The sequence below is a fragment of the Rhododendron vialii genome, chromosome 8a, assembly GCF_030253575.1.
Source record: "Rhododendron vialii isolate Sample 1 chromosome 8a, ASM3025357v1".
NCBI classification, from domain to species: domain Eukaryota; kingdom Viridiplantae; phylum Streptophyta; class Magnoliopsida; order Ericales; family Ericaceae; genus Rhododendron; species Rhododendron vialii.
This window is the reverse complement of record NC_080564.1, coordinates 13,309,725-13,447,500: the sequence shown is the minus strand read 5'-3', so window position 1 is coordinate 13,447,500 and position 137,776 is coordinate 13,309,725. Positions and strand designations below refer to the sequence as shown.

The following is a 137,776-nucleotide window of genomic DNA, read 5'->3' as shown; positions in this document are numbered from 1 at the left end:
AAGCTTCTCTTTTTTTTGAAAAACTATTACATTGTTCTGTCAAATGATCTTCGGACTGAGGTAAAACTTTGGATCTCTGAGAAACCTTGATATCGTCTCTGCTTTGTCAGCGGAAAGGCCTGTATTTTCCAAGATTAATTCTTTGGATGCTTTAGCTATTGCTTCGATTGAACCTATGGCTTGATTAAGCTGAAATGAAAAGGTAAGACGTCAAAGAAGTTAGGCACCCCTTCTTGAGCCATCAAAATGTGGACAGAATATTTCAGAGAACTTTGGTTAAATGAAGTTTCACTGCCTACAGTATATGCTTGCGTTCTGATTCCCACAATATGATTGATTTACCATTTACCAGATGTAGTGGAGGATTTGACATGATGAAACATCTAACGTGTAGACATAGTCAATTTCTTTCACAAAGCAGAACGATGTAGGACTGATGGATCTAAACTGGTAATTTGCAACTGTCAAACCAAACTAAATTTAGTATTATCATAGATAAACAAAGTAGACCGCAGTTTTCTCTACTTAACCTGAGGTTTCGGCCTGCAGTGATATAGAATAGGCCCTAGTGAATGGTTTACATTTCAGAAATAAACGATTACTAAAGAAAGTCATACTGTATTTGTATAATAACATGTGGTAAACTTTTAACATCGTTACGAATGTACGAACAATCAATGATAACCCACAACTACACAATACATTACTTATCAAAAAAACTACACAATACATTTGTGAATAAAACAGAATCTGCACAATTGTAAAATTTTCTTACTTGCTTTGCATCACAATTCACAAGTAATCAAAAAACGAAAGAAAGAAAGATTAGAAGGAAGAAAAATTTGAGAAACTCTCTCTCTCTCTCTCTCTCTCTCTTTGTGTGTGTGTGTGTGTGTGTATTCCATTTTTTCGAAAAGTAAATCATCATTGACAATAGAAAGGTTGCAAAAAGTACAAAACATAGGGACAAGCCCTCGAGCAAAATACAGGCCAACAGGTGCGTGCATAGGCCCAATATACTGAAGAGAAAAGATTAAAATTTGTGCTAACTACTGGCCCACAAACAAAGCAATGAATGGAGACATACCAAAAAATCCAGCTAAGACAACCCAAACCCCAACAGGCTTTTCGAAAATGAGACACCATGGTTATTTGTGTTGTAGTATATAATTTTTATCAGGTTGTCGATTTGCCTATCAACTCTCTTGATGGACTTGAGAAACTAGAGTAGTTAATCTTGATAATGATGCTTAATTGCGGTCATAGACTAGGTTATGTTTCTTGTTTTAGTACTATGCTACTTGCAGGGTAATCTTGTTCTATCATGGTTGAGCTTTGATTTGTTTCTCAGAATATTTGAAAAACAAAAGTTTTGCTTTTGGAAGTGCGTTACTTTGAGCTTGATGACGGTGCATGTTTCAGCAAACATCTCCTTATGGGTGTCAAGAAAGATCTGTCCATCGTAGATATGTGTTCTACTTTTACTCTCACTTTTGTAAAGTTCGCTTGGCTGGATGAGACCGCCAGAGGTGTTAATACGAAACTAGAAATTTGGAGGGAAGCATTAGAGTCAAAGGGTTTTCGAATAAGTAGGAGTAAAACTGAGTATATGGTGTGCAAGTTTAGTGGTACCAGCACTGCGCACGAAGAAAGAGTGATGATCCAAGACCAGGAGATACCTAAGAGTGATCATTTTAGATACTTAGGATCACTCAGTAGTTGAGATGGAGAGATTGCCGATGATGTGACCCATAGGATTCAAGTGGGGTGGCTCAAGTGGAAGAGCGCTACTGGTGTACTATGTGACAAGAGGGTACCCATAAAATTGAAGAGAAAATTCTATGGAACTGCCATTAGACCGGCGATGCTTTACGGGATAGAATGCTGGCCTATTAAGAAACAACAGGTGAATAAGATGAGTGTAGCAGAAATGAGAATGTTGAGGTGGATGTGTGGTAAGACTAGAAGAGACAGGATTAGAAATGAAACGGTTCGTGAGATGGTAGGTGTAGCACCCATAGAAGAAAAGTTGAGGGAAAATAGGCTAAGATGGTTTGGGCATGTTTACCGTAGACCATGAGATGCAGTAGTTAAGAGAGCAGATATGATAGCTTTGGGTAGCAACGTTGCGGGGAGGGGTAGACCTAAATTGACATTAAATGCTGTGGTATGCAACGATATGAGTATAGTAGGTTTGTGTGAACAAATGGCTCTTGATAGAGCCCAATGGAGGAAAAGGATTCATGTAGCCGACCCCAAGTGATTGGGACTTAAGGCTCGGTTTGGTTTAGTTTGGTTTGGTTTGGTTATTCAAAACAGATGGTTCTTTTCTGCACAAAAAAGAAAGGAGAAGTTGGGGCCAGAGCATTTCAGGGAGCAGCCAGAGGAATTTGTTAATCTCCGTTTCAGTTGATAGTAGTCAGATCTACTAGGAGAAATAAGGAAGAAAGTAGGCATAGTTATTATGCATTACAATATTCATAACTGTTGAAAAATATGTGCATGATAATTTGTTGAAAATTATATGCATTACTATTTATTATTTTGATGAAGTTTTTATTTGGTAAAAGAAAATCTTTTATCTCAAAGTCCTTTTTCAGACAAATTTTTCTTTGCCTTGACATATTGCATAAAGTCTCTTGGATTCATAAAGACTTAGTGAGCTCAATACATGCTTTAATGGATTATTTAGATGAAATTTTGAGCCACAGGTTGACGAACCGGCTGACAAGCCGGCTGTCTGAACAGAGAGCTGTGACAACCAGAGACCATCGGATGACCCACCGGATGACCGGCCGGTCGACCACCCGGACGACCACTATGTCAACCGGCCAATGTAAAATGGCCTCCAACGGCTAGTTCCAACAGATAGTGCTCTCACTTCTCTCCTCAACAACTCTATTCACATTCCAACGGCTAGGAAGCATATGGAGGGCTATATAAGGCATCAAGAACTCATTAATGAGCCCCAATACAAGCTACAACATTCCATATTATTGCAAGAGCAATTTCTCAAAAGATCAAAGCCAAAAATTCTCCTTGTTCTTCCACTTTCATATTTTTCTTGAGAGAAAATTTGTACAAGTCGTGAGCGATAATTTTCATACCTTATTCACATACTTGTAATTCCTAAGCGAGTGTTTGAGTCAAACACTTGAAAAGCTTAGAAGACCAAATTCGGGTTGGAATTTGGGTGTTATTGTTTTTGAGCGGTTTTCGGAGAAAACTCTTGCGGTTGCACAAGCTCCTCGGGAAAGCTAGGGGATAAGGTCGTTGTAAGCACCCGCAAGACTTACTGCTTGTAATCTTTTTGAAGATTAAAGGAACCTTCAAGTAGTTGCTTGAGGAGAAGTGGACTAGGCCGGACCGTGAACAAATCCGGACCAAACCACTATAATCGGGTTCTATGTCTTTAACTCTCTCTCTTTTACCTGCTCATATTATCTTGGATATATTTGTTAGAGATTCTTAAGCAACCCGATTCACCCCCTCTAGGTTGCAATTTTTGGGTAACAATAACTACTAAGCATAGTAGCATATGACGAAGTTCAGCAAACAAATTGTATCCAGTCCGAAACTTAACTAAAGTACTTGAGAATTTCATCTCTGCTGAAATTATTAAGGAATCGGGAGATGCCAAGCATAAATACTAACTAACAAGAAAGAAAAAATAAACCAGAGAGAGAAGTTGATAGGAGTGCAGATATCTTACCGCATTTGCATCATGGTTATCAATGCCAGGTATGGATGTGACCACATTGAGAAAAGCATCGATCTGTTGCATGGATCCCTCCCTCTTTGCAAGTAAAGGACATATTGTTTAGGTAAGTTTGAATAGCAGAAGTTGAGAAAGATAGCACTCTGCTAGCAGATAAGAACCATACAAGACAAAGGTCAACTTTACATACCTCAGCCTTCATTTTTGATACAGCATCCTGCTGCTTGCATACTGCTACATAGGTTGTCAAGTTAACGGATCAACTTTAAAAGATTTGTTACAGTTACCTTTAAAGTACAGGATATTACCCCCACGAGCATGTGCAATCTTCAAAATCTTCTCAAAACCCATCTCTAAGTCTTGAACAAGCACAAACATTGGCCTACCAAGCACCATTCCATATCTTCAACAAAGCAAAACATTATCCAATTTCTTAAAAATCAGATATAGCCATGTTATGGAGACATCAATATGGTAGTTTACCGAAAATCTCACCTAAAATATGAGCGAACAAAGGAATCATTTTGCTCCTTTGTTGGAAGCGTAACAACCACTTAGAGGTTTGCAAACTGCTCCTTCAGTTTCTGAACTCTGTAGTAAACAGACCACATTAAGTTGATCAGAAAACAAAAGGATCAAATAAGAAAACCAAATTACCTGCCAAAGACAGGTGAAGTGTCACTGCAATCCCAGTTTGTCACAAACATGAAAGCTACTGATGCCCCACAGTTGAGAATAAAATCTTACAAATATCAAACTTTATAGTCAAAGGATCAGCCACTCTATTGCTAAACTTGATTGTGGGAAGGCAATTACAGGGGCAATTGGGACAAAGTTAAGCCAAAAAGAATATGCATTAAAGAAGGACGAGATGAAGCTGATGAAGGTCGGGTGCTGCCCTTCTTTCCATGTGTTACTCATCATACAAACCCCTACACCACCTGAATAACATGAATCAACACAATCCCTTACAGATAATCAGGTACCGCTTAGAACAAAAGGCAGTTCAGAGTTATCAACTAATTCACATTTGGAATCCACATGTTGTTGAATAGTTTACAGCAGTGTACCAAAAAAGGAATTAATCAGTGCAGGGCCTATCTGACTAAATCTGACTAACTGTTATGCATCAATTAATCGCCGATTACAAGGCCTTGAAGCTTTAAGGTGGCCAACCGCCCAACTAGCGCCTAGCAACTGTTAAAACATTGGTTTATAGGTGAATTGCACATTTGTTATTGGGAAGTGTAATCACAACATGTAATGGCCATCAAGTGTTTAGAATAAGCATATATGGTTTCAATGCATCATATTGAATTGATGGAAAATGAAAGCAAACAGTAAAAGTCTATAAAAGGCTGGACTGGATGGTTCTAAGGCCCAAGCCTTAATTTGGCATATGCAGAATGATGAAGGGCCTACTCGGGATATTAACTAGACATTGGATGGAACATTTAAGGCTGTGACTTTTCACAAGCCTTGTGACGGTTCATTTAATGATGTTTGACCACATATTCAATGAATTCAACCATCACTTAAAACTTTCATCCTATCCAGCCATTTAGGGAATTGGAATAGTCTTCGGTATTGAACACATTAGGAGCCTATAAATTGATATACTTCAAGAGTATGAAGGCATGAATGAATATATTAGAAAACTTGCAGTTTTAAGCTTTCAAGATTGTGTGACACAATCCTTTTTTTCTTTGATTGGATGCTAAAGAGGTCCTAGGTGTGTTGCCCAAGGTTATCTAGGTGCTCGGCCTAGAATTCTTTTATCTCTCTACTCTTCGCGTCCACTGTTCACAACATCAAAATAGCCTCTTTGCTTTTTATTTTGTTCATCTTACTCTTCTTTCAATTCTGTTCTGCATCAGTTAATTAAAACCATTAACTGCAGCTTTCAAATTGCATGATGGTTTGGGCTACGGACAAGATAAAATACAATTCATTACATTCTATTCTGCCAGTTTGTATACCTAATTTCCACTATCAAGTAAGGAAATAATGCCTTTAGTGATAAAAAAAAAGTACAACAATATTCTCTAGGCCGGTCAACCGTGGGGCAAAGTTACCAATGGATAGGTAAAGAACAAAGACGTAATGATGCGTCTTAGCGTGTCCAAGGCGTATTCGCTGGCGATACATGCTCCGATACGACACGGCGCCCAATTAGGCATGTCCTTGTTTCAGAGGAAGAACTGTTATGTTTGTTGTCCATAATCAGAAAACATAATAAAAGTATAAGGTTTTATTTTCCTAAATTTTAGAGTTGGGACGGAGGTAGTATTTTTGTTCGGCCTAAATTTCAGAGTTAGCACAAACTCCCAAAAGTGACAATTTTTTTTCACATTCAAGCACTCCAAGCATGCAAGCTAACGTCCTGAGTTCACACCTAAAAATGATGATAGGTTAAGCTACACTAGTCCAGTAGAAAAATCTCAACTAAATCTACATGTGAATGAGATGATGAGTGTGGAGAAAGTGAATCATGCAAAATGAGGGAAAAATCATACAACAAGAAATGAATCAATAACCATTTTAAACCATTAGGGCACAAGGAATCAATACACCAGTATAAATTTAGGAACCACACCTACCAACACCATTTGAAACAATTAAAGCGCTCTCACACACACCTCCTACAATATTTTCACCCCTTGCGACTCTGTATTCTCACCTCTTGCGTTACAGTGAACTCCATCCCTTGCGATTCTGTATTTCCACCCCTTACGTTACAGTTCAGTCATATTCCTATTTGGACTTCTATATTTTCACCCCTTGCGTTACAACAAACCCCACACTTATGCTTCTCAACTACAACAAGAAATCATCATAATCGACACGGAACCATCTATTTATTTCACACATCCCACATTAACTAACACATCAACAAACAATTCATAGATCACAACAATCAAAGAGGAAATATGCAACTTTTCAACAAAATACGATCCCCATGCCTTACGGTATTCCATTAATTTCAAGTATGACAATCAAGCACTAAGGTCATCCATAGTGGTATAATCAAAAATGGATAACCAAAAGTTGACACATGAATTTTTGATTATTCATTTAAGAGGTTGTTAAGCTTAACAATGTTAAGGTCTACAATGGTCACTTCTAGTCAATAACCAAAATAAATGGTCCACTACAATTTCACTCTTTCTCCTCCTCTGTTTCCCACTATTCACTTTCCTCTATTATATTTTTTTTGGACAAAAATATATCGATTCCCTCCCTTAATTTTGTGAAAAAAATCAGTGACTTCCTTCCCTCCTATTATGAATTTTTTGAATGATTGAGAGATATGAGCTTCACTTTTGGATTAAAAAAAAAAAGAGAGAAACAGTTTGTGGGTGAAGAGAAGAAGATATAGAGCAGGCGAATAATAGAAGAAGAAAATATCAGTTGAAACACGCGTGTATACAAATTTTAAAACCAGTTAACTTATGTGGAGTGGGGTCAACAAATTTTGATTATTGAAAAAGGTTGCTAGTTTTGGTTATCCAAAGCCCAAAATTTGATTATTTCTAAAGATGTTGCTAAGTTTGATTATACCATTGTAAGTTATCTTTTGCACCAATATTGTTAACTTTAAAAATAATTGACTTTTGATTATACCACTATGGATGGTCTAACATCACACGAAATCACCACACAACATGAAGAGAAAGAGAGAAATCTCTACCAAAGTGGGTTTTGAGTAAAACCCTATGTATACCCACTACTACAAACTTGAATCTACAAAGAACAAGCTCCTCCCAAGCTTTGCTACAAAATCTAAAGTGGATATAACCCAAAAACAAGATAAACAAGTGTAGATCAACAAGTAATTGAGAGGAGAGAAAGAAAAACGTGACTTAGAGCCAAGGAGTAAGAGCATGAACATGGAACTTACCCTTTGTCTACCAAACTCCAAAATCCAGTGTGATTGAAGTTGCAAACACTTAGATTTTGAAGATTGGAGGTAGATTTGTGTAGAAATCAAGGGATTTTGGGTGAGGGTTTGAGAGAGATGAGGGAGAGAGTGTTTAGGGCTAATTTTGTGGCTAAGGGGTGTAAAAAGAGTAAAAGGTTTCTATTTATAGTTGGCCGAATTGCGCACAGAAAAATCCCAAAATCTGTCATGTGAGTACTGAAACTGGGCAAAATAGTAGTTTCGGTACTAAACCCGAGAAAGGTACCGGAACTGGCAAAAAGGGGGTTCCGGTACTGAACCCGAAAATTCATAAAACACTTAGCCATTTTACAAAGAGTACCGGAACTAGCAAAAAGTGGGGTTCCTGTACCAATCTGAAAATTTGCAAATTTTTCCAATGTTCAACGGATCAACCCCCGATCACCACCAACACATCCACAACACTCCCAAACACCCTCACAACAACAAAATGCATATTTTAACTATCTACCGAACTTTCGATACACACCGGGATACGTATACCAGTACAATCACATTAATAAACACATAAACTTAATCAAAATACAATTCTCCACATATTAAACAATTAAGAAAAATAGAAATTATTTACGGGTCTTTACATTCTACCCTCCTTACAAAAAAATTCGTCCTCGAAATTTGCCAAGTCATAATTAAGCATTTAAATCCAACCACAACAATCCCCAAAAAGTCAACTCCGAAATAACCTATAATAAGCCTTCTGCAGCGGACCACCGGAGGAGAGTCTTTTGTGTGACACCCTTCGCATACCGCCGAACAAGTACCGCTCTCCCTGGAGTGACAAATCTCTTGGAACCATATCTTCGTAGGTGAAGGTTTCATGAGATGCCACTTCGTCTTGATATTCGTACAAAAGTAAAATTCCAACCTCTTTTACTTCAAAACTACTTCTTAGCTTTTCTCCAGTACTATGAACCTTACGAACATCCGTCTGCACTGAAACCACAACCTCATCACCACCATCCAACGGATCCCTGGAATTCCAATGACTTATCCATATCATATCTTCATTGGCTTTCGGAATACCAATAGACACTGGGCAATGTACGAATTTAAGATGCTTCGTTTGATTGTCTATCAAAGTTGTCAATGGACGCATAAAATCAGATAAACGGAGTTTGTTCTTCCAAGTTGTATACACACAACATACAACGAAGCCTCGGATCTTGTAATGAGGGAGTGAAGGAACAAGAAATGATAGGGAGGACCCTTTGGTCTTAATGCTAAACCCACTTGGAATCTCATTCCCGGGAAGGGAATAACTGTAAACACCACTTTCATGCAATTTCTGTGTCACATAAATAACAATATTAGTAGGAAACACAGAGAGAGAGAGAGAGAGAGAGAGAGAGAGAGAGAGAGAGAGACCTGGAAAGGAAGCCTCTTTGCAATACCAGTTGCAGACAAGTTGAAGTAAGTAACAACAGCTTCTATGTTCGAGAACCCCCAGGCCTTTAAGCTCTCTACGTCAGCAGCGCTCATAGATTCTAACTTGAAGTGACCCTCAACTTCAACTAGTTTTCCACAATCCTCAATGTAAATTGACAGGCTAGACATAGTCGGCTGATAGGATACTTTTTGAAGGGATGTGCAGGCTCTCGCACTCAACTTCTTGAGTTCGACGTTTGCTATCCCTGTAAGTGATGTGAGCCTTTTGCACGAATCTACGACAAGTGTCCGGAGCCCAATAAGATCTTTAACACCCTCTGGCAGGCTATGAATTTGATTCGCACTTAGATCCAAGAACTGCAGTAAGGGTAGGTTACTAAAATCCAATGGAAAATCATCATTCAATAGATTGCAGTCTGCAAGACTTAATTTCACTAGAGACCCTGATAACTGAAAAGATGGAACATCTGGGATTAACTGAAAAGATGGAACATCTGGGATTTTCTGGGGCTTTGATACCCACGACCGCATTATTCCTTGCCATGGTTCGACCTCCTCAGAAAGAGATTGCTCAACACGAATCCCATAAGTACGATGCACTTTTGAAGAAACCATTTTCCGCCCCTCTGTTGGCCACCAGTCAAGATTTGAGCAGCCAGAGATGATAAGTGTCTCAAGAGATTTTAGCATACAAATGTTACGAGGAAGCTTCTTAAGATTTTTACAATCTTTTAGATTCAGGAGAATGAGGCCTTCTAGCTTCTCAATGGATTCATGAATCTTAACCAAATTTATACAATCTTCAAGAATCAATCCCTCAAGATTGGGGACTCCTGAGAAGTCAGGAGTTTTCATAAGCTCCTGGGAATGGCTCAGATCAAGTATTTTCAATGTCTTACAAAACTGAAAAAAAAGATAAAGGAAAACAATAATTTCCATAAATTTATAATCAGTCACAAATATTCCACGAAGTGAAAAGAAATTTTAAAAACCGAGTTACCTTAGTTCCTTTCCAAACTCGTTCCAAATTGCTATACTGCAAGTCCAAAGTAACCAAGCTTCCCAGAGGAAAACCACCTGGTATTGTTCTTAAGGGAAATCCATGCCAACACAACCATCTTAATTTGTTAGGAAACTTTTTGAAGGGTCCACTGATTTGTACATAATTGAGCTGGAGTAATTTTAGTTTGTCCATGTCTGAAAATGCATCAATCTCCAGAAGTTTCGACGTGCTTGAATTTCGTAAAGAAGTGTTTTCTGGGTGCCTAGAGAATCGGTTGAAAACACGTTGTTTAATTGAATTGCCGAGATCTGACAAGAATGTTTTGCCCAGCGTTCCTCCATATTTGTTGCTTTTCCCATGATCAACTATAGATCTTGTCGTGGAATGCTTATCTTCCTCTACCATATGCATGTCTAGGATGAGGCCCTCTATTTTGGATGTGCCCTGATTAAAATACAGATAAAAGCCAAAGCCAATTAGGAAAACGAGAGTGAAAAGACATCAATTACGAAAAAACACAGAATAGTCACGAGGACACTCGCACTGTCGTACATACTTTCAGAAGAATGGGACTTACAGATTTTTCTCTCAACACCTTAAAAGAATCATTATCACACCATAATCTGCTACGGCTTCCAAGCTCCTTCGGCGATTCGTGTCGAACAATCTCTCTTCCCATGTCTTGAAGCAATTTGTGCATTTCAAGGTTGTTAAACACATCGACGGTTAGGAGGCACCTATCTTTCAGATTTTGAATGCCAATTGTTGTGTAGAAATCACATTCATCTAAGATGTTAATTGTCCAATCCCTATCCCGACCAACAAAGAAACACGCAATGTGGAGAAACAACTCTTTGTCATGATCATCTTGCAAACAATTGTAGCTTATCATAAGTGTTCTTAGGATTTGACCATCAGGAATTGCTTCCAATTTCTTCAATGCACTTACCCATACATCTACACTTCGCCCTGATAGAGAAGAACCCAAAACTTGAAGAGCTAAAGGAAGTCCTCTGCAGTAATGTACTACTCTCATAGCATATTCCAAGAAATTGTCAATGGGATGAGCTTGTCCAAACGCATGCAAACTAAAGAGCTCAAGTGAGTCCTCATTGTTGAGAGGACTGACCTGGTGCACCTTATGAACTTCACGAGAATTTAACAACCGTTCGTGCCTAGTTGTTACAATGATTTTACTTCCTGGACTAAACAAGCGTCGCATTCCAAACACTGCATGTAATTGATCAACTTGATCCACGTCATCAAGAACAAGGAGAAGTCTTTTACAACTTATGGCATCGGCAATTTTAATAATCCCTTCGTCAACACAGCTCAGCTTTTGCTCTTTCCCGATATCGGAAAGAAGCTGTTGTTGCAGTTTAACTAAACCATTTGGTTCCTGCGAATGTTGCCTGATATTCGCAAGAAAGCTACTACCATCAAAGTTTTCTCTGTTTAGATTATAGACAGACTTGGCAATGGTTGTCTTTCCTATTCCACCCATCCCACATATTGCGATCATACTAGCATCCATCGCCCCATCTTGCATCCACAAATTAATTTTTCGTACTCGTGGAAGTATTCCAACCAAGAAGGGGCTAATACTCAAGTCTCTGCGATTCAATTTATCTCTGATCACGTTGACAATTTTCTGGATGAACTTTGCCTCATACCTTCATATCCAAAACAAAATTGAAAAGTATTCTCATCAAATATGTCGAACTAATTATACATCACTAAGGAAAGCACAAATGAAAAGACACTACTAGTATAAATTAAAAATGACTTAAATGATTCCAAATCTATGACAGAAATTAGATGAATAAATCAAAACATAAAAACTACCAGACAAACACCATCCACTTCTATATGGAATCATTTGAAACCTTAGGCCAAATAAAAGACAATAGACAAACACCTCATTTATATGGAATAATATGAAGCTGTAGACACTCCAAAACGTTCACTTTCACTACATAAACACAAAACTACATATGTATGGAGATCCACAAACTCAAGGTATACGCAACAGACCCTGAAATGTTTCTGCTAAGTGCGTGTAGATGATTTTATTCATCACAACAACAAACAGAACCTGTGTAGTCCCCAATCATTGGGGGTATGGGCGGGGGAAGATTGAGACAGACCTAACATTTGGCAATATGCACAAAGTAGCTGCTCTTACAAAACCACTAAAACAATGGACCCCTATTCATGCAAGCATTTAAATTAAACTAAAAAAAAATCTGAGCCCGTAGCACAGACTACCAATTGGTGCCATACCAACAAGGAAGAAAAACCCCCCACCAAAATCCTTTATTATTTTGTCCAAGCGACGAATTTCCCCTCAACAGTTCTCCCATGAGGGAGAGGTCATTTCAGAACATATGGTGTTTGAGAAATGGCGATCCTAATGACTTGGTTTTGACAATCATTGTTTTATTGTTAGAAAGAAAATCAAATGCTTGTATTTCCTTCACCAAATTAAATAACAAATGGCCTTTTGAAGTTACTTTATTGAGGGTGCACCCATTATTCAAAATTTCGGATACAAACTTTTAAAGTTAACGATATTATCAGAAAATTGCATTCGTGATAGTTATTTCCATTATAGTAACACTCATGAATCATATCCCGGAGCACTTGGAAAGAAATTTAGAAATCATCTCCGACTATAACTTCATCTAGTCAACAATATCCTATGAAGCACAGATTTGAATACTAAATACACAAACTTTTAAAGATAACGATATTACCAGAAAATTGCATTCGTGATAGTTATTTCCATTATAGTAACACTCATGAATCGTATCCTGGAGCACTTGGAAAGAAATTTAGAAATTATCTCCAACTATAACTTCATCTAGTCAACAATATCCTATGAAGCACAAATTCGAATACTGAATACACAACCTAAATAATATTGGATATAGACAGGGATACGTTTGTGAAAATTATGTACTTTATGATTATTAATCTTATGATTACTATCCTTAACACTTGAAGTTTGTAAAAAAAGGCAACATCAGCATGTAGTATCTATATATTACATAGATTATAGCAATACAACAACAATAACAAAACCCATAAGTCCCCAACCATCAGTTTTCTTGGTTTTGTGACGCTCTTCACAAAGTATGTAGTTTTTTCTTTCCTTTTCTTATGATATAGTTGCCCTTTGGATTTATTTTTTGGTTTATTTACATTTTAGTCCTTAGGTTTATGTTTCAGTATTTGTATGTTAGTCCCCAAATATTATTTATTTGCATATCAGTCATTGAGTTTTGCATATTAGTCATTGGATTTTGCATTTCCTGTTTTTACAACATGTTAGTTTTATGGTTATCCATGTTAGTATAGAATCACTAATCTGCCCTTGCATACGTACAATCCTATTTTTCCCTTGCATGTTGATGTGGTATATTAGTCTGATGTATGTTCAATTAATCATGTCCCAAGTTCCGACATATGGTTCATCCATAAATAAGCCGCCTATGCTTGCTAGTTCCCTTTCTTTTCTTTTTTTTTGCATGCTTAGTTTTCAATTCAGGACACCGCTATGCATGTTTACATTAGTTTAGGAATAAGTATTCCCACGGCAAAATGATTTGACGTGCTTGAATGTAGATTGAGTCAATTAATCATGTCCCGAGTCCCTACATATGGTTCATCCATAAATAAGCCGCCCATGCTTGCTAGTTCCGTTTTTTTGTTTTTGTTTTGCATGCTTAGTTTTCAATTCAGGACACCACTATGCACATTTGCATTAGTTTAGGAATAAGTATTCCATGGCAAAATGATTTGAAGTGCTAGAATGTAGATTGAAGGACTGTGTGAGAATGTAAGGACAGTAGCTGGTCATTGCTCATGCCTCATGGACATGGGAGATAATCAATTATTTATCTCATCCGTAGGTTACATGATCTTATTTGATATGATTTGTGTTACATACAATAAAAGTAACATTTTCTAAAATGTTTTCCCTCTTATACAAAGTCATTTGAAATGATTTGATACTAAAAGCATTGTTTGTGCTTCATGCATATAAGGATCGAGACGAACAAACTAATGGTGATGAGCAGAGGCCAATCTTTGGGTTGGTAAGATCATCCACACCCGTTGCTAAATTTGGCACAATTTGTTGCCATTTCTCAAAAATGGCAAAAGAAATGGCAACTACCACCCCACACCCATAAACTCAAAAATTTCTCATATATATTTGCCAAATTTGAGAAAATATATGGCAAAATTGCCATTTTTGATTGGGAAAGGGAGAGAAATGAGAATGGCAAAATGGCATACATGGGTGTAGTACCCTTGCCAATTTTTATTTTTTTTGGGCAAATTGACACTATTTATTGGCCAAAAATGAGAATGGCAAGGGTGAAATTGCAAAAACACTAGTGCGGATGCTCCAAGTGCCTAACCCTTTACCACTTTGTATCTTAGCTCCCGTATTTATCGGTGGTGACGTAAGGATCAAGCCTATCCATGGGTCACCGTAGGTTCTTGGACCTAAACAAAGTGGCCGACTCTTAGTTCTATTCAGCCACATGAATCTGTAGAGGCCTTAGTTGCAAGGATTGACTACCTTTGTTTTATAGTCAGCATTTCGAGCGGACGCCACACATTTTTATGTGGGCTGCCAACACTCACAGATACATGTCAATATCCTTATAAAGTAAAATATTTCTAGAAATTACCCGTCAAATTGATTTTGTAAGACCATCCCTGCCAAATTTGAAACATCTTTGAGTGCTGCCCTCCAATGCTCCAACTTTTTTCTCCACTCCTCATTTCTTTCATTGGTTTCTGCCCTGAACTGCATTTCATGTCTAGTAAATGCCTCAGCAAAACTCCCTGTCTGCTTTCTAACGTCAGATGGATCCACATCATAGAAGATAGGTAAAATTTCATGCCGAGATGTCTTTTTATGGTGGAGGATCTTCACAAGTTCATCAAGGCACCATCTTGAATAAGCATAAGTTTTTGAGAAGACAATTATCGAGATTCTTGACTGGTCAATGGCTTTTTGCAGTTCTGAGTCAATATACTCTCCTAGCACAATTTCATCATCATCTCTAAAAGTCTGGTATCCTGCTTGGACCAAAGCTACATAGAGGTGATCGGTAAAGGTCTTGCGGGTGTCGTCACCCCTGAAGCTCAAAAATACATCATAAGCATATCCGGCAACAGCCATTGAACAAATTCCAAGAGATGAATGATCAAGCAATCTGCCTTTTGATAAGCACCATTGGTATCTGCAGAAGCTGTCACTATCCTGATGTTAACATATACTACAGACAACTATAATAACAATGTAACAAAATCCAACATAAAAACCAAATTACATTGAGGGAAATGCATCCATGTAGATCTCATCCATAGTTTTCAATGATTGAGCAATAATAGTTATTTTTCTATTTTTTGTCTAGTTTTTTTAAATATCACAAGAACTATGTTTATCCTATGCAACGGATCACACGAAGCCACGAACCCACCCAATTCCTTCAGATTTATATGTCGGCTGTCACCTAATTACGAACATTTTTTCTGACTTATGTTTCGGTGCCCCAAGTGGCCTAACAATCCCCCTTTATGTTTTTTCAAGGACATTGTGACCTGATGATAGGGTAGCCGGGGATGATAGGGTAGCCGGGGACTGAAGCCCTTGTAACGACATTTGTTGTTGTAGGAGTATGAAGGAGCGAAATTACTTGTCGAATAAGTTTCAAACTACACCTTTCCCCTTGTAACAACATTTGTTGTTGTAGGAGTACGAAGGAGCGAAATTATTTGCCGAATAAGTTCCAAACTACACGAAAGGCGTAACAATGTGAACTCTATCTAGGAGAGTGGCTCGGGAAAAAAGACACGTCTGTGAAGATACGGACTACAAGGCTTTACATACATACATCTTTGGTCTATTTGTTCGAACTATATGTCAAGTGATCTGACTGACTAGAGGAACAATGACCCTCACATAATTAAAATTGCTGCTGCTAGTTTTGTATCTCAACTTCTTATTTTGCTTATGCACTACTCCTATTGCTTGCAAACATTTCTCCAATTAAAGCAAAGAATGCAACAAGCGATATAGATGTGATGACCCTTTCTTCTGTTAGTCAGGTGTGATGATTAACTGCTACAAGGGTAACAAGACTAAGACATTTTCCTTCGTGTTCAGCGGAAAACAACAAAAACTGCTCAAATTTCCGAAAAAAGCTTGGTTCACTTGCTCAAATTGTCTGAAAAAACCTGGTTCACTTAATTTATCGTCATTGCTGAATCAACTTTTCACAAAAGCTGGAATTACTCAACTGTGCAGCAATCCATCCCTAAGTTTACTGCCCATAATTACCAATATCTTTCCAGATCGGACTTCAAAGATATATAGTTAAAAAAGAAAACATGTTTCCTCCACTCCTTCGTATTCTTTTCTTCTCCTCTTCCTTTTTTGTTCGAGGGATACAAAAATCAGACGATGATACATGGATCATTTTGGGCAGAGTACCCGTGTCAACACAACAAGACACGGGTACGGGATCCCGTGTCGGACACGTCATATCGGACACGACACGGTGAGTTTTTTTTTAGCTGAGTTGATCAATCTTAAAATTTTCAGGGAAAAACCTAAAATCTGTTGATGGAACTTGCCTCTAGTTGAAGTCTCAAATCAATTTGGAAGTCATTTTAGATGCAGTGCTTTAAATGGAGAGAAGCGACAACAAGAAAGTGGCTAAAAATCAAAAACTTGAAGTCTTCAAATCCTGACTGATCGCTATAATTTTTTTTTTTTTTTGAAAAAATGAAAATCAAATTTTTTTTTTACACATGTAAATAAATTAAAATATTTTGCTAATTAGTAGGTGGCTATCACCTTGCCCCGTTCCAGAAACCTTCTTAAAAAATAAAAAGCTTATTTCATATTTTCAAACTTAAAAATAAAGTAAATGAAAAATAATTTTTCAATTTTTTTTGCATCGTATAAAAGATCTCGATGAGATCTTCCAAAACAGATCCATATTACATATTTTTATATTTCAATAAGTCCATAATATTTGAGCTTGAAATTGCCTTCTTAAAAAATAAGGGCTTTTTCTTGGTTCCGGAACGGAGCCTAAATGCATCAAAATTTGAAAACATATCCACAAAGGAAATTGATTTTGGCACTCTAGTTTTAGCTACTGGCACTTCACTTTGTGTCTTGATTATGTGAAAAAATAAAACTAAAAATAGAGTGTCAAAATCACATCACATCCACAAATCCCCTAATTTTAGGTGCCTAACCCTTAACATAAAAGTCAGGGTGCAAGGCTTCATTTCACTTTGTGTCTTGATTATATAAAAAAATAAAATTAAAAGTGAAGTGCTATTGACTAAAAGCGGAGTGTCAAAATCACATCACATCCACAAATTCCCTAATTTTAGGTGCCCAACCCTTAACATAGAAGTCAGGGTGTAAGGCTTCATTTGGATATGTTGACATGGATTTCAAAATCAAGGGATTGAGTATTCAATTTAAACAAGAACATAAAATTGGGACTTGCAATACGTACCTTGCTAAACTAGACCAATCAACAAGAAAAGCTTGTCAAAGTGATGTATTTTACTGGGATCCTTGTTGAATGTCATATCAATACCATCACGATAAAGCTCCAAAGTGAGTGTTAAAATCGTGGGTGGGTGGGTGGGGAAATGGACAAAGATCCCTCCACCCAACTCACATCTCTCCAAACGACTGTAAATCGATCTATTAATAAATAGACAGACAGACAATGAAAGATTAAACTCAAAAAGACCATCAAACTAATTAGAACCAGTTTATAGGGTTGCCACTTCGCATGTAGTAGGTTTGACTCAACTAATCCCTCGGTAATTTCCGAGCATAAACTATAGATGTGACTGAATTTTGTATTGGGTCAGAATCATACCATTTGATATGGAGGGAGGGAGAATCTAAAGAAATCTGAGAACTTTTATATATCCCCAGTATGGGAGGGGTGGTGTCCCCTCTGGTTTGTTTTAATCTATCGGCTATTTTTCAAGAAAATTTTGATAATCGGATCCGTTCAATTTGTAGAGCTCGACGAGAACCTTAATCGTGCCAAAAATCATGTTGATTGGACATTAGTAGATATATGATCGACATACGTGAAAATTGAAGAAAAATAAAAATTGGATCAAAAAACACACTGAATTAGAACTCAATTTTTTTTTTTTGGTATTTTTCACGTGTACCAATCATGCATCTACTGAAGCACAATAAATATGATTTTTGACAAGATTAATGTTCTCACCGATCTCTATAAAATAAACAGAGCCTACTATCAAAGTATGCTTTGAAAATCACCAAAAAATTGAAAACAGACTGGAGGGAAACACCACCCCACCTCCTATACCGAGATACACAAAAGTTTCTCCTCAAAATGAAACAATTAAACAATCCACAACCAAAATATATAAATAAAAAAAACTGGGTTGGGGTGTGTAACGTGTGTAGAATAAGAAAAGGTCATTGGACCGTTGAGGAAGTCTATTATTACGTGACGACACTTCTCTTAACCTTGTCTAAACACGGAAACCGTTTCTAGAAGGATCCGGTCAAAAATATATATATACAGATTCTAGAAGGGAAATTTGCATTGACCATCGGTTTTGTTTTTTACCAAATTTCAGAAGATAGTGATCTAGTTGAGCAACTCAGCTCCAAAAGTCTGCAACAAGCTATTAAAGGCCGTTGGCTACTCTAGAGCATATCACCAGAGGTTATAAATGTAAAACGTCAAAGAGATGTGAAGGTTCAGTAACGTTTTAAGAGTTTCAACGGAATCTTTTAGGGATAAATTCAAAATAACTCTTAAATTTTACCCTCAATTTCAATTAGACTCTCAAATTTTTAAAAAAATCAATTTTACTCATAAACTTAACTTCTGTTAATCAAAATGTCTCCCTCCGTCTCAATCTGTTAAATGGCTAACAAGACTTGTTGAGTTGGACGTGGGAAAAACGTAAAGAGTAACAGTACAGTGACCATCTCTCTCTCTCTCTCTCTCTCTCTCTCTCTCTCTCTCTCTCATTTCCTCACACCCACTTATTGGAGCATCTCCCACTTACTCCTATTAGACAACATTAGCCGATTCACTTTGATTCCGACCAAAGTTCTGCCGGACGACGGAACTTCGATTCTGACCAAAGTTCTGCTGGACGATGGAACTTCGATTCTGACCAAAATTGTTCGACAACAATAAGAACTGTTGGACGACAAAAAATAGAATCACCATAATCAGACACCCAAACACCACCATCAAGCAGATCAAAACAACAAACTTGGACCCATAATCACCATAATTTGACTTATCTTCTTGTTGGCCCAAAAACGAATTTCGCAAATTCAACGGTGACCCAAGCTGAAATCTTCACAAAATTCTCAAATTGAACTTCCCATTCTCATAATGAAGAGATTAAATTATTAACGAAGGGTCCGTATAACCCTTATGAACGGAGAACCAACCAAAAGTTGCCACCTAATCCCACAACCAAATCTCAAGCACTCAACCCTCTGCAACCTCCTCAGCTTATCACCTCCCATCATCTTCCCTCTTTTCACCTACTCTTCCTGGCGTTCCCCCTTTCCCAACGACCACCGACGATTCTTCGTACCCTTCCACCATATCATGGCACACCAGAATCCTCAGCCGATTAGCCAAACAACTCCACCAAAATGCCACCTGTGATCTGTTGAAGGGGAAGTGGAACGAGTCGAAGCACGACCTTGACTTGAGCTCGTTTAGGCTTTTAATCGGGTATGAGATTGGTACAGCAGGCATCGACGGGTCGAATGACAAGGGATCGGTGGAGGAGGAGGGTTGGTTGGAGTCCGCTTCGGTGGGGTTAGTTGCGGGGGAAGAGAGAGTGGAAGGCGGAGTGGAGGAGGTTTCGGACGGAGTTCAGCAGTGAGAGGTTGAGACGCAAAGTGTGGGATGAAGGGCGACGACGATGAATTTGGAGTTTGGGATATTTTTAAAGTGGGTTTTACCCAGGTCGGTGGTTGTCGGCGAGGAACCAACGGTGGTCGTTAGGAAAGGGGAACGCTAGGAAGAGGATGGGAGGTGAGGGAGGTTCCAAAGAGTTGGGTGATGAGATTTGGTTGTGGGATTAAGTGGCATCTTTTGATTGGTTCTCCGTTCAACAAGGGTTATACGAACCCTCCATTTATAATTTAATCTCAATCACGAAGAGATTAAATTATAAACGGAGGGTCCGTATAACCCTTATGAACGAAGAACCAACCAAAAGTTACCACCTAATCCCACAACCTAATCTCAAGCACTAAACCCTCTGCAACCTCCTCACCTTATCACCTCCCATCATCTTCCCTCATTTCACCTACTCTTCCTGGCGTTCCCCATTTCCCAACGACCACTGGTGATTCCTCGTACCCTCCCACCATATCATGGCACCCAGAATCCTCGGCTGATTAGCCAAACAACTCCACCAAAGCGCCACCTATGATCTGCAAGTGGAACGAGTCAAAGCACGACCTTGACTTGAGCTCGTCTAGGGTTTTGATCGGATACGAAACTGGTGTAACCGGCATTGATGGGTCGAACACCCCATTCCCATATTACCCCCCCCCCCCCCCCCCGGCCCCACACCCCATTTCCCACATTACCCCCTCCCCTCCCCCCATTCTACTTCTCCTGCCCCTCCCTCCTCCCATTTACTTTTTTTTTCCTCCCTTCTTCTCTTGCTTCCCCCCTCCGTCCATTTACTTTTCTTTTCTTTTTCTTTTTCCCTCTTTATTTTCTTTTTGTTTCTTTTCGGCTGGATTTTTTTTTTTCGTTTTTTTTCTCTTTATTTCCTTTTATTCCTTCCACTTTGAATCTTTTTTTTTTTCAATTATTTTCTTTATTTGTTTCTTTTCCCATTTACCTCCCTTCTTATTTTTTTTTGGTTAACTCAAATTCTATTTTCAATTAAGATTACAATTAGTGTTCGGGAACTAATTACGAAATGTATTTTGCAAACGACATACTAATCCAAAATACAAATGTTATATTTAGGATTACTTTTTTTTAACTATAGTACAATTTAATAAATTTGTTAACTATTATTTAGCATAAATCCTCTTAACTGATTCAGTAGTATGTTGCTTCAAATCATGTCTCTACTCCATAGGATTGCAAATGGCTGGTTTCTATTTTTTTTATAACTAAAACGGAAATGTTTTAGGGGCTTCGTAGGGGCTACTGTGCCAATGAGGGCAGTTGAGCCCCCCGGGTCCCACCTATTTTTTCATTTATTTTTTTATTTAATTACTTATACCTTATTTATTTAATTTCTATAAATACACCATTTGTATATTTAAAAATATAATTCAAGAATTAAGTGTTTTAATTTTCAATTCAGTTAAATCAGAGCAAAGATCGCTTTAATTATTATTTTATTTTAAATGGTCATAATGAATTTTTTGGTTTAAGGCCTTTTAACAAATACCCTAAGACTCATTATTTAGTTTCAAAACTCTCTTAGGGTGTCCATTGAAAGGCCTTGGAGCCAAAAATTTACTAGATCCATTTAGGATGAAATGATCAGAAAAATAACAACTTTGCACCGGTTCAAACGGATTGAAAATTGAAACACTTATTTTAGTAACTATATTTTTTAATCTATAAAGGTCAAAAAAATAAAAATAAAAAAGTCGGATAAACATGATCAATTAAAACACTTTTTTTTCTCTCAATTACTTTACAAAGCCTAGAATTAGACTTGAACCTATTATTAAAGAGAAAAAAAAATTCAAACTGGAAAGAAAGAAAAGGAAATAAAATGAAAAAAAAAATGAAACTGAAAATAAAATGAAAAAAAAAACGAAACTGAAACTGAAAAGAAAAAGAAAAAAAAAACAAACGGTAAAGAAAAAAAGAAAGAAAGAAAGAAGAGAGAGAGAGAGAGAGAGAGAGAGAGAGAGAGAGAGAGGGGGGTAGAATGGGAAAAGGGAGGTGGAGCCGGGGGGGCGGGGGGGAATAGCAATTTTCGTGAAGGAGGAGGGCTGGTTGGAGTCCGCGTCGGCGGGGTTAATTGAGAGGAAGAAAGAGTGGAAGACGGAGTGGAGGATGTTTCGGACAGAGTTCAGCTGTAACATCCTGACTTCTTAAAATGAAAAAGAATAAGGAAAATAAGGGGATAATCATTTAACGGGCCGCTTACCGTTAGGATATAGGAAGTAAATTATTTGTGACTTATTTTCTGCATATGTGTCAATTTATAAAATGTTATTGCCCTAACCCTATTAACATTGTCCCCGCGAACCGAAACAATTAATCCGGAAAGAGGCGACATCTCATTGTAGGGCGAATCGGATCAAATCCTATTAGAATATCCCTAGATTTTAGATAATGAAAGATTATGCAAGATCCTAGGTGGATTTTATTAGATATTACAAGATATGATAAGATATGATATGATTCTATTAGATATTACAATATTCTAGTTGGATTTTGTTAGATTACATATAGATTTGGAAAGATAGTATAATATATTGTTAGATTATATAAGATTTGATTAGATATTATTAGATATAGTTGAATTTTCTTAGATTATATAAGATTTGATTTAGATATTATTGGATAATATAAGATTATGATCTAAGATTTGATTTGATTTGATATGATCTAGAATCTTCCTTCATTAGTATAAATAGGCATGTCCTTTCACATTCTTTCCACACACCACAAACACATCACACCACACACTCCACCAAGAAAATAGAGAAAAGGAAGAGAGAAAAGAAAGGAGAGAAAGTAAAGAGGAGGAAAGAAGAGGAAAAGAAATAGGTACAAGTCATTCGAAGTAGTTGATCATAAGTCAAGATTGGACGAAACGAAAGGTGAGTTATGAATTATCCTTGTTACATGAAATTTTCATAAAATATATTTTTTTGGCTTTCAAAAGTATAGTTATTTAACATTTGAATTATTTTGTAGCAAATATACCATGGAGTTATGATGTTTTGAACAGTTTATGAAAAGTATTATCGATACATCCAAACGATGTCCCTGGAATCTAGGGGATGGCAAAGATACTAGTCAGAACAGTATCATCCAGGAAAAGCCAACGTTGTTGTAGATGCCTTGAGCCGTAAGACAACAGGAGCTTTAAACTACATTATCACAGCGCAACCACTTTTATTGGAAGAAATGGATTGAATGGGTCTTGAAATGGTAATTCAAGGGTCCAACGCTATTTGTACGGCTATCATTGCCCGACCGGCAATATTGGAGAAAATAAAACTAAAGCAAAAAGACGATCCAAAGTTGCAGAAGATCCGCGAACAACTTGAGGCAACACCACATCTTGACTTCAAAATAGTAGATGATATGCTGAAATTTCAAAGTCGAATTTGTGTTACTAATGTTTCAGATATCAAGCAATGGATTTTGGAAGAAAGTCACAACTCAAAGCTTTCTATCCCTCTAGGAGGCACGAAGATGTATAAGGATTTAAAGAAAGTCTTTTGGTGGATGGGCATGAAGAAAGAAGGTGTTGACTTTGTAAGTCGATGCCTTTTGTGTCAACAGATTAAGGTTGTACGCCAAAAGCCTATAGGATTGTTGCAACCTCTGCCTATACCAGAATGGAAATGGGAGCACCTCACAATGGATTTTGTAGTTGGATTGCCCCGCTCACAGAAAGGTAATAATTCAGTCTGGGTGATCGTGGATCGACTTACTGAGACGGCACACTTCCTACGGACAACTCATTTGATGGATAAGTTGGCTACTCTTTATGTTCAAGAGATTGTTCAATTGCATGGAGTACCAGTCACTATAATTTCGAATCGAGACCCAAGATTTGTATCCAGATTTTAGAAAAGCTTCCAAAAGGCCTTAGGCACAGAGTTACGATTCAGTACGACATTCCACCCGCAGACTGACGGGCAATCGGAGCGAACAGTTCAAACTTTGGAAGATCTATTGCGTGCTTGCGTGATGGATTACCAAGGGAGTTGGGAGGAACATTTACCGTTATCTGAGTTCACCTACAATAACAGTTATCAAGCAAGCATTGGCATGGCTCCTTATTAAGCTTTATATGGCAAGCAATGTAGGTCTCTAGCTTGTTGGACAGAGGTAGGAGAGACACAATTACCTAGACCCGATATCATCCAGGAGACGATGGAAAAGATTAAACTCATTCGAGAAAGATTAGAAGCTGCACAAAGTCGTCAGAAGAATTACGCGGATGCCGAAAAAAGAGAGGTGAAATTTCAAGAAGGAGATTGGGTGTTTCTAAAAATTCCACCCATGAAAGGGGTATTATGCTTCGGAAAGAAAGGAAAATTAAATCCCAAATACGTTGGACCACTTGAGATCCTAGAAAGGGTAGGACCGGTAGCTTATCGATTAGCCTTAACTCCTGAGCTCGCCAACATCCACGACATTTTCCATGTATCAATGCTAAAGCCCAATGTGTCAGACCCAGCGCACGTATTAGCCTCACCGCCAATAGAACTAAAGCAGGACCTCACTTATGAAGAGCAAGTAGTTAGGATCATGGATCGTCAAGAAAAACAACTAAGAAATAAAATAATTCCACTTGTTAAAGTCTAGTGGGATAACCATTCCGGAGGAGAAGCCACGTCGGAAAAAGAGGATGACATGAGAGCACGATACCTGGAGCTTTTTGAATAAGGTATGATCGCACTACGTTCAATTCTAAGTTTCACCAAGTTTGGAGGACCAAACTTCTTAAGGTGGGGAGGATGTAACACCCCGACTTCTTAAAATGAAAAAGAATAAGGAAAGTAAGGGGATAATCATTTAATGGGCCGCTTACCATTAGGATTTAGGAAGTAAATTGTTTGTGACTTATTTTCTGCATATGTGTCAATTTATAAAATGTTATTGCCCTAACCCTATTAACATTGTCCCCGCGAACCGAAACAATTAATCCGGAAAGAGGCGACATCTCATTATGGGGCGAATCGGATCAAATCCTATTAGAATATCCCTAGATTTTAGATAATTAAAGATTATGCAAGATCCTTCTAGATACACTAAATCTTGCTAGATATGATAAGATATGATATGATTCTATTAGATATTACAATATTCTAGTTGGATTTTGTTAGATTACATATAGATTTGGGAAGATATTATAAGATATTGTTAGATTATATAAGATTTGATTAGATATTATTAGATATAGTTGGATTTTCTTAGATTATATAAGATTTGATTTAGATATTATTAGATAATATAAGATTATGATCTAAGATTTGATATGATCTAGAATCTTCCTTCATTAGTATAAATAGGCATGTCCTTTCACATTCTTTCCACACACCACAAACACATCACACCACACACTCCACCAAGAAAATAGAGAAAAGGAAGAGAGAAAAAGAAATAGGTACGAGTCATTCGAAGTAGTTGATCATAAGTCAAGATTGGACGAAACGAAAGGTGAGTTATGAATTATCCTTGTTACACGATTTTTTCATAAAATATATATTTTTGGCTTACAAAAGTATGGTTATTTAACATTTGAATTATTTTGTAGCAAATATACCATGGAGTTATGATGTTTTGAACAGTTTATGAAAAGTATTATTGATACATCTGAACGATGTTGTCACGACCCTAACCGCCCCTAAAGGTGTTAGTCATAACAAAGCGCCAATGATCTAATCACTAAGGCCATTTCACATGGTTAACCTGTTACAATCAAACGGCTATAAGGGACTCGAGTAACGAATAGCGGAAGAACAAACCATTTTATTACATTAACTCAACAAACGTATCTTACAAGCCAAAATTCCTTAGAGCTATGCGTATCAACAAACTCTTAATCCATGTACAAACACTTACTAAACCAAAGTAAAGTTAAGTTACAAACTTTCTAGCTAGTCAACTATTCACATAGCACGTCCAAAAGAAAGGCTCCTCGCCGCCACTCTACTCCTCGTTGCCTGAAAGGTGGGAAAAATAACATAAGCCGAAACTCGTATGAATGACCAATACATAAGTTACATGCTTTCCATGGACAACAGTAAAAACATTTCATAGAGGTTTAGTCATAGAAAAATAGCCTTGATATAAAGCACATTCCACTAGTCTTGTGTGTGGCTACCAGGCGTCCCCAGTAGTGGATAAGCTTCGACGTCTTGGCATTATCCCTAGCGTATAAGTGTGTCACATTGTAGGAATGTCTTTACTAGATAGGAAAACGTATCCACCTTTCATTGATATTCCATAGAGTTCATATCATGGTACAAAACATGTACGATAAGGCTTTGCAATGGAAAACTTGTATAAAACCATGTAATTTAGGTATTAGGTCACTCACCTCGATCCACGTGACGACTCGAACTTCCTAGAACATTCAATCAAATGGAAACATGTTTAAACAATACTCAATGATTCTATTTATGCTCAATACATTGCCCTAAAAGTGTTTAAGTTTAATTCAATCCAAATAATTCATAACTAATTCAACTGAATCTCAAAAAGAGTAAGATGAAGACACAAGGATAGCTAGCTCACAATTGTATTCCTAGAAAAACATTAGAGATCAACTCTCCAACTAGATTCATCTCAAGAAAGTAAACCAATATTATTTTTCAGCAAGAAGCTTCACAGGACAGCCCAACTTTGAAACATCACTATAAATTGTGCTTTTAACACTTTTTAGTGATTCTAGTGCCAAAAGTTGCGTAACAGGATGTACTACAAAAGTTGTGAAGGAACCCAAGTCAGATTCGAATCTAAAGGATGGAAAAATGAGTAAATACAGTTGGTTCGTGAATCTGTCAGGAAACAGATTTCCTGGTTTCAACCCAGACTTCGGAAAATCCCTATAAATTGAATTCTCAATGGTTTCGGGCGATTCCAGCGACAAAAGAACAAGCTTTAAGTCTACTTTCTAACTTGTGAAGGAACCAATACCTAATTCAAAGTTTACGAATGAGAAATTACCTAATAACTGAGACCCAGTTTGCTGTCAGAAAACTGCTATGTACACATGCTACATACACGAAATTCTGCTACTCAAATCCAACAAAATTCATCACCAAAACCTCACTAATCATGCTTGAACTCATAGATATAAAAGAGCTACTTTAAGAACATCAAATTCATGCATCAAAACAACTTTTAAACATCCAATCCAAAGGATTTCAAGCTAGGTTCTTGAGTTCTTGAGATTTCAAGCCATAACCCAAATCCTACTTGAACCCAATTATCTAAAGCATGTATTCAGCAATTAGAACATAGAATTTAACATAAGAAACATGAAATTAAGTATAAGAGAGGGTTGAATTACCAGATTAGCACTCCAATTCAACTCAAATAGAACAAGCCCTAGGTTTCTCTCCTTTTTCCCCTTTCTTCCTCTTTCCTTCTTCTTCTCTCTCTTCCACCGTTCTCTCTCGACTCTCTCCCTCTTTTCTTCTTCTTTTTCCTCTTGCTGACTCTCTCTTGTTTGTTCCCAGGCAGACGAAGCGGTGAAGTTCCAGGAAGAAAAAAAATACACGTATGTTTTCTTTTTGTCTTCCTAGGGAAAAATTATTCTACGTACTCTTGTCTTTGTGTCTCACCTATCAAGTTTTGGCCAATTAATGATATCCTAAGCACATATATATATATGTGTGTGTGTGTGTGTGTGTGTTTCGTCCCGTACAACTAAAGTAACTACACTATTTAACCACAAGATTAACTTTAAGCATGCCAAGTAGTCACGTATTATGAATAATTAAAATCAAGGTTGTTACAGATGTCCCTGGAATCTAGGGGACGGTAAAGATATTAGTCGGAACGGTGTTATAAGGGCGGAAAGAAAGGGGGCACAGCCGGGTGTCCAATTAAATTGATCAATTCACTATATACGCATTGGGGGTCGCTCCCTCAGTACCGGCGGTAATCGTTGGATGGTATATCGTATATATGGTTTTGTTTATGATATTTGTTACAGTTTAAGCCATGAAAAATTAAAATTATGATTTTGGGTTCAGTTCAAGCCTTGAAAAACTGAAGTTATGTTCCTTGTGTTTATTTGATCATGAAAAGAATTTTAAAGATTCCATGGTAGGTCATGTAACTCTGATAATTCATAAACTCACACAAGCAGTGGCTTATGTTTGTTGAAATCTTTCCTTTTTCAGGTAATCAGGATTAGAAGGGTGGGCCGAGCAACAATGTTATTAAGCTTATGTTATGGTTGTGTAATGAATAAGAGAAGAGTGTAGCCTATGTTGATCTTAGCATAATGAATAAATAGTGATTGTTGATTATTAGAGAAGGCTTCCATAAATGTTATGATTATTTCTTTTTTTTTTAAAAAGGGGGAAAAGAAAAGAGGGTCAATGGAGGCCTTTGGTGAGACGGACTCACTGGCCGTTCACGATATTCAAATCCGCTAGATTTGGATTGTGACATCAGCTGTGAGAGGTTGAGACGCAAAGTGTGGGACAAAAGGGCGACAACGATGAATTTGGAGTTTGGAATTTTTTTAAAATGGGTTTTAACCAGGTCGGTGGTCATCAACGAGGAACCGACAGTGGTCGTTGGGAAAGGGGAACGATAGGAAGAGGATAGGAGGTGATAAGGTCAGGGAGGCTCCAAAGAGTTGGGTGATGAGATTTGGTTGTGGGATTAGGTGTCATATTTTGATTAGTTCTCCGTTTAACAAGTGTTGTACGAACCCTTCGTTTATAATTTAATCTCAATCACGAAATCCCCATTTTTATCCCCCAAATCCTTATTCACAAATTTGCAAGTTGCAACCCATAATTTGGATACCCAGATCGGAGAGAGAGAGAGAGTGCGGGGGGGTTGATGCTTACCGTAGCGGAAAAGATTTTGACAAGGTGAGAGGCAAGGCTATTGGGTGAAGATTTTCAGGGTTTTGCTCAAATAAGAGGCGAATTTGAAGTTCGATGACAGATAGAAAGAATAAGAGAGGCCTTCGCTGGAGTTGTGGCGGCTCCATTGATGTTTCTGAACTTGGAGGGTTTAGTTCGAAAGGAAGAACACACGCAATGGGAGAAGATAAGATTTTTATTGGTTGTGGGTTTGTGTTGATGACTTTTTCTCCAAATTAGGCCATGTCACCATTTAACAGCCACTGTCATGGAGACAACAGTCCACATCAGCAGAATCTATCAACAACTTGACAAATTGGGACGGAGGGGGGCATTTTGATTAACGGAAGTTAAGTTTAGGAGTAAAATTGATTTTTTTTAAAAGTTTGGAAGTCTAATTGAAATTGAGCGTAAAGTTTGCGAGGTATTTTGATTTTTTTTCCAATCTTTTAAGTGGGTGTTTCCATTAACAAATAAGTTGTGGATAACTTTTTAGTTGTCTTTATTCAAAAAAAAATGCGTTTGTTAGTTTACGCCAAACTTTATATAATATTGATTTGTCTCGACGAAAGAAATCAAAAAATTTTAAAAATATGACTGTTACACAAGCATTTTGAAAAATATCTAAGGAAATGCTCTAAAACAAATGCAAAAAAAAAATATATATTTTGAATAGAAACAAAACCAAAAAGTTATTGTCCACAACTTAATTGTTAGTGGAACTCACCCTTCAAATTCATTTTTTAATTTTGAGAATGTCAAATTCATATCCTTTATCCACAAATTTGGAGGTTGTGTAACAAACTTGTAAAATGATAAAAAGAAAAAAAAGAAGTCAATTTGTACTTAAATTATTGAAGATATGAAAACAATATAAAGTCAAAATGAGTGCACTCTATTAACTCACCCTTCAGACACTACAAGAAAATTTGCTTTGGGTGACTATTGAAAATCATCACAAATTGCATGTTTTTTGTCACAAATAATATAGGTGACGAAAAAAAATTTGTCAACTAAAGGTTGTTGAGGATTCCTACCTGGTGACGAAATCTACTTTTCGTCACCTATATTGCCTTTTGATGACGAAATATTTCGTCACTAAAAAGTGAATAATTGGTGACGAAGTTTTTTTCATCACTTATTGTGCTTTTTGACGACAAAATTTTTTGTCATCAATTATTCCTTTTGGCGACGAAAAAATTCATCACCGATGGGTCACATCAGTGACGAAAATTTTTGTCACTAATATAAGAAATCGGTGACGAAATTTGTCGTTGCAAAAGACATTTTTCATATGGAAAAAAAATCCTTCTTTCTTGCTCCTGCTGGGTTTCGAACCCGAGTCGCTTAAGTTTTTCGCGCAAGCTCCGACCAACTGCACCACACACACTTTTCAGTAAATATTTGAAATATCTAATATATAACATATATGTTTAACATGATAATATCTTTCGAATGTAATGTTGAACCTTTAAACATTAAAATTAGCAATTTTGATAAACATGAAAGTTGTAGGCAATTGAGTTATTGTTCAAACCCAATTTAAATTATCTCAATCGGAATTTTTAGTAAAGAGTTATGTCCGAAATACATTTAGTGACAAAGCGCAATTCATAAATTTCGTCATGAAAGGTGCCCATTTGCCGACGAAATATATTTTTCGTCGCTGAAAATGTTCAAATGGTGACAAAATTATTTTTCATCACCAAAGTTAAGCATTTGGTGACGAAAAAAATATTTCGTTACTAAATTGGTCTTATTTGGTGACAAAATATATTTTTTGTCACCAAATGATTATCTTTGGCGATGAAAAATAATTTTGTCACCTTTATTAAGCTTTCGGCGACGAAAAATGTATTTCGTCGCCAAATGGGAACCTTTGGTGACGAAAATATTTTTTTCGTCGCTAAATAAGTATAATTGGTGATGAAATTATTTCGTCACGGAAGTTGTCAAAACAGTGACGAATTTATTTTTTCGTCGCCAAATATACTCATTTAGTGACGAAATTAAATTTCGTCGCCACTTTTTTGTCACAAGTTTTCATTTTTCTTGTAGTGAGATTCAAAACTTCTACAATGCTCCCTAGTGGTATGGAAGGATCATGCTCCCAATAAATATGGACCATTAGATTGAAAAGTAGGTAAATCACAACTTTTAGATCAAAATCACTCACAAAAAGTAAAGTGAATTTGTTAAAGAGAGATGGTTTTATGAATTTTTCAAAAAAGAAAAACGTAGTATTATATATCACTAGCGTCTTGCCCGTTCGATGTACGGGGACAGAAAAAACCATTAGTGATAACTTTTTTCCTGTTGTCTTCTACATTAATGGATCTTGGAATTTACTAGATTTTCTCGCGAAATAATTAAAAAATTGCACAACAATAAATAAAGAAATGAAGAGAAGAGATAAGTTTCAAGGAGCATTTATTATTTTATTGATTGAACCTAGTTTTTTTTTTCAAGCAAAATGACGTATATATTTTACGTGTTGTAAAAAGTGCAGAATTATGAATAAAAACATGAAAATTTGAGGAAATTTCATATAGGAGAGAGAGTTAAGGGAGAGAGCTTCCTCTTATTTTAGGTAACTACATTTGAGCAAGTAGAAAATTATTTTATGTTTAATGTAACAGTGTTATTTATAGGTACATGTAAAGTCTTATGTTATCTATCCCTTATTATTTATGATTTGACATTAAATGTAAAACTTTTAATGAGAAAATGAACATTTGAGCATGCAAGGAAGTTTGAAAGTTATTTTTTAATTTTTGGTATTTTGAAAAGTCTAGGGAAGAAAAGAAAATATAAATTTATTAAGAAAATGCCACATAGGAGAGAGAATTAAGGAGAAAGCTTGATTTTATTTTTGGAAACTGCATTTGCTTAGTATATGGTATAGATAGATTCACTAAGAGCATCCGTAATACAATAAACAAATGTGAATAATCAAAACATGTCATATCAAATTTTGATTATGCATTTAGAGGTTGCTAAAGTTAACAATGTCAAACCTAACATTGATTATTTTTCGCCCATAATCAAAACCAATGGACTCTCCAAAAAATTTCCCTTCATTTCACGCATATTTTTTGAAAAAATAATTTATTAAACAGTTTTTTAAGGGGACAAAAAACACAGTTTGTGTTAAAAAAATAACTATATAAAAGAAGAGTCCAAAAAAATAGCTTTTCAAAAATCCACTTTGTTCACTTAAAAATTGTAGATAAAGTTTTGAGAAATTTTAAAAGAACTGTATTTACACAAACAGTTTTGAAAATTCAAAAACTTTAAATACGTTTTTTTAAAAACAGATTTCGTGTAAAAAACGGTTTTAAAATTTCAAAAACCGTTTTTAAAAACAATTTTGTGTAAAAGAGTTTTGAAATTTCAAAAATAATTTTTTAAAAACACACTTTATTTACTTACACTTTTTAAAAATTTGGAAAAAACAGTTTTCTGTAAAAAAAAGTTTCTGAAAAAAACAAAAATAAAAATCTGAAAAATACAATTTTTTTTTAAATTATTTTTTGAAAATATTGTTGAGAGAGAGAAAAGGGAAGAGAGAATGTTTTTGAGTTATGATGGTGTACTTGATTGAGAGAGAGAAAATTTGGTTATTAGGAAAATGTTGCTAATTTTGATTATTTCAAAAGCCAAAATTTGAAGAGTTATTAAGAGGTTGCTAAGTTTGGTAAATCTAATATGAGTACTTTTTTTAGCAAACATTGCTAATCTTCGCAACATTTTGATTTTGATTATTCCACTGCAGATGCTCTAAGACAACACTTACTATCTTTTATACGGCTACACTTACTATAGAGTATGACAACACTTACTACAACCAGTTGCTTAGGTAACAAGTCACCATTGATAAAAAAAAAAAAAAAAAGAAAGAAGTCAAGTTATCCTTTTTTCTTTTTTGCGAAAAATATAATTTATATATGCACACTACTTTAAGCTATATACACCATACTTTTTGTCCTTTTGCTAACAATTGGAGAGTGGGCAACCTAAAAAATGGTATTTGATTATAAAACTAGTTTAAAATTTTAATTTGGTCTTAAAATATAATTAGAACAATTGTTTGAAAACAAAAAAAAATACAAATGTTTTTTGTAATTTCCAAATAATATTATAAATATATTTAATTAACTTACTTTTAAATAACCATCTATTATACTAAATATATTTAATTAACTTGCTTTTAAATATTATTTTGAAAACAAGGTATTCATTTAATATTTCGTTACAAATTTAGTTAATATATATACTACTCCCTCCGTCCATTTTTTAGAGTTTAGTATTCTATTTTGGACTATTCTTTTTTTTTTTTGCCAAAAGTGAAAAGATTGTATTGATAAATATCCAGCGGCACTTACAAAATGAAGATCATTACAAAGAACTTAGACAAAACTAAATTAATCATCTAACATATAAAAACGAGTAAATTACAAGGCAATTGATATCTTTCATCCTAACCCAGGCATAGCCTGACGCAACAGCGACACTTTTAAACTAGATGCACTCTAACCAAGGATGAACGTACCAATGAACTCCCAATAACTACAGATTTGCCAAGCCTCCATGAGTTGTCTCGCCAAAGACATCGTGTAGGGATAAAACGCGGAAACACAGATATCGTTGTGAAGTAATCTTGATTGAGAGAACCCAATCTATAGACAAAATTCGTTCAAAGACGAAACTAAACTCTTATAAAACGAGAGACAAAACTCTCACAAATCAGACGACAAGCCGTTGATCTAGAGAGACAAAAGGGAAAAAGTAAAAAGCAAAAAGCAAAAATAGTGAGTCGAAATGGTACCATGACTTTCTCCTTCCACCTCCACACACAGGTATAGAACCCACGGGGGGGAAGAGAAGGGAGAAGAGGAGTTGTGGTGGTTAGGGTTGAGAGAGAGGGAGAAAGAGATAGGGTCGGCTAATATTACTGCTTGACGGGCCTAAACGTTCACCCTCCTTAAAAGAGGAAAACTTGACTGACCCTTAATAAGTGTCCATTTTGTAAAGTTAGTGGGTAAAAATTTGTGTATTTTTCATTTTATCCCTAAAAGTAGATTCCATTTTAAAAAATTAATGAGTAAAAATATAATGATGATGTCTCTATAGAGGGTAAATAGAGAAACTAGAGGTAAAAGTTGATATTAAATGTGTAATGATCTCCGTCCCTGTTTGGATTGTTTTGGTTTGGGTTGGTTCCTTTCCAACCTGGGCCGTTTTAGGTGTTTTCCCATGGTTTTGGGCTCAACCTGTTGGGCCCAAATTAGTTTCCTTCAAGTGGTTAGGAGAAGGGTTATGGATGGTCAGGCCGGTGTATCCATGAACACTTTAGCTCTGTATTTTGTATTATGACTTAATAAAATTTTCTTTTTGCCATTTCAAAAAATGATGATATCTCCTTAATAAATTGGAGTTACGAAGCTTGACACTTAAAAGGGGACGGAGGTTTATAAATTAGCGCTATAAGTTGATTGTTACAACAAAATTCAGAGATAAGTATTTTTTTTCTTAATAAATGTTGAATGATTTAATAGGATTTCAATTCAATTAATGGTAGTATTTAATGAAATTAGATTATTCAATTTGATTAATATAGTTTACAGTGATCAATATGACATAATTTGCAAATCTAATAACTAATAGTGTTGGTGCTAATATACTTACTTGACAATGATCAGTCAATGATGATTGATTCATTTGCAATTTATTGATTAGATTATAAATTCAACCAATTTATTGAACAATTTGAATCGATTAAGATTATATTTAGCAGATATGGTAGTTAACAATTATATTGATTAATAGTAATTAGAAAAAATTAATGCAATTGGCTAAAGTGGATGGACTAATTTATTTAATTGTTTAACCACTAATTAATCTATTTTAATCCTTCAAATGATACAAAATTGATTACTTTGCGGTTAACATTAATTACTTGGCAAATGAAGGGGTAACATTCTTGATGGTTAACATTGATTGGCAAATGTAGGAGTACCACTAATAAACCACTAAATTGAAATATCTCATTCATTTAATCCTTTATTTCATAAATTTTAAAATTAATTTTATTAAATATAAAGCTAATACACTTTCTTTTAATTTATCATAAAAGTAGTACAAGTAGATCCTAAGTAAATTTAATGTGGTAGGTACCATACTGTTATTTAGGGCATTATTGATGATACATAAATATATACCTACCCGTCATTAATGTCATACGTACCATAGAATAAGTGAATAATGCTAATGATACCACAAAAGCTGATTTTTTTTTACCATGGGTTAACACTTATTCACAACACTTACCACGTCTTTACTGTTTTTTACTTTGTTAAAAGGTAACGATGACTATATGCTAAAACCACATTTATCACATAAAGTTAGCACGTTCTGATCATTGCCTTGCTTACCTACCAATTATGACATTAATGGTACTAGATTTCTCTATACCTACTTTAAACTCTTCAAAATTATCCACTCTAGCTCCCATCCATCTCTCTTTCTTCTCCAAAAAAAATAAATCTTGAAGAAGAAGATTTCTAACTTTCAAAACCAATAAGTTGAAGAAGCTAATCAAGTAAGTTTTTTTTACCAACAAACTAAATATAATTGTGATTATTAGCTTTTACCAACTTACTCAAAAACCGTAAGTTGAAGAATCACAAATAAGTTTTTTACATTAATCTAACCAAGCTTTTCATGTTTTTTCCAATTTCTTATGGTTACGCTTACCATTTTTTTCTGGCAATACATACCACTATGTAGGGTAGTGCTTACTACAGATTGAATCGTATTTAGTTGTGATTCTTAACTTTCGAAGCCAATAAGTTGTAGAAGCTAACCACAAATTTTTCACATAAGGAACTAAATTTTGTTGTGATTATAGCCCTTACCAACTTATTCAGAAACCATAAATCACAACTTAGTTTTCTAACCAAGCTAACCACGGGTTTACAATTTATTATGGTTACTGTTATCATCCTGTATGAATATATTAGGGGTGGCAAACGGGCGGGTTTGGGTCAAATTGGGTAAGTTGTTAGTGGGTTGGGTCTTTAATGGGTCATTGACCCATTTAGACCCATTAACTATGAGTCTAATTATCCATACCCAACCCGACCCATTTATTTTAAAGCAAACCCGACCTGCCCATTAACCCAATTACATATATACTAAAAATTATGATCGAAAAATTAGAAAAGTAAAAAAAAATTATGATCGAAACTCATAAATTTTTTCAAAAAGACGAGAATAAGTATTTTTTTTTTGTCTTATTGATTTTTTTTTGTCTTTATTCAAAAAATTATAAGTTTCGATCAAATTTTTTTACTTTTTCGATTCCTCTCATCAAAACAAATTAATAAGTCACAACAATATGACACAAAACAAAAAAAAATTGAATAAGGACAAAAAAATAAGTCAATTTTTTAATCCAAACCCTTTGCGGGACTACTATGAGAGAAATTTATTCACGGCGGAGCACAATTTCACGGGTCCATTCGCGCAATTAATGGATGAGATGTGTTTTCAATTTTGACTAGTCAAAATAATTGTTACCGGTCACAATTGATTTTTAATTCGGACCATTCAAAATATTTTTGGACGCGTATGATTTAGCACAAAACAATTGAATAAAAGAGAGAGAGAAGGCCATGCTCCTGGGGGTTCGGGGGGGGGGGGCGGGGGAGAGAGAGAGAGAGAGAGAGCGGGGGGGGGGGGGGCATACTCCTCCACTTCCCAATTTCCCAATTGCAAAAGAGACCAATTAAGAGATGGAATTTGGTGAGTTACTTTCATTGCCCATTGGGTCATTTAAGTTGACCCAATTGATGCCCAATTATGACCCAACTAATAATGGGTTAACTGGGTTTGAACCCATTCTTACCCAACTAATAAATGGGTTGGGTTGGATCTATTTTCTAGTTGATAGGTCTGGGTTTGTTAATGGGTCTGAGTTCAATTTGCCACCCCTAGAATATACATACCACTCTTCAGGATAAAACTTATTATTGGTTGGAATCGTATTGAGACGTGATTGTTAGGAAATTGTTATGGCTTTCCTTACCATACTACATGAATTTTTGAAGCACAATCTATGTCAGTTTTTACCGTAATTGGTAAGTATAGTCATTGAAATAGTATGTATTCATGGCATACCCAACAAGGCCACCAATCTAGAAAAATCACCATTGATCAAACAACAAGACTACAAGAGCCACCAAGGGAGTACAAAAGCAAAATAAGGATTATCAAGAGTCTTCCAGATATGGCGATTATAATGCCCCAAAAAAAAAATAATAATAATACCAAAATTTCAGTGCATAAAAAATTTGTACCATGTGCGTTAACAAAAACAATTTTGACATTATCATTTTTCTTCTTGATATTACAATATATCTAAAATAACAAGCACTTGTGGATCAGGAAAAAAAAAAAAGAACCACTTCATTTCCCCTCTATTTCCTCCCAGCTACCTTTGCGAACACCCAAAAAACTCGTCATTCCAAGCACAGTGTAAATTGTGTACCCAAAGCAGGACCCGGGAATGCTACCAAGCACCTTGTACCAAGTGGGGTGCCGAGTAGCATCCAACTATTCATCTCAATACAGACTACTCGGATTGAATCTAAGTACATACAGATTTGAACCATTCATTGCTCGGTCAAGATCTGAGCCATCAATTGCGGAGCTTAACGGCCAGATGCCGCTTGGCCCCAAGGTGCTTGGCAACATCTCCGGGTCCCCCCCGAAGAGACCTCAAGTCTACATTAACATGTTGATTTTTTGGCACTTCTTGGATGTTTCCAGCTCAAGAGAGTAATGAAATATTCAAATTTCCAAGTGATTTTTTATTTTTATTTTTATGGCACCACCTCATGCATCAATACAACCCAAACATTGAGCCAGAGTTCACCTTATTCTGTACCCTGTACATATCTCCGATACACCAAAACAGCAAGAACCTCCTTACAAGAATTCAAAAAGCTTGTCACAATCGTCTTCTTTTTGGAGTGAGGCAAAACGTTGAGTATTCACTTGATCCGTCAAGGTTGAAAAGCTTCTCTGTTTTGTTCGAAAAACTATTACCTTGTTCTGTCAAATGATCTTAGGACTGAGGTAAAACTTTGGATCTCTGAGAAACCTTGATATCGTCTCTGCTTTGTCAGCGGAAAGGTCTGTATTTTCCAAGATTAGTTCCTTGGATGCTTTAGCTATTGCTTCAATGGAACCTATGGCTTGATTAAGCTGAAATGAAAAAGTAAGACATCAAAGAAGTTAGTCACCCCTTCGTGAGCCATCAAAATGTGAACAGAATATTTCAGAGCACCTTAGGTAGCTGAAGTTTCACTGCCTACAGTATGTGCTTACGTTCCAATTCCCACTAAATGATTGATTTACCATTTACCAGATGTAATGGAGGATTTGACATGATGAAACATCTAACGTGTAGACATAGTCAACTTTCTTACACAAAGCAGAACGATGTAGGACTGGTAATTTGCAACTGTCAAACCAAACTAAAATAAGTATCTTAGAAAAACAAAGTACACTGCAGTTTTCTCTACTTAACCAGAGGTTTCCGCTTGCAGCGATATAGAATAGGCCCTAGTGAATGGTATATGTTGTAAGGAATAGAAAAAAGTGTATAGGGTGTTAATTAATCCAAACACATGAGAGAGCTTTTATTTATATTACTCAAGAGACTTGTTACATTAGTTAACCGATATAGGACTATTCTAACACTCCTCCTCAAGCTGGAGAATAAATATCAATGAATCCCAACTTGTTACATAAAAACTCTAAACGTGATCTAAACAATGGTTTGGTAAAGATATCTGCCAACTGAGCTCCTGTAGACAAGAAAGGAGTAGCTAACACACCATCTATCTCCTCTCGAACAATATGACAATCTACTTCGATATGTTTGGTTCTCTCGAGAAACACTGGATTTGAAGCGATATGTATTGCTGTCTGATTATCAAAATACATAGGGATAGGTAACTGCATGCCAAACCCCAACTCCTCGAGTAAAGCTCTCAACCAAACAATCTTGCATGTAGTATGAGTCATGGCACGATACTCTGCTTCAGCACTAGACCATGCAATAACAGTTTGTTTCTTGCTCTTCTAGGTAACTAGATTTCCACCAACAAAAGTACAGTATCCAATTGTTGACCGTCCATCAGATGGTGATCCTGCCCAATCAGCATCGATAAAGGCCTCAGCATGCAAATGACCATTTGAACGATAAAATTGACCACGTCCAAGATTAGCCTTGAGATACTTCACAATACTAAGACACGCTTCCCAATGTGGAAGACGAGGGGCTGACATGAACTGACTTACCATACTAACAGCAAATGAGATATCAGGCCGTGTATTGGTGAGATAATTCAACTTGCCTACCAAGCAACGATAACGGTCTAGATGAGAAAATATCTCCCCCAAATCAACACACATAGACTAGGTTTATTTTCTTGTTTTATTTTCTTCTTAGTACCATGCTACTTGCAGGGTAATCTTGTTCTATCATGATAGAGCTTTTTAACTTGTTTCTCAGAATATTTGAAAAAGAAAAGTTTTGCTTTTGGAAGTGCGTTACTTTGAGCTTGATGACTGTGCATGTTTCAGCATACATCTCCTTTTGGGTGTCAAGAAAGATATGTCTACCGTAGATTTGGGTTCTACTTTGACTCTCACTTTGGTACAGTTCGCTTGGCTGCTTTAAGCAAAACAGATGGTTCTTTTCTGCACGAAAAAGAAATTAGAGAAGTTGGGGCCAGAGGGTTACGGGGAGCGGCCAGAGGAATTTGTTAATCTCCATTTCAGTTGATCGTAGTCAGATCTACTAGGAGAAATAAGGAAGAACGTAGGCATAGTTACTATGCATTACAATATTCATAACTAATAAGCATAGTAGCATATGACGAAGTTCAGCAAACAAACTTGTATCCAGTCTGAAACTTAGCAAAAGTACCAGATAATTTCATCTCTGCCGAAATTATTGAGGAATCAGGAGATGCAAAGCATAAATAAAAGTAACTAACAAGAAAGAAAAAATAAACCAGAGAAAGAAGTTGATAGGAGTGCCGATATCTTACTGCATTTGCATCATGGTTATCAATGCCAGGTATGGATGTGACCACACTGAGAAAAGCATCTATCTGTTGCATGGATCCCTCCCTCTTTGCAAGTAAAGGACATATTGTTTAAGTAAGTTTGGATAACAGAAGTTGAGAAAGATAGCACTCTGCCAGCAGATAAGAACCATATAGGACGAAGGTCAACTTTACTTACCTCAGCCTTCATTTTTGATACAGCATCCTGCCGCTTGCATACTGCGACATATATAGGTTGTCAAGTTAAGGATCAACTTCAAAAGATTTGTACAGTTAGCTTTAAAGTACAGGGTATTACCCCCACGAGCATGTGCAATCTTCAAAATCTTCTCAAAACCCATCTCTAAGTCTTGTACAAGCACAAACATTGGCCTACCAAGCAACATTCCATATCTTCAACAAAGCAAAACAGTATCCAATTTCTTCAAAATCAGATATAGGCATATAACCATGTTATGGAGACATCAATTTGGCAGTTGTTACTGAAAATCTCACCTGAAATATGAATGAACAAAGGAATCATTTTGCTCCTTCGTTGGGAGCGTAACAACCACATAGAGGTTTGCAAACTGCTCCTTCAGTTTCTGAACTCTGCAGTAAACAGACCACATTAAGTTGATCAGAAAACCGAAGGATCAAATAAAAAAATCAGGTTACCTGCCAAAGACAGGTGAAGTGTCACTGCAATCCCAGTTTGTCACAAACATGAAAGCTACTGATGCCCCACAGTTGAGAATAAAATCCTACAAATACCAAACTTTATAGTCAAATGATCAGCCACTCTATTGCTAAACTTGATTGTGGGAAGGCAATTACAGGGGCAATTGGGACAAAGTTAAGCCGGAAAGAATTTGCATTAAGGAAGGACGAGATGAAGCTGATGAAAGCTGGGTGCTGCTCTTCTTTCCATGCGTTACTCATCATACAAACCCCTACACCACCTGAATAACATGAATCAACACATCCCTTACAGATAATCAGGTACCGTTTACTGATCGTAAAAAATAAAAATAAAAAGGTACTGTTTAGAACAAAAGGCAGCTCAGAGTTATCAACTACAATTCACATTTGAAATCCACATGTTGAATAGTTTGCAGATGAAACGCACACATGTTATTGGAAAGTTTAAAGAGCATACAGTTCAAATTACAACATGTGATGGCCATTAATTTTTATAATAAGTATATATGCTTTCAATGCATCATACTGAATTGATGGAAAATGAAAGCAAACAGTAAAAGTCTATAAAAGGCGTGGACTGAATGGTTCTAAGGCCCAAGCCTTAATTTGGCATATGCAGGATGATGAAGCGCCTACTCAGGATATTAACTAGATATTGGCAGAAACATTTAAGGCTGTGACTTTCCACGAGCCTTGTGACTGTTCATTTAATGATGTTTTGACCACGTATTCAATGAATTAAACCATCACACAAGACTTTCATCCTATCCATATGCAGCCATCTAGGGAATAGGAAGAGTCTTTGGTATTAAACACATTAGGAGCCTATACATTGATATACTTCAAGAGTACGAAGGCATGAATGAACATATACGAAAACCTGCAGTTTTAAGCTTTCAAGATTGTGTGACGCAATCCTCCGGGCAAATATGAAGCACCTAGATACAGGTTATGCCTTTGGAATGAAAGAGAATTTGGAATCTGATAGATTGACCTTTGGTAGAAAACAAGCTCGTATTTTATCTTCCTTACTGTAATATTAAAATAGCCCCTTCGCTTTTTATTTTGTTCATCTCACTCTTCTTTCAATTCTGTCCTACATCATCACTTAATGAAAACCATTAACTGTAACTTTCAAATTGCATGATGGTTTTGGGCTACAGACAAGTTAAAATACAATTCATTACATTCTATCCTGCCAGTTTGAATACCAATTTTCTACTATCAAGTAAGGAAATAATGCCTTTAGTGATAATAAAAAAGTACAACAATATTCTCTAGGCCGGTCAACCTTGGGGCAAAGTTACCAACGGATAGGTTAAGAATAAAGATGTAATGATGCATCTTAGCGTGTCCAAGGCGCCCAATTAGGCATGTCCTTGTTTCAGAGGAAGAACAGCTATGTTTGTTGTCCATAATCAGAAAACGTAATAAAAGGATTATGCTTTGTTTTCCTAAATTTCAGAGTTGTACTTGTACCAATAGGTCCAATACTCAACAATAATTACTTGAATTACATCATTCCAGACACACATTTGCACTTACGTCAAATTAAAATACTACTATTTAGTCGCAGATTGCTTAAAAGTCCAACATGTATACTACCAGATCAAGTGTTCCGGTAACACATCGACTAACTAGCTAAGAAAAGTGAGAAACTGAAAAAACTTGTTCCTCAGATTCAGAATCATTTTTAAGGAAGTCAAAGCCATCAATCTACTGAACTTCTAACATGAATATTGAGAAACTCCATGGTTCCAGACTCCGTGACGTGAAAATCTCCCATAATCTGCAAATAGCATCCGAAAGACTCCAACGTAGGAACTTTAATCCTCTTTATTTCCGTACTAAAAAGTTAAATATTGAGGGATATCTGGCCTACTCCTCTCAATCTCCCTTCCCCAAACTTACATTACTTAAGCTTATCATATTTACCACCAAAAAAAAACCTCAAGCTTATCACAACATGTAAGCAACAAAGGATCGGGGAACCGTTCCGGTCATATGAAATACGATTCAGTACGACCTTTCTGGCATCGAATCAGACCATCAATTACTGTGAAATAATTGCCACCATAACTTCTACGATTTGTGTAATTTGATCTAGAGGTCCTTAAATTGGAACGAGTATTCGTAGATTCGGATTGAATCTTCGGGAATTTTGATATATATATCAACATTTAGTGCGTGGCAAAAAACCAGACGTAGCAATTCAATAAATCGTTTCGAAAAGCAAAAAAAAAAAATATCGATATGTGGAATAATTTAAGGTCAGAAAAAGGAGTAGAAGAAGATTGAAATTGCCTGAATCCAGAGCATTGGAGCGATTCGACGGCACTGGTTGTCTGCTACTACCTCTCTTGTGCGCCATTTCCATTTCTTATGAGAGAGAGAGAGTGTTTGCGCGTTGCCAAATAATTGCGCGCAGTGGACGCTCTTCAAAAATTTCAAACAAAAATGCTAGTACTATGCTAGACACACAAATTACACTATGGGTCTGTTTGGATTAGGCTACCGAATGGGTATTAGTAATACCCCTCGTAAGACTGTGAATCCATGGTTAAGTCATGATTAGGAATACATTTTATTGGGGTATTAGTTAAGGTAGGTCGTTCCGGTTTCTCCAAAAAAATACTTTTTGAAAAAGAAGGTAATTTCAAGCTCAAAAATTATGTGTTTACGCAAATAATTTTCCTACAAATATAGATTTTATTTGATAGATCTCATTAAGATCTTTTAAACGGTGCAAAAAAAATTGAAAAAATATTTTTCATTTTCATTATATTTGAGTTTGAAATTCAAACATTTTGAAAAAAAAGTACTTTTTCTTAAAGTGGAACACCACCTAAGTCATAGTTTGGGAACACATTTTGCCGGTAGTATTAGTTAAGTTTCGGATTCTTTTGTACTCCGGTGGGGGAATTATTTACGTGGAGATTCTGAGATGTTATTACATAATCTTTCTTCCATTTCAATTACAAAACAATCTTATTTTCTCATTTTATCCTTTGTCCAAATCAAGTATTATTTAATCTTTCCGTCACATCAATACGAGCTCATCCTTCTTACATAATATCCCCTACTATCTTATCTCATTCATAACTAATACTCTAAATCCTTATCCCGCATCCAAACGGACGCTATACCCCTTCAACTATGACCCGGTGCTAGACTCGAGACTCGGTTTGTGAAGAGAACTGCACTAGCAGGGTGAAATCAATTCAGTTCGGTTATAGTGAGCCGATTTAGAAACGATGAAAAAAGAATCCGAACAAAATATTTGGTCGATCATAATCGGTTCAAGTTGGTCGGGTTTTTTGTAATTTTTGTTAGGGTTTTCCGGGTTGAGCTTCTAGACTAGTACTACTAAAATACTATCAAAACCCTTATCCATAACTACTATTAAACCATTCAAACCCCTATCTAAAGATTATTAAAATATCGAAACCCCTGTTAGTTTAATCGATCCTATATGTACATTTCGGTTCAGTTTGGATCGGATTGGTTCGGGAGTTTTTTCATGCACTTTAGACCGAACAGAGGACTAAAATTTTTACTCTTAAAAAATCGAAACCGACCTAGACCAAACCTAAACCGATTGAACCTTGAATTCTACGATCAGTTTTTTTCAGTCAATTCGGGTTTTCCAAAGGTGTGAATAGTGGTTTTGGACATTTTCATTGTGATAGGAGGAAGTTTTTTGTTTTACAATTGTGTTACTACTCCTTTATAGGTTCGGAAAAAATATTTAGGGTTGGGATGAAACTTCTAATTTTGTATAAAAAATAATGTGAAATTGCACCCTTAATAGAATATAGGGCGCCGCTATTCGCAGCCCTCTATTTTCTCCCATAGCCCGTTAAAAATTTTCAATTATACTCGACAGTTAGTTACCGAAATTGAGATATATTTTTAGCATCCAATTACCGAAATATAATATTTTTTTCAACAGATATTTACCGAAAATGTATGTTCGGCAGTTGTTTACCGAAAGTTGAACATATTTTCGACATGTAGTTACCAAAATATAATCTTGTTTTCAACAGCAATTTACCGAAATGTTATTTATGATTTTCAACAACTATTTACTAAAATGTAATGGGCTATGTGAGAAAATAAAGGGCTGCGAATAACGGTGCCCTAGAAATATATAGACCGATTTGTAGACTACCACTTTTAATCTGGTGATAGTCAGAATTATTTGCTTTTCTAGCTTAAACTCGTGTTTTTCAAACTGAAAATAAGTACATGATAACAGAGAGATCGCATCATTCAAGAAAAAAATTGACTGATAGTGTTAACATGTTATATGAAAACTTCAATGAATTGAGAGAATTTCATTATGTATGTAACGTCCCAATTTTTGAAAACGTTAATTTAATAAAATTTTTAATATTTATTAAATATAAAATTATTACAAACTAATTTCTTCTTAAACCTAAGGCCATCCACAGTGGTATAATCAAATGTCAATTATTTTTAAAGTTAACAATGTTGTTACAAAAGATCGCTCACAATAGTATAATCAAACTTAGCAACATTCTTAGAAATAATCAAATTTTAGGCTTTGGATAACCAAAACTAGCAATCTTTTTCAATAATCAAAATTTGTGAATCCTACACCACATAAGTTAACTAATTCCAAAATTTGTATACACACGTGTTTCAACTAGTATTTTCTTTTTCTCTTCTTCGCCTAATCTTTTTTTTTTTTTTGGTAAAAAAAATAAAATTGAAGAATAAAAATTTTATGTAGCCAAGTTTCTTCGCCTACTCTATGTCTTTTTCACTTCACCCACAAACTATTTTCTTTCTTTTCCTTCAGAAGTGAAACTCATATCTCTCGATCATCTACAATTCAACTCATCGTCGCCGAATTAAGGTGTTTAACTCTTCATTCCTGTTTCAATCCCCCCACCCCCCCCCCCCCGCCTCCCCCACACACACACACACACACACCCCACCCAAAAAAAAAATTCATAATAGGAGGGAAGGAAGTCATCGATTTTTTTTCCCAAAATTAAGAGAGAGAATCGATATATTTTAACCCATAAAAAACGTAAATGGAGAGAAGTGAATGACGGAAAATGGAGGGGGATAGAGAGTGAAATTGTAGTGGACCCCATATTTTGATTATGGACTAAAAGTGACCATAATGAAGCTTAACATTGTTAAGCTTAGAAACCTCTTAAATGAATAATCAAAAGCTAATGTGTCAACTTTTGATTATCCTTTTTTGATTATACCACTATGGATGGCCTAAAAGGAGGGCACTAAGGTAAATTTTCTTCTTTCGTCGTTCTTCTTCCTTGACAAGCCCCTTATCAACACCGTACTTGTAACGACCCGAAATTTTGGCCAAATTTTTTCAAATAAAATTAAACATTTTATTTAATTATTATTATTTTTATCCGATTGTATTGTTAATTATTAAACTTAACCTAGACTTCTTAAAATTAAGAAACCCTAACCCAATAAAAAACTATTGTAACGATCCTAATCTTCGCCAATAAAAAAAAAAATGAAACGCTTAATTATAATTTTTTTGTACTTAATTATCGTTCTATTAAATTTTCGTGATATTATGATAGCTAGACATGACTAACCTAATGAAACTTTAAACCTTAAAACTAAGTATATACGTACATACATGTATATAATTATTCTCTAGTATTATTATGTACGCGTATAAAAACCTAGACTAGTTTTCACATATATACACATGCACATTAAACACACGCATGCACACACCCACCATATCCTATTTTCCTCTCCATGTTTGCCTCCTTTCTGACAACCTCTCTCCCCAATTCTTTCCCCGTTTGATAATCAGACTATGCCTTAGGATTGGACTACCAATCCCAAGGGCTTCCCAAACCCATGTTTGATAACCAGATTATTATTCCGTTGGGATGAATAGTGAGCTCCGCAAGAGATATTAGCAATATCCCCTAGGACTTGGTATTCACAATCCTATCCCTTCCCTTAACACTACAATGACCAAACTCTCCCTCCCCTTCCTCCCTGCTCAAGCCATTCCTGTTGCCGGACTGGATTTGTTTTTTTTTGCTGGGTTTAGAGAGAGACAGAAGGGTACGTGCGTGTGTGTGTGTGTGGGGGGGGGGGGGGGGGGGGGGGGGTTCCTGTGTTTGTTTTTTATTTTTTGGGTTTATTTTGGTTTTGCCGATTCGCAAGGGCAAGGGCAATGCAGGGAAAAAAAATATTCCAATCCTATCTTCTTACGAATCCCATCATCTAATCCCAAGCAAAACAAATATGCAAATTACAAATCTCATCTCCTTACGAGTCTCACCCATCTAATACTTTTATCAAACGGGGATTCTCGGTAGAGAGAGAGAATGAGGGAGATTGGAGTAACGGAGTTTATCTCTTGTATGTGTTGTCTTGTCAACTATTTTGGATAGGCTGTTGATTTTGTCATTCCTTTTTTTGTTAACGACACTCCGCTGCAAGTGTATTTTTTCATCAAAATACACTTGTAAGAGAGTGGCGTTAACAAAAAATAGAGTGACAAAATAATTTCTCTTTGGATAATATAAAGGGAAGAGATTGGGTTAGGTTTTATCTCTTACAACCCTACACTATCCTATACATGAGTAGCCTAATTAATAAGCCTATACTCTCATCATTTCTCATGTGCTGGCACATGCCATGCCTTTTCAAAAAAAAAATTTGCGGTCAAACTTTTGTAACTTATTGATTCATTTCAATGTGAGAAATCGAAAAAGTAAAAAAATTTGATCAAAACTTCTAATTTTTCTGAATAAAGCTAAAAATAAGTCAAAAAGACAATTTTTTTTTACTTATTTATGTCTTTTTTAAAAAAATTATGAGTTTCGATCAAAATTTTATACTTTTCCGATTTCTCTCGCTGGGATGAATCAATAAGTCACAAAAATTTGACGCAAAACTAGCAAATGCGATTTTTTTTTGAACAAAGACAAAAAAATAAATTATTATTACACTTTTGAATGAAGACAAAAAAATTGTCTATTTACTTTTTCACAATATGCATTCCCATACCACTCTATTTTTGCTTTCCAATGGCTTTTCCTTTTGACCCCGCTATCAACTAACTTTAACCAACTTGCAAATGTGGCATCTACATTCAATGGCACGACAATTACATGGCATTTATTAAACGGTTATATTCCAACGGTCATTTGCCAAATGACAATACTCTAACGGTTATATTTTTCACGACTATAATCCACTAGCTACATTCAACGGTCATGTTCTAAATCTATAAATAAGATTTTCCTTCTCTTTTTCACTGCTCTCAACTATTTTTCATCCCAAGTTTATTCTTCTCTGTTGAAAAAAATATGGGTATTATTCTTCTTTTGAAAATAAAATATGTCTAGCTATAAACTACTACTCAATATAATTCTAGATGAGATATGAATTGGACATGTTGGCAATAGGGAGACTACATAAAAAAGATGAACGAGATGTCTTGGGTGGCCACATAGCTATTGATCGTGGTCGAGTAGAGAGCCACAACATACTATTTCAACAGTATTTTGCTAATCCTCCTATATTCCCCATAAGATGAATCGATCTCTTTTTGTCCATATTGTATGTATCTACGGTAAAAGCATATGATCCGTACTTCATCCAAAAACTAAACGTTGGAATGATTGGTTTGGCTTCCCTTCAAAAATTTCAGTTGCTATGTGGATGCTTGCTTACGACGCACCGGCAGAGTTTAAAAAGGTTCGAAAGTACCAATTGAGAGTTTAAAAAGGTTCGTCAATGTGGTACTGTCAATCTGTTCAGAAGACTATTTAAGGTCACTAAATGATGCGGACATGGCTAGATTGGTCCCCATAGGTGAGGCCAGTGTAAAATTTTCAAAACGCGAGAGGAGAATATGTGAAAAACTGATACCAGAAGGAAGGTTAATGTCGGATCAAAAAAAAGAAAGAAAAAGGAAGGTTAATGTAATTTCCCCTCGACAATAAACAGCATATGAAGTTACGAACAAAAGGAAACATCATGAAACAACTACTAACATAGATTCATTTGCAGCCCGAAAATAATGTTAGCCTTGCCTAGCAGAGACTGTCCCCTAATCGTGATAACACACTGCAATTTACCATCTCTATGGTAGATCAAAATACCAAATTACCCTTAACTTCCTGCAGCATCTTCCACCACCCCTGTTGTTATGCAACATCATTTTGTCATCACCACCATAAGGAGTTAGATGGATATCCAATAGATGAGAGGCACTTGTGCCAGCAGTAGCGGAGACTAGCCCACCGGAAGTGGTTTTCCAATTGAACGGGAACAAAATGCGCATAAGCTGACCCGACACCCCAGTTATCAAGGAAAAAAAAAATGAACAGGAACAAGTTCGTGATGGATTTGCTGTTAAGCATCGTAAAATTGGTGGTCGAAGTATGCCCCTTGACATTTATTTCTTCAGTTTCTATACTATATCTTGTATATGGAAAATACAAATGAATGTCAAAACATCAATTTTCAAGTAAGTAATATGCAACTGCTCTCACGTGACAAATTCATATGATTTTCTTCTCTATTATCATGTAACCAATTAAAAAACTTTTTTTTCCATGTCTACAACAATCAACAAAAAATAGCACAACTGGATGACTAATGGGAGACAATGATTAACAAAGTGACAACCATAACATTTCTTGGTTTATGAGTTTCTGGTTTGGGGATTAGATACATTGAGGTATGACAATCCAACTGTATCAGGGCTGCTAAGCTGATCAAGTTGTTTCTTACCTCGACGAAGCAAGTACTCTATATAGATGAAATTCTTGCGATCAACTAGTTTGGAGTTGCGGCGAAACTCAGCAGACACAATTGATTCGATTTGGCGCCGCTCTTCAGGGGATTTGGTACGTGCTGCTCGCAGAAACCCTCTATATAGACCAAGCACCTGCTTCTGCATCCCAGAAAGCTTTGCTCCAGTTGAAGCTCCCATTGTTATCTTACTTTCAACTTTTGCTTCTAGTTTTGCTTTTCACAAACATTCTTCAGCAAAAAGTACACCAATATTATACCTTTTGCCTCTACTGCAGACAAGGGCAAGAAAGTATCTCACAAAAATCAATGATGCCACTAAATAACAAAAGGAGAAACACAAAACAAAATAGAAGACACCATTACTAGAAGGCACAAAAAGCTTATTAATTAGTTCTAATTTAAGAATTTCTCCCTTCATAATGATTAAGGTCATGTTTGGTACTTCGGAAAAGAAAGAAAACAAACGAGAGAGAAGTTCTTGAGAAAGTATCCACTTTCCTTGTTTTCGAAATGGAAAAGAAAGAAAGAAAGTAGCAACAAGAAAGTTATTCTCTCTTGTATGGTTTAAAGAGAGACAAAGGAAGAAATGAATTAAGAAGCTAAAAAGCAAGGAACTGATGAAAAATAGGAGAGAATCAAAAAATTGAGGAGGAATAATGTTCCAATGAATTTTACTTCACATTCATTTCACCAAATGGAGGAAACTAATTATGTTCTCTTCTTTTCTCAAGTACCAAAAAACAGTGCAAGTATCAAATCTCTTTCCTTTCCTTTTGTTTTGTTTTGTTTTTTCCAAGTGTAGTACTATGTCAATTTTTCCTGGTTGTGTTTGGGCTATATGCCTCAAGCACTCTTTCTTGTCTTCATTCTTTTTATTTTTTTTGCTCATACAGAAACAACAGTATTGTTATGTTACCACTGAGTGAAAGAAATTGTTTACGTATGATTCCTAGGCCTTGAGTCACTAATAAGTGGGCACATTTTACCAAAGAAATTGTTTACAAGGCAACTATACAAATTCTAGACAAAGTAAGCTTCTTCTTGTTCATTTAAGAAAATACAATAAAGAAAAAGAAGAACTGAGAACCAGAAACAATATAGCAGATGAAACGAAACGTGTCTTCTAAGCCACATTCACCTGAGACGAAAAGGAGGGGAAAAAGGAAGGACATATGGCTGCATTTCCATGCATCTCAGTTATAAGATAAGAGGCAAAGAACTCCCGGTTGCTTCTGAATTCTTTCATAGTTCTAATATGCAATTTGGACAGTCAGAACATTGGTTGAGGTCACAAAGAAACGACTAAGAACTCGTTGACGAGGATAATCCAGTCCTATTTATCATTTCCTAGAAAACATCGAGTTATTGCCAATGGTAAGAACTCAGAAGTTAACATCCGAAGTTGAAAAGCAGAACAGAGATTGAGATTTACAAATGGGGTTTTCATGTTGTTGATTCTGTGATGGAACTATTGTCTGCTATTGATCTTCTATGAGCCTTTTGTATTTGTGCTATTTCTAATGTGGGCAAAACATCCCCAATATGTCAAATGTTCTCGCGATTTTATTGGCATTTGGATGGCATTACAATAATATGAAGGGATTTTTTCATCCAATGTATTCACCTCAATAGAATAATGGCTTTCGAGAAATGAGATTAACCCCAATTTGTTTGGAGAAAGTTCTATATTAGCAAGGAAGAAATTCACCCAAGCACTTGTTGCTATAGTAGGAGGCAAACCAATCATACAAACAAAATACCAGTAAAATTTCGCAATGAGAAAAAAACAAATCTCAAAGTCTCAGGAACAGGGCCGGCCCAAGGCAGAGAGCCTTGAAAGCCACCGCTCCAGGGCGGCAGGGACCCCAAGTCCCCAAAAAAATGCTAAAACGACGAGAGAGAGAGAGAGAGAGAGAGAGAGAGAGAGAGAGAGGTATGTACCTATTCCTCTCGTTGCCGGGATTTTTTTGATTTAAGAACAGATTTTCGATTTCGACTGGTTCTGATTCGGTGATTAGGAATTCATTCCTGGCTGATAGCCTGATACGTTGCATTCTTAAAATAATTAGACAGAATACCCTGGTACTTTACCCATGTCACGAATGTATCCCAGTACTTTAACTATTTTCAGTTCAAACCCTAAGAGCGAGTGCATCAAATTAGGCAAGAAGCCAAGAATTCTAGTCAAACAGTGCACATTTTACATCTTAGCTACCAACATCTCTTTCAACACTCCAACAATACAACCTATTTCACCTGTTCTATAATAAAATAGTATTATTGTACCCTTTTCAAATATTACACAAATAGTAAGTATGCAAAAATATACATTTCATGTGTGTGTATATGCATCAGTACCCATACCCAAAATGGTTTTCATTGGAGGAGATTGCCGCCGATTGGAGAGTCCAATCGGCGTTGATTGGCACTCAACCTGGACCTGGCCTCTGACTTCATCGTCGATTAGGTAGGATAAGAAGAGTTGTGATGAACTGTTATTAATTCGAGGAAATTTGAGAAATATTTTAAGATATGTACCCCATCGTAGCTCACAGCCCAAACCGTATGCATAAAAATTGAGCAAACTTTGACCCTATGATTCTGGTCATGTGTGGGGTTTGCCCTCCTCGCTTTCATTTACCACCAGTTAACTTTTTGTAATTTATCGACAAGTGCTCAACTTTTTCCGTCAACACAAATTGCTAATAGACCGTTATACCCTCTTCTTCCTCCTTTGGGAGCAAAGAGGATATTGGTTCGACTGTGATCCCAAAAATTTTGGTGGATGGAGCTTGGTGTGCGCATACTTGGAAGGGGGCTGCAACTTGGTGTGCTCTATCTAATGCTACTTTCATCGAGGAGAAGAAAGTTAGTAAGGTCAATGGTTCCTCTGCCTTAATGGTGGAGGCTTTGGTGGTCATCAATGCTTTGCGAGTTTGCGTTGGGCTTTCTCAAAGAAGTACTCTAGGCTCGAGGTCGAGGCACTCACGGATTGTTCAAGTCTTGTGCGAGCACTTCGTTGTGTTGAGACTTTGGTAAGCCAGTTGTATTAGAGTAGATATGTTTGATGTAATTAACATTTCAAAAAAAAAGATGTAATTAGTGTGCCAATCGGATAAAAAAAAAAAATTTGTGGCAATCACTAAGGCTCTGTTTGTTTAAATTGTCAGTTTTTTGTTTATTTATTAAAAATTAAAATCAAAAAACATGTTTCGTGACCATAATAATTTTGTTTATTTGTTTTTTGGGCTGCTGAAAGTGTTTTCAAAACAAATGAAGACGCAATTTTTGTGTTTCTAGAATTTTCGTAAACTAGTGAAATTGATTATGTATTTTGTAAATAAATAAAAAAAAACACAAACATGTTTATGATGCCTGTTTTCAAAAATATTAGAAACAAAAACAAAAAATTGAAAATAAAAACTTTTCCAAATAGAGCCTAAAAGTTGTCTGGGGATGTTGTTAGGGCTACATTTGCTGCTCACAATTTGGCTACATTTCTAATGCGTTAGTGGAATGATAATGTAATGTTTCCGTTTCCGTTTCCTCAAAAGAAAAAAGAAAAAAACAGTAGATACACATTACATGAATCGCGAGATGTCTTTCGAAAATTTCCATCTCAATCATCATTTTTCAAAGCTAGAGAAAGTAATAGTAGAATTTTACAAATCTGGAAAGAGGATAACGGAGCATAGACCCACAACAAATTCCCACTTTTTGATTACTCAAATGTCATACTCCATCTTCAATCTTGGGGACCCAAATTGTTCTAAAACCTAATTTGCAACTTTAATTCAATTTATTTCTAACCGCACGATTAAATGATATACCACGTGAAAAATGCGTGATCTACAATTATACAATGTGTCCATTGATACATGCAGGGACAAGTAATAATTAAATCAACGTAGCTGAATTCTTCCAATTACACGCGCTTGCGTAGACACAGAAACAAAGATAAGTAAATAAAATGGAGTAATTATAGGGACAATGCTGACCAACAGTAAGATTCAACTAGGGTTTGTGGCAATGATTACTTGGTCAATTTGGTTGGAAACAAATCAATTTCACGCTTGTCAATTAAAAACTTCCCATTCGTACAGACAGGTTTACGAAATCTGAATGGAATCACCCAATTTGGAGAACTTTAAAGATACAGCCCAAAGATCCAAGGGCAGAGAGAGAGAGAGAGAGAGAGAGAGAGAGAGAGAGAGGATGGGTTCGCCGGAGTGGGAGGGAAGCAAGGGTTTGTCGGTTATCGTACGGAGAGAGAGAACAACGTAGATGGAGAGGAAGAGATTACCTGAGATATAGTCCTTTTTAGTTTTAATCTCAACCATTGATTTTAATGGTTGAGATGGAGTGTCAAAAGTTGTGTTAAAAATTGTGTGGATGGAACCGGCCCACACAATCTTATCGGCGTCTTTTAAATACTACAATATGAATAGCATGTGCCAATCAACAATCTGGACAAACCCGCCGGGCACAAGTCCAACATATAAACCATTAGGTGTAATTTAAGCCATCTAAACTAAGGAAGCAAATAGTTAGACGCTAGTCACACTAGGGTCTGTACGAAGGATGATGCAACGGTTGCACCCAGTAGAGCTTAATGAAGGTGTACTAAGTTTTGGCGTGCGCTACACTAGCTAAATTATGAACTATACATGGACACAATTGAATTTGTACAGTTTATGTATACAGACTACGGAGTATCTACAACCACCGGGATTCATCCATATAACTCTACTATAATGCTTGTTATATACAGTGTGAACCAAAAACAAGAAACGTGCCAACTGCATGCCAAACTTCCTTTTTAGCCTGTCAACTGCAATACAGGTACAAAAAAAGTTAACGTTCCAGAGATGCCTTTAGTGCTTAAATTGCTAAAAACACAATCGTACAAATAACTCATAATAATTACAGATACTAGCACATACATTTCGAAGAAAAAAGGAGAGAAAACCGTCATCACTTTTTCATGATCTTTCTTGCACTTGCAGAGAAGCTTCTAATCAAACCCTTATCAGCAAAAGTCAAAGGAAGTTCTTCCTCCGCAACCTCTCTTTGGTCTGCGATACCATTTTTTTGGCTGCCAGATTTTTTTCCGGCTTGCAACTCAGGTTCTTCAGGTATATCTCGAAACAAATGTTTCAGTATAAAAAGGGCAGTATCATCATCCCTCCAATAATTCCTGAGGAGAAAAGCAATCACTAAATAATTTAGTCATTAAGAACAACGGGCCAAAGATAGAAAAGTATCACAAATTGTTCCATCTTCTGCAGACAAGGTGAATGAGGACACAACTCTTAAAATATTGACTTGTTCTTGTTGGTCTGCAATGGAGACTTGACTTATATTTTTTCAGGGAGGGATGGGTGGCGGGTGTGAAGCCTATACACTATAAAGAACCATACCCTTAAGAAAAATAATTAAGGATGACAACTGGGGTTGATGCATATCATCCGGCATAAGTTAATGTGTGATTTCCATTTCATTTACATGGACTGGAGATGGGGAAAAGAAGAGGTTGTGGAAGGTATATGATCATCATATTATCTACCAAATTGTCATGAGGTAAAATCAAAATGCAATCTCCATGGAGTCACCAAACACTTTTCAGACTCTCATCATTATTATCATGCCTAAAAGTACAAATGACACCCATTAAATTTATAAAAAATGATGTGTCTATGGTCTGGGGAAAGTAGATAGAAAGACTAAAGACAATATTGGCTATCTTCCACAACAAGAGACCTGTCTTGGGAAATAAACTTCCTCCTAACAACGAAGTGGGAGGAAACATACTACTGTTTTTAAAGAGGCATGAACTTTACTATAAGTTGACACACGAAGCAGTAGGCACACAAACACACACATCCCCATCCATTGGAGCAAAGTATGCCGTTAAGGGTAGGGAAGTAACTTAAGTGAGCATTACATCAGAAAAAACGTATGGTACAATGCAACTGAACGGGATTATAAGCATAACATCAGTACACTTCTGTTACCACAAGATACAAAGAACAGATCCAAGATTTGCCTGGAATCAGAGATGCCGAATACTATAACAGAGCAGAACCCTATACTATGATGCATGAACGCAGATAACATACTAGGAACACTGAAAGGCCGGTATAGTAATAGAGTCCAACCTGGAGAACTAGATAAATTTCCTGTTGCGACTCCACTTTTTATTCCAATAACCACCAAAATGCGAAAATTATTGAGCAGCATATTGAGGAACGAAGGATGGTACAGGTTACTTACGTATGTGATCCAATCGCTGAGATGTATGGATGCTGAAAGGTTTTATCCTGCATTTTCAGAAAGAAATTCAAGTCAACTGCAGCAAGGCATCCATTATAAATATATAGGGCGAGCGGAAGGGAACAGGGAAAAAAAGAAAAGAAAAAAGAAGAAGAATAAGCAACTGAATGAATGCTACAATCCCAATGTTAAGGAATACAAAATACGAGTTTGTCCATTTGTGTCAAAGGCATCATTTTGGATTATGAAGTTCCTGGTCCAATTGGTTTTAGGTCCTTGATTTAAGACGATTCTGCCCATTAGTAACCAACACCATCAAAATAGCACTTTCAAGGATCTACGAGCAAACGCATCTAGTTGACTTTGACGGCTCCATAATTTAGCCAATTCTTCTGACAGTAGATTATGAACTATCTTCAACCGAATTGGAAGGAGAAATTGGACACTCAAATCTCTAGCCCCTAGGGTTTTCTCTGTTTGCAGTTTTAGTCCCTGGGACTTCTGCTATAAAAAGGGACCTCACTTCTCAGTTCTGAACAACCTAAGAGACAAAAGAGAAAGGAATAGAGTGGAGTACGCAGTATAAAACATAGAGTCAGCTCCTGTATAAAGTGTTGGGTACACGATGGATAGGGAATATTTCTGGGTGTTTGGGTTGTGAGAGACACTGGAGTCCTGTAAAATAACTTTCTTCATAGTGAATAATCGTGCCATCTTGCCCACCCTTGCCCGTGGATGCAGGCACAAGCCGAGCCACATAAATTGTTTATCTTTTGAATATGCTAGTTTATCTCCCATTATTCATTTCTTCATAATCACTTGCCTAAAAGTGCTCAATTCACCAAACGCATGGGTACGCAGTACATATAATACAAAAGTACAAAAGCATATCCTCATGAACAAAAGTCTTGTGTTCAGTGAAACTAGACAAAATAGTTATTGGTTAATGATGCAACATCTCAGACTCAGTGATACAACGTAACCGAACAAATCTGTAATGAATGAAGCATGAATGCATTGCTATGTGAAGAGGGAAAACACCACAGCAGCAAACAAACCAAAACTTAAATCAACAAGAAAGTTGTAGATTGCACCGCAGATAAAATCCAAGGTTCCTTGGATGACAAAATAACCAAGATCATGGGCGGACAAAAGATACCTGTGGCTTTAGTAAAAACAAGTGGAAAACATCTGATTATATCCTGAAGATAAGTCCGGTATCACACATCATACCATCATAGAGTAAAGCTCATCAACGGACAATACGAAATAATATGGACTGCAAACTGTCCTAATATAGTCTGGAATAGGAAAAAGGAATAGGATGTATTCCACAATGAATGCAAAGAAAGCAAAGGTTTGTCAATTCCAAAAGATCGTGCAATGAAAGTAATTAAACCTACAAAGGGAAAACCACATGAAAGCTCAAAAGTTGATGCCAAGAGGTACAAGGTTGTACCTGAAGCATATGATCTACCCGTCCATCCTCACTCCCAGTCAGTCTTTCCATCATGATGGAACCATAAGACCTCTCTACTTTTTCCAGGTTATCTTCTGATTCTTCTGCAATGTACAGAAGAAGGTGACATTAGAAAACATGAGTTTTAACAGATTTTCTTAGCAGTTACTAATAGGTCGTTATAGGCTTTGATCTTTGCAAAAGGTGGAGGAAGGGAGATAGGGCCCTTTAGCTAAGTGATTTTTCAACATATCTACTCACTATTGGAAAGGAAACAGTTGATAAAAGCAACTAAGAGAACACGTGTGCTAGCATTACCGTCAAGGTTATCCTTGTTTCTTGATTGGCATAGCGTAAGCACTTTGACCTATTCGAAAAAGCTGGCATCTCAGAAGACATGATTATAAAAATGTACAATAAAACAATTGAACCGCACAATAAATGGACAAGCTCACTCAAGCCAGTGTCAGCTATGTTAAGCAATTTGGTGCATTAAGGCAATCAAGAACCAGTTGCTCAAGTAAAGTGATTGATTTGATGTCCAACTTTGACATTGAATAATATGGTCAAAAAAAGGATCTCCCCATGCGTACTTACAGCAATTAATTCGTTTAATTCACAAAGAAACAACCACTAATTCACATGCACACAACCCAATATCAAACCCAATAACTTCCCCAAGCAACTAAAAAACGAAGTCATAGATATTGAAGAAATAATGTAAGCAATTAACAATGTACTGAATAAGCTTTATCCAATAATCTATAAGTTTCTACAGTAACGGTAAAGCAAGCAATGTAATTACCAATACGAGTATTGACAACAACAACTTGAGTTATTCCTCTTGTAGGACAATTATTTAGGATGGGTGTTGGAAACACTCCAACAAACAGGGAGGCTGGAACTAAATTGACGGAGCATTCCAGGAGGGCTATTAAAGCCTGGTTTTTTCATTAGATTCAGGGCTAAATGATGGGTAAAAAAACATTGGGTTTTTTCGGTAAAAACGTAAAGGAAGAATTTAGAGACCAAGTTGAGATGTTCATAGGCCAATGAACAGTAACCGTGAATAGTACAACCATACAATAGGCAAGTTGGTTTATTTTCTGGGAGAATTATGTAGCAGAAAAGAGACTAAGAGAGTCAAGGGTGCTAAATAAAGAGCATCCATATCTGGTCAAACGCCTTATATAGTGTCAACCATGCAAAAATATCATAAACGGGATAAGAAAAAGAGCAGGAAATTCAAGCATTCAAGGCATCAAGCACAATTCCCAACAGGTATCACATTCAAGTTAAAATTGCATCGCCCAGATAGAGCTCTTCAGAAAATCATCTGAAACACGTTCAACCCGACTTGAGAGCATTAAAACACAGCATCGAAAATTTGAGTCACTAAAGATGAAGCAGCTACTTTCGAAGTAAAAGAAAGTACTCCTGCTTAGGTGACTGTTACAGCTCATCTTGGGAAAAAAAATTACCTTTCCAGAATACCCTAGACCTAAGAAAACACAAAATGATAGAGACAACTGTCGACATCAATAGGTAGCCTAAATAATCATCGAGACACTTCTACTGTATTTATGACATAAAGCAGCCTCAGTTTATATTCAGGGCAATTACAATCACCTTGGTTGGTTCTCATTTTTGAAAGTTATTTTTGATGTAATGAGTGGAGAGAGATAGAGAGAAAAAGGTATTGAGAAACGTGTAGAGAGGAAAATGAGATGGGAACCAAACAAGGTGGATACACTCCTACCCATTCAGTCCTAGTTGTCTGGCTGATTACTATGTTTGCGGTCAGCCCATCGGCTTCTGCTCGTCTTGGCCTCCCTTCGCGTTGCTTCTTGGAATTGGGATTTACTTTCTTTTCTTATGACAGCATCTTTTATTTAATACTGTGACCTAAATAGCTTATGGAAAAAATCCTCCGAAAAAGGAAATGAAAAACTGTGAGTGATAGAGCCATCAAAAAGCAGTTGAGACTTGAGAGATCTCGTGGAAATTGCCCTCACTAAACTTGCATGGTTGCACCACCCTATACCACGACCAAAAAATATTAATTATGAATAATTCAGACATTCATGAATCCTTTCTAAGCCACAACTTTTCTCAGGTTAAGTAAAACCTAAGCCAAACCCACCAGAAAGATCAATGATCCGCAAAGGCATGAGCGAACTTTCAACTAAAAACCACAAGGAGAACAAGCAGAATGACGTAAAGTTTTAAGGCAACAGAAACATCAGAAAGAAAAAGAAAAGAAGTCCTGTTTTCCTCGTCAGTGAAATATAACTTACGAAATGGAGAAAACAAAGAATCAAAAATCATCTTGTATGTCATAAAACAACAAAACAAACATTCAATCTAAGTAGTGAGAAATGTTTCTATCTATATAAGGAAGGGGGCAAAAACAAAGAAAGCAAAAGTTTGACAAAAGAAAGAGAAATGAAGCAGTGGTCGTAAATTGTGCTGCAATTCGCATGCTCAAATAGGATAGCACTCAACCAAAGATTCAGTCAAGCGTCTGGCAGACAAAGAAGCCAGATAAGATGTTAATTGGAGAAACTCTGATACAAGGAAATGCATTCATCTTATTGCCTGCCTGCCATCTTTTCTTCATTGTGCATACGCACTTGTCTTTGGTTATAGTTATAAATGATGGCTGAATGTAAGAAATACATTAATTGAAACACCATTAGTCCATTAATAATGAGTATCTTACTTAGCATGATACAGACTAACCCATACATGAAAAGGCCACCACCAATTGATTCAGTAATGCGATTCTGAGAAAATAATAATACACCAATGTAATGTATAGAAGTCTAAAGCTCACCCTTACAGAGCCCAGTTGATCCATTACTGCCTGCGAACGTAAAGCTAAGTTTTCAGCACATTCCTGCAACACACGGTGTTTGAACGGAATAATGAAGGAGGAAGCTTAAACCAAAAAGAAATTAGGCAAAATCCTGCAACACATAGTATTCAAATAGCATAAGGAGAGAGGAAGCTTAAACCGAAATAATATGAATGCCATTGAGGGTGTACCTGTATTCCAATATGCAACCGTTTTCCACCCCTGTGGTACGGTATTATAACAGGGCGTTTGCTGATGTATTCTTTGCAGATGAGTGGTTCTAGTCTGTATGAAACAGTCAAAATAGCTTTAATTAACGTGCTATAGACACAACTAACCAAGTAAAATATTCAAGTTGGAAGGCTGTGATGAGCAGATGTGTGTGACTGTAGAAGGTTGCAGTGTTCGCATGGAAATTTCAGGTACGGGTTTAATGCTTAGGAACCCATTTGAATTAGGAGTACCACAATTCTACCAAAAACTGATCGGGTAAAAACCTAATGATCACCACCATGGTTGAAGAAATGAGGAATGGTTTCGGTGCGATTTGATTACCAACCAGGTCAACTCAGACCCCAGAGATACTGATTGGAAGATTATAGTCGTTAGACTACAAGATGAGCTTCCATTGAAAGAACAAGAACAGATGACATGCACGAGCAGGCTGGGAAAACCAGAATCAGTAGAGTATTTGACATTTTGACCAAAACCAAATGGAATGGCTGCCTGCATCATATGACTTAACTCTAACTAGAAAGTTGGATGTAAAATCAATACAAGGAGCAATACAAAGAGAAACAAATCTGCAGATGCATAACATGATATGAGACGAAAAAAATAAAAAACAGCAAGATATACAATTTAAAATCTGTAGCCAGATGAGCCTTTATCATATAGACGCGTCTTATGCATGTAGATTCCAAGTATTGTTGTGAGTATAAAAATGCAGTTTCTGCCCAGCCCTAACAAGCATTGGACGTAGAAATAGAAACAGACAAGAAGACGTATACAAACACGGAACATGACAATTGTAAATAATTGGGACATGTAGGACAGGAAAATCGGGACACGTAGGACACGAGACAAACAAACAATTTGGTCATTTTTATATACGTTTGACGGTATCAATATGACTTGTACGCACAAAAAACAAAACTAATTGAACTCACGAAAAATGACAACTAACACTAGTTCCACGTAATTAATAAAAAAGAAAAGTTCACCATAAATTCATCCGGAATAAGATTGCTATATTTCGTAGTGCACCGTGTCCCCATAAGTGTCTCACTTGAGGCATGCATGTCCCAAACGTATGCGTCTTTTCCTATTTCAGCTTCTCCTTTGTCCCCTTCTTAAAATTTCATAATACTTACACTAGTATGTCCAATAGCAACACGCCATATCCCTGACATGTCCAACACGAATATGACGACACTTGGGCGTCTTGGAGCTCCATAGATGCAGCAAATAAAACCATAGTATCAATCGTAGCTGACTTTTCATATGCTATTACTATTGACTACTACAAGGTTAGAAACCAAATGCAACTACCACAATACACACTCACACGTAACTACAACATTACTACAGTAGCCATTTTCTAAGCTCCTAACCTGTGGGTTTCTTTCTTTAAGTCTTTTTATTTCTTTTCGTTTTATGGAACAAGTGGGGTGGCGAATGGAGTTGGTAAGTCTACTTTTGCTATCTTAGGCACTATTATGCCTATTTGGTCATAATACAATTTTCCACAACGAGGAAGTAATGTTATGCTCCCTTCGTAGTCATTGATATCCACCCAAGCAAACCCTTGCATATGGTGCATGTGCATAAGATATTACTATAAGAAATGGTCAATCTATTAAGAATAAAAAGCGGTTCAAATAAGGATACAGAAAGATTGAATGACTAGCATGGAATGATCCGAGTGGATTATGGAGAAAGTAAAAAGGTGTCTATGATAGGATTGAGTAGAAGCCTTTCAAAGGAAGGGATGTCCGTGTGAGATTGCGACACACATACATGAAGGACTAGAAGTATAGAGATAAGGACTAAGACATACCTATAAGCCACAGGATCAAATGGATGAAAAATGTTGAACATTTGGCGACAAGCTGGCATGTCTTCAGTTACATTTTCTTCTTCCCAATATTCTTGCCCTTTTCCTAAAAAAGAACGGTGCAAATAAACAAACTGCTGACAAAACGCGAGGCACAAGTTGAAGAATGGTACAACCCTTTAAGGAAGCAAGAAAAGAGTCATGCGAAGTATTCAACTTTAGTTGCCTTTAAAGTGGATAAGCTACGGAAACAATACACCAAAATAACGCAATAAAAAGTTCGTAAATTGGTGGAAATCAATATCATAAACATGAATTGAAAAAAAAAAAAGCGGCAAACTAAAATTTATCCCCTCGTTTGCACCAAGTGTGCTGCCACCCCGACCCTCCTCCCTTCCTGAGCCGCTGCATTTGTTTACCGCTACATAACTCCCTATAGTTTGTGGACTAATGTGCACTTTCCCATTTTCTCTCCAAATAAAACAGCATGTGCACCTCACATGTATAAAAAGAAAGTGAAACATCATTCAAGACCAAAATATCCACATAACCCATCAAACTTCCAGAAAATGCATCACCGTCCCTCCTCACCACCACATACCCTTTCCCCTTCCTCCCCCTCCCCTTACTGTCACTCCTCCCTCGTCTTTGTCATTGCGGTCCACTAGCCCTTGTAAATGAAATCAAGAACTAAACCCCTCCTAATCATCCGGAAAATCAATGTTTGCATCAATCAGCAATCAAAACAAGTGATTCTGGCAAGAACTTAAACTCTCCAGCACAATTCTGGCCATATTAGCCACAACCCACAGGAGCCAAACTACAAAGTGAATATTACTAACTTACAACAGTCAATTTTCCCACTTGAATTCCACAGGGATTTGACTCTGGATGTTAGTTCATTCCAAAACAAAATATTTAAGCCAAATACCAAACCAAAGCAATCAATAATTCACCCAACGAACTGAAATGGCACCAAAAATTTTGAATTAGGTGCCCCATCAATGAAAACCTGATTCAAACTTCACATTCTTATAATTCTTTCCCTTCAATCAACATTCAAACATATATGAATCCAAATCACTCAAGCACGAAAACAGCCAGACCAATAGAATTGCAGAAAAACACCTTAGCTTGGTATGCATGGGCTTCTGGTGAATTCCACTGATTCTCACATAGTGGCATTTAAGAATATGCCGGGTATGTTATATTCATAAGTTTTACCCATATTTCAATTCAAGATTATGTGATCAGTTGATTGCTTGCATACGCCATAAAATGCAGTATACACGCAATCACATATAACCCGTTAGATGCTGCTACTCAATTCAAGATATTGTTACACTCAATCTGACATTTGTACACACATGTGCATGTGTATATACTTGTATATAGGTGTGAGATTAATTCATCACAAGTAAGACGAGGGCATTAAAGACATTTTACCACGAAGTCAAGAACTCAACGAGGGTTTTAGATTGAGTCACAAATCAATGGCGAAGAACATAGATTGACGGCGAAATCGAATAACAGAGTTAATCTGTATAGAAATCGACAATCGTGATCAAGATCGGCAGAGGCTGTAGGTTTCGATTTTTTATCGAAATCTGGTGTAGATCGAGATTGAGCCTGGTGTAGGTTTCGAAATTGATAGGTGCTGAAAAGCACCCATTTATTCCCATTAACTTAGGTTTTGTCGGTCCTATCTAATGTTATTTAACGAGCTTTAATTGGTTTATGGTGTTTCAGGGCTTACGGAGCATTCGGAAAGGATTTGGAGTAATAATCGTGAGTTAAGGATGTTCCAGAAGGATCCACGGCGAGAAGAGGAGCAAAAAGGTGAAAGCTGGAAATCTGGTCCGGACCAAGGCTATGTTGGTCCGGACGACCAAGGCTGGAGCAAGATATGAACAAACTGTTTTTCTGGTCCGGACCAGCAGGCAGCAGACGCTGCAGACAGAAATCTGCTTTACGTTTTTAAGTCTTATTGTTTTGGGCCGAAACTATAAAAGGAAGCCCTGAGTTCATTCTTTAGGTTACGTTCTTTTCCAGCAACGATTAGAGAGAGAGAGGCGAGAGGATTTCAAGGAAAAACTTCATGTCTTCCATGTCTTCTTCAATCTCGATCGCATCTTTCTTCTCCATGGCCGGCTAAACCCCTTATCTAGGGGGAAGATGAAACTTCGCACCAAGTAACTCTATTTTATGTATAGGTTTTAGGTTTATTATTCGGATCGATTGTATAACTAAGAACCCTTTCCGTTTCAATTGAATGGAATGATTTTGATGGTTTTAATCTATTGAGTATTTGTATGCATGCTTTCAACTATGAGTTATATAATGGTTTTCATCAATTGTAGTTGGAGTTCTGAGATTGATTATGCTCGTAAGACGGGCCGTGCCGCTAGGCGGCCAGACCGTACTTCTGAGACGGTTCGTGCTATGGGATAATCCATGCCTTTTAACAACTCAATAATTTTCTTGACAATTATTGCCAGGGTTTGCAAGCCCTCACAATAATCCCTTAGCAAACCCTCACAATAATCCTTTCTGATTCGAATAATTAATCTTGCCTATGCATGTTGGAGTTGCGCGGTTGAGGTGGATTCGAACCCTAGATTTTCTCTCCGATCGTTACAAACTTTCCATTTAATTATTTCTCTTAGTTTAATAAATTCTCCAAATTCAAACAACCAAACTTCCTTGCCCGAATTAATCTAAAAATTAATCGAATTTGTCATAACTCAGCCATACTGTCTCCGTCGGAATGATACTCGGTCTTGACCATTATTCTACGGAGCAGTAGTTAATTCCAAGGTTTTATAAATATATTTTTGACACGGAACGACGCGGTCAGAAATCGAGTGGGATTCGATCTCGTGTTTAGATCGAGGTCAAGATCGACAGAAGGAGCTGCAGATTTTGTCTTTTTCTTCTTTTTAAGGTTTCCAATGGTTCTCGGAGATGATGGGTACGTTCAGGGGTTTCCGGTAATCGGTGAAAATGGGATGATGATGAACGGCGGCAAACGATGGTGGCTATGGCGGTATGTGCCATGGAGTCTGTTAGGGTTCAATGCCTGTAATACCATGATGTTTGAGAGGATAGAAAGAGTGATTAAGGCGCCAACTAACCCATCAGAAATAGTATTTGAGATATTGGAGTATATATATAGCATGTGAGTACAAGATACGCAATTACTAAGTTATCCGCATTCACTACATAACTATATAACTCCTAACAAGTATTAATTGAACACAAACAATACCAGAACCCATCTAGTCTCCAATTAGTTGGGGGTGGGGGTGGTTGTTGAGATTAGAGACAGACCAAACCTTTGGCAATATATACACAAAGTGGTTGCTCTCAGAATACCACTAAAACAGTGGTTTCCCTATACCTCCAAGAAACAAGGAGCTAAAGGGACATTTTGCTACGGAATCATGCCCCCAAATCAAAACTGAAAGGCATCAGTGAGGACAGGCCTAGAGACCCAAATCAATTTTAGTGCACATTACCATGCTTTCCTTCATTCATAATCCAGAGCATCGGTTGAGGCACCAGTCCTAACAAGTATTAATTAATTTCCTTATAATGGCATCATAGCAATCATTGTAATAACTATGGTTTATACTACTATGCATTCATGCAAACTTACATTATATGCTCTTGAAAAAAGTTGGCAGCTTACAGATTTTTCTTTATCTAAAATCAAGAGTGCCAAGGAATGCTCCTGTTAAGAGAAAGCGTCAACCAAGTGTGATACATTAGTAGGTTTATTTCGAACCAAATGGACATATCCAAGAAGCAATCAGTATGTTAGGAGTGTCGAGAAGCGTTAATGTCCAACAGGTGCTTTGGCAAGGAGACAAAGCTAGTTCGGGATACTAAGAAGTGCAAGTGTCCGCACGTGCAGAATAGGGACACCGCTCCTCTATAGAAATGTCTATGCCCCACACTATCTATGCCTCCAAAACCTATGAAGAATCTAAGAAAGCAAGGCGCAAAATACCAAGTCCGCAATCACTAAAAATCCCGAGTTATTGGAACTAAGATTTTAGTCTCATTGATCACCTTGGAACTGGAAACCTTTGAGAAAATTAAACTCCATGGGTATATTAATCACATTTTGTATCACATTGGCATAGAGATTTATGCTAATCTGATTGAGTAAGAAACTCGTACAATGAATTTCAAAAAAGAACACAATGCAGTTAAAATACTTCTACCAACTTACTGATTTCTCCAAAGTAAAAACGGAGACACTAAGACAAATATCAAATTTATAGAAACTAAGTATGCAATAACAAATTTATTACCGATCCCTATACGAGTATTGCGGAGGGCAAGAAATACACCGAGGGGAGATCCGACTGCAAAGAAGGTGTCCACCTGGCATATAAATTGAGGTAAAACCAGGAGCGTTATCCAATAATCTACTGGAAAACTTAAACATGCATAGCGATAACCACCTTAACATTTTGTGTGTGTGTGCGTGTGTGTGTGTGTGTGTGTGAGAGAGAGAGAGAGAGAGAGAGAGAGAGAGAGAACAAGAAGAAGAATGAAGTCCAAAAGCTTGGCAATTTCTAATTTTCACAGATGCCAAGAAATTTCCAAAAGCTTAGACGACAAAATGGAAAGTGTTACCTCGAATTCCAACTTCGTATATTTGATATAAGGAGTGTAACAGTTCGGCATATCATTTTGTCCACATAGAAGATTTCCAGAAACAGGTTGATTTGTAGTAGTCGCCGACACCGCCTCATTTCCTGTTAAGGTAGCTCATCAAATCCCAAATACCCTCTCAATATACAAAATACATATCATCCACATCAATAAAAAACAAGAAAGGGCCAAAGCACAAGAATGGGGGAGAGTAAGAATAAAAATAATATTACATCCCCTACATGTACCTTCACAACAACGTACAGTTTCCAATTCTGTGATCCTTGTTTTTAGGCAATCAATCTGTGATATTAGCAAATTTATTCAGTAGAATAAACAAATATCTGGAAACTAAGGCACCTAAGTTGCAAAATACCACCTCTTCCGTCAGCAGTTTGATTGTTTTGTCCTTATCACTCTCAGGCCCACTGCAGGACAGCTTTCCTGCATTGCCCGGCAGCACTTGATAGTTCAGGTTAGAGGCTTCATCAAAATATTCCCTTTTGCAAGAAAGCGTGTCTCTAGAATCAGAAACCTGTCCGTGGTCATCTTTCCCCAGTGATGAAATAGCATCGGGTTGCTTAGACTCCACCTCCGTTGCAGAAGGTTCGTCCAAGTCTAATGGGACAGAAAGCCCAGTGGGAAAAGAAGAATCTTCCATCTCCGGGACTAGAAAAGGTTGTTTTCCGCCCGCATTGTCTTCTTCTGAGGGACCTACCATTCCCGTAGTTTGATTGTTCAATGAGCCGACGTTCTTGTTCTGACTGGATTTAAAATTGCAGTCTGCAGATTGGTTGTTGAGAGTAGGGGAAGAAGATTCTTCATTTGCAGGGTGGTGTTCTTTATACATCCACTCCATTGGAAAGGGAGAGGATAAATTCTCTTGATGGCAAATAATATCATATGAGAGAACACTTCCCAAAGAGTGACCATACAAGGAAACCTACAAAAGTAGAACATGACAAGAGAAGGAATCTTCAGCATGAATCACAATCGGAAAAATCTCTAAAGCTCATCTAGTGAATGTTCAAAACAACCACATAGTACCTTTCCATCATAACCAGGATTCCTCTTCAGGAACTTCAAATATAGTCGATTTAGTTGGTCAGAGACCTGGAGATGAATAATCTACTATGAGTCTGCATATATTGCTAAAGCTAATCTTTGATATCTTCAATTAAATATAGTTATATATTAAGTAACACCACAAGCCGAACAGATCATTGAGACACAATACGGCACCGCTGTTATACCACATACATGCGAATCCCAACAAAACATAACAGACCATCAACTTCTTCTGAAAGAACAAACAGATAAGGGAAAGTAACTGACAATTTCAAAGAGGCGAGCTGGGGGATACTGATTACAAGCTTTTTAGTGTCTCTAACCACTAAATCAACCTATCCCATGTTTGGACTTTGCACCACATTTAACTAAAATCCACTAAGCTTCCTCTAATGAATAGCCATTCCATTATTTGTTACACTGACCGATTAGTGCCTTTTGCTGCCCACTAGTTCAGTGCATTCTCAAGAATGCAATAATTGTTCGCACCTAAAAACTGACCAACGATCATGTCAATTGTATTCAAATCCCTCTCATTTCAAAGTTGATTCTATTGCAATTATATCCCCCCTAACATCCTCATATTAGCTATATTATTTCAAACACTGAGCACATGGTGCCCTATTGTCAAAGTTTTCAACTTCAAGTAGTAGGACATTTGATGACAACAAGATAAACTATAACAAATTTGAACTTAACCCATCTGTCACATCCCAATGGCTAGATTTTCTCTATCTCCTTTTAATTGTTGGTAGCCAAATTAACAAAGTAAGGCACTTTTAAATATTTCCTCACAAGTTTTGGAACTAATCCTAGGTTCTCCAACATTTACAACCCTTTAACGCTTCCCATAAAAGTCCAATACCAACCGCTGACCCCATGAATTCATTGCACAAGAAGTATGAAGTAGAAGCCAGCCAAACCTACAATATATTTTGCATAAAGTCGCTGCACAACAACTATAAACTATCCCAGTATAGGAAGCAGTACTATCATTATACGAATAAGCTAAATGATTTCCAGCTAATTCGAATCAGAAGTCAAAGCCTTAGGGGAAGCAAAAGTCTTTTTTTTTTGTAAAATTGACTTATGTTTGTTGTGGTTCTACACCTTCGAACATGAGTTTATACGTATACGTGTTTATATTCAATGAACATATCTACACCTGTGACCTATGTAGCACAGATACAGACACGGACATCGGAAACAGTTGTCAACAAATGGGGACACAGATGGCGGGGGACTGCAATGTTTTGTACGCTTTTGTAAGTAATGCACACCACATTAGAATCAGTGTCACTAAATATTTAGATTAGGGCTCCTATCAAATGGGTTATCGACTGATGATGTATGCCTATATATACACAAGTTCTATATTACACTTTCCGCCCAATTCTTTTGAAGTTTATACAAATTTACCACGAGAAAACCTTTCAAATTCTACAAAACCCATCCTGTTGTGTCCCCATCTATGTCCCTCCATGCCCCCGTGTTTCCCACCATAAAAAGTATCAAAATTGCAACGGAAACGACAATTGGGTTGTCCCATACGTTTTTGGGCGTGTCCCCGGCATGTTGTCTATCCCTAGTGTGCCCGACACGGATACGGCGACACATGGTCCTTCATAGCCTGTGGCTCTTGTACATGAATCCCATATATCATAGTCTTTGATAATCCAATTTTGATCCTTTTACAAAAGAACCCTTTCCATTTTGCAACTTCTTTGGTAGTAAAATTCTCTGTGAAGAAATAAGCTTCTAGGAGATGCAGGAGTACAATCCTTGATACCTCTGAGGAAAATCTACTCGAAGGAAATATACGAGGAAAGCATCTCAAAAAGGCTTCCCAAATTGCTCTTGAAAGGAGCAATTTCCTCAACGTTGACATTCACACTGATGTACATATTATATACTCAGCCGACCTTTCAATATTTGGAGTCCATATCAAACAATAACTGAAGTTAAGTTCCTGAAAATCTATAGAAACAGTTTCGATTGAGCTAAAAACTGACAAACTACTACAGTGTGTACTTACGTCAAACAAAAACAAGAACAGGAAGTGAAAGGAAAGACTATTTCAAAGATTTTTAGGTATGACTCATACCGAATTGATAATATCCTGGCAGTAGACGGGGCTCATGTAGTACAGTACATCATGAACTGTCGCGCTCAACATCACTCGCAAACCCCGTACACCATCTAAAGTAATTTTTTCGACTGCAGCTTCACCGCTTAGCTTCAAGCCCTTCCTCCACTGGAAAGCAGAGAGGGGAGAAAAGAAAAGACAAACAAAAGAATGCAAGGGACTATGAGTAGCAATTGCAAATACCACTCCTGCACAGGATCGCAGAACACAGACAAAATGTATCAAGCAAAGACAACTACTAAGGACAAAAGAAACACAATGAATATAAAGAAGCATCAACAAAAAAGTGGTTCAAATAGACAAGCCCATTGACAATCTATATGACTATCGAAACAAATATAAAACCTCATATAAATGCATTCTAGAAAGCATGAAGGAGTTTAAAGACAAACTTCAGCTAAAAAATGATTTAACATTAAACATTTAATGACTACCAAATTCATGAGAGCAAAAATCTGCATTGAGAATATCAAATAACTATTGATTTGGCAAGTGCGAATATTATTTCTAGGTTGATTATGGTCCATCTTCTTCATTTTGCCGCATGCAGGCCAGAGACGCACCCTACCCATCTCTGGTACCTAGCTCTGATACCATGTTACACGGTCTTGGGTAGAACTCAACCCCAAAAGCTAGCTTTTGAAGTGAGGGTGCCCTCACGCTTATATACTTCATAATACTTTGGTACCCAGGTGATGTGGGACTTCACTTCACAACATGAACATAGATAAGGTGAAACCTAAAAACTATTGGGTAAGGGTACAACTGGGGTACAGTTGTAACAAATGTAATTGTTAAAGTTACCATAATTACACTTCAAACAGAGAAAATAGCTAAAAATGACTTGGGCAATCAGGAATCCAACATCAAATAATAGTTTCATGCCAAACTTAAGGTGCAAATAAGAGTTCAATGCCATTATACTAAAGAACCAATAGACCAAAATTGTTATTTTACAATCATAGTAAGCATAGAGAAAGGAAGACTTGTCAACTTACTTTCATTTCTGTGTTGCATACGACCTGATATATAGGGGCTACTTTTGGGGTACAGCAAAAGTCAAAGAGAGTTTTGGTACATGTTTCTTGTACCCGGTATGGATTTAAAAGTACCATGCCAAGTATCCATACCGAGTACAGTACATTGCGGATACAAGTACGCTGGGGTTTTAGAAGCACTTGTGCTCCATAGGTCCCGAGTACTGTACTCATAGCACAAGCTATGATCTCGACAGAAGACAATGGATGATATCAGAAGAGTAACTCAAGTTTAGGGGAGGGGGGCGGGGGGGGTGGATGAAGAAAGGTAAACTGGAGTTGCAAGGTAAACTGGAGTTGCTTTCCAATCAGCCCATTAAAAACACATGGTGAACTGTTCAACATCATGCTTGAAGATTTTTGAGCTTCCGTGATAGTTGTGTGATTTATTCAAATAAATGAGAGTTTGTCTCATCTTTGTCTTTTCCTTTCTGTCTTCCTATAAATAGTTTTGTATTTTGATATGCAAAGTGTGCAAATAGAGTGAATGAGTGTGTGAGAAAGAGTGTAGGGAAACCCAGTTTCTCAAATTTGTTTGTGTAATACACAATTGAGAGGGACCCTTGTACGGTCCTCCTCATCACACTCCTTCTAATCTGGCACCAAACAAACTAGCAAATCATGATCCAAAGTTCAAAAACAACTTTTATTAGATGGAGACTCGATAACTCGTTGTACATCTTCAACATCAACCAAAGTTTAAAAGTCAACAGAATTTACTTGACAATAATTTTATAATGGTTCCAAAAAGTATCCCACTAGTTAGGGGGCTAGGCTAGGGCGATCTATTGATTTGACACCATGCGGAGAGCAAGATTAATACGCCTTAAATTCAGGTTAAATGTTAACTATAGTCATAAATCACTTATTGGGTCAAACTGTGTTGAAAAAAGAAGAAGAAGAAAGCCATCATCCATTATGTCCCCAATATAACAATGTTTTTAAGAGAAACGAGTGATCTAACACCAATTCAGTTACGATAACCGTCATGACTTGAGGGGAAAATAACTTAAACCTCAAAAAACTTACAATGGTGAATATTTACAAATTTAGCCTTCTTAATTAATTTAAGTGCATATGATAACCCAAAAAATAAACCCCTTAGTTCCCATACCTATGCCCTAGATAATTACTTGTCTTCCTTGTATCTTAGCCTACCAAAAATTTACAAGAAAAAGAAAGAAAGAAATTAATAACTGCAGAAAAGATAAATCAAGTCAAAATTTTCCTGTCAAAACACCGAATTCAATTGCACAAACGGGAACTAATTTTCTTCTTGCTAAGCTCTAACACTATGCACAAGGACGTTGCTATTTCCTAGTTGAACTCCAAGCTTGTTTAAGCATCACATTTTCATTAATTAACTCTATAACCGTCACCAATGAATTAAGTGGACGAGCTGAAAGATCAGCCTCGATGGGCCACACATCAATGTGGAAAAACAATATTGGGGCATGGCCAATCAAAGAACCCCACATAATGTTCGCGAGCCTTCGCATTTACTATGTTGAAAGGAAGACATATGCTCGGGACTTCCCATGTCTGGTATACCTGAACCCCTCATAACTTTCCATGTGTGGAAAAAAAGGATCGTGTCTTTAGTGGAGTCTTCCAAGCAGCCAGGATGCCCCTCGCTGCTCCATTGCACGAGAAATTAAAGCAAAAAGCTGAATTCAAAGGGCCAGGGAATGATTAAATTTAGCACCATGAGTGAAAGAATTGTTAGAGCTTGTCTCATATTGGTTAATTATCACCTCCAAAACTAGTATATGAACCCGGGTGGCGTCTCCACTCACTGCCAATTGGTTTCACTGCCAATTGGTTTTAAATTGAATGCTTTTACATGGTACCGGAGCAAGACATTTGGAAGATTTTGGACAAGACTCCTTTGTGCCTTTAATTGCACTTTGTTTCATGTTCAGTGTAATCCCTATGTGATGCATCCATTGTTTACCTCTCCACATATGAGTCAGGGATCACACGTGTAGGGAGTGTTAGAGCTTGTCCCACATTGGTTGATTATCACTTCCAAAACTAGCATATGAGTCAGGGCGGCTCTCAACTCATTGCCAATTAGTTTTGAGATGGATGCCTTAACAAGAACTATACATCAAAACTGGACCACAAAAATGCCCCTAACGCCACTGCAATCACAACCCAAGAAGATGGTTAATCGTTTGATACTGAATTAAGTAACACTCGAAGTAACATATTCATTGTGGGGACCTTCGTCTAACAACTTAGGCTTTTGGATTTCAAGGAAATATGCTGGACATTTGCAACTCATATATCAGATACCATCCAAATGCATAACATAACCATACACTTAGGCATATACAACAGTGAAAAGTGACAACAATTATTTTGATACAAAGATCCAACATTAATGCAAAACTCTTTAGTTTTAGCTTCATTTCCCATTTAAATGATTCCAAATAATAAAATTTCAAACTCCATGAAGTGTAACTGAAAAAGCTCGTAATTCCTTATCAAAGCAGATTTGATCATGAGATGAAAACTGTAAAAAACAAAATTGTTTAAGGTGAGAGTAAATATTATCTACCTGGCAAGGGATGAAAAGGACTCTCTGAGTTCCGCGCTGATACGAAGTCAGGTGTCGTTCAGCAAGCTTTGCTGTGATAAGGCGAAAATTGGTCACATCGTCTACTAAATTAGATTTCTCCAACCTCTGACCAATACCATGAACCATAAACACTAGATGTTGAACTGGCACCTGGACAAACAATGGAAGGTATTAGAATACAATATGTCGACTCTATAATGACGGCATATAACAGTCACTATTAGCGTATGATACTGTATTTATGAGAATGGACTGTATTTATGAGAATGTATATGAAGCTTCCTTGCCAAACACCACAATTGTGAGAATAAGAAACATATAGTTCAAGCTAGTATTAGATGCAAAGTAAGAAGGATCTTTCCATCCGATGACACGACTTGTCCTCCCCCTAGGAGCACACTAAAAAATAAAAATGGATATAGTGCCCAGCAAGTATGATAGAATAAAGTGAAGAATGACCTTAATGAGCCAATTCTTAGCCTACTCAATTTCTTTTACAGTATTTCGCACGTTCAGATCAAATAATATTTTTCAACCTCACATGAAGTTCCAAAATCTTGTCTTCAGCTATCATAACCTACTCATAATTAATGACCCAATTAACCACTCTGACAAGTTGGTTGCGTCAAACAATCAACTCCACTGATTCAATAAAGTGACGTCCCATATTTTACTCCACCCAGCTGCATCTAGAGCTATGTTAGTTACTTGACTTAAGGACGTCCATCTATGTTTCTTTTATTTGCTCAAGAGTTTCAGTTTTATGATTTCCTTTTACTAGGGTTCTTTCATATAGGTAAGCCAATATGTTTGTCGGCTGTTTACTGTTATACTGGTTTTCTCCTTCTTGGCTTCAGCCATCATAACCTACTCAGAATTAATGACCCAATTGACCACTCTGACAAGTTGGTTGTGTCACACGATAAACTCCACTGATTCAATAAAGTGATGACTCATATTTTCCTCCACCCAGCTGCATCTAGAGCTGTTAATTACATGAGTTAATGACGTACATATATGTTTCTTTTATTTGCTCAAGGGTTTCAGTTTTATGATTTCCTTTTACTAGGGTTCTTTCATATATGGATGTAGTGTGCTGTTAGTTTATAAATTGGCTTATTTGTACGAATGGTCCCCAAAGTATTTTTAAAATGTCAATTTGGTCCCCAATATACAAATCGTGTCTATTGCATCCCCAATGTTTACAATGCGTGTTTAAATGATCCCCAAAGCTAACTCCGTCCAAATTAACCGTTAAAAGCAGGGGTATATATGGAAACTATTACAAATTTTTCATCTTCAACCTTCAAACATCTGTCCTAACCCTACCAGAAACCCACGACCGTTCACCACCTAAAACCAGCCATGAAATCCCCCCATTCTCCCACTTTCCCGTTCCGGGAAAAAGAAATCCAGAGAAAAAGAAAGAGAATGGTGAGGGCAAGGCATAGATGTTCGTTCGAAAATCCCACACGCGTCAAATGGAGCTCTGTACGCAAAATGTCGGATTTAACGATGACGGCGGCAGCAACCCGAGGTGAATCTGTGGATTCAACGGAACATTGCTGCTGATTTGAGGATAGCAAACACAAATAGAGGCAGATCTGCGCGCGCCCACACACACACACACGTATATATATATATATATATATATAGAGAGAGAGAGAGAGAGAGAGAGGGGGGGGGGGGTGGAGGAGGAGGTTGCAGTGGGCACACCAATTGGTGGAGAAGTCAACGAAGACGTAACCAGAGGTGGAAATATTGGCGGCGTCGAAACTTGATTTGGCTGGAATTTTGATGGGTTGGTGTAGACGAGGGGTGTGGAGGGGTACGTTGAGATGGGATTTGGATTTTGAGATGGTTCTGGTTTTGGGTTTGCATTTGAAGATTTCTACCCACAATCCAGATCATTTTGAACCTCATTTTAAATCCAGACCAGTTTTTGAACTCATTTTGGTTTGCAATTGTTTTTTAAAGATATTGGTAGAATTCATCATAAAAAAAGTATTTTACGTTTTAAGGGTTAAGGTGGATGTTTGAAGGTTGAAGATGAAAAATTAGTAGTTGTTAATTTCCATACATACCTCTGCTTTTAACGATTAATTTGGACGGAGTTAGCTCCGGGGATCATTTAAACATGCATTGTAAACATTGGGGATGTAATAGACACGATTTGTATATTGGGGACCAAATTGACATTTTGAAAATACTTTGGGGACCATCAGTACAAATAAGCCATTTTTGTTTTATAATTAATCACTTATGTAAATAGATTAGTAGATAAGAATGTAGTGTGTAATTAATTCTTTACTCTTGTATAACTTAACGTAATGAGGAAACAACCCTAACTTTTGGGGTCTTAATTCTATCGTCTAGTTTTACATGGTATCAGAGCGTATGGATCCAACATCTTTCTGCCTTGTCAATTCCTCACCGACAGTTTTTTTCTGACTCACCATTGAACTTCCTACCTACCTTTAGAGCTATTGCTCCTCGTTAGTTCTACTCCAACTGCCGACAGACTTTGTGATCATCGCCCAGCGCCTTGTCTCTGCCGACAGACCTTTGCAACTGCCGACGACCATCCCCTGGAGTCCAGCAACCCTTGCCGACTCGCCAATCATTTACCCAGCCTCCGGCGATCCTCGCGACTCTCAAGCGACCTCCCGGCGACCTTCGTGGTGGCTGACCCATGTGATTTCGTGGCTTTCTGGTTTGAAAAAGGTCGACCTACAGAGTTTGGAGTTGGGTTTGTACTGTTTGGAGTTGGGTTTGGACTGATTGCTCTCGGTTTGGATTGATATATACAGTTTGGAGTTGACAGATTGCTCTCGGTTTACACTGGTTTGATATTGAGTCTGGACTGGTTGCTCACGTTTGGATTGGGTAAGCATTGTTTACACTTGTTTGGGTTTGATTTTTTTTCGAAACCCTATTTCTCTTATTCTACATTGTTTGTCATCATCTAGGTTTGTTGAAATGTTGGAGGATAAACAAAAGGCTTCCGCTAGTACAAAGGATGAGTTGAGTCATGTAGGGACTCTCGATAACTGTCCTCTGGATATTTGCCATATTAAGTTGGATGAACCAACTATCTGATTTGGTCTCGTACTTTTACTTTGGCTATTGAGGCCAAAGGGATGTCAGGGTTCATTGAGGGCCCTATTACTCCACCTGTTGTGGCTATCGAACTCAAGAAATTTAAATCTCATAAATCTTTAGTCATGACTCGGTTGTTTAACTCTATGAGAGCTGATATTCACCAAACTTTTCTGCTTTTTGATACCCCACACAAGATAGGACTACTGTAGCCCAAACCTATTCTCAGCAAAGTAATGATGCACAGTGTTTTGAGTTGAGGAAGAGACTCCATACATTGGAACAAAATCATCGATCTGTCGCTGTGTACTTTGTTGACTTGAGTAGAGCATGGCAGAAATTTGATTATTATCAGGGGTTTCAGGCTGTTTGTTTTGTTGATGCTACTAATTGGCTGAAGAGGATAGAGAAAGAGCATGTTTATGACTTTCTTGCTGGCCTTGATATGGAATATGATCCGATTCAAGTGCAGGTGTTGAGTCATGTTCCATTTCCGTCTTTGGGAGAGGCCTATGCCATTGTTCAGCAGGAGGAGGGTAGGAGGGGTGCTATGTTGCATAACTTGCATACTCCTACTTCTGATCGCTCTGCCTTGGTTGCCTTTCCTCAGGGTCAATTTGGTCCTCCTCTACAGAGTGGTAAGTCATAGTCTGATGTTAGCAGCGGGCCTATTGATCGTGAGTCCCTCAAGTGTGATTATTGCAACATCGGCCATACCAAGGATTTTGGTTGGAAGTTACATGGCCATCCCTCTCGCGGGCGAGGAGGTGGACGCGATGGTCGCGATCGTGGTCTCGTGCGTTCTCAGGCCCAGGCCCATGTTTCGGAGTCTACAATTGCTACCTTGCCTAATTATGGGTTTAGTACTGGGGTTCAGGCATCTTTTGATGTTGTTGGTGGTATTTCTCAGGGGGAGATGCAAGCTCTCAGGCGCCTAATGGCTCGGGCTGATTCTCCATCTACCATAACTCCCACTCCCACAGTAGGTCCTACTTCATCCTATTTTGCTCACATTATAGCTCCCACTCCCACAGTAGGTCCTACTTCATCCTATTTTGCTCACACAGGTATTCCGGCTTGTGCATTTACGGCCTCTTCTACTATTCCTTGGATTATAGATTCAGGTGCTTCAGATCATATGACAGGTTGTTCCTCTGTGTTTGATTCTTACTCTACTTGTTCTAGTAAGAATAAGGTCAGAATAGCAGATGGATCATTCTCTGCTATTTCAGGGAAAGAACCAAAGGTTCTGTTCTCTATTCTCCCTCTATTTTTCTCTCTTTCAATTCTACATATTCCAAATTTCGCCACTAACCTTCTGTCTTTTAGTAGTCTTGCTCGTTTTGCAAATTGTTTTGTGACTTTTTTCCCTACTCATTGTATTTTTCAGGAACCGGATACAGGGAAGGTGATTGGCAGTGGTAAAGCACATGGTGGCCTCTATTTTTTGGAGTCTGCACCTCGTCCGGTGGCCTCTATTTTTTGGAGTCTGCACCTCGTCCATCTCTTTCACCCATGTCATGTGGTCAAGCTCTGCAAGCAGATACACGTTCCAGCTCTTTCTATATTACATCAGTTGCACCGTAGATTGGGTTATCCCTCTTTTGGGATTTTAGAGAACTTTTTCCTAGTTTAATTAAGCATTGTTCTCGGAGTTAGTTTTTTTGTGAAGCCTGTGAGCTTGGAAAACATAAACGTTCTTTTTATGCACCTATTAAAAAAGGAGTGTTTCTCCTTTTATGGTTATCCATTCTGATGTAAACATAAATGTTCTTTTTATGCACCTATTAAAAAACGGAGTGCTTCTCCTTTTATGGTTATCCATTCTGATGTTTAGGGTCATTTCTCTGTTACCTCTCTTAAAGGTTTTCGGTGGTTTGTCACTTTCATTAACTGTTATTCCAGTGTTACTTGAGTGTATTTACTCAGTGTTTTAAATCGCGAATGGCGCACCATAGCGCAAAGGTCCCGTGGAGCTATAGCACATAGCGCGCATTTTCGACGCGAGGCGCAAAAAAAAAAATTCCTTGTTACAAGTCGCAATTTATTAGAACAAGATTTCAACACAAACAAACACTTATAAAAACATTCAAATGTCATCAAACATAACATTTCAATAGTTAAACAGAACCACGAAGCACAAAACAAAACACATCATCCATGAAAAGCTAACATAATAATGTTTAGCCTTAAGAGACATAACAAAATGATCAAGATTCAAGTGCAATCCAATCCAAAAGGATGCATAGGCATTAATCATCATCCTCAGAACCCATAACTTCATCTTCTCCATTTCACAATACTTCCAACCAATGTCCTTGCGATTATTATTTTCATACGTCATCAACAATTAGCAAATACAAATAGGAATTACACGAATGAATTTATTTAGTGCATCAATAGTAAAAAAAAAAAAAAATTTAACTGAAACCCTAGTAAAAAAAAAATTAAAATTTGACCAGCAAAAAAATAACAGAAGAAGTCGAGAAGGAAGAAGAAGGAAGAAGAAAAAGAGAGAGAGAGAGCGCGCGCGCGCGCGAAAGGGCATACCTTGAGAAGTCAAGATTCGAGAAGAAGTTGTCTGGTCCTGGGATGTCAAACAGAAGAACTCGAGAAGAAGAGAAGAAGAAATCGATCTTACGTATTTTGACCTAGACGTTGATATATTAGGGAATAGGGATTGATTTGATGCATCACGCACCATAATAGATAGAGGGATGGAGGGCTGTGATCAAAACAAGAAGCCGATCTGTAAAAAACCAAATAGCGCGCGCTACAGCGCCATGTCTGCGCCTTTGGGTCAGTCGCCATCACCTTACCCCTTGTAGCGCTAGACCCTAGAAACGCCATGCAATGCGCCATGGCGCGCTATTTAAATCACTGTATTTACTTAATTCAAAAAGTGAAGTCTTCTCTTGTTTTAAATCTTTTCATGCGATGGTGCGCACTCAATTTGATGCAACATCAAAATTCTCCGTAGTGACAATGGCACTAAGCATATAGATAGGAATTTTAGGGCTTTTCTGGATGACAATGGTATTCTTTTTCAGACGACTTGTGTTGACAGTCCACAGCAAAATGGAACGCAAAAATCGTCATCTTGCTGAGGTAGCTCGCTCTCTTTTGTTCACCATGAATGTTTCCAAATTCTTTTGGGGAGAAGCAATTTTGACTACTACCTATCTTATCATTCGTATGCCATCCAGTGTTCTCCGTGAGTGTCTTCCTAGCAGTTGTCGCGTCACAACTCTTCCCTCGAGAGTTTTTGGTTGTGTGTATTTTGTTCAGTCTAGTTAGGTCTTACGGCCCATAAATGTGTTTTTATCGGTACTCTCCTACTCAGAAGGGCTATAAATGTTATGATCCTCACTCTAGGAAGTTTTTTGTCTCCATGGATGTCACCTTCTGAAAAACAGTCTTTTTACTCTCCCTCCACTCCATCTCTTCAGGGGGAGCATAGGCAGGAAGAGATGAGGGTGGAAGAGAGGTTTATCTTTTATAATCATGGTGAGGGGGAGAAGGAAAAATCTGGAGATAAACCAATACCTGTCGAAAGAGCAACACATGACATTGGTGGTGACATTGGTGGTGACATTGAGGAACTACCACAACGGCTACGAGGGGCTAACTTAAAGACCAACACTAAATGGAAAAACATAAAGCCCTCTTGTGTGATGCCACCTTGTCAATCACAATCGCCTGCTCCAGTTCCGATCTCCTCAGCTGACTCATCTGGAAATGAATCCTCTTCTGGTAATGAATCTTCTCCCATTAAACCTCCATTTATTGATTATAATCTTCCTATTGCTCTTCGGAAAGCTGTTAGGTCATGTACTCAACATCCCATATCCCAGTTTGTCTCTTATGATCATTTATCTCCTTCGTACCATGCCTTTATTTAGTCTCTTTCTTCTATATCTATTCCACAGAATTGGCATGATGCATTCATGATACCTAAGTGGAAATGAGCTATGATAGAGGAGATGATAGCTTTGAAAAAGAATGGCACTTGGGAGCTAGTATCACTTCTAGGAGGAAAGAAATCAGTGAGATGCAAGTGAGTTTTCATTGTTAAGCAGAATGCTGATGGTATAGTTGAGAGATACAAGGAGAGACTTGTTGCCAAGGGTTTTACTAAAACCTATAGTATTGACTACGAGGAGACGTTTACTCCAGTAGCGAAGATGAACTCTGTGCAAGCTCTACTTTCTTGTGCTGCCAAATTTGAATTGGCATCTTCAACAGTTTGATGTGAAAAATGCATCCTTTCATATGGTGAGTTAGAGGAGAAGGTATATATGAATATTCCACCAAGTTTTTCTCCTTTTGAGACCGAGGGAAAGTGTGTAGATTGAAGAAGGCTCTTTATGGGTTGAAGCAATCACCTAGAGCTTGGTTTGGCGGATTTTCAAATGTTGAGGTTTGGATACAAACAGAGCCATGCAGATCATACTATGTTCATCAAGGGAGGTGCTAGTAAGATTGTTGTCCATATTGTTTATGTTGTTGATATAACAATGGCAGGCAATGATGTGAATGAGATTCTTAATCTTAAGTCTAATCTGGCTCAAAAATTTGAGATTAAGGATTTGGGACCACTAAGATACTTTATTGGAATGGAAGTGGCAAGGTTTGATAGAGGTATTTTTATCTCCCAACAGAAGTATATACTTGATTTTTCGGAAGAAACAGGTATGTTGGGTTGTAAACCTGCAAATTCTCCTATTGAGGCGAATCATCATCTTAGTGAAGATGTGGGGGAGAGCACTGATAAGGAGAGGTATCAGTGACTCGTGGGTCGACTGATATACTTAGCTCACACTTAACCTTAGTCAGTTTATGCATGATCCTCGTACTTCACATCTGGATGCAGTTTATCGTATCTTGAGGTATCTCAAATCAACTCCAGAGAAAGGAATTATGTTCTCTAATCATGGTCACTTGCAGTTGGAGGCATTTACTGGTGCCGACTGGACTGGTTCTATAGATGATAGACGCTTTACTTCTGACTACTGCACGTGGGGGAAATTTGGTTACTTGGCGAAGTAAGAAGTTATCAGTGGTCGCCAGGTCTAGCGCAGAAGCTGAGTATAGAGCTATGTCTCATGGTGTTTGTGAGCTCTTGTGGCTCCAAACCTTGTTACGTGGGAATTTCTGATAGTGGTCCTATGAAATTCTATTGTGACAACAAAGCTGCCATAAACATTGCTCATAATCCTATTCAACATGACAGAACGAAACATATAGAGATTGACAGGCACTTCATCAAGGAAAAGTTGAGCGACGGTTTAATATGTATGCCTTTTGTGCAATCGGAAGATCAATTAGCTGACATATTCACAAAAGGGCTTGGTAGCAAGAGTTTCCGCCCCATTGTGTTCAAGTTGGGCTTGATAGATATCTTCGCACCGACTTGAGAGGGAGTGTAAGTTATGGGTGTAGTGTGTAATTAGTGTATATTTGATAACCAAACCAAACCGAGCCTTACGTCCCAATCAAGGAGAAGTTGAGCGACGGTTTAATATGTATGCCTTTTGTGCGATCGGAAGATCAATTAGCTGACATATTCACAAAAGGGCTTGGTAGCAAGAGTTTTCGCCCCATTGTGTTCAAGTTGGGCTTGATAGATATTTTCGCACCGACTTGAGGGGAAGTGTAAGTTATGGGTGTAGTGTGTAATTAGTGTATATTTGATAACCAAACCAAACTGAGCCTTACGTCCCAATCAAGGAGAAGTTGAGCGACGGTCTAATATGTATGCCTTTTGTGTGATTGGAAGATCAATTAGCTGACATATTCACAAAAGGGCTTGGTAGCAAGAGTTTCCGCCCCATTGTGTTCAAGTTGGGCTTGATAGATATCTTCGCACCGACTCGAGGGGGAGTGTAAGTTATAGGTGTAGTGTATAATTAGTGTATCTTTGATCTCTTGTGTAATTAGATTAGAAGATAAGGGTCTTAGTGTAATTACCTTCTTACTCTTGTATAACTCCAACGTAATGAGAAAATAACCCTAATTTTTGGGTCTCAATTACATCAACTACTTTCACACTTAATAACATAGGGGACCTCTCCACTCATTTACGCAGCCATGCGGTGAGCACAAGCAAACTATTCTTTCGCCTTTTACTAAAGCATATCGTGTGCTCGCCGCTTAAAGTGGCATACGCAAATGAGTGGAGAGGTCCTTATGTTATTAAGTGATCATCCATTCCACTCCCAAGCAATGTGTGACAATGCTTCCTTAATATCCCCCTCACGTGCAACCGCGCTTGAGGTCTCTCGTGTGTAGCCTCTTTTGGGGTCTATCATCGTGCAGCCTTTTTGCTGGTCTATTGTAGCGGGTGTGGATTGTAAGTTTTTTAAAATGTGGGGTGGAATGGGCTCCGCTCTGATACCATGTGAAGTCTTTATCTCCATTTCATAACAAATTGGCAATGAGTGGAGAGGTCCCAAATATTATTAAGTGATCACTCGTTCCACTACCAAGCAATGTGGGACTATATTTCCTTAATAATCTCAGTCGAACTTTTGATCTTTATCAAACATACTTCTCTCTTGGCCTTGGTGATTCTACTTTGGAAGAATATTATGCTAAGTTCAGTGGTATTTGTGAGGAGCTTAACATCTACCGGCCCCTTTCTACCGATATTCAGGTTATGCGTCGTCAGCGTGATAACTTGAATGTGGTTCTTTTCTTGTCTGGTTTGCCTAAGTCTTTCGATCCTGTTTGTCGTCAGCTGCTGGGGGGTGGGAGTTGCCTCGTCTGAGTGAAGTGTTTAGCCGTCTTCTTCAATCTTCTATATCTGATACTAGCTTTGCTCCTCCACTGCCTTCTGATCGTTCTACTTCGGCCACATCTACTTCGGGTCATTATTCTCGTGGTTTTGGTCATGGCGGTCGGGAGTCAGGGGGAGGTGGTCGTAACTTTGGTTGCGGGGGCCGCGGGTTTGGTCGTGATTTTGGCCGCGGTGGCTATGGGCAACCATTTGGCGGTCGAGGTTGGGTTCCTCGGCATTGTACTCATTGCAATGGACTAATCACACTGTTGACTATTGTTGGGTTCTATATGGTTGTCCATCTGCGCATCAAGCTACTATTTCTGAGTATGATGGGACTTTATTGACTAAGGGCTCCGCTCTAGCTCCGCCCCTCGTGTGGTTACTATTCCAGAGGATGAGTACCATCGTCTTAATCTATGTTCGCTCAGAAAAGCTCGTTTTTGCTCATCTTGCTTCCAATATTCCTTGGGTTATTGATTCTGGTGCTTCTGATCATATGACTAATAGTTCAACTATTTTATCTGGTTCTTGTTCTCTTGGGAAAGCTCCCCATGTCACCCTAGCAGATGGTTCTACCACTAATGTTGATGGTTTGGGTTCTATTACTTTAAATTCATCACTTTCATTAGATTCTGTCTTACATGTTCCACGCTTTCCATATAGTCGTATGTCTGTCAGTAAGCTTACCAAATCCTTAAATTGCTCCATCACATTTTTTCCTGGTTCTTGTGTGTTTCGGGATCTCTTGACGGGGAAGAAGATTGGAGGGGTGGCTGAGCACGGTGGCCTATATTACTTTAGCGATGGTGAGCACCCTTCCTTAGTTGCACTTCAGTCTTCCTTGAGTTGAGCCTGACATTAGCATCGAAGTGCCCTCCGGCTATAATACAGCCGAACAGCACTAACTGTTTGCTCCTTTTCCAGTTCTAACTCTTGAGGAAATAGGGGCTTGGCTACACCGCACCAGGGTTCAGAGATGAATAATCTACACCCCCACAGGTAGTAATCAACGTTTTACAATTCTACAAAGTTCAAGGACAAAATGGTTGACTTAACAATTAAATTTAATGAGTTTGCTATGAATATGAAATTACATAACGCGTATGTTTTGCCAAAAAAAATCCCAACACAACAAAACAAACAAGTTGCAAAAGAGAATACCTGTGAACAATAGTCATCCGTCTCTTCCTCCTTCTGCTGACGTAATTCATCCTGAAGAAACAAAAATAGCAAGTGTTGGATGCTACCTTCCTCCCGCAGTGCACATGATGATAAGGCGACTGAATAAGAAGCCACTGTATTAAGACTATAACTACACCTTTTCCTAATTAAGAACCAAGAACCTCACTTGTTGGATTAAACACAAAAACCTGGAAGAGAAGAAATGAAACATAATGCCCTGGAGGATTTAAGTATAAATCTCATGACAAAGACAATACTCTTTTTTCGTAAGTAAAATGTTTGAAATAGTTGCATTCGATATGCACGAAACTATAACCTAGCAAAGAAATATGTGATCAACAAGAAACTTAATTTAAACTATGTAAATACTACTTCACGCATACGCTAGCTCTATATTTTAGTGCTAGTGGAAAAAGAAAGTAAGGATGTCCTAAGAATGCTCAGTGCTGCAATTAGTCCCAAACAAAGTGGGAAGCCGCAATGAATAGCAGAGTTGAAGCTAATCCATTTCATAAAATTCACTAACCAAATTCAAAAATCTCATTGTACCAGCCCGGAAAAAAGGAAAGAAAAAGAAACGAGAAGCTGAAAGGGGAAAGGGGAAGAAGGAGAGATCTACAGTAATCAGGAGGAAAACTAAAAAGAGCTCGTATGCAAGAAACCTAAGAACCAAGGACACAGATATGGGATACGGACACGACACAGATATGCGGACGTGTCATTTCTCAGAAAATTAGGACACGGACATGTCAGGGACACGTCAAATGTAAAGTGTATTTGTATTATAAAGGTATGTTATGAATATATATCAACATCGGAGACATTTTAATGTGCCGTTTGTATGTTCCAAGAGTATTGCCAACATGTCCTTGAGTATCCACAATGTGTCTAAGTAAAAGAAATATAATAAAAACACTGGACAAGTATTTAGGCATGTCCAGTACATGTTCGGATAGTGTCGTGTCATGTCCGTGACCAACATGTGTCAGACACGGATACATCAGGCCACTAGATGTGTTAGCAAGAAACATAGAAACCCTAAATAAAGAGTTGACCGAATATTGATAGGCACGGTTTTGCTTAATAATTGCGTTCTAGACCATCATTTTTTAGAAGTCGATAATTTCTATTCCAACAATTCCAAAAGGAAAGTAATTGTGAGCGACAAGAGCCGCACAATAGTATGCTTGGGTTCACTTTGATCAATAAATACGGCGGTGGCTAAGGACATCAAGTAGAGAGTTGGGAAGTTCCTCCTTGCAACTTGAATGGTTGAAAAATAAAAAAATTGCCCTCTCTCTGCACAATCAATTGTCAGTTCCTTTATAACAGGTCATCGCTTCTGAGTTCTCTTACAGCAGGAATGAAATCAAGTAACCAGTTAAATTGCATGGTTCATTCCAGTTTCAATGAACCTGGGTGTCTTTGGCAATACATCTCACTTCATATCGTTATTAGGCTTAAACATTCCTAGCACATGGCAATACTAGACCTAACATAACAACCAATATCTTTGGATTGAATCAGTCTCTTTGTTTCAGGCTCACCCCGAATTCTCTCTTTAGCCAGTAATCGACCTAACATAACCAACTTTGAATATTACGAAAAACAGTATCTGCAGCCGCTGCTTCTGATAGAGTTCTATGGTTTGAATGTCATTCTAATCCTCATTTTTGGAATTGAATCCCTCCGAAAGAAAGATGATTGTATGGCTGCACAGAAATTAAATTACCAAGCAAAAGTACCGGATATATCCAGTACATGGCGAGGAAAATATGCAACCGAGACTTTACAAAGAGTGTGGTCCAGGAATCAAAAAACTAAAAGCATTATTGCGGGAGCGCTAAGCAGAGCACGGAGATCATAGAAAAATTACACTTAATCATGAAAAGCTTCCAAATATAAGATACAGATATGATAACAAAGAAAAGGACCTGCGTAGGTTTCGATGACTTAGATGCAGCATATCCACGCCTTAACATAATGCCATTCCCTCTGAAATTAATGACACCAGAAAACCCAGAAGCATCAACGTTTAGCCAAGCCTCCCACGTATCATCTTCTCCAGTAAAAAGAGCATGCAGTCCCTAAATGCACAAAACCCAGAGACAAATATACACAGGATATTCATAATAAACAGTGAATTTCGCCTTTATTCCATGAAAGTATCATACCTGGGTTGAGCCTTGCAAATCAACTCGAGCTGCAAAAAGTCCTGACGGCTGAAATGACCTCCGATGCCAAACCTAAGGGAAAAAAAAGACATGTTCAACCTTTAGTTTTCCTCATAATGAAAGGAAAGACGGAAAACCCACGAACCTTAAATTCCGAACATAGGGGGAAACAAATGTAAATATAATATATACAAGTGCACTCGATAATTAGAGACTTATGGACAAAAAACTGCAGGTTAGAAGGAAAAAGGCATCCCAGAGAGTGCCCAAAAAAAAATATATGTCCTCCAACCCAAAAAGCATTCATTTTTTACATCTAATACTGACATGGGACACGCACATGAAACGATACTGAAACACGTCATATCTTCAAAAACTAGGACACAAACACATTAGGTATGAAACTAAGATTAAAAAAAAAAAAAACAAACAACGTTAACACTATGAAGATACAATCAACAGTTATTACATAAGCATGCATAAACTAAACATCCATAAAAATTTAGATCCAAACGAACTGCATTTAAACCTCCTAATGTGTCCCCATAGTGTCACCAACGTGTCCTAGAGTGTCCAACTTAAGAAAATATCATAAAAATCTGGACATGTGTTTAGGTGTGTTTGACCCGAGCCAGTGAGTCTCGTGCCGTGCCCATGTCCAACACCTGTCTGAAATCGATAAGTGAGGCTTGTAGACGTGTCTTTGCTTCTTAGCCACACACCATTATATGAGAAGCACTAAATGACCATAATGTAGAACCCCATTCCATTGTTGTATTTAACACCAAAAGTAACACATCCTAAAACTGTTTCACACCTTGCTGCGATATGCAAACTCCAACTGTTCACTGACATCTTCACGAAGAGGAAGCCAATCGAGGCCCCCTTTACGAGCAAACCAATGACCTCTTAAAACACGCCGATTTTCTCCACTCCAGTAAACAGGAAAGCAATGTCTCTTTATTAAATCAACCTGCAATGAAGAATGAAGAATGAAGATACTATTAATAATGGTGAAGCATTCTGAAACTGAAATATCCTTACTCGTAATCTACTCTTAGTATTTTGGTGGCACCAACTTCTATTATCAACATGAATGTGCATTCTAGGCAATAATAAAGACGACAAAAGGAATAGAAGCCAAAATATGAAAAAACCAATGACAGCGAGACTTATCCTAGGACTCAGGAAAGAATAGGCATGCTGTAACTCACCACTCGGCCCGTTGGCCAAATGTAGTAAAACAAAATGATCATGTAAGCAATAATCAGATAATTGCACACCTGCCAACTTGAAACCACAACCCCAAAGAACGATGTTCCACCACTAATGACTAATCTGTGAGGGGACGGCCAATTAGACGCCATACTTTGCCTTTAACTATAACCAGATAGCAACACAAGTTGGTCAAATTTTGGAAAGGAGACCTAAGTTTGCTAGGCAAGGTTGTAGGATTTTATTGTGCTCCTTGACTGGAAACATATCAGAAGATGTAACATCAAACCTAACCATCATTATAACTACCACAAGTAAAACCTCTCAGAGCTGTTCTTTGCATAGGATAAGACAACCAACCCAATAGAACTTAATGAAGACCGCTTCACAAGTATCTTGAGGCTAAATAATAGGAAATAACTACCACAAACGTCACGAATGATCTAGTACCCTTTCATAGCACGGTAAGATCAACATTAATGTAATGTAGAATGATAACAAAACCACAATAGGACACACTACAGTTGGCACTAGGCAATAAAAAAGAGAGAAAATCTAAAGAAACAGAATAATCATTAAAATTCCTGATTTGACAACACTACTTGCAGGTTTTCTAGAAGGCATTTACTAGATGATCTTTTGAGACTTATAACAACCTAATGCAAATTGTTTGCATCATTTTCTTTGCAAGTGTCGTATATCATTAACAACCAGAGGGCAGAATATGGATAGACCAGATAATACCTCATACAAGCCTCCCTTTACAGGAACTCCAACTCTCTCTTCTTCCAATACATCTACTGATTGTGCCCTCTCTTTAGCATCATAACTGGGACGGGCCTTGGGACCTTCACTACACTCTGCATACTCCTTCCACCAACAAGAAAGCAATTCTTCCTCTCTCTGCAGATACACATTGAACCAACGAAGCCTTAGTACTTCAAGCAAATGATGCTCCTGGTTATATGTACACTAAATAAACTATTTATTTCAGACTGTCAGTTGGAATAAATTAAAACTTACACCCTTCAGGTGGGTTCCTATTTGACTAAAAACCAAAGGGAAGGCATAAACGAATTTATGGGGTGGAAGAACCCCTTGCCGATCTGATAAGTAGAGTTTTGAAACTTTTGTACAGGTTCTCATGTTGTTAACCCCGTATCCTTTAACAAGTTTCGGATTTGTAGAATCGTTGAGTAATAGTTGCATAGGAAATTCGGTATTTAATTATGTTTATTTAATGTATGTTGGTGCCACCCCCCAGTGCCATTCATCAGAATATACAATTTCTTATTAAAAGAAGAGGGGGAAAAAGAAAATTGAAGTTGATAGAATCATGAGTCAGATTGATTTCAAATCATCACTTATCCGACACACTACACAGTCATGAACATATTTAATGAAGGATATCCTGCCACATAAGATGATTGAGAATTCAAGGATGATAAGATCAAGTACGTAATAAGTACAATCAGGAGTCAGTTACAATAACCTGCAAGAAAGATGCCTCTATTGCAAGAGAATCCCTCATGCCAAATCGAAAATAATCGCCCTTTCCCACTATTTCAGTGCAGGGGACTGAGGCTGCCAGTTCTGCAGAAAGACAAAGGTAACAACATGGTATTGAGTCATGAACCAAAAATCTTCAAGGAAAGAAAATAATACTAAGAGAAGCATTAAATGAGCCATTTACAAGAAAAAAATACTTTTGTCCTGATGTTTCTGTCCTATAGAATCCGAAGTATCAAACAGTCACATCCTTAATAATTACCAATCTATTACATAGTACTTTCCTTTGTCAGCAGTTCTGACAACTTTTCTTAGGCCACCATGGAACCAATGACCTGCATCAGACCCTTCATACAGATACAGCTCTAGAATTATAGCCCAAGTCTTTGAAATTTAGCAACTAAAACATTTTGGGTTTTAAGGCAAGAAAGCAATTTTTATGTGCAATCGTATGAGTTATAGGGAAAACACCAAGGACAACAACTAATATACAATGCCAAAACACTTCAACAAACTGCCATGTTGGATGTGGCCCATGTGGGTTCTTTCTCTTTGTGTCTGATTCATGTTATTGATGCGCATAACCCTCTCCCATTCTGACTTCATCAGGGGAAATAATAGGAGTTACAATCCACATCCCAAGTAAGCTGTGCCTAACCTGAAAAGTTTCCAAAACTCACTCCCCTCGTTCCTGGATCAGCTATTGAAACTAGTTGCTTATGTTAACTGGAGCTCCAAAGGCAAGTTAAGACAGTAACCATTAATTCTTCAACTATTTCTTGCGAAACTAAGCCAAGAAAGGAGAACCGAGGCATCTTCCACGTAACAAACTGATAACCAGATGTAATCTACATAAGGGTGAGCTGCTCTATCTGTTTATTCACATAGACAACTGTATATTTCATGCCATCCAAAATGCTAGTAAAAAGACACTTTGCATTCCTGCTTCTTGTAATGTAATATGAGCTGCAAAAAAAGATGTTGGCAGATTTGTCAGGGAGTTATATTCATGGGTTTATGTTACTATTACTTTTGCTTTTTGGATTTTAGGAGTCTAAAAATTAGATTGATTTACATTATTGCGGAGTCAGCGGTGAAGATTTTGAGAAACCGTAGCCCCCATGTATCCTTCCTCCTCCTCCTTCTGTCTCTTCTTCTCCCTGTGGTTTGATGGTTTCAGTCCTGGCCTTGTTCTCCTAAGCTTTTTGGGGCTTTTTCTTGTTTTGTGCTTATTCAAATTTTTTTCACGTTTGTTAGTTTTGCGCCAAACTTTTGCAGATTATTGATTCGTCTCGACGAGAGGAATCAGAACTCAAAAAATTTTACTTTTACCCAAATATTTTTGGAACCAAGATAAAGCTCCCAAAGCCGGCATTTTGGGCTCTCTCTAGGATATATCCAAAAATATTTGGGTAAAAGTACAAAATTTGTACTTTTCCAATTCCTCTCGACGAGATGAATCAATAATTCACGAAAATTTGATGCAAAACCAACAAACACAAACAAAAAAAAAAAATATTGAACAAGAAAAAGCCCCAAATAGCTACTTCCAAGTTCCATTTCCTCCACTTCCTTTCTCCTCGTTGGATTCAAGGCTCCCCCTGGTTTCACCCCTTTTTTGCCTTTCTCTTTCCCTCAGACGTCAACTGATATATCCCAAATTTATATATTAAGGAATAAACAAGGTGCATGTTCTTTTAGTTTATGTTGAATTTTTCTGGTTAAATCATCTTGCCAAGATCATAGCCCATTATAGGCCCTTCCTGAATTCAACATATTCATTCTATGTTAGCCGCTTTTGAAAAACACACCATAACTCAACTCAGTACGGTCTCAGATTTCTCCTTCCTCAAAAGGACTACCATGCAGTCCATGCTTTCATGAACACCACCGCAATCAAGTTCATAGTCTGACCAGAAAGTAATACTTGCCAAGATCCTAAGACAGTAATTACAAAATGATAACTACGATGGAAACTGGTTATTTGTAGGAATCTATTTTGTTTTCAACACGAAGCGTGGGTTAACTGAGATTTCTAATGTTCCAATACTTCTTAAACAAATTAAATACGGGCCAGGTATAAATTCAATTTGGCTAGCTACCCACCTGGAATTTCCAAACAAATGTTGCTTTCATTATTTATTGGAATTGATCTCTTCTATTCAGCTGTAACACAATCCTACGAGTAGATACTCCTAGGACTCCAAATGGTCAAAATATTCACCCAACTGAACAGGCTACATTCAACAATAATTAGAACTCAAAAAAACAAGAATCTGGCATAAAATACTTATCATGCATCTAACTTAATAGAAATGCACCATAGGACCTATGTCGGATTGGAGTTTTCCCTCACAAGGTGATGAATTATTTCATTCCGTATGCAAAGTTTTTGCTTTTAAGTACGTTTTGATGATTACAAAAACCACAGAACCCATGTAGTCCCCAATCATTGGGGATACGGGCGGGGGAGCATTGTAGACAAACCCCAATTGATTGGGACACAAAGCTTGGTTCAGTTCAGTTTGGTTTGGTTTGGATTGGTTACATTTTGATGATGTTAGTCCAATATGTTTAACATCAGCTGCATATTCCAAAATCACTTAAGCCAAATAGGGCTTAATGATCAGATGCATCACTAATACTACTCAACGATTTTTACTAGTTTCGACATAACACATCTTCCCTTTTCTCATAGTGCTAAGCCTCCATCTACTAGAACATCTAATCACCAATAGAATAATTTATGATCAAACTCCAAATACATAAGCACCAAATTGGACCAGGAACTCACCATTATCTGCCAAAGGTACCTTGCAGAAATACCAACGAACATCGCCCCCATCGGACGGACTCCTCGTCTGCGCAAGATACTTCTGCCGGCCCTCACATTGCTGGATCTCCACTGCCAATCTCATTATGTTCGAGGGCGTGTTCTTCAACATGTCAGGGGAAGTTTCTTCGATCCCATGATGAGACCCAGCAGTGGCTTCTGGAGCTGATGCCCCAACTTCACCTTCACGCTTTCTGCTACTTTCTTCCATCAAACCAGTTTCTAAAGTAATTCCAATAATCTTGATTTCCCAAAAACCAAATGGGTATCGGTTAATGGGGCCTAATATGATCAAAGATCATATTGAATTCAATAAGACACTCTGAATTGAACCTAATATGGGCTTCTAATTCAATATCACGAGGTAAACCATACCCATTCTTTGAAAATGGGTATGGTTCGAATCGATTGACCCTTCGAAATGAAATTCAAATGACCTAGAGAACAAACCAGAAGGGTATCAGCTAAACCTAATTGAATAGAAACCAGCAAACAAAATTGTAATGAAGATAGGAGTGGAATTGGCAAAAACCCAGGAAGCCAAGAATGGAAGAGAGAGCGAGAGAGGGAATGTTTACAAGGAGAGGACGGTTCGGTGTTGAATGGCAGGTTTGGAAAAACCGACCAACTTTTTTCCCTTTCGTATTTTTTCATTTGTTGAAATGGCGGTTTGGTTTCGTGTCGTGCCCCTTCTTTCTGCCTCTGTCATGAATCGCGAAGAGGCTAAATTGATACCGGCGCATACGGGTATCAATATCGGTGCTGGTATTGATGTGTATGAGTGTATCTTGGTACCATTTGAATTTACAGCAATATATGTTACATATTTTTTTAGTATATTTATGTATAATTGCGACATACTACCATGGTATAAAATAAATTCTAACATTTCAATGTGCCTTGACACCAGTTCTAATAACAAATTAGCATGATTAACATATTATAGGCTAAAGCATAATAAAAATATGATCAATATATTTCTAACTTATACATAGGACAAAAAACCTAAGGAAACGAACATGAAAGCTATAAGTCAAATCAAGTATTTAACAAAATGAGTTATTCATATTCAAGCAAGTTTTCATAATACCATTGAGACTGTTGCAGTTGAAACAGGTCAAGTGGTTTCTTGGTCCTCTGCTGATACATGTGGATTTAGGGCTAAAGAAGAGGGGCCTCTTTTGCTACTCAAACCATAGTGGTAAATATTATTCGTCCAGTAGTGGATCAAAGTCTGAAATGAGCAAAAGTCCTGATAAAAGGGTCTGGTCGAGAAAGAGACACAGCATTACAAACTATTCGTAAAAACAATATACGATTATCTTGCATACGGAATGTAACATTTAAATCTAGGATCCGACTTGTTTCATAGATACCAATGGGAACTGAAACATTATGGCAAGGAAAAGTTTGATTAAGATGGAGGAGAAAAGGAAAAAATTGGAACAAAAATATGATTTGATTCGTTGATCCTCAAAAAAAAAAAAAAAAAAAGCAAAGTTCGTTCGGTGAGTGGCATATACATCACACATCCTGGATCAAGTAAAGACTCTGGGTTTCCAGCAAGTCACAGCTACATCCATTTCATTAGAAATTGATGATCTTTTAACAATACTGTCAAAAGGATGGCTAGCTCAAGAGTTTTATTAAAATAATACTAGTACTGTATAAAATTCAGCCTTTTTTATAATGAGAAAAAATTAGACTAGTATTTTTCTAGCCATGGTTGAGATAGGCCAGTAGGTACGTCCGATTTTGGCTAGTACAACCGTACAGGCTGCAGGTATTTTTTCCGGTATGAATCACCAAAAGTACGTCTATTGTTTTGTTGCTGGTGCAATATATACCGGCTGGGACAGACGGGAAGGGTACAAGATTCACAAAGTTATCCTTGATATAGCCATCACATTATTCAGATCATACGGTTCCTATAACTAAGCCACGATTCCAAACAATCCAGAAACCTGTTTGGATCGGATCGTGGATTTCCAAGGAATTTTTCAAAATAATAGAAAATGGTATCAAGAGTACATAAATAATAATGTATCATTTTTACTTACAAATTCATCATCTTAATCTAAACAGACGCCATGTGCAAAGATTTTTCTCCAATTTTGTGGAACCAAATATTGAAAAATAGATAAAACATTTTGCAAAAAATATTTTATGGTCAAACAAACGGAGGCATAATGAAAGCAAGAAAGAGATTATGATATCTGTACTTAGATGAAACTCTCTTGGAATGACTCGAGCCAACTTATTGCACTAGGGTCATGTTCCTATACTTGTAGACCTCTAATGTTAGGTTAGCAATGTTGAAGTGAAGATTCTAAATTCCACATGGCAATTGACCGATAGGATCTGACTATATAGCCCGAAACGTACAGCACGTGAAGCTTTTACTAGGTACTACATAATCGGATTAGTTTCTTCTAATTGCCTCAGTTATCTAATTTAGAGGTCAATCACTTAGTCAAAAAAAATTAATATACTGGTCAACCTGATTACAATATCTAAATGATTATTGAGTTCTTTACCTAATTATTCAAGAAAAAATTCAAGTAATTACTTGTTTTTATGCCCCTATGGTAAGCTTAAATGATACATTTGGTGCCTTGCCATTAAAAGAGTATAACGGGTCCATATGAAGATTGGATTTGATGTATGATTCATCGACTAAATTTCAAAGATAATGCTAAATTTACTAAAGGAGAATGTAGAAAGAAAAAAAGGTAGAACGTCAATTCTTAGCAAATTAGGCGCACAATCGTTAAAAAAAGAAAGAAAAAACGTACCCCTAATGTTACAACTTTCAATTATGATTTTAAACAAGGAAAAAAATGTCAAATATTTCCATCATGGAGAAAGTTTCAAACCGTAGGCAAACGACTAGCTACAAACGATTCCGATTCACTCTTTGAGCATTTTTTTATTTTTTCGATCTTGTTGCAATCACATAACCACCACCACCACCACACCCACCACCACCGACGCCACCACCACCACTCCATCACCACGCCAACATATAACGTTATATGTGTTACAAAAATTTCTATTATCTTTTTTTTATTCCTATTTTGAGCACTTCCTTTCTTGAACCCTCCACCTCTTAACATATAATGTTATATATGTGACAAAAATTTATCTTTTTTTTTTTTTACCAGTTTTGAGTCATTCCCTTTTTGAACCCGTCACACCTTAACATATAACGTTATATGTCTCAATCTGCGTTTTTGTCTTATGTTTGGTTTTACATCAACAAAAGTGCATATATAATCTTATATGTCACAACTTGTCCTCTGTACGTTAGCAAAAATGAAGATAGATCTGAGACATATAAAGTTATCTATTGATATTTGGAATGTATTGCCAACACAAACACATATAATATTATATGTGTATATCTGAACAGACTGAACTTTGTACCATGCCAAATATGTTCTCTGCATGTTGAAAAAGTGCACATATAAACCTATATGTCACTATCTGCGTTCTTGCCTTATATTTGGTAATACATTAACAAAAGTGCACATATAATCTTATATGTTCCAATCTGTTCTCTATACGTTATCAAAAATGAAGATTGATATGAGACATATAAAGTTATCTATAGATATCTGGAATGTGTTTCATGCCAACACAATCACAACATATAATATTATATGTGTATACCTACCTGGAAAAAAAATGAATACTTAGATTTCTCTATTTCTCTTTGTAAATGGAAATGACTAATGACAAACAAAATACAAATATCTATACATAATCCGTGTGTATATCGGTACAATTTCCACCCCCTCATTCATTCCTACAATCTACAACAATTTTGGTTGAATCATAGTAAAATATAGGTGAAAATAAAACCTAAACGTGTAAAGTCGCCGTATTAGAATCAACAAACGCAACAACAGAGAACAGATCAATATAATAACTAGGGGCCAAACATTGGATCGCCTGGAAGGTGCAGGAAAAGCAGACACCAAATTCCTCCACAGGCAGCGACCACTTGCCAGGTCCACGCAGGTCCAGAACCCCGTCTTCATTACCCCCAAAACCTGTATTTCATAAAATAGAATCAAGAAACTGAAAAGAACAGAAAAAGAAACCTTTGATGTTAACGAAAAGGAGGAAAATCGGGACCTTGGAGGATCCATTGACGGAATCGGGTTTTGCGAAAGATTTGGTGTAGCGCTGACTGAATCTTCAAGGATTTGGGGCTGAGATTTAAGGTTTTTGAGGACGAAAAAGCCGGCGAGAATGGCCGAGAGGAAGATCAAAATTAGTCTCAGCGGGCACATTTTTCTCTCTTTATTTTCAAAGGGGAAGGGGAAGGGGAAGGGGAAGGGGGGGGGGGGGGGGGTGTGTGCTCCATATTTGTTTTTGTCTAGGGTTTCTCTCTATATGATAGCATATATAGGAGGGCATTTTTGTCTTGGTTTAATTTTTTTTTTAAAAGAAGTGGACTTAAGGCCTTACTAAACTATATTAGAGAGGTTACAAATATTAGAAGTGGACTAACTGGGTTACAAGTTCTCTATAGTAGACCTTAGACCAATTCTTTATAGTATTATTCACTAATAGAGAGGGGGAATTGCATTTCAGTGGGAAGAAGGGCAAAGAAATGCAAATTCATTGGGAATCATCAAGTCATGGAAAGCCAAACAAAATTGCACATGCATGGTATTTTAAAATTAGTCGGACAAAAATGTCAGTGAGCCAAAATGACGTCGTTTGCCATTGTGACATCTAAGTCATATCCTATTTTTTTGTGAAACGCATCATTTGCTTTGTAGAGACCCGTATTTTCAGAAAATATTTAAAGGTTACATAAATGTCGAAATTGGGGATAATGTGAAAAGCGTGTGATTATTTGATTTAGGGTTTAAAGTGTTGAAATTGCTAATAGAGGGAGTGCTTGTGTGATTTGCATGTGTTAGTATAAATAGGTAGGTGTGTGTGTGTGTAAGAGATCATTTATCCCATCTCTCCTCCTCTTTACACACATGGCTCTCTATCTCTCTCTCTCTCTCTCTCTCTCTCTCTCTCTCTCTCTCACACACACAAAACCCCACCCAATACCTCAATAACCTTACAAATCTAATTCTTTTCCACCTTGTGATCCTGTGTTGAGCTTGGGTCTTGTTGGCTTGGGCTTGGGCTTGGAGCAGAGTATCTCGATCAATTTCAAAGTTTTGGAGTTAGGGCTCGTCCGAGGTGGGTTTCAATCTTCGCTTCGAGGTAGGGATTTCTTCTCCTCTTCTATATGTTTATGTGTTGATTTGGTGTAAAAAGTGGTGTTTGATCCCCATCCTTCGTTGAGTTGAAATCTGTCAAAAAGCTGTAAATCGCTGCTCGTAACCTTCTGGTATCGATTCAATCAAAACGGTTGTATCGATATGTCAAACTTACTTTGACTCCGGGCGCTGAGGTATCGATACGTCAAATCACGTCAGTATCGATACCAAGACCCTTAGGGACAGTCTTGCTCCTGCTGATCCCATTTCGATTGTTTTGAGGCTCGATCACTTCTAATCCCTTTTGGACACCTCCTAACCTATTTCAAGCATGTTTAGTTAAATTCCTTTGATTAATCTAAGTCATCCTCATTTTATTGGACTCTCCCTATTAAGGAAAGGTTAGAAGATTACTTGATTAACACTATATCAAAATGTATCTTATGTGCTTTGTAGAGACCCGTTAAAAAAAAAAATTATATAATCCCGACGTTTCATAAAAATGTTAGGATATGGATCAAATGTGATATGTGTCGTAATTATTTGTTTTGGGGTTAATGTGATAGCATGATTAGTGGAAGGGTGTTAGTGTAAGATGCATGAGTGTATGGGCGGATGTGTGTGTAGGGGATAATTTTTCCCATTCTTATATCTTAACCCAGGACACACACACACCTCAATCTCTCATTCTCTCATTCTCTCCCGAAACCCTCTCTTCGGCTCTCTCTCTCTCTCTTTTGCTCTCAACCAAAAATCCATCAAAACAACATAAAACCTACACAAACCATCGCCATTTTACCTTCTATTTGCATTATTGAGCCTTAATTCTGTGGGTCAAGCTCAGGGAAGGAGGAACTGGCTGATTTTAAAGTTTTGGAGGCTAGGGCTTTGTTTGATCTCATGAGTTCGGCTTTGATACTTGAGGTAGAGAAATCTAACTACTTTTATGTGTTTATGAGTTGATATAGTGTTTGAGACTTGATATTGATCATTGGATTGAGATATGCTGTTGAATTCCTTTGAAATCCCCACAATCTTCTTGTTGTCCCGTTTTCTGCTGTTCTGCCATTTTTCTGAGTTTTTTTCCCAACTTCGAACAGTCATAACTTACTCGTCCGATATCGAAAATATGCAAATTATATATTGAATTCGAGATCTTGAAGTCAGCTTTCCAGGACCACCAGAATCACCTTAAAACTCCAAGTACACAGAAAGTTATGATTATAGGAGTGAAGGTGTGTCAGCTGCCTCGTTTTCTGTTGTTGCTGTCATTTTCTGGATTTTTGCCCAACTTTGAATGACCATAACTTCTTCATCCGATGTCCAATTCGAGCGTATGATATATCAATTTTGAGGTTTTGAAGTCATCTTTTAATTGCCACCGAAATTACGTTGACAAGTTAAGTATATAAAAAGTTAGGACTATAGAAGTGAAGGGTGGTTAGTTGCCACAACTTAAAAATGAGTTTGATAGACCTTAAATACTGCACAAAAGTTGAGTTATGAATTTATGATGAGTGTTGTTTGAAATGTGGTACGAAGACACATGAACAATAACTGTGAAATGATGACGATCGTGGAAAATGTGAGATGGACGTGATTGTTATACTCGTTGGTATGTGGGTGTTGCCCCTTTAATGATTGCAGTATATTAGACCCTATTATGAAGTCGTATCAACAAGTTTACATCGTGAGTAATTGTGATTATGGGAACAGACCCAGGTAAAGCCGTGGTGACCCAAGTGCCTTGTGAATGCAGGAATAGACCCGGGTAAAGCTGTGGTGACCCTGTTACGCTCTGAAAGAGGGAATAGACCCAGGTAAAGCCGTGGTGACCTAAGTGCTCTGCGGATTTGAGAATAGACCTGGGTAAAACCACAGTGACTCTCTTTTGGTTCGACTTAGGGAAAAGACCCGGGGAAAGCCGTGGTGACTCTAAGGGCGATGTTGGTTGTATTGAACTAAGAATTTGGGATATTATTGTAGTGTATGGTGACTTGTGGTAACAGGTTTCATGTGGGATTTTAATTATGCTATTCTTATTATTACATGTCGTTCGATTTTTCATTTGGTAGAGTGTTGCCAAAGAGGCATAGATGACCTACCATAGTGTGACACGTTGAGGAAGACCGGTATAGGCATTCGCACGTTAGGCTATAAACGGAATCTAATTGTAGGGATGTGTTAAACGATGAGACGTGACACAAGAAAAAGAGGGTTAATGCAAGAAATTCCTCGAGTTCTTAGACGTCTTGAGTGTGCAGCACGTTCATATTTGGCTCTAATTGCTTTTGTCTATCGACGTGATCTCCTTCTTTTCGCACTTGTGTTCTCGTATATACATAAAGTTAGCATAGATTTTTCTACTGAGTTAGTGTAGCTCAACCTATCATTTTTTAGGTGTCTCATCGGAGCTGTAGCATGGGGTGCTATGCATGCATGTGATCTTATATTTTGAAAGCGACAACGAGGAGTGATTCTCGCATCTCATACAATTTCTTTTTTTTTTTTTTTTGAAGATGAACTTGTAATTTTATTACTTTCTTAAACGGAGGATTATTGTAAACTCTTACTTTTCTTTTAACAAGCTGTGTAACTTTGGGGCCACTGGGCCAAAGATGTAAATTTGGAAATACCTTGGAGTTTGGAAGTGATCTGCGAATTAGGGAAACGAAAAGTCTTTTGGGTAATATTTGTATTATTTTGAGGATTTTATTTTTGAAAAGTCTTTAATATTCGTGTTGAAAATCGAGGTCGTGACATGCTTGATCGTATGTGGGTGGATAATTGTGACACATTTGTAATGTTAGCACGATGTTGTGAGATGATTGGGGAATAATGGAATGAGTAGACCTTGGAATAATGAATCGGTTAGCATGAATGTGTAAAGAAATGGGGTGTAGGGGTCACGTAACGCAAGGGGTGATAATATGGTGACCCAAGTAGATAAAGTTCACTATAAGGTAAGGAGTGGTCACGTAACGCTAAGGGTGGTAATACGGTGACCCAAGTAGATAGAGTTCACTATAACGCATGGAGTGGTACTACAGTAGTCCGGAGTGTGATTATACTGTAACGCAAGGGGTGGAAATACAGTCGAGTGTGACAGGGGATAGACTGTGGTGTAGTGGACGTCAGTATTACTTGTCATGGCTTGAACTAAGTGCTTGTCTGAAATTGTGGCATGCAATAGATTAGGATGTTGCGAACGTCGACTTATTTTTTTGCATCTTAAGCCCTATATTTACTCATCTTCTTGGGAGTTGCTGGATTTCGTTGAATGTACTAACCTTGTTATCGTAAAAAGAGTGTGTGAGTTGGTTGCATCTCTTAACTGAACTGTATCCTCCATGTCTTTCTTACCTTTGCGCTTATCTTTATAATATAGAATTGGTAGAAGATTTTCCTACTGGACTAGTGTAGCTTAACCTATCATCATTTTCAGGTTCGAACGTCTGGAAATAGCTTGCATGTGATGTGTGCTAGATTTGAAGGGTCGTATCTTGGAAGCTAACTTGGATAGTAACTTAGCCAACTTGTAATGACTTTCTTTGACAGAGATGTATTTGTAACTTAAATTTCTTAATCTCCTTTGATAGAAACGTTTGTAAATTCAAAATTTATCATACTTTGTGGAGTATTTGAGTAACAGTGGGCCGGAGTGCCATTGTTGTAATTTCTTTAAACTTTGAAGTCGGATTTGTAAGAATTTATTTGAATTTGGGACTCTCTTTTGGGTATGACCTATGTAAAGTAGACTTATTTCTGAAAAGATTTATTTATTTAAGTTAAAAATCGAAGGCGTGACATGCTCCTTGATTCGAATATTGTTGCACCTAATATTGACATTTTTATTGCACTTTGTCTCGAACAGATTGCCCCCAATGAGGACAAGTTGGGTGCCATTATCATGTCTAAGTTAGACTTTACGTATTGAGAAATTGAAACATTGATGTGTGAGTCTAACATTCTTCTTGGGCCTTTGGTCGGAAAAATTGCACTGTTTATCAAACTAAATTGCACTCATTTCTGGACAAATGGCAATGTGATGTCAGATCATACTTTATTTTTTGAAAATTGTATAATTTGCTCCTTCAATTGAATTACGTTGCACCTTATATGACGTTTTATTTCACTTTGTATGGAACAAATTGCCCCCAATGGGAGAATTATTAGGGTTTCACTTACAATGGGTATATTCATCCTTTCAGCAACCCGGTTCCTTGCACGCACAATAAATCTTGCCAGGCACAATATCATAAAAACCTCTCAATGAGTTTGCATTTAATAGCCCCTCTTCCCACTGAAAAGTAATTGCCCCTAATAGAGATGCAAACGAGCAAGATTATGGGATTAAAAAAAGAGAATAAAAAGTTCTCTTTTAATTGAATTTGTATTTGTACCAGGATACAGATCCAGGTAAAATTTCTGAATGCATGGACAGTACTACAAGATTATGGGTTTACTGCAGGTTTCTTGAGCTCAAGGCTATCATGATATGGACGATGAGAAGCCTTCCACTGGAGCAGCAGGACCCAAAGAAAGCATTTATTTAGGTAAAAGAGAAGTGCCAAAATAAATTCCTTAACCTAGATTTAAAATATCAACTATTGTATAGAGTCTATAGACCGATGGTAATAACTTTCGGATGAGATTCTAAATATTCTCTTTGCAGCTACCTCCCCCATTAATGAATAAGCAGCAGCTACCTCCACCATTAATGCATAAGCCGCGATCAGCCACCTGTTTACTGTTGGGCTTAAATTGTTTCATACTACAAGTCCATGGCTAATAGCCATATAAGTTATGGTGCATGGTAACATTTGGGAAGCTAAAGAACGTGGGTGCAAGTTTATTCCAGCTAAAATCTGAAAGCACAGTACAACTGTTTCTTGAAGAAGAGGTCCACATGCATTTCAAAAAGTGCCTGTCAAGTGATTACTATATTATCTATAACTTCTGATAAGGTCAGTAGGACATAGCGCTATTTTGTATGCAAGCAGAATTACAAAATAAATTGGAAGTCATCAAATTCATAGAGTTTACTCATATGGCATCGAATAACATCCAAAAACACAGGATAAAAACGATACAGGAACCATAGGCGAAAAGAAAAGAAAAGAAGAAACACAGTAGCAATAGTAGGAACAACATAAAAGCTAGATAGAAGCAGCAAAGCTAGTGTTTGGTAGAAACAGAAACACCTAGTTATGATCTCCCAAGATGATCAATATCCAAAACATTCAGCGGTGTGTTCCGATCACCTGACCAGTTGCATCGTACTGAGGGTATCCACCAGGCTGGGGTGACAAACTTTTACCGTAAGTGGCAGCTGCAGTTCCATAACTACCTGAATGATCGTACCCAGTTGGCGGCTGTGTTGGAGCTGGTTGAGCATAGACAGCTTGCCCAGCCGGCGGTGGAGCACTAGCATAAGCAGCAGCTGGATCCACGGAACCTTGATAGCCACCATACCCTGCTGCTGCTGTGTTTTGAGCTGCTGGTTGTTCAGTGTAACCAGTAGGGTATGAACCGTAACCTCCAGTTGGTCCCGCTTGAGCATAACCTGCAAAGGCCTGCTGCTGCTGCCCATAACCGGGAACAGGTCCTTGCTGGGGATAAACTGGAGCAACAGATCCTGTGGCCACTGGCTGCGGCTGCTGCTGATTAATGTTGTACCCATCAGAACCATATGGCTGTGGATAGGTTTGCGGGTATGTCTGTTGGGATTGTGGTGGTGGTGCAGCATTTTGAGGATACTGCTGCTGGGTGGGTTGCACTGAGATGGGACCAGTATGATATGGCATATTATCACCTGGTTGAGTCCCCCGAGGTGGGCCACCATAGTGTTGTTGGGCGTAAGGAAGTGGTGCCTTACCATACTGCTGATCCTGGGGAGCATAGCCCGGATGGGGGTAGCCAGCCCCCACTGGGCCTGGCTGTGAACCGCCTCCTCCATAGGAGGGATGATAAGGAGCCTGGTTATCATATTTTGCTTCATTGTATCCATGACCATGTCCATAGCCCTGTGGAGCTTGGGAGGAATATGGAGGAGCTGCCGGCTGTGGCTGTCCGTAATTGTAGTTATAATTTCCCTGTGCAGGGGGCGGAGGACCCATGGGAGTAGGGGAAGGGCCATGTCCATGACTTGATGCTGGAACATCACCCATATGACCACCGTAATAGTCATACCCACCACCACCACCTGGTCCCTGCTGCAACATTGTTGATGGAGGATGCCTTTGCTCCCATCCTGAACCAAAGCTGCCACTCCTTGAAGAGCCCATTTGCTGTGGTGGATAATTAGGGGGCGGAGCATACTGTGAATTCTGAGATGGAGGATATGATCCTCGTTGCTGATAATTGTACCCACCTGACTGTGAAGGATGAGGAGGACCTCGGTGGTGACTCCATTGGGACTGTACACGTGGACGAAACCCCTGCTGCTGCTGCTGCTGATTATAACCGCCAGATAGAGAGGACGACCTCACCGTCTAGTGAAAGCAAGTAGAAAGGGAGGCAACAAAAGGGACAAAAAAACCCAGCAGAAATCAGCACCCATTCTGATACTCAAAATACACCATTAAAATGATTATGTTGCAGCTAAGAGTCAGCTTCCTCATTGCGTTAGAGAATCAATACGTCATAAACGAAGCATTGTAAGTAGCAAACAAAGATGAAAAATAATGAGAAGAATGTATGCCAACAAGATAAGCAACATAAACTGACAAATAGAAATGGAAAAATAAGATACAGAGATAAAAAACCTCAAGGTTCTTTAGCACTTACAGAAGACAATATAGGAAGTTGATATATGCTCCCAATTTACCCTTAACTACACAATTCAAATACAGCCACACAAGATGGCCAAAAACAACATTAAGATACGACAAGTGAAACAAAAGAAAAATCTCCCAGGGGGCAATAGTGCTTGAGGAATAAGAAGTTAAAGGACACCAACAAAGTTCTCATATGCAACACGAGAACAAACAACGTAATAACATATCCCCCCAAAAACACAATTCTTTCATCAAACTGAAACAACACAGGTTTTCACCGTTCGCTTCACAAAAGACTTAATAAGAATATAACCAATCTCTCACCAATGGAGAGAACTCACCCTGACAATCCATCAACTCTTAAACAAGACACTTCTTACCATCTCAAATTTATGTCACCACTAAGTGACGTTTACTACTTGCAAATCATGTCTTCCAAACACCTATGTCACACAACCATGTTCCTCAATAGCTTCAAAAGCTACAAAACTTGCATCAACTTTGACTGCACGAGTTCCAATATGTGGGCACACATAGGCGAGGCTATTGCAATTCACACAACTACATATCAATTTTCCCAAAACGCTATGTCACACAACCATGTTCCTCAATAGCTTCAAAAGCTACAAAACTTGCATCAACTTTGACTGCACGAGTTCCAATATGTGGGCACATATGGGCCAGGATATTGCCATTCGCACAACTACATCAATTTTCCGAAAACGCTTGTGTACCCAACTAATAAGCCCATCAATGGTAGTTTTATGTCAACCACCGCCGCTTAAATCCATGAATCACATAGAATTAATAAAAGCAATCTCCTACTCAAAAGGAGAATTTTGCATAAGCAACTTATTGGCAGTGGAGTACTGACAGGAGAATTACATAGAAGCACCAAGCCGTAGTTTAGATGGCGTCGTCTAGGAGACTGGGACACATGATATTCAGCACAGAATTGACAAGACTATCAATATAATAAAACAGAAGATTGCATATGAACTCTTTCAATTTGCTTAAATGACAAGAATGACAACACTACTTCCAAACAATAATTTGCTCACTACGATTGTGCCAAATCTCAATGCAACACAAAGGACATACCGAGTTCATCAAGAGTTCCAAGGATAGATCAAATCAATTCTGGGAAAAGTTATACAAGCTTGAAGCATGATGACTCAACCAGGCATGCCACTACACTATTGACTCTGATGCAGAGGAAAATTGGGACGCCAGAGAGGACTAGGACCAACACAATGTGGTGGTAATAGTATTAGTATTATTAACCTTAGTTTTAAGTCTCAAAAGCAATCTTACCAACTATTAACATCCTGCAATCGCGAGTGTTAATGCCTGATACCTCTCTTCAGTGGATGAGAGTGGATAGTAGTTGTTTATTGCTACACCAAGAAGGAAATGCTGACCCCATGAGGAAGGCAATAGCCAAATCTGCATTTTTAAAGCCAAACCAATTCGAAATCGGCACTTTCAGGATAAATAAATCAAGGCAACCCTCAGCTTGAATAAAAGATCTTCCTAATTGCACTCAGATGACCTTTGGCATGGATCATTCATCAATGGCTCTTTCATAAAAATCGCAAACTCTCTTAAATTCTATTCTAGGCAATGAAGCTTTCACTTTGATACATTATTATGCAACAATTCTTTCTTCAATGAAAGAGCTCCACTCAACTGTACATTACATAGAAATGGTCACAAATACATGCAACTAACCAGTGAGAAATATATCCATCCGACTATGAATCAAATATCGCTTTGCAATATAGAGAGCGAACAATATATCCGAAAATGAATCGATATATTGCTTTGGCATATAGAGAGCTACTACATTTCAAAAGAAATCCATATAACAAACCAAGGGAGCCCGATATGTCCAGAGTTTGCATCATTGTTTCAATCTCGGTTTCCAAACCTAAAACGTCTATAAACAACCACAACAATCACAGGCCCCCTGGACATTCCATCATCATAACACCACTAATAATGAGTACTCTGATGTAATATAAGAAGTAATTATCCTGTCTACACTAAAGAGACCACCAACTAATGCATGCTCTCTCTATCTCTCTCTCCAAACTACCACATGATACTCTACCATCATAGAAGAATTCGAACCTAGTTTGAAATATGGAACCAAAGCATACAAGTTCTCTGGAGAAATGCTTAGATAACTTATAAAGCCCTACATAAGGTAAGATGGGTTAACGTGCTAGGTAGGAGTTTGACACACCTACAGCCATACATGAAAAAAATGTGCAGTAAAGAACAAAACATTTGAGACAACATAGACGAGTAGGACTATGCATTCTACACTTTATTTAGATCATATTATATGCAAGTTACCAATCAGTATGTTTGTTAATTTCTTCCTATCATCTCCTGCAACATGTATAAAAAATGAATTCCATGAATGTGGGTAACATAAAGGCGATTGTTTAACAATTCAGTTTCTAGGCCTTAAGAGGATATGGAAACAGCAACAATATAAAAATGAGAAACAATATCCACTTCAACTGCACAAAGGAAAGCTAGAAAGTTGAAACAAACCTGATCCATAACTTCTTTTATCATTTCTCTTGCCATTTCAATCTGCTTCTTATCACCAGAAACACGCACTGTCCTTTCTTTAGATTGGTCACCATCAGGGGAATGTTGTGGTGTCAACTATACAAAATGACATTGTCAGTATTTATTAGATCTACAGCTCTTGTGGAGGATAGTTATTACATCTGTTGAGACACCGACATTTATCGTCCCATACATCTTAGAGCCCAACTACCTGAATACGTGCCCCTGATCTGGTTTGTAGGCTTTTAATAGTCTCCCCAAATTTGCCTATGATTAAACCAACCTGGAGTACAAGAAAGTAAAGTTATGGCAGGTGGCAAAGATAATGGCAACCAACAAATATGGAGACCAAAGTCACCTTCTCAAATGGAACTTGAATCAGAATTTGTTCTGCAGCTCCTGCAGCTTGTACGTAACTAACACCCCTGGCTACAAGGGAAGGGGAACCCCCTGCATCTGCCTATAAAACCAAAAGTTGGCTTATCAAATGCAAATCACAGCACTATTATCCAAGAGAAGGAAAAAAAATTTGAAGTATAGCAGGTTAAACATGAAACGGAGTAAGAACAATTAAGAACACTAAAACGAAATAGTGGTTTGGAACCTCAGCTATAACATCCTTTATCAGCCTCTCAGCCTTGTTTATACTTTCTAAAGTTCCTATAAGTTCCGCAGGCCTGGTGGTAGAATTAGGATCAGAATCCGCATCCCTTGTGATCTGAATCTTGGCACCTGAATTGATTTGCAAAAACCGAATAGTTTCCCCATGCTTGCCAATAAGAACTCCAACCTGCCAAAGTCCACACAACAATCTCTTTAGAAACAACCATAACCAATGAAAAGTTTGCAAAAGTGGCAGTCACATCATTTGCAATGTTCAATGTTCTGAAAATCGCTAGGGGCTAGTCGGGCCGAAGAGAGGACCCTAGCACCTAGCCCGACTAATCGGGGACTTATAAGGACTAGAGATTAGTCGTTTTTTATTTGTTTAAAAATATCTCATCAACTCCCCAAAAGTTAAAGAGTAAGAAATGACATAAAACTACGAAGAAAAGAATGAAGACTAAAGTAACCACTAGAAAGTAACTAGTAACAAATAACCAGTCAAACATGAAGTTCGAATCTCAAAGTTAAAAATAAAATGAAATTAAGTACTTAACAGATAAAAACCGTATGCGAAACATCTATATATACATACATATAGAATTATAGACATATATGCGTTTTTGTAAAAATAACACTAAACCCCTGGTCTTTTTTAATATTAGACTTTCAACCCTTGAAATTTTTACAACTTAAGAAAACAACTTAAGAAATAGACCCGCCAACTAGTCGCCGCCTAGCCGAGCCAATAATCCCCAACTGGCCGATTAATCCCCAATTAATTCCTGACTACTGTACAAAACAGCTACTCAACTCCTAAACCCTAAAATCAAGGCGGCACGTGGCTGCCTAGACTGATTTTAGAACGCTGATAATGTGAGAGATACGATTATTATGTATTTTGTCTCCTTATCTGCAGCTATTTCAGCACCAAAACCATAGCTACGGCAAACATTTACATCTTCTAATGTTTTCTTATCCTTTTTCTTTTGCGATGAAATGACATGTCCAATTCTTGTTTCACAAGTAAAGCTACATCCATTGGGCCACAAATCTCCAGTCAACTTAAGAACTCCCAAGTTGAACTTACAAGCCAAATAATGATGATGCCAGACAGCCTATAACCCACTCTTTGGCTGTGGAACTTTTTCTTGTCCCACTTACATAGGCTGCAAAAGATTCTTCTAAAGAAGAAACGGAATGTGCTGAAAAAGAGATAAGAACCAGAGGAGATACAGCCTCAGAAACAGAGACCAGTACTCACTCAGGGTCAGTCTAAAATCCATGACAAAAGCAACTTCTAGATCCCCTCTGTTGAGACACAGACATGATTGTTTTGACAAATACTCATCTCAAGGGCCAGTTCCCCCCACTTTTCAAATTAATTCGAATAGACCTTAACATTGCATGAATTTGACCTCAATAAACCATAGATAAAATCTAGAACGGGAATATGCAGGTCTTTTTTTGTTGATAAGACAAGAATATGCATATATATGTCATCGGATTTTGCTCCGCCATTATATGGTGACATATAAACCAGGCAGCTCTCAACATAGCTCATTAGAGAAAACGGATTCATGTAGCCCGCCCCAATTGATAAGGCTTTGAATAGGCCAGTTCCCCCCACTTTTCTTACTAATTCGAATAGACCTTAACATTGCATGAATTTGACCTCAATAAAGCATAGATAAAATCTAGAACGGGAATATGCAGGTCTTTTTTTGTTGATAAGACAAGAATATGCATATATATGTCATCGGATTTTGCTCCGCCTTTATATGGTGACATATAAACCAGGCAGCTCTCAACATAGCTCATTAGAGAAAACGGATTCATGTTGCCCGCCCCAATTGATAAGGCTTTGAATAGGTAATCAACCGCAATGGTAAGGACCAAGGACAGAGACTTCTAAAGGGTTGCGTATGGAGTCCGACACTTAACAGCCAACACCTGCCAGACACTCTGAAAGATTGTGTCGGAACTTGTCCAAGAATGTATCATTGGTTCCTTTTTCTAGAACAGGACACTCTTCAGTGCATTACTCGGGCTAACATGAATACAATGTTCAAACACTTAGTAATACGATTCCATCCATCTCTTCGTCTTTAAATTATGTCACGTATGAATAAAATATTGATGCACACAGCATACACAAACATACAAAACAGTTGTTCCAAGCGTGCCCTCGACGTGTTGGGTCCTCCTTTTATGGGGAAAAAAAATCTAAGATCAAGCGTGTTAGTGTGTGTCCGTGTTACTTGGCTTCAATGTGTCATTCTTCCTCCGCTCAAAAGAGAGTTTTACAATCCCCCATTTTTCTCAAAGGAGAGTTTAGGCCCCATTCCAGATTCTCAAATAAGTACTTAAAAAATAATGACCTATTTTCAAACTTAAAAATAATAAGCTTACGAAAATAATTTTTCAATTTTTTTTTGCAAGGTTTGATAGATCTCATTGAAATATATCAAACACGATCCATATTGCATATTTTTTATTTTAGTAAGCCTATTATTTTTAAGCTTGAAAATTGCAAATAAGTACTTATTTTTTAAGGGCGGAAATCGGAACACCACCTAACATTCATTGTCCCAAGTAAAATTTCATACATGAATCCAATATAACCATCAGTATCAAATAGTCAGATTTATCTAATTCTAATGCTAAGGACATGGGGGACACAAGAAAACTCAATGTTTCTTATACACTGTTTTTAATTTATTTTCTCGGGCAAACGGTGTTCGGAAGGTGTCATAAAGCATTTCTACATACTGAGATAGTTTTATGCATAGTGCTAAGATGTATTAGATATAGAAAATACTAGTATGCTTTCTACATGAATGTTCAACTGAACATTTGGAACCCAACCCACCTAATGTCAGAAATTTCCGTGTAAAATAGAGCAAAACTATGAGTTACTTCCCTTTTTATTACTCCTTATGTTGAGGCGAGGTGAAAGGAGATGAGATCAATCCAAAAAACGGCTCTTTCACACAACAGAAACAAGAAGTAGCCACTAAACCGAATGCACAATGTCCTATACAACACCAAAAGAACCCAAGTTGGTCATTATGTAGTATATTATTCACCTTATTATTCGGAACCTCCATTTTCCGAGACACGGCTTCAGTCTCAGCTGCAGGTTCCTGTTCCTCAGAATAAACAACCGCTGCCTGAGGAACTTCTGTTGAGGGTTCCTGATGCTCCCCGCCACCAGACGGTTGTTGCTGGGGACTTTCCAACAGGGTATTCTCAACCGTAGGTGGCTGGGTTTCTTCCTTCGACTGATCATCAGAAGAAGGTTGTTTGTCATTCTCAGTGTCCGGAGCTTCATCAGTGGGTTCTTGAGCATCCACTGACTCGGTATTATGTTCCACAGATGGCAGTTCAACGTCCTCCACCTTCTCTTGGAATCCATTCACAGTGACACCTACAAAATGAGACAATGTAGCATTACTACCGCACAACCTAAACTTCAAGCAAGAAAATTAGTAGTAACCAGTAAGAATACAGAAACAAACACAGTTAAACGTACACAAAAACCATCAACGAATACACCACTATGGACTGACACGACTATGCACCAGGCACGCAAGCATAAGCAATACTTAGAGAGACAAGTACATGTGCATGTAAATCTTTCTTGAGACAATTAGATGTGCATGTTCATTCACACAGAAAAACGCAGGCAAATGCATTTAAACACAGGAATACAACAGACAATGTTCTGTTTCAAAAGTCTCTAGGTGCTAGTCGGGTGGAAAAGGGTACCGAGAGACTAGGCGCCAATTAGTCAGCTGCCTAATCTAGGAGTTGGACGGGACCACTAGTAGGCCTAGGGTCCCCAACTATTTTCAGCAAAGAAGCGGAGGAAACCCTAGAAATTGATAAGCTTCCTGTTACATGTTGGGGCCTAACAAAACTACAACAAAAATGAACGGAACCGGATAGAGCTAAGTTCGCCGATAAACAACAACGGTAAGCTCCATGGTTTTCATATCATAACTCAAAATTTTTGCTAAAAATCTATCTGCAAGAATGTACGAAAATGTTCTCTCGGGAGAAGAGAGAAAAAAAAACCCAACCAAAAAGATGAATACCTAAGCCGTCGGGATTCTCCTCCAAACGAGGTCGTTTAGCTTCGGACTCGTCCGAGTCGCCACCAACCGCAGCAGCTCCGTTCTCCTCCTCTACCCCCTCGTCTCTCTGTCCCGAATCCGCTCCGTTGACGTTCGTGGGGGTCGGCTCGGGTGCATCCGGCTCCAAATCCTCGTGCTTCCGCTTGAGATCCGACAGCGTAGGGCTCGCCGCCGCCGCGACAATCTCTTCCTCCGCCATGACAACTTGCGTTAGGGTTTCAGCCGGGCAATTACAATCTAAAAGGAGATTTTCTTCGTAAATTGTACTGTGGCGTGATGCGTGTGTGTGTAGGAGACGACGATTACCGAGCGGAAGAGGACATGGACACGACTATATATATGTGCGTGTGAGGTTGTGGGACTATTAGGGCTCTCTCGCTCAGATATTTTTTTGTGATTTAGGGTTGAATTGTCCACACGGGTGAGGCAGTAGTAAACCGGCCGGTCTAGCCCATTTCATAGGTCCAGGCCCAGATCCTACTGTCTGCAGGCTGTGGTTTGGGGCCGAACTTGGGCTTTCAGCCGATCTTTCTAAACTTTTTAAGGGGTTTTTAACAGATACGGTCTTTTCTTCTTTGGAAAAATAACGGTCAAAGATGTCTTTTAATAATTAAAATACTCGTTAAGAACATGCTGAGAATGTTTGTTAATATTGAAAATGTCATTGACAGGTATTAATTATCAAAACACGTCTTGAGCCGTCATTTCCCATCTTCTTTTTTCCTCTTACTCTTGTAAGCTTCGGGTCAAATTTTTACATAGTGTATTATTTTTCATCTCGATGAGAGGAATTGTAAAAATATGGATTTAAAAAAATTAATGTAAGACGACAAAAAACCCAGAAAACTTACTTTTTATCTTAATAATTTATTGATGTTCAAAAGAATTTGGTATTTCTCCTAGAAATAATTCCGATGACATATGTAAACGAGCTCTTGTCAATCAATTAAAAATTAAAATAACAATATTAGGGGTTGAAGTAATAGGCTTGACTTCGTTTAAGATTAAACTATTATGATATATAGAAACCAAATTCAAATACTCCACCATTTATGCATTTTGACTATAGGTGGCAATTTCATCCGAAATTAATAATCAATCATTTTTCTTCTATTTTTGGTTGGTTTGGTCACACTTTATTTTATTGGAGAAGACTGTCATAGTTAGATTATTAGTTTGGCTCTATCCAAGATATTTGTAATGAACTTCATTATGGAAGTACCGCTAGGCTATTATTAATATAATCTTCTCCATTTTGTCAAAAAAAATCTCCCTATCTCTAAAGAAAATCTCTAAATGTTGTACTTTGTTCTTCCCAAAATTATAATCCTTTAATTATTTTTGTAATACTTTGGACTTGAAATTACAATTTGGTTAAGAAAGAGGACATTGGGCCTCTGTTTTTTCTTCTCGTATGTATTGTACAAATAATATGTATACTCCAAGTTAAAAGTTGTTGTTATTTATATTGTTCCTTTTAACCACTAAAACTTATCTCAATGAAATTTGAGTCATGGGTTGGAATGTATATTTAGGGGCTTGTCCTAAAATATTAAGTTTAGTGAAACGGTAAAGGCCAAGAGAGGCTATTATAGGAATTTCTAGTGTTGTTTTTTCTCAAGTTCAAAAAATATCCACACGTTTTTTTAAAAGACAGTTACAAGTAGTCCTATTTAATAAATTGTGCTAAGATAAAGTCATATCTATTCAAAGGACGTTTGCTCTTTGACTAAAAAGAAACATCTCAACTTTTAACCTGTAAATGACCCATATTTGTAAATTTCTCGAGTCGCCAATGCTCTTACCACTAGGCACATACCATTTCGTTGATAATATTGCAAAATTTAACATATGTTAACATTTTTTCAATAATTGTCAAACTAATCTATGTATGATACATATGATAAAAACGGTATTATTTATTTTAAATAATGTGAATTTTCTTGGAAATAAATAATTAGTTAGTATTAGGTTTGGCGACATAATTTCTATTTTTCGCAAATGGTTACCTTTTTGGCGTGAAAACCCTTACTTTGTCATCAAAAGATACTACTCACTAGCGACGGAATTTGGGTTTCCTCGTCAAAAACTACCCATTGGCAATGAAACTTGTTTTTCCTAGCCAAATCTGACTTTTTGGTGGGAAACTAACTTTTTGGCGTGGGAAGATGAATTCATACCCTTTTGAAGACTAAATTCCATTTCTTCGCCAAAAAAATTCCATTGACTGAAATCTGATTTCCTCACCAAAAGGTACCATTTGACAAGGAACTTGGATTTTTGTCACTAGGTTTTGCTCAGCATAAGAATTTTACCAATCTCTGAAAGGTTACAAAGATTAAAAGGACAAGGGCAAGCCAAAAAGAAAAATTACTAACCTCAGGCTACTTGAGACCCAAATGCTGGCAAGAGACCAACGAAAAGAAGCAAAGCCCAAACCCCAAAACCCAACAGATCACCCTAATTGCCAATTGCACCCAAAAAGCTGCCCACACCGGAAAAGCTACACCACCGCTACCGGAACTCAAGGAACCTACTCCTGAGATGCAAAGAAACTCTTTCGTTGCACGTAGACCTGATGTCGCCGTCCTGCACCGCTGAAACCCTGTCGTCTTGCTACCAAACTGTGAACATGCCACCTTAAAATCCACCACCGACACCTTGCTCCACAAAAACTGCCTCCTTGCTGCCAAAACACCATAGCCGTCGCCCTCAAACACCAACAAAACATCTCAAAAAATGATGCCCAAACAATCCCAAAACTACTACAAAGCTCCAATACCTGAAAATAAAAAACAAACAAAACCCTAACCCTAGACAACTACAAACTCCACCCCAGGCCCACCGCCTCCGTCGCTGCCTTAAAGACCCTTGGAAACAAACAACTAAACCAAACTCCGGCCAACAACACGCTGTCAAACAAAAGCCCGACCACAACCCCCACTCCATCAGCAGCCACCAACACCGAACCGGCGATACGTGCTCGTGCCCTCCTTCAAAAACACCAAAAATGAAAAGGTAGGCCGACACAGCTAGAGATGAGGGCTGCGAAACCAAAGGCCGCATGGGACCCACGCCATTAAGCACAAACGGCGAAACGCCACCAACAACCGGAACCACATGGCCGTTAAGCGCAAAAACGAATCCAACCAAGTAAAGAACCGATGGGGTAAGATGGCAAAACTGGTAGGAACGACAATGAAAAAAGGTGAGAACAATCGAGACGAGAAAGGGGTAAAATGTAGAAGAAAGGGGAAGGGGAAATAGAGAAAAGGGAGAACCCACCCCCCCCCCCCCGGCAGCAGCGCAACTTGAAAGGGTTAGGAGGGGGAGAGGGAGACGAAGGGTTTTAGGTCAAAAAATGTTAGTGAGACAACTACAAGTTGAGTTGGTTTGTTGTAGTGATTGTTATTGCATCTTTTCTATTTTAGTTCCCATTTCATACACAACTTTTAATTTCACCCTTGGTTTTGAGTTATTCACAACAAAGGAAATCATACTTCTTAAATTGGTTGCCATTCTAAAGGTGCAAATAAGTTGTTATAGCTCTTATGCATATTGTTCTTCAAATAATGAAGCTTTCTAGCAAACAACCAAATTTTAAGAAAAACTACACATGAGAAAAAGGATAATAACACTATGAGGAAGACATTAATTTAGGCATTTTCCTTAGTTGAATTTGAGGGGCCTTCACCATCTTCTCTATTGTACTTCCACACTGTAGACATTATCCCAGAACATTTTGCCATTCTTGCCCTTTGAACCTACACAAGTGACATATATTATCTAATTTAGGCACTACTTGAATCACAGTTGTGGTTTACAAAAACACTATGAGAGAAAAGAAAAAAAGTAGTATATACCAATAATCAAGTGAAGAAGCTAAAGTTGTCTATTTCCAACTTTTAACATTTTCCCTTTTTAACGGTTAATTGCTCCACGAACCCATGATTTTGAACATGAGGACTGAGGAGTACTTTATAATAGGTGAATAATCAATCAATGATCATATATAACATGAGAAAATACAAGTACTGAAGGCATAACTTAAGTATGATATCATACTCTGTCTGGTGTGCTCTTGTTGATGGTTATAGTCTTCAAGTTGTTAGGTCTATTCTGAACATATTTCTTTAATTGTTGGTCATCCATCGTCTCAATCTCGTTTATCTGTTTATATGCATGGTAAATGAAAACAAGTTACGGTGAGTAAAAACACTGTACGCACCGAAACTATATTTACGGAGTATATTTTAAAACTTCAAAAATTATCCCAGCAAAAGGGTCAGCTCTCCAGCAAAAATTATTCACGTCAAATATTGTGAATAAACTATTCATCATAACAATTGGAATTTAATAAATAAATAAATAACGAATGACTAAAAGCAAATCAAATGATTCTATTAAAATTTAAAGATAATATGCAACATCATTCAAAGCTAAGTGAACTAAACCCTATTACCGAGATCATATATTGAAAACCATGTAATCGTAAAAGAACTTGTAATTGTATAAGCTCAAATTATAAACTCAAATGGTTACATTTTGTATAAAGAAATTTAGTTTTGATATTTATAGATAGGACTATGGGTGTTATTGTCTACTCAGCCAAAATACATTCTAATTGTAACTTTGTCATTTGCATAAAATTTCTCTTAGTACAACTCTATAAAAAAAGACACCAATGTGATTAACCAAAAGGAAAATAACAAATGATAAAAGGTTTTATTTACATACCCAGGTTAAAAGATTTGCCAATTCATTTTCCAAAGTATTTCTTTCCTTGTCAAAGACTTTTTTCTTCTCTTGCCATATTTGAGCCTTTGTATCCATGGTTATTGTCTTGCAATTCATTTATCTTCTTGTGTAGACGCCATCTCTTTCTGCAATTGACACAATAAGTATACAACACAAAGAAAATAGGGTATACTATTGAGAGGTATAATCTCTAAATGTATGACATTAATTGAGCTTAACAAATGTAACGGGAATGGAAAGCCAAAGCCAAAGAAAAAGGCATAACAATCTTTTTATACGTAGTAATAAAGTTTTATCACGATGAATATGTAATGAAGCCAAATGTACGTTGCAAGGCTCCATTTTTCAAGAAGCTGCCCCATGTGACATAGAAAGCCATATAAAGCTTCTGGAAACATGAAAAAAATATGTGTGAGAGGGGAGGGGAGGGGAGGGGAGGGGAGGCCCGGGGGGGGGGGGGGGGGACCATCCAAAGAAGTGGTTACATGCCTTTTAGGGGGTTGGTTAATTACATGTGAAAGAGCAAAACAAAGTCGTTAGATTGTCATGCTTTTCACCCTAGTAGCACATGATTCCAAACCAGTTACCACTCTTTTTAGTATGCTAATTTTAGTTAATAGTGTACGTTTATATCTTTTCGTAATAGCATCTCTAATATAAAATGCAAGTTTGGCTATTTAATTTGCATTAAATAACTTTTCAGTGGTCCCTTTATGACTTGCATATGTGCTATTAGGGCTTGTGGGACTGACTTTGACTTTTAGTAGATTCAGATGATGACACTTACAAGTTATGGCGACTGTTAGCACAACAATATAAAAAATGCTTTCATTTATTTATTTATTTATTTTTATCTTAAATATACCCATAATTTTATGGGAGACTTAAATATTCATCCTTAGATCTTAGCCCACGTAATAATTCATCCCGGTCATTTTGAACATTTATGTTTTCATCCTTTCAAATGGTGAATTACGTATCTTACCCTTCTAATAATATATTCATATATATTTTATTAAATTGACATCCTAAATCAGTGGGATTCAACCATTTTTTAATTTAGTAGGATTCAACCATTTCCAAATTTAGTGGGATTCAATCTCAGTAATTACAGGAGATAAATATGAAAGATGATTTCAAAACTTAAAAGATTTGTAATAACCAAATTTCACCGATTTACATTCGAAAACCATATTTATTTTTTCATTTATACCACGTATTATCATGAAACCTTTTGGAACATGGTGGATTGACCATATTTTTATTTTTTGCAAAATTATCATTAAAAATATTTCAGAACATATACAATATTCGTACTGACCATATTTTTCATGGTTAATTTGTCATGAAAACAATAAACCAAAATCATGAATTCTCGGCGGAACTTGAAAACCCATAACATTCCGGGAAAATAGCCCTTTTTTGAAACATGGTGGATTGACCACGTTTTTATTTTTTGCAAAATGATCTGAAGAAATATTTCGGAACATACACAATACTGACCATGTTTTTCATGGTTAATTTATCATGAAAAACAATAAACCAAAATCATGATTTCTTGGCGAAACTTGGAAATCCATAACATTCCGGAAAAATAGCATGAAAAAACATGAATATGAAATGTTTTTTCAATCTGAAAAATAGGACTCTAATCATGTTTAGCCGGAAAAATAAATAGAAGAAGAAGAGGAAGAAGCCATGCAACAGAATGAACTTGACGTTGTCGTCATCGTCCAAAACTGCGCGCCCACGAAGGTCTCTGGATGATGGTGCCATACACAAGGAACGCCAAGTAGTCGCCCGTGAGAAACCCATCCTCCTCTTTGTTGTGCTTGTGACCCCTAACAACGTTTCCGAAGACGTACATCTTACCATCAACGGTGACGAGGTAAGGATCTGTTCTAGGTCTAAGCATTTTCAACCCTTTCTTCCATCCACCTGTGGGACTGTACGTTGGTGTCGATGTAATAGACGTCGTTGTAGTACCTGCCGAAGTGAAGGTCTTCTTCCTCCTCCTCCTCCTCCGTGTCACTCCGGGCGGAGGCGGTGGAGGAAGAGCGGCAAGCATTTGTCGAACGGCGAGCGCCGTCGATTCCGCCGCCTCAGCGGTTGCGGTCATCCCGTTGTGACCTGGTCAGCAACAATTTGCTTGATCGGTGACGACAATTGGCCGGATGAGTTTTGCAGCTGCAATGGTCTCGATTGGTAGGGGTGTGACCATCCTGTTTTGATTGAAATGGTTGATGATGAAATGGTTTGTACGGTGGTTTTTGGGAGGTGGTGGTCCAGATTTTCGGGATTGGATTGAATTATGGGCCGGGACTGCCGGAGTTATCTTTTCATCCCATTTTCTGTGATATATATATATATATATATATATATATATATATATATATAAAATATCCGAGGACACTATTGGTTTATGAAAAAATGAGGATGAAATCATAACTGTTCAAAAAGTGCAGGATGAATACTTACGTGGAATGAGTTTTTAGGATGGATAATTAAATACTTCTAATTTTATTTAAATGGCCTAAGTGGAATATGGCAAAGCATAATGGCTAAATTAAAAAAAAAAAAAATCAAAACTACAAACTTTGACTTCAATGCAAAATCCTTTTTTAAAGTAGAAGGTATTGATTAAGGAAACGAAGCCAAACCGATTAACCGAAGAAAGACCACAAAATAAGAAATTTCCTAATAGAGTTGTATCAAATTTTGAACAAAAGAAGAAAATCCAGAATCTCTCTTTATGCATGCATGTTATAAATTCGTCTTGTATCGACTTTGTTTGTTTCAACGGCTACGACAATATGTGCATTTTCAGCTACACAATTTGTGAAAACTAAATTGTGCAGTAAGGTTTTTGACAAGTTTCTTGATTACATATAATAAAAGAGACAATGTTCAAGGTTTTTATGATGATTCTATTATCGATGCTTTTGATAACATAAAACAACGTCAATTGAAGTGCCTCATTTTAGTAGGTAGATTAAGTTAAATAATTTTTTTAGTACTCTACCTTCATAAAGAAAACACAATTTGTCATGGCTACAATATGTTAGGGCTTATAAGCTCAATAAATCGATTTTTTATTTTTATTTTAAAAAATTGAAATTAAATTGAAATTTTTTAATTTTTAAAATCTCTATCGCCATGAAGCAATAATTTTAAAAAAACTCAATGAAAATTTAATAATACGAAAAAAATTAAACAAAGACAAAAAGAAAAAGAAAAAAAGAAGCGATTTGCAAAACCACCCGAGTCTTGCTTTTCCCCGAGGGAGAAGCCCAGCAAGCCAAATTTTACAAGCATTCGGAGAAAATAAAATGATGCTAATGACCATCCCAGCATCATCATCTTCACCACCGCCCCTTTTATCACCATCATCGTCATACACAAACCCATTGTTGCCTGTTTTCACAAGCACCGTAGCTGCTGCTGTGTTGTTACCTACAAGCCATGCTACCCCGACCACCACTTATTCAAATTTCAAGAGAGTGAAAATTGAAGGACAAACAACAAGAGGAAGAAGAAGGAGAAGGCGGGGTGTGTCGTCGTCGGACAATCAGACGGTGGTCGAAGCGCCAGCAGCAACCACATCATCATCATCAGCTGCCGTTGAATCTCCGTCGTTGGAAGTTGTGAGGAACTTCTATGGGGGAATCAACGGCCACGATCTCGCCTCCGTGGAGGACCTCATTGCCCACGATTGCGTCTACGAAGACCTTATCTTCTCTCGACCATTCGTTGGTCGTAAGGTAACTCTCTTTGGAATTCTGTTGCCACTCCATTTTTTTCTCAGTACCGACACCGTCGTTCAACCCTTATATCTTGGGAATACTTATTCACATTATGATTCTATTACTTTCGATAGACTTTCGGACAGCGGGTCGATCCATTTTCTATTGGGAAATGCTATAAGTGTGTATTGCATGCACCCAGTTGGCTGTGTACAACATACAACCATTGTATCACTTTGAATTCATAACATTTTGCTTAAAATATCCATACCATCAGTCTTCAAGTAGTAGCATTTAAAACATCCATACCGGTGTGGGTTAGGTAGCGAATAGTATGTGAACTTGACATCAAACACTAGTATATGAGTGTGGACGACCCCTTCAATCATTGCTAATTGATTTTGAGTTGAATGCTTTAATATGGTATTAGAGCTAGGAGCTAGGATTTCAGAGTCTTTTGGACAACTCTCCCTCGATTGATTGCCCCATCGTTTGAAGACTTGTGTCTTCAGTGAACCTTATTTCGTTATACTTCCTTTGTTATGGATCTTTCTTGTTTACCTAAGCACATGTGGGTTAGGAGTCACACGTGCAGGAAGGTATTAGAGTTTGTCCCACAATAGAAAATTGTAACCTCCAAAACTAGTGTATGATCCTAGGTGGCTTCCCCATTCATTATTGATAATTGGTTTGGGACCTTTGTGTTGGATGCTTTGACAAAAATTTTGCTAGAGCCATTTCTTGACATTCTTGTGGCTTTAGTAGGAGAGAGCAAGAGGAAAAAATTGGATTGAAAAGTTGGCACAAGGTTTGCCCAAGTTTTAATTTTGCAATAGATTAGCTGCCCATCAAAGTTGGATTTTCAAGAGATCAAGTAAAATCATTGCTCATAGATTTTGCTAAGCGTTGGATCCTCTTACTTCTTTTGGGGTGCTTGCGGCGCCAGCCTAAAAGTACTTAAAACTTTACAGTGAAACTTCATTTTTTCAAGACATACAAGGAAACTAAATATGTCTAATCAAAGTTAGGTTTATTATGCATGGTCTATACATCGTGGCTTAGAAAATGAACTAATATGTCTAATCAAAGTTAGGTTTCTTATGCATGGTCTATACATCGTGGCTTAGAAAATGAACGGCATGGCTCATCAAAACGGGACCTGTGCTGGGGCTCACAAGCCGAATTGTTTGGTCCAGTTCCTTACAAAAAATTGTATAGCGTGACATGAATACACCAGTGCACCTGCCATGGATACGCATTAAGCCTGTGCATGTGTGATGTGTATGGTGCGGTTCCGAGCACTGCTGTAACCAAATTCAAGAACTTCTGTTTGAAATAGCTACGGAAAATTGAAATAAGTTGATTATACTCATGAAATTGCCAATACATGAAAAGCACAACACATCGACAGTTTTCAAGGCCAATTAAACCCAAGAATCTTCAGTTCTAAATTTTTAGCTCTGTCAAACAGCATGGGTGTTCTCGTGTTTGAGACAGTATTTTGTGGCCTCTATACCTAAGTTTTTGTACTACTGCTTTTTCATTTTGATAGTGCACCCTTTTGAACTTTTTTCGATGCATTCAGTACATTGACTTGAGTTTTCAAGCAAGAAGACCTTATACAACAACAGCCGATTATAGGACACAAATATTCATTGGACCCAAGTTCCAACACATTAATGGCTAAAACTATATTTGCCATTTTTGAAATACCAAACTTTTGGTCTACATGTCTGTTTGTTTATGTTTTTGGAATCTCCTTGTCGAAATCTATCAAACCATCCACGACGCATGTGAAATTTCTTTTTGAAATGAAAGAATTTCATTTGCAGTACTTTGGAAGTCATGGATTCTGATCTTCGAACAGTTTACGGGACAAATTGGAAATTTCATTTCGGGGATTTCTCACCAATTTCCCAGAGAAGGGAAAAACAAAGGAAACAAAACAATGTTGATTTAGTAATCCTAGAAACTGTGCATGTTTTTGTGAGAATACCTTTTCCTTACACTGGTCATATGACTCGTATCAACTTCTAAGGACAATCTTTTTTTGTTTGTAACTCCATCTCTACCGAGAATATTCTCAACAAAATCAACGAAAAGTTATACCTAGGTATCGTTTCTTACAGCTCAGTGCACAACTCTTTTCTGAACATTTGGGACCCTTAATTGTTTATATATGTAGATGCCATAAGTTAGCAGCGTAGTGTATGCTCCCCCCTCTATCCCCTTTGAGGGGGACCCGGTCTCTTTCCTTTGGTTAGTTACCGTTCTTTTCTTAAAATCCTAAGAGTGCTTTTTCTGTCTTGCTTGTGGGCGTAAATGGTCCGTGTGCGCGCTCGCGCACCCCTCTCTTTGTTTTTTATTGGTTCTTTCTTGTTATTGCTTAACTGGACCCTTCTCTCTAGAGAGGGGGGACACCTGAGCTAGTTATATCTATCTTGTAGATATAACTAGCGTGAGGGGAGAGAGTTTCCCCTTCCCCCCCCCCCCCCCCCCCCCCCCCCACTAGGAGCTTAACGTGATCTTGATAGTTTATTTGACCATTCACATCTAGTCACTATCTTTCTGGTATTTTTTTCCCCCTCAAAGGGTTACTTTGAGGTTCAATTATTGTGCAGGCAATCCTAGAGTTCTTCCAGAAGTTCATCGATTCAATCAGCATGGATCTGCAATTTGTCATTGATGACATATCACATGAGGATACCTCAGCTCTTGGCGTTACTTGGCACTTGGGTATGGTGAAGAATATAGTCTCTTTTCAAAATTTTCGATTCTTCCGTTCTCATGAACATTAAATTACATACAAAGCAACTGACTGTGGGAATGACAGAGTGGAAGGGAAAGCCTTTTCCGTTTAGCAAAGGGTGCAGCTTTTACAGGCTGGAGGTGGTAAATGGCAAGAGGCAAATAATGTAAGTGCACCTTTCCCTTAAAAGGATTCTCTGTTTGGAGAACATGCGTTATTTCCCCCCTTAACTTGCATTTGACATATTGACTTGCATCAGTGAAAATTTGGATCTTATAAACTCTTTAGGGTGGACGGTGGGATTAAGTATGCCAAATTCGAATTTTTTTTTTCAATTTTTTTTCCATGTCATCACAACTTTCCAATCATGCATAAGCCGAAGATCTGATCGTCGGTAGTTGATTGAGAAGGATTGATTATTTTAAAAAGAAAAAAAAAGTATGTAACTTGTAGGAGGGAGAATACAAGCTTGAGGCGAAACTATAGCAGAGTTCCTAAAGCTTTTATATGGAATGACCACTTGCAAGTCTCGAGATGGCTGAGTTTTAGGTGGTACCTTTGGAGTTCAGGAGGTTTAATTGTGTACTCTGGAATCTCGATATTAATTTTATTGGATGGAGATTTTGGTTCCAAAGCCCCAGTAGGCCGTTCATGTTTGGTCGGTGTGCATTAGTAGATGTGGGATTGAGACTGATAACTAGATTAAGATGGGTTGCTGTTATACATTTAATGAGTAACTGAATTGGAAGGTAATCTTGAACATTATTAATTTTTTACGGGTCATGTTAGAAGAAATTTACACAAATCCCAACCCCTACCCGACCCATTATACCCCAACGGCATCAACATCCGCTCCACAGGAGTTGAACCCACTTACTCACTGCACAGCTACGAAACCGCTAGGCCAACTGCCCAGGTTCTCCAACATTAGTTGTAGGAGTTGATTTTTTGTTGCAGGAACCTCCTAATGGCGATGGCGAATTTTCTGTCGGACCTCGGATCTGCAATTAGAGCAGAAACCTTGCCAGAGTCTCGTGTCCATTGGGACAAAACCTCTCTCTCTCTCTCTCTCTCTATATATATATATATATATATATATATATACACACACGCGCGCGCGCGCGCGTGTATGAAGAAATTAAAGGGCAGCCACAACAGAAAAGAGGACTGAACTTTATTGTTGTAGTTGTTGTTTGCATAATAGGTGTTTTTGTATCAGGGATGACAATTAATTTGCAATGGACATGAATTTCCACTATTTTTGGTTGTTTCTAAATAGAACAAAATATACTCCTGTGGTGATCATGTAGGTTCTCCCAACCTTGGACTGTCTGATGTGCTATCATGCTGCCATCTCCTCACCCCTTTCGTGCAACTATGGGGTGGATATACGGGTTTGGGCTATTCAATTATAATTGCTTAACAAATTCAGAATTCCAACAAAACAACTGACCAAGAAAATTAAGACCTTGTTCGGTTAAGGGTTTTGGATTTTGGATTCTAATCATTATTCTATTTCTCTCCAATCATTACTCTTATTTTTCTCTCTATCTCTCACTAATAATTATGCATATTTTCAATCATTACTCTATTTCTCTCTGCACTCATTACCTACAAATCCAAATCCAAAATCCCAAAATGAACGGGGTCTAAGTGGCTAGAGATGGTTTTATTTTGGATTAAAAAATGAACAATAGTGCCATGCAAATCAAAATGTTTCTGGTCGTACAAGTAGAACATTCCTGGGATTTTTCTGTCATGGCCCGTAGGAGACTTTATTCCCTGCTCCAGGCACCTTATAGGACGGCAAACTATAGATAGAAAAAGTCATTCTTGCGACAATTGATCAACCCAAACCATTCGCAACTTTTTTTTTAATTGTAGAAATGGACTAGATTTTTCTTCCATCATGATTTGAAACCATTTTAGCTGCTGCAGACGTTTTTTGAATTGTCGCTACCCTAGTTAGAACCTGTGAGTGCTCTTCTAGTGTTTTACAAACCTGGCCTTCAAATTTGTTGGCTCGTCCCATGTTTTACTCATCTGTTTGCCTTCCAAAAGCAGATGATAAAGAGTGTTTTTTTTTTTGTCGTATGTCATACGTGATGGAAGGTGGCTATGAGACCTTTGACGCAATTCCCATAGGACCTTAGTGATTGCAATATTGAAATGGGAGAGAAAATCAACTTTGAAGCTTGTAGAAGAGATGACTTCGATGACCAGGACATAATTTCCATGGCTCTGTAACCATCAGCTAGATGATTTTTACCTAACACGCCATACAAGTGCAGTGGTATGCTATAAAAATGATGAAAGTAATTGTTTCGTTTGTTGACTTCATGGGGATTGAATCCTTCTTCCTCTTTTGTGGTACTAAGCTGCATCAGATAATGTGTTTGCACTTTGCAGTTGTATGATTGGTTATCCAGGGAATTGACACTAGTTTGGACCAAAGTCACACAAAGTCCTGCACCAAAATCACAAATTCGCATATTGTGGCCCAAGTTTGTGAATCATTTCACCAAATTTGCGAATTATCTAATTAAGGAAAGATTGGCAAATCTGTGGTTTGATGGTCTATAAAGCCTATCTGCTGCACTGGCCATTAACTAAATGACGCCCTTGTATTATTTCATAAGTTCGTCAAAGTAATATTTATAGTGGAATCTTTGTGTATAACAATTTATTACGTTCATGGCCAATGAAGTTGGATATTTGGTTGTGCCGCGTAAGAGAATGTGTTTGCAAGAAGAGGGCATTTTAGTTGGATGATTGGTTAACCATGGAACTTTGGCACTTCGGATGTCACATAATTTCGCGCTAAGGGATTAAGGGCTGCCGTCCAAATTCATGAAGTTGCGAATGTGTTGACAATTACATTTTAAATATCGTCCAAAAATCAAACCCGAATTACCCGCCAGGGTTTTCTTGTTACCTATCAACATCCGTTAGATGTTCAATGAGCTTGTGCAAGGATTGGTTTGTCGCCATCAAGTATGAGGACTACTTTAATGTTCACTAGGGGCTCATTTTTCGAAGAATTCATTTCCACCTTTCCCATTTTATGATGTTGACTTCCATGCATTATTTAATTTGTTTCCTAAAGGTGCAAGATACCACCGAATTCCGATTTGTGATTTATGTGAATATGTGGTACTGCTTGTTTATTCCACATTTTCTGCTACATTCTCGGCATTCATATCCGAATGGCAAATGTCGGGGTCATTCTAAAGGTCGCAATTTCTATTCTTCTTTTCATCAAGCTATCGATCCTAACCTGTTATTGCCCTGGAAAGAATTATTTTGACAATCCTAAAATGCTCGTAGGCAGCTTTTTCAAGATTCTTTTCTCTGTAATTTTTAATCCTTTAACCTACATTGCAGTGTTGTTCTCCTCACAAGAATCGAATGCCAAATTTAGTTAATGTTGTGATAATCTTATTATTAGATTTTACTAGTTGTATTCTTTTGAAAACAGTTATGGGCGAGACTGCGTGGAACCTGCTATCAAGCCTGGGGAGATGGCTTTGGTATGCAACCTTTCTGTTGCTTCATTCATTAACTTCTGCTGTCACATGCATACCTACACTCTGAAACTTTTTGCTGTCCTGGCCACAATAATTGGTTGGAGAAGAGAGATTAAAGAACTAGGCTGTGTTTGGATCATGTCTTGGTAGAGGATTAGAGGAAGGAAAGCAAAGGTAAAGGTAAAGATAAGAAGTAACAAGGAGAGGAAGCTAAAATTTATGTCTTTGGTTCCCCTATCATTTATCTTTTCCCGGGTAAATCCCTGCACAAATCCATCACCCAAATGCAGTCTAAGAGGCCACAATGGCTGCGGAGAACTTTTGGATATGAGATGCAATTTCAAGTTCAATTCTGAAGTTTTTTTGAAAGTAGATAATTCGGTTGCATGGATATGCCCAAGTAAGGTTGCATAAGTTGGAAGATAGTTATTAAGGTTGCATAAGTTGGAAGATAGTTATTTGTGGCTTGTGATGGGACTTTATTTAGTGAAATTTTGCTCTCCAGATACACTATTGCTGCCGTATTCAAGTATGAATGGTTATTAACTTATTAGTAGGATTCTAAGAACATTGGAGAACAGTTGATGATTGACAGAACCTTTGGGAAGATGAAAGGATATACCACAATTCCATTCATACCTTAGGACCTCATTAATGGTAATTCAGGCTTTCTTGTCATACCTTTGACCTTAAAATGCTGAACATTCAAGGGCTTCATAAATTTTATGGGGGCACCATGGATGTCAGATTTTGGAGTTGACTAGTGGGTGTCCTCCCTGTTGACTTCAAATGATGGCTGGTTACTCTTAATATGTTTTTCATTTTCTTTCTGAACGTAGGTAGACTATGTCACGCACACGTCAGTTCAGTTAAAGATTCCCGATTGAGACATTAATGTTTTACCACTTCATTAAGGATTGCCGATGGGATATATGTCTATTAGTTGTTAGAAATGTTTATTTGGGTAATTGAACCATTTTCTATAGCTAAAAACAGTAATGTGGTCCATCCGATAAACCTGTGAAATGTACAGGGGTACTTGTGTTCTATCTTTGGGATAAAGAAAGGTTAAGCACTACGCAACTGTGCACAGCAGGTTTCTGTCGGGACAAACATGGGAAGTGCCTGGCGACAATAATATATTGCTGTGTCTGTGTTCAAAATATCCCGCTTTTATCCGTTAATTGCTATTCGTGTAAGCTGTTGAAATTATTTCTGATGCAATAACCTTCTGCGGGAGGTGAAATTAATATCAACATTAGTTATGGAAGATCCAAGACTAGTTGAGGAGTAAATGACAAAACCAATTAATGAGCGAATTACACATGGCAACAACACTACCACTCAAGTGCCAACGAGGATGTCGTCCCGGCATCTCCACCAGCAACAACCATCCGAGCAGATGGTCACTTGGCATGAATGATGTAAATGCTCGAGTGGCACAAAAAGGGATGCAATCAGATGTACTCGGCACATTGTATGTCTGAGTGAATGTCCGGTAGGAACAAAGAGCATCCGACCAGGAGAGTGCATTGAAGGGTTAACTGCCAAGTAAGAATGCCATAGAGATCACACAAGGCACATGTCGACCACCACTCATTGGTTGGGCATGCACATCGGAATGTCACGTCTTGTCCACAAATCAGCGAGGAGGCTGGTGGCCGAACTTGCCTCCTAGCTATAACCAAATCTTCACACTAGGAAGAAATGATTACACCAAACTAGGGTTAGCTGACAGGTAACCCATAATGGGTTACCTCTCCATCTTTGCCTATAAATTCAAACAGCCAGGCAAGGGAGGGCATCTCATTTTCTACTCTCTCTTTCTCTTGATTATACACTTCATTTCCTTTATGCCCTACTCTTGACTCTTGGATGCTCGGCTGAGCTTTGCTCACTTGAAGTATATTGCTCTGTTGCTGATTTAGCCATCAGAGGGCGTTCCGGACAAATACCGGCTGGTGTGTCTCTGACTCTCTGAACCGTTTGTGTCTTTCATGGACACTTTCATGTATTCCTTTCCTGCACTGTATCAACCCTCCTTGTAATTTGTAGGAGTCAACTCAGTCAAAGTCCTAGGATGGTCAAACTATCATTCCCTTGGTGTCTCCCAAAACTAAGCCCGCCACCCAACAATTAAACTTGTGACGTAGCTGCTTGCAATGAAATAAAGTCCATTAGGGACAGCCAGAATTTTCTTGAGTGTGGACAAGAATGGAATGAGAGAATTTGCGGTAGCCAGAGGAGCATTAGTGTTATACGCGGATCAAAAAAGAAAAGAAAAGAAGCATTAGTGTTATATTGAAAAGTGTATTGGGAAGATGAGTAGATGTGGAAAACATATTTTTTATTGCAATTGTTGTAGAATTCTTATGTTACATGATTCTTATGAAACATTTCAAACGACTGTGGTTGCTGGGTTATTTCATATAAAGGTTCAAAATTGTGGCTGAAATCTATGATCTAATATAATGTGTTAAACACATGTTTGCAATTTATAATCTAATGTGATGGACATTAAGAAGTGTTAGACAAGTGTCCAAATTAAAAATTTTATTTCCTCATTATGGACACAAAAAAAGAGTGTCGGAAATGTGTCCAAGAGTGTCGAGAAGTGTCCGCATAAACTTCACTTTGCTTCTTAGCAACCCGGTCATATGGAGGCAGGTTTCAACAAGTTTTCTCCCCCTGATAGGGGAGGGAATGGTAGAACTTAAACAATGCGTACTCGGATATTGGGCGGGTACAGACTACCCGGTCATATGGAGGCAGGTTTCAACAAGTTTTCCCCCCTGATAGGGAATGGTAGAACTTAAACAATGTGTACTCAGATATTGGGTGGGTACAGACTATGCGGTCTCCATTCCTGTATACCCAAACCTATCCAGAATCCTGTTCTAATTATATAGAACCTTATAGACTATGACGCAACAACATTGCTAGAGATCACCGTAAGTATGTAGGACACTTTGGGAACACGTGACACATTGGGACATGTATGAGACACACCACATGACGTGTCCACTAAAATTGTAATGTTGGAAATTTAATCAAACTTTCTAAGGAGATGTGCATTAATTGCATGTCCGCTTTGAGTATGTTCATAATCATACAGCATCAGTCGATAATGCATTTGATAGGAGTTCTAACGTAAATATTTATTGGTTACGTATTTGCATGACTCAAAAACTAATTAGTAATAACACTATCGTGTCCCTACCATGTCTGTATCCCTATTTTTTTGAATTGACATGTCCGGTATCCGTGTACATGTCCTTGCCGTGTCCGTGCTACATAGCTTGTAGATATATGTATTCGTGAATATTACATACAATCTGTATTATGAGATTGATTTTTTTAATAAATTTTTTGCTGTAACTAAGTACTTTTTGAACTACTGTTGTTGTAGGCTTGTAGCAAAGTTATGTGAAAGCTCACAATATGAATGGAACTTTATAGCAAACTTGGATTTTTGGTTTACCTTGTTAGACATGAAATTCTTGGTCAAATGGTTTGGGTATGGGGTATTCGAAAACCCGATCCCCTCTGGGACTGGGAGACAGGTTTGGTGGTTTATGTGATATACCCATCAGAATTGGGCGGGGGCTGGAAAGGATCCCCAATCAGGGATCAAGACGAAGTAGGGAAGGATTCACGCGAATAGCACTTATGATGTCCTGATGCCAAGCCCCTTTCTTAAACATGGTCCCTTGCATTAGCTTCTGATTTACCTTCTTTATAATGAAAAAAAAAAGAAATTTGAAAAGCGGGAGGGAAACGATGTGGTTCCTCTGTTAGGTTTGCTCCTGCCAATATCCACAGCGGAAGGTATATCCAACACTAACCCATTCATTAAGCTACAGCACCCCATATGCTCTCGTCATACGTAGAAATCTTACTGATATTTATTGTCTCCCTTTAGTATCGCTGACACCAGGATTGCTAGCTGACTAAACTAAGCACCTTTATTAACGTAGTTTCTTTTCAACTGTTATATTGGATCATTCCTCACGTCTAACTTCAGTTGTTTCTTTAAGACAGAAGCTTTCCAAGTTTGATCGTTACTAATATGTACGTTTATACATAGGTTGCTATCAGAGGCGTCACATGGCTGCTGCAACGATTTCCACAGCTAGCGGATCAGCTGTGACCGAAACACTTCGATTTGACTTTAAATTACTTCCAAATATTATACTTTGCATCAGCGTATAGTCTCTCCACGGTGCTCTCACAAACAGATGAGAAGGTATGAGAAAAAAAGAACAAAAGTAATTACTTCGATATTGTAAAGGTTGTAGTTGTAAATATGCTCTTTTACTAGAGAGGCTAGAGGGTATTGAGCTAATGGCAATCACTTTGGCATCTCTTGTAGCACTTTATTTTTTTGGCATCCCTTTTAAGATTGGATAAAATTGGAGTGTAATACCGGATACATTTAAGCATATACTATTGTTACCAGGGTATTGACCCCTTTTTAGTATGCCAGTAAATAAATGTAGCATTTATGTTACCTGAATATAAAAGCCCTAGAACCATTCATCTCGACGAGATGAATAAAAAAATATAATAATGTGGACTGATATTGAAACAGTTCATCTAAGACGACACTTTAAACAAAAAATAGTAGTTTTATATTTTTTCTTCTTTAGTGACTTGTCTGTTTTGACCCGTAACCCGCGCTCTCCTTTAACCCGCAAAATTCACTTTCTTTTCCTAGACTTTGGATGAGATATAAGGGCTCACAATAACAGTCCGCATTTAGGCTTAAATGAGGGATCCCTTATTAGAATGAGACTGATATGTATGTCTATTAATAAGAGCTTGGCTTTTTAAATTTCTTTAATTAAGCAGAAAAAGGGGGAGAGTTGAGAGAAGCAGTTATTGCTTTTTTGATGCTACTTTATTTCTTTTTGATAACTGAATAGATTATTCATATTGACATAACTAACTTGCACTCTACAGTTTACACGTAAAATACTTAATTTACCATACACATAATACCTTTCCTCATGAGCACGCCTCAAACCCTGCACGTGGAAAAAATCTGCCTCATACACGAACTGTTCACATAATACATTAGTACGGAACAATCAACCCTGCTGCACCAATCAAATTACCAGAAGTGTCCAGTGGACTATTATTAACTTTTGCATCATGACCGCAGATACTCTTAAATTTTTAAGTACTCTTATCAGTAAATATTTTGGCCCGTTTTGAATTCTTGATAGTTTTACCCTCAACCATTTTAAATTGAAGATTTTTTTTAATTATCGTCTCCCTAAACAAAATATATTAGTATTCGATTCCCCGTTTCTCAAACTTTCGAATTTGCCCCTTGCTTCCCAGTCTCTGCAAAAAGTTATAACTAATAATATACTACATTAATTATATTCACTGTATATTTGAAAGAGGTTGACCCCCTTGCTGCCCCTTCCACCTGCCAAAGATAGGATGTAAACTCTGTTCCAAACGTTGAAGAAAAGATTCTATCTAGGTTTCTGTCTCTGTGTCTCCGGTTATCACCTCATGGAAATACCATGGACTAAGGTTCTCTTTGGAAAAAAATATATATATAAAGAAAAAAGGACTGTTCAACGGATAAAAGCTACTCGAGGGATAAAGAGGCTGATCTTCCCCTTAGATTGCATCCATTTAGTCCCATTTAGATTTAGTCTTGGTACAATTTCTACAACAAAACACCGGTAAAAAGTCCTTTTCCCAATCCATATCTTCGGTACAGTTCAAAAAATCCATATCTTTGTTGGATCTAATTAAACAGGGAGGAAGGGCAAAAAGAGAGGTACTACTGTATTTCATGTAAAAGCAAGCCAAAACCTATTTGGGATTGAAAGAAGAAATAAGAGCAAGTGGCGCCCCGGGGTGGCCATGGTGACTTTGGCAGCGGTGGGGCACCGCCGTCCTTGCTAACCTATGACAAGTGGAAAAGAAAGGAGGAAGCTCTCATCTAGTTTCTTAACCACAAAGTCCAATTCATAGATCAAAATCAGAGCCGCTTAATTTTGTGAGACTCGGCTAAGAAAATTATTCACACCCAAAATCACATTGATCAGATATTGTTTGTTATATACATAAGAAAATTTTATTTTTAATAAAAATAACAGGTTTAATGGCAGAAAAAATAGATGGGCACATGATAATGACAAGGCAAGGAAACAACAAACCACACAGTTTTTATTCAGCAAAACAAGATGAACACGCCGACCCATTTCCTACGTGCGCTACGAAACAAACATCGTTTATACATGATCAAAACATAAAAACAAACATCCATTGCTTCTATATATATAGAGCAAACAAGATGGGTACACCAAATATTATTGTCTATATTGACTGCGTTTGCCCTTCTTGACCACCAAGACCGGATCGTCATAGAGTCATCATCTTAGTAGCCAGAGGAAAAAAAAGAGCAAAAGCGATTCCCCTACCGAGCGAAATAGGAGCAGCCTAAACTGCAGACCCCTCCAACATTAATTCATAAAGATTTAGGACTCCGCTGTTTTCTGATGTCGTGCCTTTTCCTTCTCCGCAACTTCACTTCCTTGGGTCTTGTCGTACTCTTTACAATACAAAACACACATGGAATCAGATACAGAGAATATTGTGTATGTATCCCACTGTCCTATTTTGTTTGTCTTTTTTTAACGTCTGTGCTATTTTTGAATCGCATATATCTTCTAATATGAATTTCCGAAATTATGCAAATGAGTTTTGTTTGATAGTTTTTATTACTTCTATTATACAGAGTTTTCTAAATTGTGAAAAATATTATAAAGTGAAAAATATAAACAATAAAAAAATAACGCAAAATTTAAAAAAAGAACAAATAAAATGGACAGAGCGAAAAGTAAACACAGCTAGATTTCATGAGAGAGAGAGGGAGAGTACAAACCAGGGTGACTCTCATGGATAATTTTGGAGGGTGTTTTTTCTTGTGAGGAAAGAGGGTCGTTGCCACCATAAATCCCACCAAATCCTTCTTCATCGCACCTAGTGGCATACCCTTCCCCAAACGAATGAGACGGCACGTCCCTTCCCCACCCAACAACAACAACAAAAAAAAAACCGAAAAAAGCATAATCAGAATCCAAAAACCCCATATCACCATCATCTAGACAAGAAGTCATGAAAAGAAGATGCCAATGGCTTTCAATTTAACAATCAGAATTCAAAAACCATATCACCATCATTTAGATTAGAAGTCATGATGAAGTAATGAAAACAAACCCCGTTTTGGTGTTTCGTTTATTGGTCTGCTGTTGATCCATGTCCTTGTGATTATTAGCACCAGTGGCTGAAGCAGGAGGCTGCTTGAAACTCAGCCCAGAAGTGTTGCGACGGATTTGACAAGGGAACTGGGGTGACGAAAACAGAGTGGGTGACTGAGTTCGGATCGACCTCACCGTGTTAAGCATAATACTTACTCCGTTGCTGTTTGATCGGTTAAATATATAGTGGAGAGAGAGGGAGGGAGAGAGAGATGTGGAGGGGATATGAGTTTGTCAGTACTAGGCCTATATAAACGTAGATGGAGATCACGATCGAATTGACGAAATTAGAGAGAGATATGGTTAGCCAAAGAGTGAGCAGAGCACCCAATTTGTTCGGCTCAAAGGTGGTGATCCTGGTCATGCTCCCAGTTGTGACGCCTGGTTTTTGGTAGCTTGACACGTACAGCATAAATAATGGACACTTGTCAGAGTTTCCAGATTTTACATTGGACAATGTTACTAGATATTTGTGGATATTTAAGGAGGCAAGATCTTTTATGTCGAAAACCTCTTTGCCATTATGTGCGGGAAATTTTTGTTAGTTGGATTTTGTTGAAAAAATGAAATTTCAACCAAAGAGAATTTGGTGTGACCCACACCGCGTGAGGTGGGCCCAAGTGGATTTTAGATACTCCTTGCTAAGGAGTTTAAACCGGTGAAAGAATGAATAAATTCCATTGAGAGATGAATAAAAAATTGTCTCTTGAAGTGGATTTTGGATCAACAACAATGCACGGTTCGATGGTCAAAGCTGGGTTGATTACCCAGAGTTATTACCCATGATTGCATATTCAATTTCAAGAATAATAACTGTATCAGTTTTATTTCAGAATTGAATTGCAGAATCAATTCCCCTATTGATTGAGAGGCTCCTCCATCATTGCAGCATTCATGGCAGAGGCTCCTCCTTCAACTATGAAAGGAGACCTTTTCCTTTGGTTTCAACACACCAAAACCACACCGAAAACAATCCAAAAGCATTCTTCTGCAATACAGATACAAGTTGGTTCGACGAGTAGTCTACGGCGGTGCTCGGACGGCTAAGTGGTAATCGAGTCAACCTTGGGAGACGAATACCGACACAACCTCCAGCACCGAAAAAATGTCGACTGAAACTGGAAATGGAAATAGCAACGGGACCCCCAATGGCAACAATGGGCAACCTCCCATGGCTTTGGCTCAGAATCCTCCAATCCCAATGGCGGTGCGTGCGGTTCCTGTGAACCACGGGGAGAAACCCGAGAAATTCACTAGTGTGGATTTCAAGAGGTGGTAGCAGAAGATGCTGTTTTACCTCATGACTCTGAGCCTTGCGAGGTTTTTGAGTGAGGATGCATCTGTCGTTGCTGAAGATGAGCAAGACATGTAAGTCCCGAAGGACCGAATCACTTGGAAAGAGCACGACTATTTGTGCAAGAACTATGTTCTAAATTGCTTGCACGATGCACTTTATAGCGTGTAATGTGTGAAGAAGTCGGCTAGGGAACTGTGGGAGTCCCTAGACAGAAAGTACAAAACCGAGGATGCCAGATCAAAGAAATTTGTCGTCGACCGGTTTTTGGACTACAATATGGTGGACTCAAAAACTGTGATCAATCAAGCTTAAGAACTCCAAGTGATCTTGCATGAAATCGCTACTGAAAGGATGTTGTGTGAGCCTTTCCAATTGGCATGCATGATAGAAAAGCTGCCCCCTGGTTGGAAAGATTTCAAGTTGTACTTGAAACACAAGCGAAAGGCTATGACGATGGAGGATCTTATTGTTAGGCTCCGCATTGAGGAGGACAATAAGATGGCTGAAAGGAGGGCATGGAGCACCTACGCCACCAAGGCTAATGTTGTGGAACATGGTCAGTCTTCGAGAACGAAGAAGCATCAGTCTGGAAAGCAGATTGACAAGCAGAAAGGCAAAGAGGTCAAGCTGGGACCTAAAGGAGGCGTTGCCAAGAAAAAATTTCAGTTTCAAGGCAAGGCTTCAATTGTGACAAGGTTGGGCACCGTGCTTCAGAGTGCACCAAGCCTCCGAACCCATGGGCGCGCGCGCATTTGGCAGAATTGGAGGATGCCTCTGATGTTAACCTGTCAGCAGTGGTCTCTGAGGTGAACTTGGTGGGGTCAAACCCTCAAGAGTGGTGGGTTGATACTGAAGCTACCCGCCACATTTGCTGTGAGAAGAAGTTGTTCACCTCTTTCGAGCCGGTTACAAACGGTGAGAAGCTGTTCATGGGGAGCTCTGCAACCTCTGAGGTTGAGGGTCAAGGCAAGGTGATCTTGAAGATGACATCTGGCAAGGAGCTGACTCTCAACAATGTCTTGTTTGTGCTGGACATTCGCAAGAACCTAGTGTTCGGTTCTTTGCTAACAAAGCATGGCTTTTGCATGGTGTTTGAAGCAGATAGGGTTGTCACCAAGGCTGGGGTATATGTGGGAAGGAGCTATATGACTGGTGGTCTTTTTAAGCTCAATGTAATAACTGTAATTTCACGTATTAATAAAATGAAATCCCCAGTTGCTTACTTGCTTGAGTCTTCCAATTTGTGGCATGGTAGACTAGGTCATGTTAATTATGATGCTTTACGAAGGTTAATTAACTTAGACCACATTCCAGCTTTCCAAATTGATAAAAAACACAAGTGTGAGACTTGTGTTGAAGCCAAATTGACCAGGTCTTCTTTTCAAACGGTTGAAAAAAGCACTGAGCCATTGGATTTAGTTCACATTGATGTGTGTGATCTAAAGTATGTCTAAACGTGAATTGGTGGAAAGTATTTTATTACTTTCATCAATGATAGCACCAGATATGGCTATGTATACTTGCTTAATAGCAAGGATGAAGCACTGGACAAATTCATTCTTTATAAGAATGAAGTTGAGAATCAACTTAGCAAAAAGATTAAGGTGGTGAGAAGTAACTGAGGTGGTGAGTATGAATCACCATTGGGAGAATTCTGTGCACAACACGGAATTATCTACCAAACCACTGCACCTTATTCCCCTAGGCAAAACGGAATTGATGAACTGAAAATCGTACCTTGAAAGAAATGATGAATGCTATGTTGACAAGTTCTGGGTTGCCACGGAACTTGTAGGGGGATGCTATCCTCTCTGCAAATTATATACTTAACAAGATACCTCGCAAGAAAGTCAATAAGACTCTTATGAGATGTGGAAAGGTAGGAAACCTACCTACAGTTACCTTCGAATGTGGGGGTGTCTCGCAAAGGTAGCTGTACCTCCACCTAAAAAGGAGAAGATAGGGCCAAAGATTGTTGATTGTGTGTTTATTGGTTACGCACATAATAGTACTGCCTATCGGTTTCTTGTGTATAAATCTGAGATACTGGATATTCACAAGAACACTATCATGGAATCTAGGAATGCGGCATTCTTTGAACACGTATTTCCATATAGATCCATGGAAGAGTCGAGTTCCGTGAAGCGGACTTTGGAGACTGCATATGAAAGTGGTCAAGACCAAGAGGAAGAGGGAGATATTGAGCCTAGACGAAGCAAACGGGCTAGAACATCAACATCCTTTGGTCCAGACTTCCTAACGTATCTGTTAGAAAGTAAGCCTCGAACTTTTAAGGAAGCTGTGAGCTCTCCTGAGGGTCCTTTGTGGAAAGAGGCTATTAAGAGTGAAATTGATTCCATTCTGCAAAACCATACGTGGGAATTGGTGGATCTTCCTCCTGGTAGTAAGCCTTTGGGCTACAAGTGGATTTTTAAGAGGAAGATGAAGGCAGATGGATCATTAGATAGTACAAAGCTAGGTTTGTCATTAAAGGTTATATACAAAAAGAAGGCCTAGACTACTTTGATACTTGTTCTCCTATCACCATGATCACATCCATTCGAATGATACTCG

General features: G+C 37.8%; 7 protein-coding genes, 1 long non-coding RNA gene, 2 other non-coding genes and 1 pseudogene across 20 annotated transcripts; 2 read left to right on the top strand and 9 right to left on the bottom strand.

The window, feature by feature from the left end:
* Positions 1 to 4,856, bottom strand: part of LOC131297880 (protein PARTING DANCERS homolog) — a 5,172-nt pseudogene extending 316 nt beyond the window's left edge.
* A 3,265-nt stretch (positions 4,857 to 8,121) lies between these two features.
* On the bottom strand, positions 8,122 to 18,003 carry LOC131336727 (disease resistance protein RPV1-like). 3 transcript variants are annotated; one of them, XM_058372671.1, is made up of 6 exons: positions 17,631 to 18,003; positions 14,775 to 15,341; positions 10,649 to 11,744; positions 10,069 to 10,515; positions 9,048 to 9,971; positions 8,122 to 8,967 (listed from the first exon to the last, which is right to left on the bottom strand). In XM_058372671.1, exons 2-6 carry the CDS (start codon positions 15,269 to 15,271, stop codon positions 8,350 to 8,352), a joined length of 3,582 nt encoding a protein of 1,193 aa, XP_058228654.1. In that variant the 5' UTR covers positions 15,272 to 15,341; positions 17,631 to 18,003; the 3' UTR covers positions 8,122 to 8,349. The 3 variants fall into 3 exon arrangements, with proteins under 3 accessions (XP_058228654.1, XP_058228655.1, XP_058228656.1); XM_058372672.1 differs by having other exon boundaries at positions 14,775 to 15,332; XM_058372673.1 differs by having other exon boundaries at positions 14,775 to 15,352; positions 17,654 to 18,003.
* Positions 18,004 to 25,833: 7,830 nt separating this feature from the next.
* On the bottom strand, positions 25,834 to 27,592 carry LOC131297881 (uncharacterized). The gene is made up of 2 exons (XR_009190385.1): positions 27,400 to 27,592; positions 25,834 to 26,047 (listed from the first exon to the last, which is right to left on the bottom strand). It is a non-coding gene; the product is annotated as an uncharacterized LOC131297881 (long non-coding RNA).
* A 10,194-nt stretch (positions 27,593 to 37,786) lies between these two features.
* LOC131336729 (protein PARTING DANCERS homolog) lies at positions 37,787 to 43,254 on the bottom strand. Of its 5 annotated transcripts, XR_009190384.1 has the most exons (9): positions 43,066 to 43,187; positions 40,897 to 41,021; positions 40,738 to 40,823; positions 40,576 to 40,671; positions 40,379 to 40,473; positions 40,259 to 40,299; positions 40,063 to 40,146; positions 39,564 to 39,709; positions 38,068 to 38,206 (listed from the first exon to the last, which is right to left on the bottom strand). XR_009190384.1 is itself a non-coding variant. In XM_058372679.1 (8 exons), exons 1-8 carry the CDS (start codon positions 43,136 to 43,138, stop codon positions 38,057 to 38,059), a joined length of 729 nt encoding a protein of 242 aa, XP_058228662.1. In that variant the 5' UTR covers positions 43,139 to 43,254; the 3' UTR covers positions 37,787 to 38,056. The 5 variants fall into 5 exon arrangements, 4 of the variants coding, with proteins under 4 accessions (XP_058228662.1, XP_058228660.1, XP_058228661.1 ...); XM_058372679.1 differs by lacking the exon at positions 39,564 to 39,709 and having other exon boundaries at positions 37,787 to 38,206; positions 40,379 to 40,452; positions 43,066 to 43,254; XM_058372677.1 differs by lacking the exon at positions 39,564 to 39,709 and having other exon boundaries at positions 37,787 to 38,206.
* A 6,045-nt stretch (positions 43,255 to 49,299) lies between these two features.
* Positions 49,300 to 51,625, bottom strand: LOC131336724 (succinate dehydrogenase assembly factor 1, mitochondrial). 2 transcript variants are annotated; one of them, XM_058372664.1, is made up of 2 exons: positions 51,505 to 51,625; positions 49,300 to 49,832 (listed from the first exon to the last, which is right to left on the bottom strand). In XM_058372664.1, exon 2 carries the CDS (start codon positions 49,739 to 49,741, stop codon positions 49,451 to 49,453), a length of 291 nt encoding a protein of 96 aa, XP_058228647.1. In that variant the 5' UTR covers positions 49,742 to 49,832; positions 51,505 to 51,625; the 3' UTR covers positions 49,300 to 49,450. The 2 variants fall into 2 exon arrangements, with proteins under 2 accessions (XP_058228647.1, XP_058228648.1); XM_058372665.1 differs by having other exon boundaries at positions 50,702 to 51,567.
* Positions 51,626 to 54,060: 2,435 nt separating this feature from the next.
* On the bottom strand, positions 54,061 to 93,194 carry LOC131336723 (phospholipase SGR2). 2 transcript variants are annotated; one of them, XM_058372662.1, is made up of 22 exons: positions 92,463 to 93,194; positions 89,652 to 89,752; positions 88,904 to 89,062; positions 87,762 to 87,917; positions 86,945 to 87,016; positions 86,705 to 86,857; positions 84,750 to 84,800; positions 73,688 to 73,858; positions 70,046 to 70,195; positions 67,921 to 67,986; positions 67,253 to 67,816; positions 67,122 to 67,176; positions 66,856 to 66,977; positions 66,528 to 66,600; positions 62,212 to 62,314; positions 60,344 to 60,437; positions 60,132 to 60,194; positions 57,614 to 57,662; positions 57,296 to 57,399; positions 55,837 to 55,883; positions 54,507 to 54,760; positions 54,061 to 54,394 (listed from the first exon to the last, which is right to left on the bottom strand). In XM_058372662.1, the coding sequence occupies exons 1-21, from the start codon at positions 92,710 to 92,712 to the stop codon at positions 54,538 to 54,540; spliced, it is 2,826 nt and encodes a 941-aa protein (XP_058228645.1). In that variant the 5' UTR covers positions 92,713 to 93,194; the 3' UTR covers positions 54,061 to 54,394; positions 54,507 to 54,537. The 2 variants fall into 2 exon arrangements, with proteins under 2 accessions (XP_058228645.1, XP_058228646.1); XM_058372663.1 differs by having other exon boundaries at positions 54,061 to 54,760; positions 92,463 to 92,783; positions 92,835 to 93,159.
* On the bottom strand, positions 65,635 to 65,743 carry LOC131299302 (small nucleolar RNA snoR100). Its single transcript, XR_009190687.1, has one exon. It is a non-coding gene; the product is annotated as a small nucleolar RNA snoR100 (small nucleolar RNA).
* Positions 82,894 to 83,011, top strand: LOC131299369 (U5 spliceosomal RNA). Its single transcript, XR_009190755.1, has one exon. It is a non-coding gene; the product is annotated as a U5 spliceosomal RNA (small nuclear RNA).
* A 9,546-nt stretch (positions 93,195 to 102,740) lies between the features above and the next one.
* LOC131336722 (uncharacterized) lies at positions 102,741 to 112,237 on the bottom strand. The gene is made up of 7 exons (XM_058372660.1): positions 111,804 to 112,237; positions 110,793 to 111,133; positions 107,705 to 107,890; positions 107,459 to 107,560; positions 107,312 to 107,383; positions 107,080 to 107,196; positions 102,741 to 104,229 (listed from the first exon to the last, which is right to left on the bottom strand). Exons 1-7 carry the CDS (start codon positions 112,039 to 112,041, stop codon positions 102,979 to 102,981), a joined length of 2,307 nt encoding a protein of 768 aa, XP_058228643.1. The 5' UTR covers positions 112,042 to 112,237; the 3' UTR covers positions 102,741 to 102,978.
* A 7,594-nt stretch (positions 112,238 to 119,831) lies between these two features.
* LOC131336721 (uncharacterized) lies at positions 119,832 to 131,113 on the top strand. 3 transcript variants are annotated; one of them, XR_009202943.1, is made up of 6 exons: positions 119,835 to 120,361; positions 122,965 to 123,079; positions 123,177 to 123,258; positions 126,571 to 126,622; positions 126,727 to 126,793; positions 130,707 to 130,858. XR_009202943.1 is itself a non-coding variant. In XM_058372658.1 (5 exons), exons 1-5 carry the CDS (start codon positions 119,930 to 119,932, stop codon positions 130,767 to 130,769), a joined length of 744 nt encoding a protein of 247 aa, XP_058228641.1. In that variant the 5' UTR covers positions 119,832 to 119,929; the 3' UTR covers positions 130,770 to 131,113. The 3 variants fall into 3 exon arrangements, 2 of the variants coding, with proteins under 2 accessions (XP_058228641.1, XP_058228642.1); XM_058372658.1 differs by lacking the exon at positions 126,727 to 126,793 and having other exon boundaries at positions 119,832 to 120,361; positions 130,707 to 131,113; XM_058372659.1 differs by lacking the exons at positions 126,571 to 126,622; positions 126,727 to 126,793 and having other exon boundaries at positions 130,707 to 131,113.
* A 1,678-nt stretch (positions 131,114 to 132,791) lies between these two features.
* On the bottom strand, positions 132,792 to 134,300 carry LOC131336720 (uncharacterized). The gene is made up of 3 exons (XM_058372657.1): positions 133,865 to 134,300; positions 133,530 to 133,669; positions 132,792 to 133,196 (listed from the first exon to the last, which is right to left on the bottom strand). The coding sequence occupies exons 1-3, from the start codon at positions 134,050 to 134,052 to the stop codon at positions 133,123 to 133,125; spliced, it is 402 nt and encodes a 133-aa protein (XP_058228640.1). The 5' UTR covers positions 134,053 to 134,300; the 3' UTR covers positions 132,792 to 133,122.
* Positions 134,301 to 137,776: the final 3,476 nt, after the last annotated feature.

Excerpts from the sequence above, each read along its gene's own strand:
- LOC131336727 (XM_058372671.1), bottom strand. The coding sequence starts at position 15,271 with ATGGCTGTTGCCGGATATGCTTATGATGTATTTTTGAGCTTCAGGGGT. Across the intron at positions 10,516-10,648 it reads AGGTGTTGAGAGAAAAATCT|GGCACATCCAAAATAGAGGG; the intron begins GTAAGTCCCATT and ends TATTTTAATCAG. Across the intron at positions 8,968-9,047 it reads CAAAGAGGCTTCCTTTCCAG|AAATTGCATGAAAGTGGTGT; the intron begins GTCTCTCTCTCT and ends TATGTGACACAG.
- LOC131336729 (XM_058372677.1), bottom strand. The coding sequence starts at position 43,138 with ATGGAAATGGCGCACAAGAGAGGTAGTAGCAGACAACCAGTGCCGTCG. Across the intron at positions 40,474-40,575 it reads TTTGTTCATTCATATTTCAG|ATATGGAATGTTGCTTGGTA; the intron begins GTGAGATTTTCA and ends GCTTTGTTGAAG. Across the intron at positions 40,147-40,258 it reads TATCAAAAATGAAGGCTGAG|AGGGAGGGATCCATGCAACA; the intron begins GTAAGTAAAGTT and ends TTACTTGCAAAG.
- LOC131336724 (XM_058372664.1), bottom strand. The coding sequence starts at position 49,741 with ATGGGAGCTTCAACTGGAGCAAAGCTTTCTGGGATGCAGAAGCAGGTG.
- LOC131336723 (XM_058372662.1), bottom strand. The coding sequence starts at position 92,712 with ATGGAAGAAAGTAGCAGAAAGCGTGAAGGTGAAGTTGGGGCATCAGCT. Across the intron at positions 84,801-86,704 it reads AGTCATCGAAACCTACGCAG|GATGAATTACGTCAGCAGAA; the intron begins GTCCTTTTCTTT and ends TTGTTTCTTCAG. Across the intron at positions 67,817-67,920 it reads ATCCTGGTTATGATGGAAAG|GTTTCCTTGTATGGTCACTC; the intron begins GTACTATGTGGT and ends CTACTTTTGTAG.
- LOC131336722 (XM_058372660.1), bottom strand. The coding sequence starts at position 112,041 with ATGGCGGAGGAAGAGATTGTCGCGGCGGCGGCGAGCCCTACGCTGTCG. Across the intron at positions 107,561-107,704 it reads TAAAGGATGTTATAGCTGAG|GCAGATGCAGGGGGTTCCCC; the intron begins GTTCCAAACCAC and ends TTGGTTTTATAG. Across the intron at positions 107,384-107,458 it reads TTCAAGTTCCATTTGAGAAG|GTTGGTTTAATCATAGGCAA; the intron begins GTGACTTTGGTC and ends CTTGTACTCCAG.
- LOC131336721 (XM_058372658.1), top strand. The coding sequence starts at position 119,930 with ATGATGCTAATGACCATCCCAGCATCATCATCTTCACCACCGCCCCTT. Across the intron at positions 120,362-122,964 it reads GACCATTCGTTGGTCGTAAG|GCAATCCTAGAGTTCTTCCA; the intron begins GTAACTCTCTTT and ends ATTATTGTGCAG. Across the intron at positions 123,259-126,570 it reads AATGGCAAGAGGCAAATAAT|TTATGGGCGAGACTGCGTGG; the intron begins GTAAGTGCACCT and ends TTTTGAAAACAG.
- LOC131336720 (XM_058372657.1), bottom strand. The coding sequence starts at position 134,052 with ATGCTTAACACGGTGAGGTCGATCCGAACTCAGTCACCCACTCTGTTT. Across the intron at positions 133,670-133,864 it reads AAACGAAACACCAAAACGGG|GGACGTGCCGTCTCATTCGT; the intron begins GTTTGTTTTCAT and ends TGGGTGGGGAAG. Across the intron at positions 133,197-133,529 it reads TATCCATGAGAGTCACCCTG|AGTACGACAAGACCCAAGGA; the intron begins GTTTGTACTCTC and ends TGTATTGTAAAG.